Source organism: Rattus norvegicus, chromosome 2, assembly GCF_021556685.1.
Source record: "Rattus norvegicus strain SHRSP/BbbUtx chromosome 2, alternate assembly SHRSP_T2T, whole genome shotgun sequence".
NCBI classification, from domain to species: Eukaryota; Metazoa; Chordata; class Mammalia; order Rodentia; family Muridae; genus Rattus; species Rattus norvegicus.
The window spans coordinates 14,963,803-15,107,981 of NC_141535.1; the positions used below are offsets into that span (position 1 = coordinate 14,963,803).

At 36.7% G+C, this 144,179-nt stretch overlaps 1 long non-coding RNA gene and 2 pseudogenes across 2 annotated transcripts; 2 read left to right on the plus strand and 1 right to left on the minus strand.

Moving 5' to 3' along the window:
* The first annotated feature begins 12,914 nt into the window (after positions 1–12,914).
* Positions 12,915–100,955, plus strand: LOC120100657 (uncharacterized). 2 transcript variants are annotated; one of them, XR_015673594.1, is made up of 4 exons: positions 12,915–13,082; positions 30,409–30,538; positions 89,976–90,082; positions 98,382–100,825. It is a non-coding gene; the product is annotated as an uncharacterized LOC120100657 (long non-coding RNA). The 2 variants fall into 2 exon arrangements; XR_015673583.1 differs by lacking the exon at positions 89,976–90,082 and having other exon boundaries at positions 98,382–100,955.
* LOC103691425 (60S ribosomal protein L7a pseudogene) lies at positions 43,644–44,111 on the plus strand (annotated as a pseudogene).
* Positions 138,710–139,156, minus strand: Rps27a-ps29 (ribosomal protein S27a, pseudogene 29; annotated as a pseudogene).

Here is a 144,179-nt window from a genome sequence, read left to right on the forward strand (position 1 = left end):
TAGAAGCCTACAGAGAGGAATCACAAAAATCCCTGAAAGAATTCCAGGAAAACACAACCAAACAGTTGACAGAATTAAAAATGGAAATAGAAGAAATCAAGAAAGAACACATGGAAACAACCCTGGATATAGAAAACCAAAGGAAGAGACAAGGAGCCGTAGATACAAGCATCACCAACAGAATACAAGATATAAAAGAGAGAATCTCGGGAGCAGAAGATTCCATAGAAATCATCGACTCAACTGTCAAAGATAATGTAAAGCGGAAAAAGCTACTGGTCCAAAACATACAGGAAATCCAGGACTCAATGAGAAGATCAAACCTAAGGATAATAGGTATAGAAGAGAGTGAAGACTCCCAGCTCAAAGGACCAGTAAATATCTTCAACAAACTCATAGAAGAAAACTTCCCTAACCTAAAGAAAGAGATGCCCATAAGCATACAAGAAGCCTACAGAACTCCAAATAGATTGGACCAGAAAAGAAACACCTCCCGTCACATAATAGTCAAAACACCAAATGCACAAAATGAAGAAAGAATATTAAAAGCAGTAAGGGAAAAAGGTCAAGTAACATATAAAGGCAGACCTATCAGAATCACACCAGACTTTTCGCCAGAGACTATGAAAGCCAGAAGATCCTGGGCAGATGTCATATAGACTCTAAGAGAACACAAATGCCAGCCCAGGTTACTGTATCCTGCAAAACTCTCAATTAACATAGATGGAGAAACCAAGATATTCCATGACAAAACCGAATTTACACAATATCTTTCTACAAATCCAGTGCTACAAAGGATAATAAATGGTAAAGCCCAACATAAGGAGGCAAGCTACATCCTAGAAAAAGCAAGAAACTAATCGTCTTGGCAACAAAACAAAGAGAAGAAAGGCACACAAACATAACCTCACATCCAAATATGAATACGACAGGAAGCAATAATCACTATTCCTTAATCTCTCTCAACATCAATGGCCTCAACTCCCCAATAAAAAGACATAGATTGGCAAACTGGATACGCAATGAGGACCCTGCATTCTGCTGCCTACAGAAAACACACTTCAGAGACAAAGAGAGACACTACCTCAGAGTGAAAGGTTGGAAAACAACTTTCCAAGCAAATGGTCAGAAGAAGAAAGCTGGAGTAGCCATTCTAATATCAAATAAAATCAATTTTCAACTAAAAGTTATCAAAAAAGATAAGGAAGGACACTTCATATTCATCAAAGGAAAAATCCATCAAGATGAACTCTCAATCCTAAATATCTATGCTCCAAATGCAAGGGCACCTACATACATAAAAGAAACCTTACTAAAGCTCAAAACACACATTGCACCTCACACAAAAATAGTAGGAGATTTCACCACCCCACTCTCATCAATGGACAGATCATGGAAACAGAAATTAAACAGAGACGTAGACAGACTAAGAGAAGTCATGAAACAAATGGACTTAACAGATATTTATAGAACATTCTATCAAGAGCAAAAGGATATACCTTCTTCTCAGTTCCTCATGGTACTTTCTCCAAAATTGACCATATAATTGGTCAAAAAACTGGCCTCAACAGGTACAGAAAGATAGAAATAATCCCATGTGTGCTATCAGACCACCACGGCCTAAAGCTGGTCTTCAATAACAATAAGGGAAGAACGCCCACATATACGTGGAAGTTGAACAATGAGTTGAACTCAACGATAACCTGGTCAAGGAAGAAATAAAGAAAGAAATTAAAGACTTCTTGGAATTTAATGAAAATGAAGGTACAACATACCCAAACTTATGGGACACAATGAAAGCCGTGCTAAGAGGAAAACTCATAGCTCTGAGTGCCTGCAGAAAGAAACACGGGAGAGCATATGTCAGCATCTTGACAGCACACCTAAAAGCTCTAGAACAAAAAGAAGCAAGTACACACAGGAGGAGTAGAAGGCAGGAAATAATCAAACTCAGAGCTGAAATCAGCCAGGTAAAAACAAAAAGGACCATAGAAAGAATCAACAGAACGAAAAGTTGGTTCTTTGAGAAAATCAACAAGATAGATAAACCCTTAGCCAGATTAGTGAGAGGACACAGAGAGTGTGTCCAAATTAACAAAATCAGAAATGAAAAGGGAGACATAATTACAGATTCAGAGGAAATTCAAAAAATCATCACGTCTTACTATAAAAGCCTATATTCAACAAACCTTGAAAATATGCAGGAAATGGACAATTTCTTAGACAGATACCAGGTACCGAAGTTAAATCAGGAACAGATAAACCAGTTAAACAACCCCATAACTCCTAAGGAAATATAAGCAGTCATTAAAGGTCTCCCAACCAAAAAGAGCCCAGGTCCAGACGGGTTTAGTGCAGAATTCTATCAGACCTTCATAAAGGACCTCATACCAATACTACCCAAACTATTCCACAAAATTGAAACAGATGGAGCACTACCGAATTCCTTCTATGAAGCCACAATCACTCTTATACCTAAACCACACAAAGATCCAACAAAGAAAGAGAACTTCAGACCAATTTCCCTCAGAACATCGACGCAAAAATACTCAAAAAAATTCTCACAAACTGAATCCAAGAGCACATCAAAACAATTTATCCACCATGATCAAGTAGGCTTCATCCCAGGCATGCAGGGATGGTTTAATATTCGGAAAACCATCAACGTGATCCATTATATAAACAAACTGAAAGAGCAAAACCACATGATCATTTCTTTAGATGCTGAGAAAGCATTTGACAAAATTCAACACCCCTTCATGATAAAAGTCCTGGAAAGAATAGGAATTCAAGGTCCATACCTAAACATAATAAAATCTATATACAGCAAACCAGTTGCTAACATTAAACTGAATGGAGAGAAACTTGTAGCAATCCCACTAAAATCAGGGACTAGACAAGGCTGCCCACACTCTCCCTACTTATTTAATATAGTTCTTGAAGTTCTAGCCAGAGGAATCAGACAACAAAAGGAGATCAAAGGGATACAGATTGGAAAAAGAAGAAGTCAAAATATCACTACTTGCATATGATATGATAGTATATTTAAGTGATCCCAAAAGTTCCACCAGAGAACTTCTAAAGCTGATAAACACCTTCACTAAAGTGGCTGGGTATAAAATTAACTCAAATAAATCAGTAGCCTTCCTCAACACAAAAGAGAAACAAGCCGAGAAAGAAATTAGGGAAACGACACCCTTCATAATAGACCCAAATAATATAAAGTACCTCGGTGTGACTTTAACCAAGCAAGTAAAAGATTTGTACAATAAGAACTTCAAGACTCTGAAGAAAGAAATTGAAGAAGACCTCAGAAGATGGAAAGATCTCCCATGCTCATGGATTGGCAGGATTAATATAGTAAAAATGGCCATTTTACCAAAGGCGATCTACAGATTCAATGCAATCCCCATCAAAACACCAATCCAATTCTTCAAAGAGTTAGACAGAACAGTTTGCAAATTCATCTGGAATAACAAAAAACCCAGGATAGCTAAAACTATTCTAAACAATAAAAGGACTTCAGGGGGAATCACTATCCCTGAACTCAAGCAGTATTACAGAATAATAGTGATAAAAACTGCATGGTATTGGTACAGAGACAGACAGATAGACCAATGGAACAGAATTGAAGACCCAGAAATGAACCCACACACCTATGGGCACTTGATTTTTGACAAAGGAGCCAAAACCATCCAATGGAAAAAAGATAGCATTTTCAGCAAATGGTGCTGCTTCAACTGGAGGTCACCATGTAGAAGAATGCAGATCGATCCATGCTTATCACCCTGTACAAAGCTTAAGTCCAAGTGGATCAAGGACCTCCACATCAAACCAGACACACTCAAACTAATAGAAGAAAAACTAGGGAAGCATCTGGAACACATGGGCACTGGAAAAAATTTCCTGAACAAAACACCAATGACTTATGCTCTATGATCAAGAATCGACAAATGGGATCTCATAAAACTGCAAAGTTTCTGTAAGGCAAAGGACACTGTGGTTAGGACAAAACAGCAACCAACAGATTGGGAAAAGATCTTTATCAATCCTACAACACATAGAGGGCTTATATCCAACATATACAAAGAACTCAAGAAATTAAACCGCAGGGAGACAAATAACCCTATTAAAAGTGGGGTTCAGAGCTAAACAAAGAATTCACAGCTGAGGAATGCCGAATGGCTGAGAAACACCTAAAGAAATGTTCAACATCTTTAGTCATAAGGGAAATGCAAATCAAAACAACCCTGAGATTTCACCTCACACCAGTGAGAATGGCTAAGATCAAAAACTCAGGTGACAACAAATGCTGGCGAGGATGTGGAGAAAGAGGAACACTCCTCCATTGTTGGTGGGATTGCAGACTGGTAAAACCATTCTGGAAATCAGTCTGGAGGTTCCTCAGAAAGTTGGACATTGAACTACCTGAGGATCCAGCTATACCTCTCTTGGACAAATACCCAGAAGATGCCCCAACATATAAAAAAGACACGTGCTCCACTATGTTCATAGCAGCCTTATTTAAATAGCAGGAAGCTGGAAAGAACCCAGATGCCCTTCAACACAGGAATGGATACAGAAAATATGGTACATCTACACAATGGAATATTACTCAGCTATCAAAAACAATGCCTCAATGAAATTCATAGGCAAATGGTTGGAACTGGAAAATATCATCCTGAGTGAGGTACCCCAACCACAGAAAAACACACATGGTATGCACTCATTGATAAGTGGCTATTAGCTCAAATGCTTGAATTACCCTAGATGCCTAGAACACATGAAACTCAAGACAGATGATCAAAATGTGAATGCTTCACTCCTTCTTTAAAAGGGGTACAAGAATACACTTGGCAGGGAATAGACAGGCAAAGATTAAAACAGAGACAGAAGGAACACCCATTCAGAGCCTGCCCCACATGTGGCCATACATATGCAGCCACCCAATTAGACAAGATGGATGAAGCAAAGTGCAGGCCGACAGGAGCCGGTAGTAGATCTCTCCCGAGAGACACAGCCAGAATACAGCAAATACAGAGGCGAATGCCAGCACTAAACCACTGAACTGAGAATAGGACCCCCGTTGAAGGAATCAGAGAAAGAACTGGAAGAGCTTGAAGGGGCTCGAGACACCATATGAACAACAATGCCAAGCAACCAGAGCTTCCAGGGACTAAGCCACTACCTAAAGACTATACATGGACTGACCCTGGTCTCTGACCCCATAGGTAGCAATGAATATCCTAGTAAGATCACCAGTGAAAGGGGAAGCCTTTGGTCCTGCTAAGACTGAATCCCCAGTGAACATGATTGTTGGGGGGAGGGCGGCAATGAGGGGAGGATGGGGAGGGGAACACACCTAAAGAAGGGGAGGGGGAGGGGTTAGGGGAATGTTGGCCTGGAAACCGGGAAAGGGAATAACACTCGAAATGTAAATAAGAAATACTTAAGTTAATAAAAAAGGAAAAAAAAAGACTGGTACCAATCTTCAAAAAAAAATGAGCTTATGTGTGTGTTTGTGTGTGTCTTTTATGTGCAGATCTGAGGTAGCTCCTGGGTGGGAACATACATGAGACTCACCAGGAACTTAAAGCAGCATAGACAAAATAGACGTTACAGTGTACCTTATCATACTTCTCTAATTTCTCATTTTCCTTTTATAGAAATTAATTCAAGTATGTTTCTGCATGCAGAATGCCCCATTTCTAGTTTCTCCATCTCCTCTGAATATCGTGGTACTCTAACATCTTTAGGTTTTACTTCTATATCTCGAAGATAATATCCAACATTCAAAATGCTTTATTACTCAGAATTTAATGGAGGACCAAGTTACAGAGAAGGTGAAACAGGGGCAATAAGGTTTTAATGACTGACAGAATGAACAGTTCAAGAATAATTACTGCATTTAACAAGTTTTTATGGAAGACTTAGGATCTGCTCTTTTATTTCAATGAACACTCTGTATTTATACTGTGTTGGGGGGGCGTGGTGAAGATGCTTCCTCCTTGTGTGTATGTGACACTCCAACTGCTGTAACCAACTAATTTTACCAAGGCTATTTGGACATCTGCTGACTACCAAATGTGTAAAGTTAATTCCATCAATATTTCCTCTTTTCTTATGTCCTTCATTTACATACTATGTTAATAAGTTCGCCACTTTTTTTAGGAACTCAGGTTCAAATCTCCTTTATTCTCTAGATACATGTGTTTGGTGATAACCACAGCCTTTGATCCTGCTTGTGGAATTTCTCCTTTACTTAATGGCTCCATTTGGTTCCTATCACTGTGCAAATATCTGCTTCATTTTCTGTAGTGATTATATTCTTTTAGTGAACCATTTTGTGTTGTCACCAAAGACAACATTATGAGCCATTAGTTTTGTATAGTCCTAATTTTCACATTTATCTCATGGTTTTGGAATATGGATTTTTATAACTATCACTGGAGCATAAGGTTTCCTTTTCTCTCTTTCTTTCTTTCTTTCTCTCTTTCTTTCTTTCTTTTTTTCTTTCTTTCTCTCTCTCTTTCTTTCTGTCTGTCTGTCTGTCTTTCTTCCTATACATCATTTTATTTGTTTATATTTGAAATCTTATCCTCTTTCTTAGTCTCCCCTCCATGACTCCATATCCTTCAACTTCGTTTCTAAGAAGGTATTCACCCACTCATCCACCCATCCACCCACTCCTGCCTTACCCCTCTAGCATCTTGCCATCTCTGGGACATCAAAGCTCCACAAGGACCAAGCCTCCAATGGATGCCAGATGAGGCAGTCCTCTGAGGCCATGGACATGGGGTTTCATCCCTGGGAGCTCTGAGGAGTCTGGTTAATTGATGGTGTTGTTCTTCCTATGGGGTTTCAATCCCCTTCAACTCTTTCAGCCGTTCCCCTAACTCTTCCATTGGGGTCTCCAGGCTCATTCCAATGGTTGGTTGTGAGTATGTGCATCTGTCTTATTCAGGTGCTGGCAAAGACTCTCAGAGGATAGCCATACTAAGCTCCTGTTTGAACACACATCTTGGCATTAGTAATGGTGTTGGTGCTTAGCGTCTATAGATGGAATGCATGGTACAATGGGACTGTCTCTGGATAGCCTTTCTTTCAGCCTCTGCTCCATTTTTTTGTCCCTGCACTTCCATGTATGTGTTTTGGTTTTCAGTGTCAACTATAAAGTCTCTTGAGCCTCAACTATTTGAAATGCTTTCTTATTACAGCCCAATTCTGCTTAATATTTCTTAATGAATTTAGTCAACCTGGTATAGCTGTTGTCTTCAAAGAAGCAACTGTCATCCACACTTTTTCCACTTTTGAGAATATTCCTTTAAGACAGGAGATGGAGAGATATACAGAAGGTCAGGGAAACGAACAGAAGTGTGTAGCAATGGGGAAAGGGAACTGGGAGTATCTACCAGAAAGTCCATCATGTCAGGAAAGCAAGAGGCTCCCAGGACTCTACAGGGATAAGATTAGCTGAAATGCCCAACAAAGGAAGAGAGAACCTGTAGAGACCATATTCAGAGGTTAGGAAAGGCCCCTGATTGGGGCATGGGGCTACGCACCCATCATTTTACCCCACAATTGCTACTATCCAAAGGAAGTATAGGGACAAAGAGTGGATCAGAAACCAAAGAAAAGGCCATCCAGAGACTGCCATGGATGTGGGCATCCATCCCACATGCAGCCACCAAATCTCAACTCTATTGCTGATGCCAAGCATCGCTTGCTAAGAGGAGCCCAGTATAGCTGTATCATGAAAGGCTTTGCCAGAGCCTTGCCAATAAATGTGTGGATGCTTGTAGCCAATCATCAGACTGAACACAGGGACACCAATGGAGGAGTTAGGGGAAGGAAACAAGAAGCTGAAGGGATTTGCAACTTCATAGGAAGAACATTGCCAGTCCCCCAGAACCCCCAGAGCTTCCAGGGACTAAACCATCAACAAAAGCTCCATCAACCATGGCTCCAGATACCTATGTAGCAGAGACTGGCCTTCTCTGGCATCAATGGGAGGGGAGGTCCTTGGTCTTGTGAAGGCTCAATGTCCCAGGCTAGGGGAATGCTAGGTCATTGAGGTGGGAGTGGGGTGTGGCATCCTTATAGAAGGAGAGGGAATGGGACAGAGGTTGCAGAGGGAAAACAGGGAAAGGGGTTAATATTTGAAATGTAAATAAATAACATAACCAATAGAATTGTTTTAAAAAGTAGTGTCAATCTTGCTTGAAGTCTTCTCTCTTTCTGGAGAGTATAGAAATTCTGGTGAAGAAATCAAATAAAGTCTCTGGTTTCCTGAAGAAAGATATTCTCACAAATTTACAGGAAGTCTACAGAACTCCAAATAGATTGGATCAGAAAAGAAATTCCTCCTGTCACATAAAAGTCAAATGCACAAAGCAAAGAATGAGTATAAAAGCAAGAAGGGAAAATGGTCAAGAAACATATACAGGTAGTCCTATCAAAATTACACCAGACTTCTCAGCAGAGACTATGAAAGCTAGAAGATTGTGAGAAAATATCATACAGACCCTAAAAGAACACAAATGACTGCCCAGGATAGTATACCCAGCAAAATTCTCAATTACCATAGATGGAGAACCCAAAATGTTCCATGAGAAAACCAAATTTACACAATGCATTTCCATAAAACCAGCCCTAAAAAGGATAACATATAGAAAACTCCAACACAAAAAGGGAAAGTACACCCTATAAAAGCAAGAAAGTAATCTTCGTACTAACCAAAAAGAAGATAGACACAGAAACATAACTTTGCCTCTAACAACAAAAATAACAAGAAGCAACAATCACTATTTCTTAATATTTCTTAACATCAATGGACTCAATTCCTCAATGAAAAGACCTAGACTAACAGACTGGATACATAAACAAGACATAGCATTTTGTTGCAAACAGGAAATGCACCTTCTCAGTGACAAAGACAGATACTACCTCAGAGTAAAAGGCTGGAAAAAGGTTTCCAAACAAATGGTCGCAAGAAACAAGCTGGAGTAGTCATTCTAATATTGAATAGAGTTTCAACCAAAAGTTATCAAAATGATAAGGAATGATACTTCATATTCATCAATTGAAAAATCTACCATATACTTCAGTAGCTCAAAGCACACATTGCCCCTCACACGATAATGGTGGGAGACTTCAATACCCTACTCTCGGTGATGGACAAATTATGGAAACAGAAACTAAACAGAGACACAGTGAAACTAACAGACGTTATGAACCAAATGGATTTAACAGATTTCTATAGAATAATTCATCCTAAAACAAAAGAATGTACCTTCTTCTCAGCACCTCATGGTACCTTCTCCAAAACTGACCATATAGTCAATCACAAAACAGGCCTCAACCAATATAAGAAGATTGGCATAATCCCATGCATCCTATCAGATCACCACGGACTAAGGCTGGCCTTCAACACCAGTATCACCAACAACAAAAATCCTGCATACACAAGGAAGCTGAACAATGCTCTACTCAGTGATAACTTGGTCAAGAAAGAAATAAAGAAAGAAATAAAAGACTTTTTAGAGTTTAAGGAAAATGAAGGCACAACATATCAAAACTTATAGGACACAACGAAAGCAATGCTAAGAGGAAAACTCATAGTTCTGAATGCCTCCAAAAAGAAACTGGAGAGAGTATATACTAGCAGTTTAATTGCAATCCTGAAAGCTCTAGAACAAAAAGAAGCAAATACACCCAAGAGGAGTAGAGTGCAGGAAATATTCATGGTCAGGGCTGAAATCAACCAAATAGAAACAAAAAGAACTACACAAAATATCATCAAAACCAGGAACTGGTTCTTTAAGAAAATCAACAAGATAGATAAACCCTTAGCCAGACTAACCAGAAGGCACAGAGACAGTATCCAAATTAACAAAATCAGAAAAGAAAAAGGAGACCTAACAACAGAAACTGAGGATATTCAAAATATAATCCAATCCCACTACTAAAGCCTATACTCAACAAAACTAGGAAACAGACAATTTTTTAAATTAGGATCAGATAAACCATCTAAACCGTCCCATAACTCCTAAAGAAATAGAAGCAGTCAATAAAGTCTCCCAACCACAAACAGCCCAGGACCAGGTAAGTTTAGTGCAGAATTCTATTAGACCTTCAAAGATGACCTAATACCAATACTCTTCAAACTACTCCACAAACTAGAAATGGAAGGAACACTACCCAATTTGTTCTATGAAGCCACAGTAATTCTGATATTACAGTCGCACAAAGACCCAACAAAGAAAGAGAACTTCAGACCAATTTCCTTTTTGAATATCGATGCAAAATTACTCAAATTCTTGCAAACTGAATCCAAGAACATATGAAAACCCATTTATCATGATCAAGTAGGTTTCATTCCAGGGATGCAGGGATAGTTCAGTATAAAGAAATCCATCAATGTAATCTACTACATAAACAAACTCAAAGAAAAGAACCACATGACCATTTCATTAGATGGTGAAAATGCATTTGACAAAATTCAACAGCCCTTCGTATTAAAAGTCTTGGAAAGATCAGGAATTCAAATCCCATACCTAAACACACTAAAAGCAATATATAGCAAACCAGTAGTCAACATCAAACTAAATAGAGAGAAATATGAATCAATGCCACCAAAATCAGACAATTGACACGGTTGTCTACTCTCTCCCTACCTATTCAATGTAGTACCTGAAGGTCTAGCCAGAGAAAATAGACAACAAAAGGACATCAAAGGGATACAAATTCAAAATACCACTATTACCAGATGATATTATAGTATACTTAAGTGACCCCAAAAATTCTACCAGAGAACTCCTTCAGCTGATAAACTATTTCAGCAAAGTGGCTAAGTATTGAATTAACTCAAAAAAATCAGTAGCCTTCCTCTACTCAAGGGACAAATAGGCTGAGTAAGAAATTAAGGAAATAACCCCCTTCACAATAGTAACAAATAATATAAAATATCTTGGAGTGACTTTAATGAAACAAGTGAAAGAACTGTATGACAAGAACTTCAAGTCTCTGAAGAAAGATATTGAAGAAGATGTAAAGATCTCCCAGGCTCATGGCTTGAAGGATTGATACAATAAAAGCATCCATCATGCTGAAAAAAATCTACAGATTCATTGCAATATCCCAACTCAACTTTTCATAGAGTTAGACAGAGCAATTCTCAAATTCATTTGGAATAACAACAACAACAACAAAAGAAAAAAGAAAAATAAAAGAAAAAACATGGAGAGTTAAAACAATTCTAAGCAATAAAAGACTTCTGGGGGAATCACCATCCCTGACCTCAAGCAGTATCACAATAGTGATAAAAACTGCATGGTATTGGTATAGAGATAGACAGGTAGGTCAATGGAATAGAATTGAAGTTTCAGAAATGAACCCACACACCTATGGTCACTTGATCTTTTACAAAGAAGCTGAAACTATCCAATGGAAAAATAAAAGCATTTTCAACAAATGGTACTAGTTCAACTGGTAGTCAGCATGTAGAAGAATATGAATTGTTCCATTCTTCTTTTCCTGTACATAGCTCAAGTCCAAGTGGATCAAGGACCTTCACCTAAAACCAGATACACTGTATCCAATAGAAGAGAAAGTGGGAAAGTGCCTGGAACACATGGGCACAGGGGAAAGTTTCTTGAACAGTACACCAATGGCTTATGCTCTAAGATCAACAATCCCGAAATGATACCTCATAAAATTGCAAAGCTTCTGTAAACAAATAAAATGATTAGTAAAATTGATGTTATAGTCACACACACACGTACTCATGCAGGCACACACACAAATGCACAGTGAGAAATACAAGCAGATACACAGAGAAGCACAGATATATAAGCATAAAAATATACACAAATACAGATGAACTCATTCAAACTTAAACACTTTATTACATTAGAGACTTCTGCTATTTCTGTCTAGTCTAACAGGTAAGAGTTAACTTTGTGCTCAGAAACAGATTTAATTTATATACTCGCCCTTATTCACCAAGAGGCTTGTTAATCTGGTTCTGGGAGTATTGGTTCAAATAATGTGGAATAAGAGTTAACAAATATCTTTGGAATAATCTATAATAAAAATAATTAAATTAATTCTCAGAAAAGTTACATAGTTTTGTTACTATATTTTTCTTAGATTGGCTACTTTAAATAATCATAATATTACCAATGGCTATAATAAGCAACCTTTCAATGAATAGATTTACTTGTAGACTATCAGACCTATGTTCCTTCTCCTGTTCACTGAAAGTCCTCAAATATTCACACAAAGTAGGTAACCATGACTTTCTTCATATAATCAGATATGATGTTAAGAGGAACGAAAGTTTGAGACAAGTTCCAATCCTTTGAACAAGAGAATATGGTTACATTTAATTTATAATGGTATTATTCAAATTTATGAATATTTTATCTGTGAAAATAATTACATCCATGAAAACTGTGCATATTAAAAACTATGTACTGATTAATGGTTTTTTAAAAAATAAATAAGATTAAATTTTAAGGAGGTGACAGTTAATCAAAGCTGCTTCCTATTAGTAATTTGCATATTATACATAACACCTATGTGAGGGGTTGTCTCTATTGACAAAAAATAACATTGTGACTGTGAAAGAAACTAAATTTCTTGATAGAGATTATAAAATCTTTTCCTTGCTAGTTTAGCAATTTAAGAAATTTTAAGTACCAGAAGTGAAGAAGAAATATAAAATATGGGTTAAAAATGCATTCAGTCTTTGTAATGAGAGCTAGTGTTCTGAAAGTATTCAAAACATACACTATCAGAAAAGCACACTTTTTTTTGAAAGAGAAAAGAGAAGCTTGACTCTGTGAAGTCTTCTGTAGGTGGCCATGCTTGGGAGAGTCCCATGAAAGTCTTGGTCCACTGCTGAAAGTTTCAGATGGGTTACAGACTGTTTCCATGTGTGTTTCCTTTCTGTTGACAGCTTCCTGTAAGGCCTCAGGTGCTCTGCAGGAGTCCTTGCCTACACCACTCAGAGCAGTTGTTTCTTGATTTGAATTAAGTTTCATGGTGTGTGCTCACCCGGCCTCTGCTGTTTTGAGAAGGTACTGTACTCTCAGCCCTATTACTTAGCTTAACTTCTCCACATTATTACAAAAGAATTTGTTAATCAAAAGAAAATATAAACAGATCGAAATAAATGTTATCCTTTTAGAAACTTAAATTACCAGGTATACTTTCTTTGTGCAATTGCCATATGCAGATTAAGAAAGAGAGACAGAAGGAAAGTAGATGGTTGGCCAAGCAGGAATTTAAAGATGCATATAGGTTTTTTGGCTTCATCTATTCACAGACTTTTCTAAACACTGTCACCTCATTATTAAGAACCTGGCCTTCACACGAGATATAAAGTTTAAAAAATACTTCTTATCTCCTACATATTTCTCAAAAGAGCATATTCAATATTCAAGACTGTAATCAGGTTACAAAGGGTTGTATATTGGCTACACACTGGAGATGAGTCTGTGCATCTAGATACTTATGTATGATTTCTAAGTGTTAAAATTACAAATTATGGAATGAAACAAAAATATACTTGAATTTTCACTGAAGGTCATAAGGATAAGAATTATGTTCCTAAAGCAATGTATTTTGTCTAAAAATTAGCAGTTTCTTATACATGCTGTTTTCTACAATGAGTTCACATGATGGGGAGAACTGGTGCAAATTATTTTTGCTATATATTTGAAAAGTCAGAGAGACAAATCTGAAAGAGTAAGATTTAAATGGTCTTTAAATATCTAAGTGGCTTTGTATAAACATCTCCAGACCAGATGATATAAGTAATTAATTCTTTATTTTAGTTCATATGGAAAAAGATTTTAAATTCCAGTGTCATCTTAAATTTTCAAAAAAATCTTTGATAAAAAATTTTAAAATAATAGTATAATTTATAAAGTTTATTCAAGTAAGTTACTAAAATTAATATGCCATCATTTTACAATAATACTTTAGCTGTTAAATTAGTGATCAACGTTTAAGAAATTGATGACTACCAAGTAGTCATTGTCTAGTCATCATAGTGGTGACCTGTTTGGGCTTTACATATCTATTTGGGAAAATTAATATAGTTCTGGAAGATGGTCCATTATGTCAAATGGAGGCACAGGTATTTGGGAAGCATTGTGTTTAAATATTTTGGAAAATAAATGAGCTGAAGTGGTATGTTATACAAAGGTACTCAATATGAAGTATGCAGAATACCATTATGATAAGGCATAAGTACCCAAGATTCACATAATTATAAAAAGAACAAAATAACATTTATTACAAGGTATAAAATAATTTGCAAAGTGGATATTTGAAATGTTATGAAGTAGAATCCAGGAGGCTCTCTGGGGCTAAAATTTATGTAGAAATGGATATTATGACATAGCTTTTGAAGTCTATTATAGCTATATTTTTATAAACACACACACACTCATACACACACACATGATGCATTAATTCCATCGTCACCAGTCACAGAGTGAAACTAAGGAACTGGAGGTCTTTGAAATCTCAGGCAATCTAATGTTTATTATCTATGAAACAAACTATAGGAAGAAGCATTGCACACTTAAAGAATTTAAGTCAAATCAGCCAGGAAAGTTGGTGAACTATATTGAATCAACTATGTCTTAACTATATATTCAAATATTTTATATAGCTGCAAAACATTTGGAAAATGGAGATTTTGCTTTTATTTAAGCAAATGGTACACAGATAGACAACTGAATAAAAATATTTCTTTGGTTGGAGAAATCCTGCTTTTTTTTATTCTTAGTGGACTAAGCAAAATAGCATATTTATATCCACTAACTGAAGCCCATGTTATGGCTGTGCATGTTAAGTATGAATCAGGAGCCATAGCATCAGTACCAAATGCTTTGTGCATGGCCAATATTAAGCTTTTTTCTGAGTGAAATTCTCTGAGCTGAACCAAGCAAGATTTCCCCGCACCACTTCTTTTCAACAACACAAAATATGGGTCCATCAAAATATTTTTCTGAGGAAAAACAATTATCTAAATACAGTGCAATTGTAAAATTCATTGTGCTTAGACTTGAGATTCGTTAAACTCGAAAGGAGAGGGCCGCTTGGCACTTGTACATTACTGGAAATTCCCCAAACACAGACAACAAAAGCTCAGTCAGTTTAATCAAATTATCAGCTTTTCCTCAGTCTGTGTTTAGTCTGTGTTTGTCTAATGTCCGGGTGCATATTTTCTACTTAAGAAAATCAATAAATCTGCTGCTTTTAAAAAAGGCACATTTCAAATGCAGTATACAGCGTTCTGCACTATCTGATCCAGCAATCTGTCTGCCTCTGCCCCACAGAAGGAAAGAACAAGAAATATGCCTGATGGTTTTGTGCGATGATTTGGAAGCTTGTGTTTAAGGGGGGAAATGATGCATCAAAATATGTGCGCCGTTCTCCACACACAGAAGAGTGTAGCATGAGAGTCTTCTGCCTAGTGAACAGCTATTGTCTCATGGACAAACCTAGTGAACTCTTGTTAAGCACCTCGGTTTTGTTGCTAGAATAGTTATCATTGTAATATTCTTTCATTGACATAGTTGATATTTCTCTGTCTATCTTGGTCTGACAGCATGGTCTCTTTATTGTTTGAGTTTGTTCTATAAATGTTTGCCCTGTCTTTCCAATAGATAATATTCACATTTCAAACAGGAAGATTTCCATTTTGAAATAATGACATTTTTTCATTTCTAGGTTCTTTTTAAGTTCTTGGCTTTGGGGCCTATGATAATAGTTTGATACTTGTTACTCTCTTGTGTAAATAACCCTAAATATTAATTTTGTTAAATAAGTTACTGTTTTCCCTACACAGATTGCTAGGTAACATAAACCAAAATACAAGGTTGTCTTGGATCCCAGCAAAAAAAAATGAGAGGTTTGCCAGGAAGAATTTGCTTTTCATCTGATGGACAGTATTGGGATTAGTTACATGTTCTTATCTACAAGGCTAGATCAATTTGAACTTGAGAAAAACCTATAAAGAAGACAGGTATTTTGATAGCAAGACAAATTTCCCTTATTGTTTGAAACTTACGTATACCAGAAAATACATGTTATTTTCGTGTTATTCTTCTTATCAACCTATAAATGATAGATTGCTAGACATCAATTATTATATTCACTAATATACTAACCAGGGCCTCTGATTTAAGGATATATTCACTAGGAAATCCTTAGAAAAGAGCTTGTAAAGTTACAGGTCTCCAATTTCAAAGTGAAAAACTGGCCAACTGTGGCAGCATGCCAGATTTGGGAACCAGAGAAGTAGCACCGTGTGTTCCTCCTCCTCATTGTAGTCATGAGAAAACAGGGAGAAAAGAAAATAAATGCATTCTGTGGACATGCCAGGTATTAATCAAGTAACTTTGTAAAATCTCTGTAGCCAGTTTCCATTGATGAGGAGCAAAATGAGCATTTTCTGGGAAGAAAAAAACAGAGGATCTTGGGTCTTTTCCCTATTGAGAAAGTTAGGTTCCCTCATCTCCCTCAAAGTTATGTAGGCAAGTGCTGCATTTGCTTATTATAAAGATACAAATTTATCATTACTAAGTAACTTTTTTGCTAGTTTCTAAAGATTTGGAAGAGATACATTCCTTTAGAGAGTTAGGCTTCCTGGGCCCGATTTGCTGTTTTCTCCTACTGTTTATGTACAGAATTTCTAGTCAGAGTGTAAAAAGGTGTTCCTTCTGCAGAGAATCCATTTAGTAGAACAAGCTAATAGGCTGACCAGTCATTAACTAAAACACAGCTGGGGAGAGGCTATAATCCCCCAATTTCCTTCACAAATGCAGTAAATAAATATTCAAATGAAGCAGTGTGCAATTTGCATATGTGTTAAACAAAAGCCCAGCTGAAGATTTGGTTGTAAAGCTCTGTTTCTGCTTCTTCTTCTACCTACAGTGGCTCTACCTGGAATGTCTCCTCTACACAAGGTCCCAGACCTCTCCAGAAATAGAGTTCTCTTTGGTCTTCAAGAATTATCTTAGAAAATTCCTCTTTCAAACCCCTACCCCCTTAGCTTTGTCATCGAGGCTCCCTTTTATGATCTTGAGTATGTTTCATATTTTTTCAGATACTTTAAACTGCAGTATATGTATGTGTAATGAGTATGTGCAATAGAAACACTGTGTTGGGTGGTTCATGGGTAGAACTTTAATTTGCTGACCATGGAACAAGAAGTACTTAACTAAAGCTTGCAAGCTTCACCATTGATAGATGTAATTTGTTAACCTCATGGCTTTCAGGAAGAATTCACATCAGAGCAGCCCGGAAAGTCTTCATTCTGTCCTCAGAGGTTCCTATGAAATGCTGTAACATAGGATGCTCTTCGTTTAATTATTCCTTAAACTGAGCCTCAATATTGCTACAAATTCCCCACTCTGCCTCTTCTTTCCCTCCTCTGCTCTTGTTCAGTGATTGTAATTTCTAGACTTAGATTCTAGGGCACACCTGACCTTAGGCTCTGCTGGCTTGCTTATCCTGAAGCAGTGTGAGGCCCTCCCAAGGTGAAGAAATATAATTAGAAGAGAAAGAAATCATTCAGTGAGGAGCCCATGGTAGGACACAAGGGGTTACTTTCTAGGGGAAAAAATAGATTGCGGGGAAAAAAATTAACTAATTCTGGATAGAAAAAGAAAAAAGACAGCTCTGCAGTTAAAGAAAGCAGCATGTTAAAAATTAGCAAGGTAAATTGACTTTCACTTGTGTTCAACACAGCTGTGGTTCTTAGTAGAGCCTTCTTCTTTTCCAGTAGGGACAGAAAAATAAGAAGAGAATAGCCAAGACCCAGAGAGTTCCCAGGAGAAGTTGATTTTTATTGTCTTCCTCCTCCTCTGTTTTCCTTCTTCTTATACTTCTATTTGTTCTTTCTCTAAGAAGTGGAATATGTATATATATATATATATACATATATATATATATATTTGTGTGTGTGCGTGCGTGTGTGTGTATGTGTGTGTAATTGTGCTTATACTATTTGTAACTGCTTTTTCATATATCTAGAAAGTATTGCAGTCCCTCAAACGGGGGTACATAGATTTAAACTATGATTCTTATAGAGTATAAGTTGGCTATAGAAACACTAAATCAGAACTTAGGTTTTTAAAATACATTTTACATATATTAATAACAGAATGATTTTACCAAAATATATTTAAAAGTATGAAATAAGCATTTGTAAATATCTTCTTAGTAGCATGCCACCAAAATATTCATATATCTTTTTTTTTTCTTTTTTTCGGAGCTGTGGACCGAACCGAGGGCCTTGCGCTTGCTAGGCAAGCGCTCTACCACTGAGCAAATCCCCAACCCCAATATTAATATATCTTAATACCATAGTGTCTGAAAGCATTGTAGCTTAAGCAATAAAAGTATCCAGAGCTGAAAAGATAAAAGGTATTTTACCTTGCCATTCAGTTATCATTACAAAGTGTATCTATAGTAGGAAAGCCACTCCCACATAAGTAAAAGTAGTTTGAATTTGAACAAAACCATGTCAACATCCTTTGCTACTTACCTCTTATAAATACAGTTTTTCCTAGAAGAAAATAAAACGCTTGATATGAGAGAGCTAACTCCAACCTACGTCCTCACTAAACAAGCTGTGTGACTTAGGACATCTAACCAGAAGCATTATTTCGAAAGGGGGTTTTGGAGAAATCAAAATGAATATTTGACATAGCAAAATAATTTTATGGGCATCTTTGGATTTCATTTTTGTTTCTTAATTCCCTATTGTCCTACTGAACTCCAGAGTGTATATGCATGTCAAATACACTGGATTATGCTAGCAGGTAACTTGACTCTGTCACACAAAAACATGACAACATAAAGGACCCAGGGATACACATTGAGTTCAGATATCATTCTCTCCCTGCCCCCAGATTTCTATTTCAGTTGAAATTTCTGTGAAAAATGGCTCTTTCTCATTTGTTCTATTTTCCTATAAGTTTCTGAGGCTGTCGCTGGACAGTTCTAATGACATCTTATTGCAAGTGTCCTTCAGTCACTTGCTTGTAGTTTGAAACAAGGAATGCTGGGGTTACTATGTTAAAAGCAGGATGACGCTCTCTCTTGTTGATGAAGCAGAATAAACATTTTCCAACAAGTGAAATGAGTAAGGCATTTTCATTTCTTAAATTCTATCATTGTAGAATTAAACAAAAATATTCTTTATAATTACTTTTTACAACTTTTTCTTTATTGACATCATTTCAAATATACTCAAAATTGTGCTGTTGTGTGAGAATTTAACACTTTTCTGGCCAGGAAACTATGTGACAGACTCCTCGGCTCATTCATGTAATAATAAAGGGTAAAGTAACAAAAACTAGACAGGGGGAGTGTCACACAGGGAGCTTTTCACCAGCCATTCTGGCTAAGCAAACTCTGGTCCAGTCTGAGGTCATGGCTGTTCCAGAATTTGAGTGGTTAAGGATATTTTGGGATGCTTTCATTAGAAGGTACAAAGTACAGTTTAGAATCAGGCTTGGGGCACCACTATGTGATTATGGCAAGATGTGCTGACCACTGGGAAATTGCTGAGCCAACCGGGCAGGGAGTTAGTCTGACCTCCTTGGAGCCAAGTCCGCAGGAAGCCACCACCCAGCACACATCCCTAGGATAAGCTGAAGCACTCAGTGTTCAAAATGCTCATATGAGCAACAGATGTTTATGTAAAACAAAAGTATTGAATATTTCTAATGCTCTGTTTATGAACCCTACCATTCTATTTTTAAAGGTGCTGGTATCCAAAAATATTCCTTGATTTACTTTAGAAATCCAGCATCCTTTCTGCTGTTTCATTGGTGGTGGTTGGGTGTGTGGGGACAGGAATCCTTGTAGAAGAAATCTAAGCACAATACAGTTCATCAGGCAGTATGATACCAGGGCCTTGTTCAGAGAACCACTATAGAACTCAGGTAGGTTTTTAGACATAATGCTTCGAGACAGCATCTTAATTTCCATTTATGGTTAAGAAAACATTTCTTTCCTTATTGCATCTCATGTTTTCTGCCTCCTTTGCTACTTATAAATCCCAAACTTGATGGTGATATTTTCCTCTGTCTTTGTACAACGTATTTTTTCAAAGCAGGAAAAGGAGTTAAAATGAGAGAGAATTTAGAGAAGGTGTTATTTGATAACCATGACAACTCAGGAGGCAAAAAGAAGAAACGTGGAATCTAATATTTGTTTTAGAAGCCGGAGAGGAGCTGGAAATTGACCCACTGGTCCTCTCTTACTTGGCACACTTGGAACTCTGAAGAAATGGAGTAAAGCTGAAAAATGGGAAAATATTAATATGAAATACATAGTAGGTTATCGACTCATGCCACTTTATCATATTAAATACCTGTTTAAGCCTTCTTACTCGAAAACAGTTATGCACCGACACTCGCAAACTTACACATTACTATCTCTCCTTGCTCTCCCATAACTAAGAAACAAACAATCCCCCAATGAAGTCTTTACTGAGCTACATTGTACATCTCTGTAAAAGTTATAGAAAAGAGTAAAGAAGAGTGGTGAGCCAGACAAATCAATTTTGAGAAATTATATTGAAGCATTGACTTAAGATGTCAGGGGTTTCAATGTGGTTAATTCAGTATGGTTTAGATAAGCCAAGCCCTCGAGCTTGTACAATTCAAAATTGCCAGGCCAAGCATGGGAGCCAGGTTGCTCTAAGGTCAGAACAGGAGGGAGTGTACTCATCAAACCTCTGTTAAACAGAGACCATAGTAAGAACAATGAAAAGTGCGCTTCTACATAAAAAAGTATGTATATTAAATCTAGTCCTACTGCTTTGTAGTCTGTTCACACCCATGTACATATCCCTGTGTGTGTGTGTGTGTGTGTGTTTGTGTGTGATTTTCTTTGCCACATATTTGTCTCTTTTTTATGTCCTCTCTCATTGTTTCCTTTTCTTTCCTTTCCTCTTTTAAATATATTTTAAGGTCTTCTTCAGCAATTCCAGGCCATCTGTCCTCACCATTCTAAATAAGCAGCCGTGGACACATGGCTGCCTCCTCCAGACTGACAAAGGCTGGAGTACAGCTAAGAGAGATGACCCAACAGCAGTGGCGAAGAGCCCTAAAAATATTTAAAGGGAAAAAATAGCAAGACTTACTTTCTCTTTGCTCAACACCTCTTTTTTCCTTGAGTTTATTTCATGGTTTATCATTAGTATATGCCCTTACAGAATGCATTTGCATAATTGCCTGCCAGATAGATCTAAGCTTCTTTTAAAGGTAACGGATACTTATAGCATAAAAAGAAATTACAAACTTTAATTTCCTTTTGTGTCAAGATTGCATACAGTCCCATGCAGTACGACTGGAAAACATTTAAAAGGCAGAAAGGTGATAATATGTAGCAAACATTACAGAAACTTCTACTTCTGTACCAGATACAGGAGGTTCAGAAATGTATTTTTAGCAATTTAATAAGAATTTCATCCAATGAATAGATATGCTTTTTAAAATAACTTACATAAATTCTAAGACAGTAAGGACACCGTTTTTCTTTTTAAGTCAACAAATTAAAATTTTATATAAAAGACATTGGACCTGTTCTTTTCCAGTTTTCTGCTCATTGATTTTTTTTTTGTTTGCGTAGCAAATTGACTCATTTTATTCCCAGTGAATACTATTCTTTTATATAAATTTGTTGGTTTATTAAATCATTTTATCTAATGAGAGATATTTTAATTGGATGTAAATTATCACTTTATTTTTTTACAGCAGATGCTGTGTGAATTACATGAACTTATATGAATTTCTGAGCTACTCATAAGTATTCAGAAAACTGCTGAAACCTGTTAGCAGAATAGAAGATAAGATACTTCTATTCTCTTTATGGGCTAAATACTGCATATGTAAAAACTGTTGGGCATTTTCCTCCCTGAGACACTATTTATAAGCAAATGTCTCTTCAGTTTCAAGCCCTGCCGTGTGTGCTTTTACCTGGATAGGTCAGTGAAGTATCTCTCTCAGATACCGGAACACTGGATGTACATGACATCTTAAAAGTAAAGAAAGAATTTTAGATTGTCCGTAGACCATCCTACAGCACTTTCAGTGTGATTTTTTTAATTTGTTTTTTACACTGCTTCTTCAAAATTTCCATCCTATTGTAAATCTAGTAAATTAATTTTTTACATTTAAAAAAACAGGAGGGATATGACCGCTTATCCTTGAATTATACTTATATACGAAACAAACTGTGTAGATGACACAACGCAATGGGAGCCAGGCTTCAGAAATGCTAAATATCCTATCCATTTGAAATATAAGCTAGGATTTGGGGACTGACAAATATTTTTGAAAATGTATGTATGCTACTAAAACTGGCCTTACAGCGGTCTTGTGTCCTGTGGTTTGTGGGCTGCATGGTGAGAAGGACTTACTAGGGAAGGAAGTGCACACAAATGTCATTAAGACACGTGTTCATCCATGTGTGTCTTGCATTGTTCAGTGTTTTTTTATAGAATGTTTCCCCCTTTCTAAAAAAGCATGTAGTGGGTGTTCAGTGGGTTCTTTTGCTTTTCATTCTGTCAATTAGAACTTTGCAACTACTCCTAAAAGGGAAATAAAGTACGGTAGAGTTCTTAGCTTGAAATGTAGAAAATGGGAGTGCTAAGATTCAGAGTAAGATTCAGAAATATGAATGGAAAATAATCCAAAGATTTTATTTAAATTAACAAGAAAAGGCAAATCATCCCCGAGATATGCCCAGAACATGAACTGATATGAACACAGAACTTCATATGCAATAGGTTTTTTATTTCTTCTTTTTTTTTTCCCTATGGCTAATGCTTCATTTTGAGTGACAGAGCGTAAATTGTGGCTCTAACTCTGATTTTTCCGGATTGTGGGTAATCGGGCATGTTTGCCTATAAGAGATAAATCCAAATGGAAAAGAAGTACATGAGAAGAAAAGTGGAGCATGCACACTGCTGGTTCCAAGGACATGGCTGCTTCCAAGGATATGGCTGGTTCTGAGGCCTCACAGCTCTTCACACCGTAGGCTGGTTCGTGTACGTTTTCCTCAGTGATGGTTTCTTTCTCAGTAATTCTTTTTATCAGACCATGTAAAATTCCCAATAACTTTAAAGGAATAAAGAATCTAATCCAAAGACATGTTTTTCACTATTTTATGTTCATAGGGAAAGTAACTGACCGATCACTTGTATATAACTCATTGGAGGGTAAATCCTAAAGTAGTAAAGAAACAATTGTCTCACTGGGAAGCAGCATGAGATGAGGTAACAAGATAGGCTGGTGCTAAATACATGCGAACAGTAAACCTTCTACCATGGCTTTCTTGGTGACATTACCCAGCTTCCTGAGCCTCAGTTTCCCTCTTTGTAATTTGAGCACAATAATTGTTTCACTGCCTAATGATTATTAATGATAAACACGGTAATATATGCAAAATACCAAAGAGGTCTTGTCTATAGTGGATATGCAGAAAATATAGTCTCCTGCTTTGATTTCTAAATGGTTTCACTAGAAGCACAAGAGCAATTTAAGCGCCAGAAAAATAAATCCTCACACAATTTGTGAAACAATCAGAACGCATCTGAGATATTTTTAGTGCTGAAGTCAACAGTTTTCTTGGTAAAACCTCTGAATAACAGAAAGAGAATCTTGGTGCTTAAAAGACACGTGAGTAACTCTGGAGAGGGAGTTTTCTTTTAAAGACCCCCCTATTTAGACACAGAGCCATCACAAGCCGGAAGAAGATGTCATCCCTGCAGGATCGCAACTGATTTCCTTTAAACTATCTCCAGAGTCGTGGAGAAGAAAAATATGAGTGTGGACTATGTCCCCTTCAAATAAAATGATAATATTTTTAAAACAAAAAATTGCAAGCATAGATAATAAGTAAACGTTTGTTACTTATAAAGAAATTGCTATCTCCCTCAGTATTTGACTGTGAAAATAAATTTAAACTATTTGAAATTGAGAATTTGCTTACCACAGTACAAAATAAAGAATACATAACCCTAAAATAAGTTACCAAATACATTTTGAAATTCTAATATTAATTTTCTTTAGGCAATTATTTTAATCCTGAAGAATTAATGCAGATTATGTCCTTTAATTTATTATAGAGAAACTCTATTGGTCCACAGGATCAGGACAGAATTGATTTGTAACCCTCACACAAAAGCACATTTACATAAAAGTTACATTCTGAAAACAGGAACATACCAGCTTTGCAAAACGACACTAAGCCAAAATATTGCATGAAAGTTTAACATTTCCTCTTTGTATCTTTCTGGTTGAAAAAAAAATAAAAGGAATTTACAAGTGATGAGTGGTTTTAAAATTGTATTTTGTCTCTGTTTGGATCATTCCAGTAGACACTATGTTTTTCTCCTAAACAAGTCTGTAAGTGTGATATTATATTGTAGTTGATTCTGAGAAAAGTATGAACAGACGTAATTATGTCATTGGTAAGAATAATAAAACGGATAGATGTCCATCGCTAAGTGATTAGAGTCATTTGTAAGCATGTGATGACAAGGTATGCCAGGTAATTCAAACATGAATACACATTAATACACATCTGTCAAACTATAAATGTTGGCTTTTCATTCAAGAAACCAATTTGAGAAAGAAAAACACTGAGAATTTCTCAAAATTACAGTAGATGACGACAAGTAAGAAAAATATATTTCAAGTCCTCTGTAAGCACCTGAAACTTTACTACGGATCTCCACGCGTCAAGCTGGTGAAGAGTTGTTGCCGGACGCTTTGACAATGAAAGTGGAAACGAAAGTTACAACTGTCCTTATATTTCATTAGCAGCAAGTAATAAGGCCTTGAAATGGAGTTAATATAACGAGGAAGAGGGGAAAATACAATTTGACAACAGGAAGGAAGGATTAGGTATGAATGGCCAATCACAATTCGGGAACCAACCAGAAGGAAGAGAAGATCTGATGGCTTTTGTCTCTTGTTGGCCACTGCCTTTTCATCCTACTGATTTCCAGGATATCTATATAAACATGCCCGAACTGACAAATCCCTTTCCCTTCAAAACTCACTTCAGGCAACTGCAAGCAAGGAAGCAAGTAAACAAGAAAACAACAGCAAAAATACACCTTCTTCTTTCCGAGACCAATTTCCGGAGGTGCTTCTGCACCAGAACAGCTGCTAGAAGGGGTTCGGCTTGTAAACAGCGAGATTTGGTTGTTACTGCTGTTGTTTGATTATAGTGAGTTGCCCACAAACCTAACGTCTGAGCAATACGGCGGGCGCAAAAGCTTTCCAGTTTATTTACTGTGTTATTTCTGCCTCTCTGTTAGAAACTCAGAGCTTCTGCTTTTTCCAAAACTGTCCTTGGATTGACATGGGCCTTGTTACGGCTGTGAGGTTTGGTTTCAAAGTGGGAACTGGGCTTGTAAGAGGGTAGTCACTTCCACTCATGACTACAGCTGCTTACATGTGACAAATGCCATTTTCATCGTGGGTTTTATTACCTCAAGTCACTAGGTGCTGTTGGAACAAATGCTTGTCATTAACAGTCTGATCCTTGAATATGTCATATTTTGCTTCGGGTATTTGGGTTATTGTAACAGCTGTTTGTAAACAGTTTAAAGTCCACATTAGCAACCGAATGCTTAGGGATATTTTGGCCCAAATATCTGCCCTCTGAACCAAGTGAAGAATGCAGCATGGATGCCGAGGACACTTAAGCAGCAGATTTAAATAGCAACCTGGATCAACTTCCTCGGCTGAGTAAGTCTTCAGGCATTTTCAGTCCCTGACTCCATTTGGGCCAATGTTCTTTGATCAGTTAGTCTAAGAAAATTCATGGGTTCTCAGATTGAAAATTAAAAAAAAAGGAAGAAGAATTAAAAGACTAGCAGGTATTTGATGAGATTCGGACTGGCAAGGTTCCACTAAATATCAAACATGTCCTCATTGATTGTTCAAGTTGCCAGTACCAAAGCGCAATCGCTTCCTTCAGAAACAGAGACATGAACAGCTTTCGAATTCGTCATTCTCTGAACGCTTTCATTCTGAAAATACCCCATGCTATTTTATGTAGTGGTAATGAGCTAGATATTTCTAGTGCTTGCCTGGGTAAGCAGTCACGAGGCCGGTGTGATAAATAAATAGAGTACATCGCTCTGATAATAGCAGCTCTCATTGAAGGATGTGAATGTGCCTTGCAAGGGGAAAAGGCAATATAGAATCCCTAGAAAGGCTTTTATTAGCAGAAATGTAATACAACAATTTTAAAGGGAAGTTAGGCAGAGCACAGAAGCTCTGACATTGTGTTTCTAGTATGAATTGTAATTTGAGACATCTGGCCTCTCAACCCAAGCCGTTGGAAAAATTTCAATTTAAAACATTTTAAACGTTTTAAAGAAAATCATTTGGCCTTAGGATTTCTAGATCTAGTCAACTCACATAACCACCAGCAAGGTGTACCATTCACTGCTGAATAAACCCAGAGAAACAACTAAAATTTTACTGGAAGCAAGATGCTTCAAGTCATTCTCTAAGTCTTCTGTTTATTCTTTACGGAATAATTACTTGTGTTTCATCCATTGTCTCCAAAGTTAAAGACATTTCTAATTAGAGTAATTATAAATACGATGACTAATTGCTATTTTTATGTACAATGATTATAGTAAAAGATAAAATATCTCAGATTTATTTCTCAAAGATTCTTTTTCTTAGGACAATCAATATTTTAAATATTTGGGTCATAATTAAAATTAGGACTAAATTGGCAAGGTAAGGTGTTTTGGGTTCATGCTGAGTCACAAAACTCAGTCAAATTTCAAAGGGTAGTGGAGGTTTGACAGCATGTAGTCTAGAGGTGTGCCCGCACTCTGAAGATGCATGTAAGCTTATGATGACGTTCTTGTAGTGGAATATTTTAGGGACATTTCAATGTGTTTTAGTCTCAACATATATTTGAGCATACACAACTATACAAACACATGTACACGCACATGCAGACCACATGCGCACACACACACACACACACACACACACAGAGAGAGAGAGAGAGAGAGGGAGGGAGAAAACGTTCCCCCTCCTCCCACATACTTCTCACTCAATAGAGAATAATCTTAAAATGAAACTGGGAGAGCTATAGTTCCCTCTTTGTGAGTGTGATGGTTGTGAGGGCTTTTACATTATTCACATGCTTGTTGAAATAAAGCTAGCCCTGTCTTGAGCCATGCATTCTGAATTTACTTATGCAATCAGAACTGGGGTGGGAACCTAGGAACAGTTCTTGGGGGTCTTTTGACTTTATTTTGACATGAAAGTTCCTTGTAGGTCAGACCCTGTTTATGTTGGGAGAAAAGTGATTGTTATCCTATTATCTCCAGCATCTCTTCATAGGATTCTGGTACATATATGTATATTCTAGTATTTGTTAATAGATTGTATTCTTAATACGTTTTGAGACTTGGTCTCACACATTAGCCATGCTGGTCTCAAAATGACAAGTTCTGCAATGTGAGTCCAAGAATATAAAAGCAAATGAGCACACTATGCTTTTACATCAAATGACAGCACATAGACAATTGATGTTCCAAGAACTCTCAAAAGACATGATGTTGAAGATATTTTCAAGAGTGTTTCTAATTTTGCAGAAGACAGTTAAGCCATTGGAGGCATTAGACAAAGGAGTGAAAGAGCTGAAGGAGCTTGCAACCCCATAAAAACAACATTGCCAACAACCAGAGCTCCCAGGGACTAAACCACCTACCCAAAAACTATACATGGACTGACCCATGTATCCAGCTGCATATGTAGCAGAGGATGGCCTTGTTGGACATCCATGGGAGGAGAAGCCCTTGGTCCTGCCAAGACTGACCCCCCCATAGTGTAGGAGGATGTCGGGGGATGGTGAGAAGAGGAGGTGGCTGGGGAGGGCAAACACCCTTATAGGAGAAGGGAAGGGGAATGGGATAGGGAGCTTATGTCCAGGAAACTGGGAAAGAGAATAACTTTTTAAATGTAAATAAAAAAATCCAATAAAAATGATATAAATCAAAAGTTAAAAAAATGAACATTAATCCTAGATTAACTAAAGAAAAATCTTTTTTTAAGAAACAAAAGAAGCTTCTTCATCCTGGTTTGGTGTTTAGAGGCTCCGGGCCTCTTCTGCTTGCCTGGCATCTGTCTCCTCAGTGCTGTCAGCCTGGAACAGCTGAAAACAGAAACTATTTGAAAACGCAAAATGACCCTGACTGTTAAAAATATTACTTCACTCCTTACACTCAGAAAGGTGAAGAAGGATTAGAGAATTTGTTAGTAAGTCAAGAATTTCTTGACCTTTAATATGACATAGCAGGGTAAAGCAAACATATCTAGTTCTTGTGTAAATGTTTATCCTTAGGTTGCACATGAGCAGAGTACAGGAGATGTACAGTCGATGTTTCTTCTGCCTGTGGAAGTTCTTTCTGGATGATGATGTTGTTCTCGATGTTTGACCCAGTCTTTTAATGGTTAATGGTTGCACAGAGGTTCTCTAAAAGCAGCCCCGCCCCCGAGTCTTCACTGCAGTTCCCATTTAGGCAGTTGTAAGGCACTGGTGTGTGAGGAAGTGTAGCAGGATTCAAGCGGTTGTGTGCAATCATTCCAGGCAAATCAGAAACCAGGTATTTGCATTAATCTAGGGACTTTCTTGTGCCAGGGCCTCACCTGAGACTGTGTGGCCTCCACGCCTTGTATACTACCAATGAGGAGGTACTTAAGTTCCTCATATCACACTATTGGTACTGTCCTTTTTAGTATGTGATTAAGTGTGTAAAACCTAGTCCTTGCTTTACGGCTATGATTCTGGCATTATGAAGCCCTGTGTTCACTTCTTGTCTTTCTGTCTGAATTGTCTCACTTATGAAATAGGATTGTAGTTCCAGATGCACCTTTAAAAGATGCTACTAGAGGAGGATTAACAGACTTGAACAGACCTACAGCCAACTGCAGTATACTCCAGATATTTTAATTATCAAATTATGAGCCATAACAAAGTATAACTACAAAGTACTTTCTTGAACTTTATCCATGTGTCAAGATTTAGGGAGGTCAAAATTTCTGACAGATGCCATACTTCTTTGGATGTTCTTATACAACAAACAGCTTTCTAAAAACCAATAAACACCACACACTCCTCGGGATTCTTAAATACTAACACTGATATTATTGACTTTTCTAACTTTTCTGGTTCTGTGGGTTTTTTTAAAATTTTCTCCTTTTGGTTTTTCTGCTTTTAATGAACCAGTTTGTTATTCTAAATATAGACCAAAAACATTTTAAAACATGTGTTAAAATCAAGTTAGACAACTAATGCTTGAATGTAAAAATGTGTCTCCGGGTTCTCATGTGAAGTCACAGCGAGCAGAGCAATAACACCGGACTCAGGAAAAAACGGAGACGACGAGAGAGAATCAAAATTACAGAATACAAAGCATTTTTGCGGGGTACATGGCTTTCTTTTGAAATTCTAGATGAAAACCTTTGGAAAGTTTAGTATGTACTTGAACATGTTTAAAGATATTAGGTCCTATGTTAAATAGAGTGATTAAAGAATAAAAAGTGAACCTTCTCTATAATTATAAATAGAGTTCACTTTTATCAACATTTCCTGAAACAGTGCAGAACAGAGGAGAGAGGCAGACATTTGTACTTCATGGGGAAAAACAATGCATTGAGAAACAGCACATAGGGATGTGAGCTGTTATCTTCATGAATACTTAACAGTAACTACTGATCTCACAGAGAAACTAAGGGCAGTTCCCCGCAGTCCTGTTGGCCTGCTCACAAACACTTATATTGCCTCCAGGAATTCAACACATTCTTCCGACTTCTACAGGCACTTGCACTCAACTATGTAGATACAGAAAAAAACACACAAGCATGTGCATAACTATAAAGAGAAGAAATAGCAAATCTTTAAAAAACCACTATTCTATTAATTGCAAATTCATTGACTTTTGCTTATAGTATCTATACACTATGTTGATTTGTTTCTTTCAACATAATACAAATTAAAGTCACTTAATATAAAGTCAAATAATATAAATATATTTATAGTATATATTTATTATAAATATTGGTAAATACACTTATATTCACATGCATGTGCATTTATATAATGAGCAAACGCCTATTTTGATTAGTGTTATCCTATCAAAAGTCTACATTTTATTGATTGGCTTTTGCTATTTTCAAAACCTAGTCTAGTTTTGACTATTTAGGAATATAGTGGCCAGAAAAAAAAGAATTAGACACCTAATCCACATCAAGTAAATAGACATTAAAATGGCCTGTGCCAAGCTATGTGAGTTGACAAAGCTCCTTATGAATTTAACAGATACAAGGCGATCTTTGGATCACTGTGCTGTTCAGGCTTCTGGAGAAAATAACTGGACAAGGTGGAGTTCCTGATGTTACTTCCTGAGTAACACAACCCAGGGAATCAGGGAAGAGCTCTCTAAAGTAAGGTCAGTAACAGAATACATTACAATTCTCAGACTAGAATTACAGAAAACATTAGAAATCTCAAACTAGTAAGGTCAGTAACAGAATACATTAGAAATCACAGTCACCAAGACTAATAATTCTCTCTCATCTTCATTTACAAGTCGTAGTAAGTTAACCACTTAACCTTTTCTTATCTTCAATATATATATTACATTTCAAATATTATCCTCTTTCCTGGTTTCCCCTTCGGAAAACCACTATTCAATACCACCCCGTTTCTATGAGGGTGCTACCCCACCCACTCACCTATCCACCCACCCAGTCCCTACACTGGGCATTGAGCCTTGACAGGAACGAGGACTTCTCCTCCCAACAAGCCCATCCTCTGCTGCATATGCTCCTAGAGACATAGGTCCATCACTGTGTACTCTTTGGATGGTAGTTTAGTCCTTGGGAGCTCTGGATGTCTGGTTGGTTGGAATTGTTCTTCTTACAGGGTTGCAAACCCCTTCAGCTTCTTCAGTCCTTTCTCTAACTTCTCCATCCGGGACCCCGTTCTCAATTCAAGGGTTGGCTGCCAGCATTCAGGTCAGAATTGTCAGGCTCTGGCAGAACCTCTCAGGAGACAACTTAATCAGACTCCTGTCAGCATGCACTTCTTGGCATCAGCAATAGTGTCTGTGTTTGGTGTCTGTATATGGGATGGATCCCCGGGTGGGGCAGTCTCTGAATGGCCTTTCCTTTAGTCTCTGTTCCAAACTTTGCCTCCATATTTCCTCCTGTGAGTACTTTTGTTCCCCTTCTAAGGACTGAAGCATCCACACTTTAGTCTTTGTTCTTAAGCTTCATGTAATCTGTGAATTGTGTCTTGGATATTCTGAGACTTTAAGACTAATATCCATCTATCGGTGAGTGCATGCCATTTATATTCTTTTGTGATTGTGTTACCTCATGCTCAGGATGATATTTTCTAGTTCCATCCATCTGCCTAAGAATTTCATGGTCATTATATTTAATAGATGAGTAGTACTTCATTGTGTAAATTTACCACAATTGTCTGTATCCATTCCTCTGTAGAAGGACATCTGGGTTCTTTCCGACTGCTGGCTATTATAAATAAGGCTGCTATGAATATGCTCCACTATGTTCATAGGAGCCTTAAAACAATGTATTGGTATTAAGTCTTGTATGAAGGTCTGATAGAATTCTGCACTAAACCCATCTGGTTCTGGGCTTTTTTTGTTTGGGAGACTTTTAATGACAACTTCTATTACTTTAGGAGTTACAGAACTATTTAGATAGTTTATCTGATCCTGACTTAAATTTGGTATCTGGTATCTGTCTAGAGAATTGTACATTTCATCCTGATTTTCCAGTTTTGTTGAGTATAGGCTTTTGTAGTAGGATCTGATGAGTTTTTGAATTTCCTCAGTTTCTGTTGTTATGTCTCCCTTATCTTTTCTGATTTTGTTCATTTGAATACAGTCTCTGTGCCCTCTGGTTAGTTTGGCTACTGGTTTATCTAACTTGTTGATTTTCTCAAAGAACCAGCTCCTGGCTTTGTTCATTCTTTGTATGAATGCTTTTGGGGGGTGGAGTTCTGTTTGGTTGATTTCAGCCCTGAGATTGATTATTTCCTGATGTCTATTCCTCTTTGGTGTATTTGCTTCTTTTTGTTCTAGAGCTTTTAGGTGTGCTGTCAAGCTGCTAGTGTATGCTCTCTCCAGTCTCTTTTTGAAGGCACTCGGAGCTCTGAGTATTCCTCTTAGCACTGCTTTCATTGTGTCCCATAAGTTTGGGTATTGCAAGTTGATAAACATCAACCTACAATTATATGCAGGTGAGGGCTGGCACAAGTTAAGTGAAGGTCATGATTGTATAGTTAAAAAAACGGTGAGGACAATCTTTTGCAAGGCAGGAGAGGGGGGAAAGGAATGGGAATCAAGATGGTGACAGAGGATGACCCAGATCCTGGTTGTTTTGAATTGCCAAGGGACTAGAGATGGATTTCTGGAGGCAAATTTATCTTAACTAGGTGGCTGGATTATATCCTTATCAATTGGCTGTAAGCTTATTGTGAGGATGTATTGTGGATTGAGAATTTATAGTATAAATCTGATTGTTGGGTTGCAGTTTGTTGAGTCCTGATTTTAACGGGTTGTTGGGAGTTTATACAATAATTTTTAGGGGCGGGTGATGGGAATGTAAACAGAGCAGCTACAGAGAGTTATAGAAGTGTAGCTTATGCTGGGATCAGGAGGTGGATGCTGGAAATATGAACAGAGCACAGAGTAAGATAGGTGGTCTCTGTATAAAACCGGCCTGGCAGCAACATGCTTGGGTCAGAGACCCTGAGATAAATTAGCACTAGTTCTAGAGGCCCCACTGGAGCAGGAACTAGAGAGACAAGACTGCCAGGGTACACACAGGAACCGTTTTGCCTTTTTTTTATTTTTTACCAAAACAGGGTATGTGATTTTCATTAAGTTTGAAAAACTTTTTAATTTCTTTATTTCTTTCTTGATCAAGTTATCATTGAGTATAGGATTGTTCAGCTCTCATGTGTATGTGGGTTTTCCGTTGTTTTTGTTGTTGTTGAAGACCAGTAAGTCTGTTGTGATCTGATAGGATGGATGATGGGATTATTCAATCTTATTGTGTCTGTTGAGGCCTGTTTTGTGACCAATTATATAGTCAATTTTGGAAGGTACCATGAGATGAGGAGAAGAAGGTATATTCTTTTGTTTTAGAATGAAATGTTCTATAAATATTAAAGCCATTTGATTCGTAACTTCTGTTGGTTTCTCTGTGTCTCTGTTTAGTTTCTGTTTCCATGATCTGTCCATTGCTGTGAGTGGGGTGTTGAAGTCTCCCACTATTACTGTGTGAGGTGTAATGTCTGCTTTGAGCTTTAGTAAAGTTTCTTTTCTGAATGTGGATGCCTTTGCATTTGGAGCATAGATATTTGGAATTGAGAGTTCAACTTGGTGGATTTTTTTCTTTGATGAATATGAAGTGTCTTTCCTTATCTTCTTAATAACTTTTGGTTGAAACTCAATTTTATTCTATAATGGAATGGCTACTCCCACTCATTTCTTGGGACCATTTGCCTGTAAATTTTTTTACCAGCCTTTTACACTGAGGAAGTATTTGTCCTTGTCACTGAGGTGTGTTTCCTGTATGCAGCAAAATGCTGTGTCCTATTTATGCATACAGTGTGTTAGTCTATGTCTTTTTGTTGGGAAATTGTGTCCATTCATATTGAGAGATATTAGGGAGCAATGATTGTTGTTTCCTCTTAATTTTGTTATTAAAGGTGGAATTATGTTTGTGTAGTTATCTTCTTTTGGATCAGTTGAAAGATTACTTTCTTGCTTTTTCTAAGGTGTAGTTTCCCTCTAGGGTATAGTTTGGAGTTTTCCATCTATTATCTTTTGTAGGGCTGGATTTGTGGAACGATATTGTGTAAATCTGGTTTTGTCATGGAATATCTTGGTTTCTCCATCTATTGTATTAAGAGTTGTGCTGGATATAGTAGTCTGGGCTGTCATTTGTGTTCTCTTATGGTCTGTATGACATCTGCCCATGATCTTCTAGCTTTCATAGTCTCTGTTGAGAAGTCTTCTGTAATTCTTCTGATAGGTCTGCCTTTATATGTTACTTGACCTTTTTCCCTTACTGCTTTTAATATTCTCTGTTTTATGCATTTGGTATTTTGACTATTATGTGACTGGAGGGATTTATTTTCTGTTCTAATCTATTTCGAGTTCTGTAGACTTATTGAATGTTCATGGGCATCTCTTTCTTTAGGTTAGGAAAATTTTCTTCTATACTGTTGTTGAAGATATTTACTGGCCCTTTAATTTGGGACTCTTGGAGCTCCAGTACCACAATTAGTTTGCATGCACTACTTATAATTTGGGACTCTTTGTTCTCTTCTATGCCTATTCTCCTTAGCTTTGGTCTCATTGTGTCCTGGATTTCCTCGATGTTTTGGGTTTGGAGCTTTGTGCATTTTGCATTTTCTTTGACTGTTGTGTCAATGTTTTCTATGGCATCTTTGCTCCTGAGATTTTCTCTTCAATTTCTTGTATTATCTTGGTGATGTTTGTGTATGACTCCTGATCCCTTTCTTAAGTTTTCTATCTCCAGTATTGTCTCTCATTGTGATTTCTGCATTGTTTCTATCTTCTTTTTTTAAGATTTTATTTATTTATTATATATAAGTACAGTGTTGCTGTCTTCAGACACACCAGAAGAGGGCATCAAATCCCATTACAGATGGTTGCGAGCCACCATTTGGTTGCTAGGATTTGAATTCAGGTCCTCTGCAAGAGCAGTCAGTGCTCCTAACCACTGAGCCATCTCTCCAGCCCCTTGTTTCTATTTTCATTTTTAGATACTGGACGGTTTTGTTCAATTCCTTCACCTGTTTGGTTGTGTTATTCTGTAATACACTAGTGGATTTTGGTGTTTCCTCTTTAAGGGCTTCTACCTGTTTACCTGTATTGTCCTGTATTTCTTTAAGGGAGTTATTTATGGCCTTTTAAAAGTCCTCTATCATCATCATGAGATGTGATTTTAAACCAGAATCTCGTTTTGCTTTTGTGCTGGGGTATGCAGGACTTGTTGTAGTGGGCTCACTGGATACTAATGATGCCAAGTGGCCTTGGTTTCTGTTGCTTTGGTTCTTGCACTTGACTCTTGCCATCTGATTATCTCTAGTGTTAGTTGGTCTTGCTGTCTCTGACAGTGGCTTGTTCTTCCTGTAAGCCTGTGTGTCAGCACTCCTGGGATACCTGCTATCTCATTGTGGGATTTAGGTACAGATAGCTGTGGCAGAGGTTCAGCTCTGGGTTCCAGTTTCAGATGGAAACCTGAAGTTTCCTGTCCCAGACTGCTCTTAGGTTCCTATGTCCTGAGGACTCTGCGTAGATTCCTTGGGACAGGTATTTGAGAAGAAGTGGTGGTCTCACCTCTGCTCTCAGGTATGTCAGCACTCCGAGGAAACCTGTTCTCTCCTGGCAGGATTTGGGTACAGAGAGCTGTGGGACAGGGTCAGCTCTGGGGACAGACCTAGTAATTTCATTTTATCTACTTCTTAAATCGCTCTCTGTGAATCAGGGGCACACTCTCCTGATGTCTTCTTGGTCTAGTAGATCTGATATTAGTTTTCACCATTACATTAGTGTAGACTTTTCTCCCCTAAAATTGCATTATACTAAACATCTACTATAGTGAAAACATTATGTCCATTTCTCTTAGGCCCTAAAGGCAAAGGGGTTGGTGCATTCATTTTTATTGCTGCCTATTAAGCATTGTCTGTGATATGATTGTTTCTCCTCAACTGTATCAATAGTCTTGGAGGTCTACACATGTAAATGATGGGGTTCCCTGAATTCTCCCATAGATGACTGTAATCTGGACATATAAGCCCAATAAAATCATCCCTCAACAAGGTGATTTCAGTCTTAATGTTTATAACAGCCACATAAAGAATACTAGGACATTTTCCTCTTCTGTATGTTGTTCTTTTTCATGATACCATCCTATCACTCTCTTGAGTGACTTTCTTTTAAAAAACTTTCATAACCCCCCCCCTTTTTAACCAATCAGGTTTTCTTTGCTTCTCAAGATTTCTTTATAATTTTATTCACTAATAGCAGAATTATTAAATTTGTTTTGTCATACTGACATAATGTTAGTCATTTTATTTTATCACTTCTGGCAATTGAAAGAGTTTTGAGAAACATATATATTTAACAGATCAATCTGAAATAGTTTAGTTTATTTTCAATGTTGTTTCTTTTAAATTTGAACATATTCTTTTACCTTGGATAAATGATTATTTTATGACTTGGTACTGCAGAAATAGTCCCACTAACATGTTAATACCTTTGTTCATTCTCTTATAAGGCTTCTGGAGAATTAATATACAAAACTGAATTACTATCTCAAATAATCTTCATGATAGTTTTATTTTACAATTCAAATATTAAAGCAAAAAATGTATTAATTATGAACTGTCAATGTCAGCAATATGGAAATTAGTCAAATGAAATGGAATGACATGATATTTGGGTATAAAAATTCAATAGTTTATTTTTAGGAAATTTCAGTTATAGAAATCTTCATTACTATGCAAGATTCTAGTAAAAATTCTTGGTGATTTTTTCCATCTAAATAAAATATTCATCCACTTAAAAATCTATTAAAGACAAAGTAACTGATACAAATGAATTAAATTACAGACCACTATAGGCTTTTATTTACCATCTAACCAATTGCTGACAAATGTTTCTATGAAAACCAAAAAACTGCCCTAGAATGGTCACAGGAGAAGGTAAATACAGAAAAGTCATGATGGTAGAAAAGAGAAACATATATGGTCACAAATACAGCCTCCTTCTCAGCTTGCTCCAAATGTTATTGACAGACATCAAGCATTTAATATTAACCAAAGTCTAGCCTTAGAAATTAGTCCCTAGGTTGCATATACATTTCACCCAAAGCCATTAATCTGTCTGGAGAAATAGCTCATGGGACCAGAAGACAGAAAAGAGGTTCTGTGGTAGGAAATGACTTGTAACTAAAGGTGAAGAAAAACTACATTGATGTTATTTTAATCTGATTACTCCAGATTTCCTTGAAATGGCTCTCAACTCACTTTTCTCTCTATATCTTTTTACCATTTTTATATTCACTCCTTTTGGCTTCTCTGATGTTTATATTTTCATTTGTTCACCTTTCCCCTATTATCTCCAAACATGTTTTCCAGAATCTAACTTATCCTACAAAAGTTTTCTGTACAGAAATCTGCCTTTTTCTTTGACCTCTTCATCTTTGTCATTACTCGTTCTGCTACCATCACTCGAATATCTAACCAGTTTCTTTTTATGATAGTAGAATAAATATAAATTCTCAGTTACCACTTGGAATAAACTAAGGGTTTTAGAAAAGCAAACAGATAGTATGTCATATAGAAATAGTGCCTTAAGTGGTGGAATATAAATTGATGCTTACTTATAAAATTAAAATATACTAATTAATATTTATACTATATATTACATATAATATATTCCAAATTCCTTTGAAATAATATAGATTATTTCACTTACATAGATTTTTATTAATAAGAAAACATTCTTTTCTCAATGATCCAATATAGTAGAAAAACAATTTAACATTCTATTTGAATATATTAATGAAAATGTATGTTCAATTTAAATATGTATGATACATATATTTGCAATGAGTTGTAACCAAAATACTTGCGGAAATTTGCAATATATTTATTGATATTAACACTATTTCTGCTAAAATGAACTGCATCATGTAAAATCCTTTATAATGTAAAAACAAACTGGCTAATTATTAATCTATACTACTTCTAAGAATGTATCAAAGGTTATCATACATAATATAATTAGAGAAAATTTCATTCTCACGTTTCTCGCAGGATTACTCAGATTTGCCTGAGCATCAACTCTGTCTATGAGTTTATCAGTAGATGAATGGATAAGAAAAATAATTAAATCATGTTGTCTGTTTGAAAAGAGATAAAAAATTTGAAACCAGGTTAGGTAAAATCACCCAAACTGAGACAGACATATTTGATGCCTTTTACCTTATGTAGTATGTGTATTTAGAAAAACGAATAGAAAAGACAATATTTGGGAAGAAAAGAAAGCAAGAAAGGAAATAGATGGAAGAGGGAAGTGAATTGTCTCAAACTCCTTCATATAGAACATTGTGTCAACTAAATATGCAATAAAATCTATTATTTTGTAAGTTAATATGTGATAATAATTTTAAGCTGTCACATTTCTCTTCTTTTTGAAATTTGCACATGTTTGGTAATTTATGACTGCTGTGTATTTTAGGAAGTCACCTTAGATGGTGTTTCTAAATGTGCTTACATGTAGAGGTTTTAATCTAATTTGTGGTTTTATTTAAACATGGTGACAGGAAACATATAAAAGAAAGAGAAACATTCATGTTTTCATTCACCATGAAGCTTTTGAAAAAATGGAATTTAATTAGAAAACAAGAACACCTTTTACAAAAAGAGTTGAGTTCCATATCAGACATTGCCTGATATAAGACATTAGTTCTTAACACCGACTGAAGTTTTTCTGTCTTTCATTTCACAGTGGCTACCAGCCTCAAAATTTAGGATACCTAATAACTAGAAAAATTAGAGGTAACATGAGGGGATCAAGTGACCAAGTAATAAAAGTTTAGTTATCATTAAAATGAATAACTTTTCAGGAACATAACATTTGGAATAAGTTTTTAAATTAATAGCCACAATTATATTATTGATATTTTAATTCTAGAATTCTGTCCTGTACTAAGTAAGCATATCTGAAGAAAAATGCCAGCACTCATGTGGAAATCACCATTTAAAAAGTTTATAGTATAAAACCAAAGATAAAATCCTATTACATTACACATCAATACATATGAAATTCAAAGAAGTTAATGGTTTTTAATGTCATCTGGTTTGGTTCAAATTCTTTTAGAGAAGCATTTCCATCCTTTTAAAAATAAACATTATAGCCAGGTATGATGATGTGTTCCTTTAATCCCAGCACCCATCAGCTGACAAACGTGAACTTCAGTGAATTCATGGACAGCGCATGAGTTAATGAGTTCCAGGACAGCCAGGTCTACAATAGTGAGACTCTATATTAAACAAAGGAGGGAGGGAGGGAGAGAGAGAGAGAGAGAGAGAGAGAGAGAGAGAGAGAGAGAGAGAGAGAGAGAGGTATGGGAGGGTAGGGAGGAGAGAGGAGGAGACAAGGGGAAGGGAGCAAAAGGAAGGGAAGGGAAAGGAAAGGAAAGAAATATCCATATTAAAACCAATGCTTTTGAATATAATGAATATAATGTTAGACAAAATCTTATTCTAGAATCACATTGAGCAAAGAAAAAATACTACAAATCTAAAAAAATTTAGTTAATGTTCACATTGTATTAATAAGGCAAAGAACATTAATAAGGCATTATCAACACTATTGAACTTTTGGTAAGCTTCCGTTGCCCAGATTTTTCCTTAGTTTCACACATTAAACAGTTGCTCATATTCTTCTTTCATCTGTGAATACGAGTTCCTGTTTAGAAACAAAGTTTTATTTAAGACAAGATTGTGTTAAAAACTTTGAGGAACACAAACCAGGTATTTTGAACAACTTTCCCCAGTGTGAGCTTGCCTGGGATTTTTCTCATATTTAGATTGTGCCAACTGGATGTGGTTAGAAGAAACACAGCTGTATTTGCTGTTCCTGCTGTCACATCAGATATCCATGACATCATGGATAAAATTGATGATGTTAGCCTTATTCAATTTAATGATATCAGCTACCTGTGACATCATGGTTATCATCAATGATGTTAGCCTTAGCCCATTTATTGTTTAATTAAATGTTTGCTCCCAATCTAAAATTATGCTTTCCTGAATTGTATCAATTGAATATGAATGTATATATTCATTGTAAACTCAAGGTTCATATATAGAAGGGCAGAAGACAGATGAGAGTTAAGCACTACTTCATAAAAGTGATATTTATATCAAATTTTTGAAATTTTTCTGATAAAGCACTGTAGTTTACTTCCACATATTCATTTTTTTAAAGTAACAGTAGATACGTGTAAGTACTTATTTGATTTATTGGACTGTAACCTAATATCCTTGGCTTGAATAGTGTCTTAAAATATTCATGGACACCAATAATCTGCAAATATGATACCATTATAAGATGTGAGAACCAATGGAAACTTTTGTGAAAGAGATGCCATGCACAGACAGAAGCAGCAATAAGAACTATGTATCCATGGCCACTAAATGTAAAAGATTGAGGTCAATGCTTGAAAGCCAGGAAGAAGCAAGGGAAGGCCTTTCCCTAAGCCTTGGAAGAAGGTTTACCATAACTTGACCAGACTTCTAAACCCAGAAGTTTAGTAATTCCATTTTTTCTTCTTTTAAATTATCACAAGTTGTGTGAAAGAAGGAAAAAATAACAGAAGGAAGGAAGGAAGGCAGGCAGGCAAGCACATTACTCTCTTTATGACCTAGAGTGTGCGTTGTTCAGATTTCTGGGTTTGTCCTATGAGAAGAATTTTTCTTTCAGGCTGGATCTCTGCCCTTCTAGCATGCTGTTATGTGATGTTGGATTACTTTACTCAGTTTTCTATTTTTCTCTTCTGTCAACCTCTTTTAATCTCTCCTCTTCTTCCTCTCCTTCCTGATCTTCATTCTTTTCTTCCTTCGTGGATTCCTTGCCCCTGATTCTCTGTCTCTCTCCTTTTCCCTCATGTATCTTTCCTCCAGATACTAGATATTCTTTTAAGTAGCTAAAGGCTTAGTTATATCTTCCCAAATTGCTTTTCTTTCATAGAGACCGCTTTAAATAATCAACCAAGCACATTTCTCTCCTGATGGACTAAAGTTGAAGAAGAGCAGGATCATATGAGTGTCACACCGTCTATGTCATTTTGAACAACTTTATATGTAGCTAAATATCATTCCAGTTTCTTACTATTTAATATGATATACTTAGAGTTTCGAAACTCCATCTTAATTCTTGTCATCTCCACGTTCAAAAGAGGCATAAATAAATACTAACTAGCATAGAACTTAGATGCTTAATAGGCATTATGATTATAATATATGAATTTGAAGGAGTATGTAAAGGATTCATTGGAGGATCTAGAAGAAGAAAATGGAAGGGATAAATGTAATTACACTTCAACTGTAAATGGAAATAGTCTTTTTGAAATGATTGTATTTCTTGAGAACAGCAAAATATATATCAAAATTACTATGGAGACATACACATTGACCAAGTAGAAGTCATGCAGAATAAAATATTCCTACTATACAGGAACTCCATCTGACTTAATGGTTCTAATCTTCAATTTATTCTAAAATTTGGCTACCACAATTATTCTGCAGTAAAATGAGCAGATAAAATATTTACTTCCTTTGCATTGTTGCCAATTACTACACAGTAGATGACTTTCTTTCAGTTTGTAGAAAATTGGCAAATTAGGCATCTGAGGACTAAGCCACACAGTAGATAATTACATAGATTGACTGGGCAATAGAACCTTTCTATCTTGATATACTTCTTGATAAGTAAAACTTAAAATGATTCTCCAAAATATATCTTCCTGACATAGAAAGTAAATGTTATGATAGCAATTTTACTCATAAGATCATGAATAGGTCAACACTATTTTCTTAACTTTTAGAGATTAGAACAATGATAAGAGATTTTTAAAATGAAAAAAAAACTCTAGTAGTCAAATTTGTATTTAATATCTTCTGTATGAATTACTAAACTTGAAAGTATAAGTCAAATTTTAATAGAATCTTTATTTCTGGGCTTTTAAAACATTTCTTTTAATGTTTTCACAGTTTTGAGTTTCATGCAATGTTCTTGAACACATTCTGGATGAGCTCTTTCATGACCCAATCACCCTTCTTTATGCACAAATCTTTGTGTCCTTTTATTTACCTCTTCATATCACTTTATACTACTCTAAATAATCTTGAATTTATGATCTTCCACTAAAGCATGATTGACTTATCAAAGACTATAATCTTAGAGAAGACTGGATCTAGACTGAGACTATATGTCCAGTTTCTCTTTCAAGCTGGAATAGAAGTTCAAATATATAGCTACACTCAAGGAGTAGGAGTTCATGCATGTAGTTAGCTGCCCTGCTGTATCTAGAAAATGGACTTCTATAGTCATCCAATGCTCTGATTCTTAAACTATTTTGTATACCTCTTCTCTAATGATCACTGAGCCTTGGGAGGTGGGATGGATAATATATTTTCACACACACACACGCGCGCGCGTGTGCATGTATACTCCCTTTAGCCCTGACCTTTGTCTAGTCTATTATTCTTTGCACCTTGGTTAATTGTAAGTCACTGTGTTCATCACAACCTACTGCACATTAAAGCTTCTCAGATGAGAGTTAAAAGAGGTACTATAGATTAGTATCTATAGCCATCAGGAGTCAATACTGTATCCATTTGGCAGCTCCCCTAGAACCTAAATTTGGCCTGATAATGGTGCTGGGTATAGGTTTCATCGTACACAGTGAGAATTAACTGCAGTCAGAAAGCGGTTGGTTTCTCAGAGAGTACTCATGCCACTCTTGCACCAGTTGGAATATCTTGCAAGGCTAGACATTGCAGCTCTGAGTTCATAGCTCACTATAATTGATGATTACTTTTCTTATCCAGGAATGTGCATTACCCCTTGTAGCATGCTGAAACCCATCCAGTAGTTTCAAAGCTTCGAGATTCATATCAACTCGATTACAGTTTCAATTTGAACCCCCAGTGAACGTGACTGTTGAGCGAGAGCGGTAATGGGGTGGAGGATGGGGAGGAGAACACCCATAAAAAAGGGGAGGGGGAGGGGTTAGGGGGATGTTGGCCGGGAAAAAGGGAAATGGAATAACAATTGAAATGTAAATAAGAAATACCCAAGTTAATAAAGATGGAGAGAGGGGGGGAGGAGGAGGAGGAGGAAGGGGAGGAGGAGGAGGAAGGGGAGGAGGAGGAGGAGGAGGAAGGGGAGGAGGAGGAGGAAGGGGGGAGGAGGAGGAGGAGGAGGAGGAGGAGGAGGAGGAGGAGGAGGAGGAGGGAAGAAGAAGAAGAAGAAGAAGAAGAAGAAGAAGAAGAAGAAGAAGAAGAAGAAGAAGAAGAAGAAGAAGAAGAAGAAGAAGAAGAAGAAGAAGAAGAAGAAGAAGAAGAAGATCCTGAGTGTGGAGATAGCCCATGGCACAGAGCCTGCTGAGTGAGATGTCCAACGAAAGAATGTCAAGAGGGAGAAGGTCGCCACGGCTCCTGCCATTGTGGAGAAACAGGAGACCAAAACGGTGCCGAGTCCTCTGTTCTAGAAAAGGCCTAAGAACTTCGGCCTTGGCCGGGACATCCGACTTAATAGACATCTCACACACTTTGTCAAATGGCCCTGCTACATCAGGTTGCATTGGCAAAGGGCCATATTCTATAAGCTGTTCGAAGTACCTCCTGCCATTAAGTAGTTTATCCAGCCACTGGACCAGCAAACTGTTTCTCAGCTGCTTAAGCTTGCCCATATGTACAACCCAGAGACAAAACAAGGGAAGCAAAGGCTGCCCGTCTGTGTTGAGAAGAAAGCTTCTGGCAAGGCTGACGTGCCACGGAAGAGACCGTCTGACTTTCGGGTAGCTGTCAATACAGGCACCGCATTGGTGGAGAACAAGAAGGCGCAGCTGATTCTGATTGCCCAGGACACAGACCCCACTGAGTTGATAGTCTTTCCATCAGCCCTGTGTCACAATATGAGGTTCTCTTATTGCATTATCGAGGAAAAGGTCAGTCCAGCAATGCTCTACAAGATCATACGTGTTAACTTGGAAGACAAGGGTGCTCTGGCTAAGCTGGTGGACGCTCTTAAGACAAATTATAATGACAGGTATGCTAAGATCCACTGCCAGTTGGGAGGCAACGTCCTAGGTCCCAAATCTGTGACTCACATCAGTAAACTAGAAAAGGCAAAGGCTAAAGTATTCTCCATTAAATAAGTACTGCTAAGCGTTCTGTAAATAATAATTTTTTGCTAGGTAAGATATGAAATAAACATCACCTCAAGTCTATATCAATCAAAATGTCAAATATCTCCTCATACGAAGAATTTATGTTTAATTTATGTGTGTTTATTTAGTGAAAATATCTGGGGTGAAGAAGGATACCAGGAAAGGTGTGAAAGAAGGATTGTAGGTTGGGCGCAAATGTAAAACAGGTATCAACATATTTACGTATGAAAATGCCATAAATTAAATGTATTATTTTGTATGCTAACATACAAAAATATGTGCAAATAACATGAAAGATAAATTAATATCTATAAAGAGTACTTGTATAGATAACTGTGTGACAAGTTTCTGAAATATGACAGTTAACATAGAAAGCAAGGAATCGTCCCAGAATATTATATATCGTTTTAGGCCATTGTGTCATTTCTGCCTAGTCTTCAACATACAGGGAAAAATGATTTCTTAAAAAAATGTTAATCATCTTTCTTTGGGAACATGAGTCAAGAATAAAGTATTTCCCAAATAAGAAAAAAGCCCTGGATTCAGCCTCCAACATTAAAAAAATGTTTTAAATGTCAGAGAAATAAAGAAATCTGTATGAGAGAAACTTCAGAATAAAATCTCATTTACATATTAATTTAATGAGATATTTACATTTTATTTTGGATTATACAAGAAACACCCACTGAATTTGAGTGACTGTAACAAGTACACAATATTTACTAGTATTGTTCTAGCCTGTTTTCTTATTATCGAATATCAGGACCATCCTATGGAAAATGATACAAGATATTTTAATGGAAGAGAAGGCTGATATTATAAATTGGTCATGGAAAAAATGACAAATACCAAATAATGAGTTGAGAAGAATGTATAGTAAAATTAACATACTTGGCATATATTATTATTTCTAGTTATCCATTCCAATCCCTCTAAGGAGATAATGTACCCTTATTCTTACTTCTAATAGGCATATGTTTTTGGTCAGGTCTATTCAGGAGAAAAACTTGAGCAAATGGGTTTGATTACATCCTGCCTAGCAGACTCTTTGAAGGTACATGCATAGTCTTGCTTTTCTCTTGTGAGGGGAGCTTGGCTTATCTCTGATAAGGGACTGTTCCTTCAGGCCAAATTCTAGAATGATGAGGGATGTGGAGCAAGGCAGAAAAAAACATGCAGTGCTCTAAAGAATCTGGAAGTGGATGTCCTTTCATCAGTTATCAGGACCTCAGAATTGCTTGCTACATCAACACAATTTGAGTAGCACGATTACTAGAGGTAATCGTACATTCATTAGTTGTTGTTTTCTTTTGAATATTCTTCTCACTAAATTCTGTTTGAATGAATGTTCCTTATCAGCTTGAAATAATACCTGAGGCTTTTATCCTCAGATTTACTTCTTTTGATTCCCTTGCCATGGGTTACCATATTAGGTCAACATGCGTGATATCACACTGCCGGCAGACAATCTTTGAAATGCGATGGCAAATGAGGCTTTTCAGCTGAAGAATTTAGATTTGAAATTCCTGGTCAATTTTAAGTGTCAGCTGCTCCAGGAGGATAGCAGCACAGGTAAGTCCGAATGTGCTAAGCTTTTGCACTTGCCAAATGCAAAACCAGAATTATACTTGGTTTTATGTTTCCATATTAGTAAAAGTACAAAATTATCGCACTGGGCAGGTGTAACTCAAAACAAAGGCCATCTGCAAAATCATTATTCATCGAACTGAGAAGTTAGCCACCCATTTTAAAGAAAGGGTTAACATAACTGATTTTTCCTAGTTTTATGGTTAAGTGTAGTAGCAAAATGATATAAAAAGTCAAGCAGGGACACTACACTGACAAGACAAATACGATTTTCCCCCAATGTTATGAATCAGCAAAGTGGAAAGTTCTGAAAACAAAATAAAGATGTGGCTGACTGTAGGGTGATATTAATCAACAGAAAATGTTGACTGAGTGATATTTCGGGTTTAATTCAATGTATTGTACATGTAAACATAAGAAATCTCAGTGGTGAATGAAACGACCTGTATATGAGATGATTTTCTTTTTTTTAAAGATTTATTTATTTATTATAAGTACACTGTAGCTGTCTTCACACACAGCAGAAGAGGGCATCAAGTCCCATTACAGATGGTTGTGAGCCACCATGTGGTTGCTGGGAATTGAACTCAGGACCTCTGGAAGAGCAGTCAGTGCTCTTAACCGCTGAGCCATCTCTCCAGCCTGAGATGATGTTCTATGGTAGTTGCTTATACCATGATACTATGTATGACGTAAGGACAGTTCTAGAAGATACCTAAGGTCGCAGTGATGAAAAGAAATGGGAAAATAGAAAAGGAAAGAGCAGCTGAAACATCAAGAGAGCTTGAAGCACACACATAAATGTAATGCTTAAAGACACCGTCATTTTATGCATTAGAGATCCCATTTTATATTCCCTGCACTTGTAAACAATTTACTTAAGTTGATGTGTTAATGATTGGGAGTGTAAAAAAAATGAGTGCATCCTCACATGTGGTACCTGAATCAATAAAATTTATGAGCAACATTCCATGAGATAAGTGAGATAATAATAGTAAGTCACTCCAGCAACTGAGCCAGTAGGGTGAGTAGCATTTGGGAAAGGGGGCTCTCTTTTCGTTCTAGAAGCCAGCCAGTCTGGAAGAAAAGGATGATGATGTCTTTCAGATTGGGTTCATTCTTATGGATTCCTCAGCTGTGGTATGGACTAAAAAACAATTCCTGAAGGATGACAAAGTATTATCGTAGGATGTTACAGGTTCTAATACTAGTAGCCACAGGCAGCAGAGGTTAACATCCCAAGTCTTTGCTTTAGGGAAATGATGACGGTAATTTTACAGAGCATGTCTGCATATGGTTCTCACACATTGCTCTTTTTCTAAACTATTTTCCACACATATTACAAGAGGAAACAAATGCTGAGTCAAAAATCATTTCTTGAAATGAAGCAAAAAGGAAGAAAAGAAGGAAAGGATGGAGGGATGGGAAATGACATTATGCTACTTTATAGATGCAGTAGTCTTAATGTTAATAATCTTATACTGAGTGATTGATCTGCACCACATACATGTCTGATGTCTGAGGAGGTGTTGGATACCCTGAGGCTGGAGTTACAGATGATTGTGCACTGACCTGAAAGTGCTGAGAATTGAACCCAGGTCCTCTTCAAGAGTATTCATTGCTTTTAACCCCTAAGGCATCATGGAATTTGCAGAGAAATGGAACTAGAAAGACATTATCTTGATGAAGTAACTCTGACGCAGAAAGATAAAATTATAATATATATTTACTTATTAATCATTAAATAAATGGTAACCAACCTACAATCCCTAGACTGAAAGAGATTAGGTACAGAAGAATGGACTAGGGGGACACAGGGGTTTCCCTGTGAATGGAAAATAAAATGATTTTAATGGTGGACTGGAGGGTTGATGAGGGTAAGAATGGAGGGATTAAGTTGCAAAAGAGAGGGTAAATAGGGTTAAGAGGGGAGATGTGAAGAGGGCATTTAAGGGATGATGTAGAAACCTAGTACAATAGAGACTTCCTAAAATGCTTCAAAGTGATACTAGTGAGGTCTTCTCATAATGGATGTAGAGTCCTAATGGCTATATCTTGTCACCAAATGAAGCTTCCAGTAGTGGGACTGGGTTACATTCAGTTGAGTTTTTGCCCAAGGAGGTCCCATGGAAATTTCCAAATATACCAGGCTGTTACTAAAACCATCAGTTGCTTTCTGAAAAGTGACATCAGGTCCCCTTTCCTAGGGACAACACGCACATGACTCATTGAATATGAATTAGTTGAGCTGGTGCTTACATGAAGTCTTTACCCCTACATTCTAGTCTTTGGTGTGAGGAGAGAATCTGCAGGCTACCGAAGGATAAACATGAACAGCAACCCAGGCATAAAACCTTTGATCTGCAATCTGCCCCTCCCTGTCATGCCAGAGCAGTACTGACACAGAATTTATGGGAGTAGCCAATCAATATCCATGAGACAGAACCCAGACCCGACATTTCCTTTATGACCAAGAACCACAGACTAGATAACCCAGAGCCCTGGGATAAAACCAAATACTACTATTGTAAAAAAAAAAAGTGAAATGTTCCTAATGACAATCTACTCTAATCACTGGTGCTTTATTCAGTCATCATTAGAAAAGCTTCCTCTTGCAGCATAGAGGAAGAGACATGAGCTGCACAGCTCAACACTACATAAAGAAGAAATCTTTGGAACAGTCACCTCTAAATGTAATGTCTCTGTCAAGCCCTCCTCACTGATCTCAGTGGGTACCCCGAAGAGGAGGTAGAAAGATTGTCAGAGCCAGAAGAAGGAGGCACACTGAATTAACTAAGCGAAGCTCATGTGAGGTCACAAAGACTGAAGCAGCAAACATAGGGCCTCCACTGGCCTACACCGGTCTTCTGGTGTACATTATATCTTTCAGGTCAGTATTTTCACAAGACTTGTAAATGAATGGGTCTCCAATTCTTGTGCCTGCTCTTGGAGCTCTTTTCCTTCTGTTGTGTTGCCTTGTCCAGACTTTATGTGATTTTTTTTTGGTTTATGCTATTATATTTAAATTTGTTTTGTTTTATTTTTATATCCTAGAAGCTAGTCCTTTTCTAATGAGAGTCAGGGAGTAGATATAGAGAAAAGGGGGATGGGGAAAGAAACTGTGAGCAATAGGGAAACTGTAAATAAGATATAGTGTATGAAAATAAATGGAATAAACACAGATAGTGGCATTTTGGAAAGAACTACGTTATGAAATGAATGATGTTCTCTTGTATTTCTTAATGTAGCAGCTGCAATGGTTCTAGTCAAGGTCATTTTCATGTATGATTTACTTGAAAGGGAACAAATTCTCCAAAGTAGGTCGAGGAATGCAAAACCATGTAGTATATATTGATATTTTACATCATTCCATAAATGTGGGGTAAAAATAATGGACGTGTGTTAAGGAATGAACCAAGGTAATCAAACACGTCACTCCCTATTCTGCTCTAAAAAACAAAGAAAAAAAAAAGGAAAATAGTTCTAATTAATTCATAAAATAATGACAAATGTCAAGCAAATTTTCAAATCTTAGAAGAATTTAGAGAACTTCTAACCAATTGGTTAGAACTCTGGAATGGCATTTAATATTAAGCAGGCCTGAGCAGGTTATCTTTGTAGATATGCACAGTAGGAGGTATTGGCAACCCAATGATTTCCTAATGCCCAAGCTACATCTTAGATTTACCAAAATTCATTCAATAGGATCAATTGGATATATGCAATTAATTAATGAAATATTTTAAAAATAATCCCAGCATTTCAACCCGCAGTGTAAATAACCATGTTAGAGGCAATAATAATAATAATAATAATAATAATAATAATAATAGTAATAATGATAGAAACAACAACAAATACAAGATGCAAAAGGTTTTCTGAGGTAGAGCATGAACAGACAAATACTCACCTTTAGATGACATGACATAGAATGTTCTTTACTATTTGGATTGGGAAGAGAAAAAAAAATCCACAGATGTTAGTTTCTCATAACAAACTACCATGTGATAGCTAATACTGATAATTATTTTATGATTATAAAATTGCCACTAGGATTACAGTTTGAGTCTCAAGGAAATAGAGCATTTACATGGTTCTTCAAACTCAGTCATCACTGAAAATCAAAGTTGGGTCGTCATTTTTTTTTTATTTACTTTGTCAGAGTACAATGTAATTCTTCCTAATACCAAATAAAACAGCAAGCTGAGCACTTACTCAAGACTTCATACTGACATGTCAAAGATTTCTAAATAAATACAAGAAAAGATGAAAATAATAATAACTTTACTTAGTGAAATTTAAAGAACCAAGCGGAAGAGAAAATACTTCCTGTATCGTCACTCCCGTCATTGCTGTGCTTTTGCAACAAAGAAAAGAAAGCATAATAGGCAGAAAGCAAAATCTGAAGCAACTTCACCAGCTCAGAAACAATTCAAGCAGACACAAAATAATTAAATAGTGATATCTCAGATAATCAAATAAAAATTAAACTGAAAGCCTGGGAAGGGTATGGATCACCATTTCTTCATGCAAAAAGAGATAAACGGCAGATATAGATCATGGAAGATGATCTTACTTTAAAAGTGCCTGATGAATTTTTATAAGTGTCTAATGATTACCTGTGCCAATTAACATGACAAAATGAGGTACCTAGAAATGACATGTCTTAGGAAGGGAGCACACAATACCAGCTATTGAGAATTCTTGCCAGAAATTTAGTATTGAATCTAATTAAGCTGATGCCATCTAATTCTCCAGATATTGAAGGCTAAAGAAACATATACCAGCAGATTATAGAAAGGAAAATCTGATTGTAGGGAGGTTTTCAATAGTGCATTGCAATTTCTGTTAGAGTACAGTTGAATGAGAAAATTACGCAGCAGTTTGTAGATTAGAAAAGACAATACCACAACAAACAAATCCAAATCAAAACAAAACTTAAGCTGTTGCAAATCGATGCTACAATAGAGCAGAGTGCTAGTCTCACCTTGCTTAAGACAAAATTTTTATAAATGGAGGTTATACAGGCACAATTTATGAGTGACGTATTTCTGGAGTGATGGCTGGAGAGAACCCTTTTCTTTGGGGCTGAATTCTATTTACCCAACATTGGCTTTTACCATGCCAAACTCACACCATGCAGAAGCCACTTAGGTAACGATTTAACTGGGGTGTAAAGAGTGATGTGGAGGATGGGCAGAATATTTATAGCAATAGACTAAGAACAATACCATTACATTCTGAACTAAGTATAAGTTTTATACACTATGGTAAAATTCTCATTTACATTCTGATCTCCATCTGTAGATGAAGCATGTTGCTTGGCTATTCAAAATGTACACTGCATTGTTTAACAGAAAAAAATGGAGGAACTGTCTAAAATTCACATAGCCTCACATAAGTCTTAAAAATCATCTAACAAGTTGGTTGAGGATTGTTTAATTAAGTATAAAGAATACAACTTATAGATAGGCACACTAAGACACAAACAAGTCTGTAATAAGACTCAGTGAACAGCCACAGCGTCAAAGAGATGTAGACATACCCATCTGTAGACTGGGTACAAGCTCAAGTTTGCAATGTCAAAACATAAGCATACAGCAATCAAAATTCAAGTGTTTAGAACTTGTCTGTGCCGTGAAGAACTCCATTAAAGCTCTCATGATAGAGATGGAATGGAAGCTGCTCTACAATGTTACAGACAAGTCTCATGGTGACTCAGATGGAATTCTTCGAGAAAAGAAGCCTTTTGTATAAATCAAATGCAGGTCTGCTTATGCTAAATACGTTCAGCTGAAATTAACTGTATCGAGTCGTTTCAATTCAATCAAGTTTGTTTAATCTTCATTTACCTGAACTGTAATTGGCAAGGGTACTATACCAAATCATACTATTTTCTATGTTAGAACTACGGTGCTGATTCTACAGCTCAACTTGGAAAGCACTCCAGAATGGAGACCAAAGATAATTCTTAACAAAATTTCCCATCAAGATGGCATTTTATCACAATCTCCTTCTTCTTGTTTTATATATCAGTTGGCATACAAATGTTTCAGGAACACTATCTCTAATCTCTAATGTTAGTCCAAAGTAATGTAAAAAATGATTGTAGAAAATTTACCACACTAAAGTCACTAAATTCTGATAGGATCATTAAAGGTATTGTCCACAAATCACTCAATAAGTACAGCACATAAAAGGGAATTCTGCTGCAGCGAATAGTAATTATGAGTAAAACCATAGCAAGAAAATCAAAGATAAGAAGTAATAAAAAGTGAATTAAATATATATATATATATATATAATCTGTTAAGTTAGAAAGACAGATTATGCTGTTGAATAGGTACTCAGATACCTTCTTCAGGAAGTTTTAGTTCTATTAGACAGAATGAACAAATACTAAGTGAGGGATTAGGTGTGGCTGTGAACATTGTGTGTGCTTCACCAGTGAGAGGCACTTGTTCTAATTCCCAGTACAACAAAAAACAACAGCAATGAAGCTGTAACAAGAGAATTAAGTTTTGAGTTACTTCATATGTCTCAATTAAGAATCAGAAACTCTATTGAACTAACTAGAGAGAATACCATAATGAAAACTAGACAGAAGGGAACTGCTGCCGATGTTTAATATTCTGGTTACTTCAACTTGGAAATTTCTGGGCAGTCATCTATAGGTTGTCTCAATTCTACTGGAGATATGGCAGACAATAAGTGCACTGTTTTGAGCCTTTGCCTACAAATTCTAGCAGTTTACATGCAGTGTGCTTTCGAATTATTAGCCTACTCAATTCAATTCTTGAATTGAATTCCCCCTAATCTTTGGTGTGGGTCATTCTTTCATTACTCAATCACAGCTGTATTTTCCAGATGAAATTTTAGGGAAGACCTTCGAACGGGAAAGGTATAAAACACATATTCTTGCAAGATTTTCATTAACATTTATCTTCCTCGGAGCTGAGATTCAACGCAAATGGCACCTAGCTATCTTAGAAATTAAAGTGGCATGTTCAAGAACAGAGGTTCATGCTGAGTGAAAAAGTTTCCAAGAAATCAAGGTTTTACATTCATGCAAAAGTGACCACAGTATGTTTACCACTAGTGTGTGTGTGTGTGTGTGTGTGTGTGTGTGTGTGTGTGTGTGTACTATGACGAAACTTACTTTTTCTTCAAATGAGTCATTATGAATTGAGCTCTCACTTATGATGATCAGTATTGATATCCAACCATCTCTGAGCATACTTGAGACAGTGAACACTCCTTTATAAACCAATGGTAATCATGTTACTAAGAGAAAAAGACAAAACAAATCATTAACACAAAATGACAAATCTGTGGACATCTGAAGAGAGAATATAGAAGTTCTGTATGAAAGTGTAGCACCTCTTGGACTCAACAGAAATCCAGAACAGGATGAAATAGACCCGATGGTCATAGACCATGCTTATAATCCCAGCATTCTTTAGGTTTAAGCAAGCGGAACGTGAGTTCAAGCTCGGAGCTAGCTACAGAGAAAAGTCTCTCACAGAAGGAAAGAAAGGCACAAGGGACAGTGTTGAGAGGAGGAAGGGTGACGGGGTGGAGAAGTAAGGAAAGAGGAAGAAAATGAAAAAATAAAGAAAGATTTTAATGAATATAAATAATTGTGAAATGTATTAGTGCAGTGTTTATATTGTTAACAATTCTTAACTATCAAGGTACACTATTAAAGAAACTCACTTAAGGAAAACCTTATACAAAAAGTAAAAGAATATTGTATAGACCTAAGACAGAAGGCATTTTCAGAGGGAATAAGCAAAAAAATAAAAAGAAGAAGAAGAAGAAGAAGAAGAAGAAGAAGAAGAAGAAGAAGAAGAAGAAGAAGAAGAAGAAGAGGAAGAAGAAATTAATGGAGAAATAAAATGGAAACATAGAACAAAAATAATGACAAAGAATTTTAAATATATGAAACCATAAAGGGCATACTGATAGTAATATTTTAAAATTTAGATTTATCCTAAGAAACACTATAGAATTTAGTCCCTTTATTATTTAAGATTAAAACTTGCAAAAGTCAAACATTAACACCCATTCATCAAACATTTATGGCCAAGAGCATAAAGCAAACATCATTAGATATATAACATTTGCCAAAAGACAGCAGTAATAGTTTTGTCCTCATTGTTAGCATACAATAGGCTAACTCTGGGGAAGAGAAGTAACATCTCTGTAGACAATGGAAGAATTACAGTGTTAGCAAATCATGAAGGTTGGAGTTTGAATTTTGGATACAAGTCAAATGCTACATAGTGCTGAAGGCTCAAAAGTGGCTTGTTCTGTAGTTTAAAATGAAAGCTGCAAAGGGAGAGCGAGAGGAGGAGAAAAGGAGAGAAAAGGTAAAGTGGATTAAAGACACTGATGGAACAGAAACTCTAAATAATCCTGCTCTGTGGCCATCACAGTCACAAAGCTCACCTCACTTGGAACTAACCCTGTTTCTTACAACAGCAAAAGTGTTTTCTAAGGACACTGTTTACAGGTATTTCGAATGATTTTTTTTTAATCATTAATGACACCATAGCTTATTTTTGGTATTGAAATGTGTCTTAGTCTTTAGTCCTTTTGTAAATGTTTTGAAAACTAAGAGAAGAAACTTTTTATAGAAAAAAATTAGAAAACGATTTTAAAATGAGATTCAAAGTTCCTTGGCTAAAATGTCAAAATGGTCTGTAAGTTTGCTTAAAAGCCCCTGATACACATTGACAGCTAGTTTACCTTTTAACAGCCAGACAGTTGGGCAAGTGATATGAGAGGAACTATTTTTGAGGTTATTCACGTTTGTTTTCCTACTTGGAAACATAAAAAATGGAGGAGAAAATAGCAATAAATAAACATGTTGTTCAGCTTATGACAAATTGTATGATCTAGGTCAAAATACATTCCATGAACGTATCTTTTCATGTTTGTAAAGAAACTATTTGAAACTCTTTAAAGCATTATTCGCTTCAAACATTTTGAAACAAAAATTTGCCTTTTGATTGGAACGGCGTGTTTCATTATAGAGACGGAACACGATGTTCTGGCTTACATACTCTCTGCAGAAGGAAGTCCTTTTTTGTACTGAATTTTTAGCATATAGTAAAGATCCAGATTGTAAAAAATTAATTTCAGGCATGACAGACTGGAAGTATATATTGAACAGATCTGGGAACAGAAATGATGCAAATGCCTCTCTCCCAGCTTCTGAGAATTATGTAATGGACCAGAATATCAGGGTAGGCTTCTGTTTGACTGAAACATGGACTCTCAGTCAGAATATGGGACCAAAAATGTGTTTGGGAAAGCAAAATTCCAAGGTTGTTCCCCACAAATGGTAGTTTGTGGACATTCCCTCTTGACAGCCCATTATACTTATATATCAGGATATAAAAATGCACGTTAAATATTAGTGATAGTACAGAACAACGATGAAATAATACTTCTCACAAATGAGCAAGAGGAGTAAAGGAAATGGACTCATTAAATAAAGACATTCAGCGATGCACTGAGTTACAGATAAAATCAATTAAATAGTCTAACTATTCAGCATGCTGTTATTATTATGTTTATAGGATTGCACAGTTAGTTCACTCACAATGAAAAGGTTACACGTACATTGATTTATACATTACTAAGTACTTCTTTTACATCACAAATAGGAATGTCGACACAAGAGACTATTGAAAATATTTGGAAGATTTATACTTTCCTATTTTTAAAATGTTTCAGTGTGACATCTGCAAACGGCTCAATTGAGTAATGCTAGACATTTGCTAGTATGGAAGTTTTACTATAATAGTCTTAATAAGGTCACATATAAGTACATATGTATAAGTGCTGTGTAGCATTTGTAAAACATAATAATTATAATATATGAATGAATGCGTTTGTTCCTATGTGTAAACCTGTAGTTAGCACTAGGGGTCTTCTTAAAATGTAGAATGACTACAGGCTCTACTTCTGAAAGAACATTGAGTAAATAAGGTTCATTTAGACCAGTCTACTTTTAAATTATGTACAAATTCAATTCAATACAATGCACCTCAACAAATGTTTTAGAAAAGCCTGTTGAGTACATTTCTTTTTCTTCAAAGATTTTCTAGAGAAAATAAGAATAAAGAGAAATACGTCTAAAATTAAAAATTTTTCTACTATGCCATATTACTGACATCCTTTATTAGTGTGGTATAATTGTTGCAATTAATGAATTGAAATTCCTGCATAGTGATTAACTAAATTCCACAGCAAATTTCCGCTTACTTTTCATCATTTTTTTTCTTGCCTTGGATTTTCACTAAGGAGTCAACCTGTCAGGTAGCTGATAGGGTTTTTATTTTTTTAAATTATTTTGAAGAGATATATCACATGATTTGAAAGAGGAGAAACAAAATGCTGTGACAATCTCAGAAGTCTGAAGCATCACTTAGGACTTAAGGATTCCTTAGAAAGGGATCACATCCATAATATCAGAGATGCAGTTTCAAGGGGAATGCCAGTCTATGCTCATTCAACTGCTCAATAATGATGTCAGTAAGGACCTGAGCTCACTTTGACTCCATAAGCAGATGGGCAAGGTTCCGTATGACGGAGAACAGTAACTTAGCTGTGCCAGCAGTCAGAAAATTATGAGGGCCATTGTCTTCTCTGTGATCAGAGGAAACCAAATGGATTTGTTTCTGTCCCTGTCAGTGGGCAATAACTTACATTTTTTAAATCTACCTATCTCAACTTTTTATTCTATGGGTATAAAGGAGTGATATCTAATTTGATAAGAGGCAAAAAGGAGAAAGACCATACACATACACTGTGTACCCACTGTTCTCTGAGCGTACAGCAGAGTGTCAAGCAATTTCTAAACTTTTATCACTCAGTCTGTGACAGGAATTCATAGAAAGTTGTCAGAATTCCTCTACAGGAGAGTTTACTGGAGAAATTTTATGACACAAAACATCCAGCTTAGAAACAGTTTTAATTAGTTAAATGTGATCATGTTATAAGATTTGTGCTATGAGAAAATTGACAAATTCAAAGGTAAAAAAGATAAATGAATAGGAATGAGAAATTGTTGTATATAGCAAAGAGATAATATTTAATTAGCTACTTTGCTTCTGTGAATTATTAAAATGACTTTCAATATTTTATCATACAAATGTATTATTAAGCTTTGAAGTAAAAGAAAAAGTTGCTTTAAAGATTCACTGTTTCATGACCTGTAGTAGATTTTCCTGAATACTTTATTCATTAGAAATATTTTTATTTCTCTAGTGTCTTTAAAATACATCCAGGAGCACATCCCATTTTCCTGAACATTTTTTATGTTTAAATATGACATTTTACTCTACAGTGTTTATTTGTCTCAAATGTACTAACAAATGGTAAGATGATATGGAACTGAGATAACTCCATGTCTCTTCTTGAATCACTTTGCTATTTTCTCTTTTGAGCAGAGGACGTTTCTTCACATTCTCACCTCTCATTTTTGCTCCTTTTTTTCTGAGATGTCTCCTAGAATAAAGCAAGGTCATTTCTCCGGGTCTCTGGTTTCTCTATCACAGGCCCAGGAATAAACATTTCCTATCTCTGACCTGCCTTTCTTTCATGAATCCCGCAAAGGAAACCCTGTGGACAGTTTGCGAGTGAGGAAAATGAGGTTGAACACAGTCTGTATTACATGTAGGTGAGTCGGTTCCCACAACACACATGATTTCATGCACTGTTCACTTCTGTCTTTCCACATGGGTAAGATCCTCTAGATATGTGCATTTGTGTCTTCACAAGTGGGCATTTACTTGTGCATGTATGTGCACATATGAGTTTACATACATGTACATGTAGAAATACAATATTCTTAATAATTTTGACTAAAATTACAGCTATTATTCTTTCATTTGTCTGGACATCGAATGCAAAGTAACTAAAGGAAACCAAAGGACTGTATTTGTACAGTACAGATTTTCATTCAATAATGTAACAAATAGTATTTAGCAAATTTTCTTATCGATTACTACTATCTTCATATTAACATAGAGAGCTGCAGAAGAGTTCATGCCTTTGATTCTTATATTTTCATTCATTTCAGCCAATACCAACTAGATTTAACCAGAATAGACTTTTCTATTAATTTAATTTCACCCAGTTTGAAAGCACAGTTGAGGAAAATGTGCATATTACTAAAAAATAATGTGTTTTAAAAGTGTCAAATTTAGTTTTGTCTAAGCAAAAAATAAATTACAAATTAGTGACTCTTATCACAAATCACCTTTAGTAGTAGGAAAAGTAAGAAAGAAATGTCTTTGGGGATCTTATTTTTCAGTTGATACTAATTAGATTTTTTAAAAACCAAGTTTGAAGCTCATACTGTTCTGGCTTCAACAGCGCCAAATGATAATCCAAAATGACATACATTTCCTATAGCAATAAAAATTTGGCAGATAAACTCCCCAATGAGAAACAACGATTTGTGTGCTTAGATGAATTTTGTGATAGAATGCAGATGAAGAAAAAAAAGAAACAGAATTTAAAAAATACTTATTCACTGCCATTAATGCCCCCTCCATGTTTACGGAAAGTGCCTAAATCAACGAGCACAGAAACATGCAGGAAAGGGGACAGAGTACATCGCCGATACTCCCGGTCCTTGGAAGCTGCAGAGAAAAACTGATTGCTATTTACATTGAAATTCATTCCTAAAAATCTTGCACCCCATCCCTTCATTATGCAATGTCGTCTTGGACCTGGGCGTCTAGAAATGTGGAAAGTGTAACACTTTGACACACCATGTAAATGAGGTATCACTGTAACATGCTATTTAAATGAAGTTTGGAACAAACATTCAGCAGGAAGTTTGGAAAACTTATAACGAGATTACCTCATAACTTTTTTTATAAGAGTATGCTTGTATTTCCCCCCAGCCATCTTTTAATTCCAATAAGAAGGTACAGTTTGCCAGTCTCGCTCTCCAGCAGCAAAGGCAAGCATTGTCTTCTTGCGGCAATTAGTCAGTAGCTGAGCCGGGTGTTTGAGCTGCTCTCTCTTTCCTTAGATAATATTTGACTCGGCGTCTTAGGCTTCCTGGTGGAGATGTTGAAATGGGTACTATAAGTCAGAATCAACATGCTAGTCCCTATTAGCAGCTCTGAAATGAGGCTAGTTTGAGACGGGAAGAAAAAGTGCTCACAATTGTCTGTGCACCCTCCTGGATTTTTTTTTTTACCTGTCATTCTCATGATTAGTCGGAAGATGTAGAAAATGGATGCTTATCACAAGCTCAAGAATGATTCAATTTAAGGTTTCCTCCTAAAATGAAATCAGTTTATTTTTAAATATGATCGGATGCAGTGAGGGATGCCACGTGGAAAAAAGACAAAAGTGAAAATCCCTTGTCCTGGTTGTGGGGACCTTTACCTGCCCATGTTAGAGATAAAAATAATCACAAATGAAAGAAAGAAGAGTAATTAAGATAATTAAAAATTCAGACTTAATATAAATCTCTGTCAGAGAGGCTACATATAGAAATATTAGTTTATTAAAATTAAATTATAGCATCATCCTTCTAACACTCAAGAGCTACTAACAAGAGACACAGTAGCCTTCGTTTTACAAAGGGTGCAGCTTTAGAAATCCAATCACATCCCCGATGTTTTCCTTTTATTTTTTTGCCTGTTATTTCTTCTCCAAACGTCTTATTGTAGATAAGTATTTCATGTGAAACTTCTTTCGACAAGGACGAAGAAAGTAGAAACATCTAATGGGAAAAAAAGTTTCACCAGGCTAAACACTGACAAGCAAAGATCTATCCACTAAAGGATTTGGCCAACAAGCCCAGACAGTCTCCCTGCACGAAAAGCCAAGACATCTCTCTAAAACTATTTCAGTCTCTATGCATGCTCTCTAAATAGCCTTCTGAAGAATTTCCCAAGGAGATTTCTTCCCAGGGCACTTGGGAAAGGTTCCTTCCATTGGGTGGGCTTTGAGGAAAGAGTGGATGAAAGCCTCCATTAGGTCAGGTTACTAAAGATAGCCACCACTCTATCCTTCAGTTCTGACAAGGGAAAAACAAGAAACAAAAACAGTCCGATGAAGTGCCAGAGAGCTTTCTGAATCATTGTAAGAGGTTCCAAATTGAAGTCTGGCTAAGCTAACACTGGTACATAGCTACACAGGATGATGGAAAACTAAAGCTTGTGAACTGTCGACTGCTCCCGTTTTCACTTCTGAAACGATTTCTCAATACAATGCCCCGTATCTTTTGAAACTGTAACCTTATTTACTTGGGAAGAAGGACAAAAAGCAAATTGTACTTTGGTAGCTACTAGCCATCTGTATTGGGGAAAAGCAGCTTGTCAGTTTTGTCATCATTTTTGGGAGAAAGGCAATCGAATTTGTTTATACTCCCTGTTTGTACTTTTGCTATTTTCCCGCAGAACTGGCTGAAGGAAAGTGGAAAGGCTTTGATTTAAAGTATTGTATCTCTGTCTTTTTGTTCTGTCTGATTGTCATCTCCTGGGGACTCGTTCTTTCCTGAAGAGGAAATGGAGGGGAATGGATCTGGGAGAGGAGAGGTGTGGGAAGATCCAGGAGGAGTTGAGGGACAAAACTCTCGTTGGAATGTATTTCATGAGAGGAAGACTCTAATATCAATAGTATATATAATAATATATATCATTATATTAGATATACAATTATATATCTACATATCATTAAAATTAAATTCACAGTTTATAAAGCAAACAGTTACACATTGTCAATAGAGTTTACCAGAAAACCATTTGATTTCTGATATTTATCAATTTCTTAAAAGGCACCCAGTTATTTGGTTTGGTTGTTTGTTATTTTGAAATTTATTCTAGTTTCACATATATTTTAAGAATCATTCCCCATAGTAACATGAACTAAACCTAAATTTTGTTGGTTAATCTCTTAAATTTTATTTTGCCTTTTTACAACTTCAGGCTAAAGAGATAATAGTAGATTGCCAGAGTCTATTGTTTAGTTTCTTTGTGTGCGTGTGTCCTAAGTTCTTAATGCTTTTATATTAGGTCATTGCTATTTTCAAATATAAAAATGCATCTCTCATAGCTGTCTGCTAATTTCTAAATATACCTAAACATAACTACTGCACATTGAATGCATTTTACAACGGAGGCTTTAAAAAATAACTTGCTATCTTAGACCAACAATGATCACATTTCCATGCTTTTCTGAGATATTAAAAATGGTTTATTTCTGTAGGCATAGCCACAGTAAGCTTTGTTCATTCCCATTCGTTTCTGCAAATGGTCGTTTACATCTAAAGCTGCACCTCGGGTTGTCCTCTGCAGTACTTAGAGGAGTCTCATTGGCTGATTAAAGATTACAAGTTTAGTGGAAGTGTTTGCAGATTGTGTGATAATTTATCTGATTTTGAAAAGTAAAGCAATTTACTTTTGAGTTACAAATTCTAAATACATTTCCTTTACACAGTCTCTTGTCTGAGTAGACTAGAAAAATGTTTTATTATAAATCATATCTACTTGATTAAACATATTTATTTCATAGAAGCATCCCATGTCCTTAACATGTCGAATAGATTCTAAACTCCTTTTGCAACAAAAATCAGAAAATATAAAGGCACTGAGAATGACGTTGCTTGACTTCGTTTGTAACAGCTCAGTGAAATGTGTTCTTCCAGTGATACTCAAAATTAGATGAATATTAGATTACCCCTAGAAATGTATCTTTTGATAAGGTTCAATTAATTAAGTCATTAATATTTCATCCTGTACAATAAGCTAATTGTGTGAAAGATTAGAATTAATTAAGATACAAGACCTTTAGAGATCTTATGTTTTGTGAATTTTACTTGAAGATTATCAGTTGAAAGCCACAGATTTTTTAATAACTGCTAGCATTCTATATTTATGGCATTTCATGAAGGAAAGGACAGGGGATTGTATGTGTAAAGCCGTACTCATGGACTACTATGGTATTTTACTACAGAATCAAATATTTGAATAGACTTGCAATTTTAATATTAATTGTACACAAGAGAAAAATAATGGACCTAGTTGGTATTTAAATATAGGTACTCATTTGAATTAAATTCAGTGGCAAATGTAATTAAAGTGACTCACATAGAAAATACAACAAGTGTGGTAACCAAAGACTTGAAGCCCTTATGACATTAAGACTCATAAATCATACTGTCAAGACAGTAACACCATAGAAAATAAGCAGACAACTGAATTAAAGAAAAGGCATATCAATCGGTGGGAGTTTTCTGAAAACACTAAAAAAAAAAAACAGTCAAAGGTAAAAAACAAATGTACGTGGACAGACAGGAAGAAATAGGAGATACTTTATCTCCATTTTTTTTGCAACAAATGTACATCTATCAATAATTTAAGCTAATATAAAATTACTAATGGTTGTCAAATTTTGCTAGTGAATGAAGGATATTGCAACCTTGCTGTTTCAGACCTTTTAAATAATCTTTATTTTATAAATAACTTGAAATTTGAAAATAATTACTAATTTTGCAAATAAATATTAATAATAATCAATAATAAATATAACAGAACAGAATTTATCAACATTGCAAGTAATCAAATAATGCAGTTAGAAACAAGATTAAGTTAAACATTCACAATCAGAGTTTTGAAGGTATTTGCCACGTGTTGCCATGAACCGTTGACAGTGCTGTGTTTGTACAATACTGGGTGGGGCATGTAAACCAATGCAACCTTCCTGACAATCCATTTGCGAGTAGCTATAAGAGCACAAATGTTAAGTTCATTTTGACCTAGTAAGTCTATTGCTGGGAATATACCCTAAAGACAAAAGAAACTTTAATGAAACATATGAGCACAATAATGCTAACAAATTATTTGTGTATTTGTGCATGCAGTATTTACAGAGGATTAACATTTCTAGGTGTATAACATTGTATTAGCCATGGAGTATGTAACAGGTAAATACACAAGTGTGTGTGTGTGTGTGTGTGTGTGTGTGTGTGTGAGAGAGAGAGAGAGAGAGAGAGAGAGAGAGAGAGAGAGAGAGATTGAGAAAGACAGAGAGACAAACAAAAAGGCAGAGAGGCAGACAGAGATAAAAGATATGAGAGATAACAGGCACATATATATATATATATAATTTTAACCGTTATTACATAAATTTAATTACATGATAGGTTTTGACATATGTACATAGTTATATAATAAACTAGCATATATATTTAGCAAATAAATGTGTTATATTTGGAAGACGTTTATTATGACTTACACGTATCTCATTTAAACACAAGAAATGTTATCTTTAGCATTTTACTGTAACAAACTAAAATCCTAGTGATATAATTAAACACAATTTTCTTCTCATGATTTTGAACATTCAAAGTTCAAAACTCAAGTTATTCATTTTGCTCCTTGAGAAAATAGTATGTTTATTTCTTATAAACTCTGATAACATTTATTAGCTCCATTTATTCATCTTTGATGTCAATAAGATCAAGTTGATTCCTGCTCACACTGAAATTTTGTTATATGTTTTTATTTCTAAGACAATGGCTAAAGGTCCTTGTGATTATACTTGACTTGCCAAAATAGATATCCAAATCTTTATGAGTAGGTTAAATAATTTAGCTACATCTTTTTTTTTCTCCATCTTTATTAAATTGGGCATTTTTTGTTTACGTTTCAATTGTTATTCCCTTTCCCAGTTTCCAGGCAAACATCGCCCTAACCCCTCCGCCTCCTCTTCTATATGGGAGTTCCCCTCCTCATTCTGCCCCCATTTCTGCCCTCCCCGCAACAATCCCATTCAGTGGGGGTTCAGTCATGGCAGGACCCAGGGCTTCCCCTTAAACTGGTGCCATTACTAGGCTATTCATTACTACCTATGCATTTGGAGCCCAGGGTCAGTCCATGCATAGTCTTTAGGTAGTGGCTTAGTCCCTGGAAGCTCTGGTTGCTTGGCATTGTTGTACATATGGGGTCTCGAGCCCCTTCAAGCTCTTCCAGTTCTTTCTCTGATTCCTTCAACGGGGGTCCTATTCTCAGTTCAGTGGTTTGCTGCTGGCATTCGCATCTGTATTTGCTGTATTCTGGCTGTGTCTCTCAGGAGCGATCTACATCCGGCTCCTGTCGGTCTGTACTTCTTTGCTTCATCCATCTTGTCTAATTGGGTGGCTGTATATGTATGGGCCATATGTGGGGCAGGCTCTGAATTGGCGTTCCTTCAATCTCTGTTTTAAACTTTGCCTCCCTATTCTTTTCTAAGGGTATCCTTGTTCCCCTTTTAAAGAAGGAGTGAAGCATTAGCATTTTGGTCATCCTTCTTGAATTTCATGTATTACATCTAGGGTAATTCGAGCTAATATCCACTTATCAATGAGAACATACCACGTGTGTTTTTCTGTGATTGGGTTACCTCACACAGGATGATATTTTCCTGTTCAATCCATTTGCCAATGAATTTCATAAAGTCAATGATTTTCATACCAGAGTATTATTCCATTATATAGATATACCACCTTTTCTGTATTCATTCCTCTTTTTGAAGGGCATCTGGGTTCTTTCCAGCTTCTGGCTACTATAAATAAGGCTGCTAAATCCTCGAATTACCCTAGATGCACAGAACACATGAAACTCAAGAAGGATGACCAAAATGAGAATGCTTTTCTCCTTCTTTAAAAGGGGAAGAATACCATTGGGAGGGAATAGCAAGGCAAAGTTTAAAACAGAGGCTGAAGGAAGGACCATTTGGAGCCTGCCCCACATGTGGCCCAAACATAAACAGCCACCAAACTAGATAAAATGGATGAAGCAAAGAAGTGCAGGCTGACAGGAACCGGATGTAGATCTCTCCTGAGAGACACAGCCAGAATACAGCAAATACATAGGCGAATGCAGGAGCAAACCACTGAACTGAGAACGGGACCCCCGTTGAAGGAATCTTAGAAAGGACTTAAAGAGCTTGAAGGGGCTTGAGACCCCATATGAACAATAATACAAACCAACCAGAGCTTCCAGGACTAAGCCACTACCCAAAGACTATACATGGGCTCCAACCTCATAGGTAGCAATGAATAGCCTGGTAAGAGCACCAGTGGAAGGGGAAGCCCTTGGTCCTGCCAAGACTGAAAGTCGAGTGAACATGATTGTTGCGGGGGAGGGTGGTAATGGGGGGAGGATGGGGAGAGGAAGCCCATACAATGAGGAGGGGGTGGGGTTAGGGGGATTTTGGCCCGGAAACCGGGAAGGGGAATAACAATCGAAATGTAAATAAGAAATACTCAAGTTAATAAAGATGGAAAAAAATAAGGCTGCTATGAACATAGTGGAGCATGTGTCCTTGTTATATGTTGGAGCATCTTTTGGGTATATCCCCTAGAGAGATAAAGCTGGGTCCTCAGGTAGTGCAATGTCCAATTTTCTCAGGAACCTCCAGACTGATTTCCAGAATGGTTTTACCAGTCTGCAATCCCACCAACAATGGAGGAGTGTTCCTCTTTCTCCACATCCTTGCCAGCATTTGCCTGAGTTTTTGATCTTAGCCATTTGCCTGAGTTTTTGATCTTAGCCATTCTCACTGGTGTGAGGTGAAATCTCAGGGTTGTTTTCATTTGCATTTCCCTTATGACTAAAGATGTTGAACATTTCTTTAGGTGCTTCTCAGCCATATGGCATTCCTCAGCTGTGAATTCTTTGTTTAGCTCTGAACCCCATTTTTAATAGGGTTATTTGTCTCCCTGAGGGCTAACTTCTTGAGTTCTTTGTATATTTTGGATATAAGGCCTCTATCTGTTGTAGGATTGGTAAAGATCTTTTCCCACTCTGTTGGTTGCCATTTTGTCCTAACCACAGTGTCCTTTGCCTTACAGAAGCTTTGCAGTGTTATGAGATCCATTTGTTGATTCTTGATCTTAGAGCATAAGCCATTGGTGTTTTGTTCAGGAAATTTTTTCCAGTGCCCATGTGTTCCAGATGCTTCCCTAGTTTTTCTTCTATTAGTTTGAGTGTGTCTGGTTTGATGTGTGTTGTGGTTTGCCCTTTTTGATGCTAATTCCACTGCCCCAAGGACAGCTGCCTAGTTATGGACTCAGGAATCAGGTGACTTCACCAGAACCTCCCCATTGAATTTGTAAAGTACAGGTGAAGGATGGGTACAGGATAGGAGGAGTCCTGTCATTGGAGGAGAAGGAAGGATGGGTGGGACAGAAGTTTGAAGGAAGAAGAGGAGGCTGGAGGAGAAAGGAAGAGACAAGACAGAAGAGAGGGTGAGGAGCTGGGGCAGGATGATGGAGGCTGACATAAAGATTCTGCTCTGTGGGCGTTGGGGATTTAGCTCAGTGGTAGAGTGCTTGCCTCGCAAGGCGATGGGTTCAGTCCCCAACTCCAAAAAAAAAAAAAAAAAAAAAGAAAAGAAAAGAAAAAGAAAAGAAAAAGAAGAAAAAAAAGGTTCTTGTCTGTGTATTTACAGGTTGTTATTAATGTTCCTAAGGGATGGATGGTACCAGGCTTTGTATGTTTAGGTGGGCAATTATATCTTATCAATTAGGTCAAAGATTATTGTATTGTGTGTTCTTTTATGTGACGGTTTGAGTGTAGGAAATTGTGTGGTGGCAAGAGACACTGGGCTGCCAAGGAGTTGAGATGTGTTTCTGCCAAGATATCTAGCAAATATGTTGGGGCACAGCTGTGAAGGACCCAGCGGGATAAAAGACAATACTTTCTTTATTTTTATATTTTTACAACAAAAGATGTGGAGGTCCTTGATCCACTTGGAGTTAAGCTTTGTACAGGGTGATAAGCATGGATCGATCTGCATTCTTCTACATGTTGACCTCCAGTTGAACCAGCACCATTTGCTGAAAATGCTATCTTTTTTCCATTGGATGGTTTTGGCTCCTTTGTCAAAAATCAAGTGACCATAGGTGTGTGGGTTCATTTCTGGGTCTTCAATTCTGTTCCATTGGTCTATCTGTCTGTCTCTGTACCAATACCATGCAGTTTTTATCACTATTGCTCTGTCATACTGCTTGAGTTCAGGGATAGTGATTCCCCCTGAAGTCCTTTTATTGTTGAGGATAGTTTTAGCTATCCTGGGTTTTTTGTTATTCCAGATGAATTTGCAAATTGTTCTAACTATCAAGAATTGGATTGGGATTTTGATGGGGATTGCATTGAATCTGTAGATTGCTTTTGGTAAAATGGCCATTTTTACTATATTAATCCTGCCAATCCATGAGCATGGGAGATCTTTCCATCTTCTGAGATCTTCTTTAATTTCTTTCTTCAGAGGCTTGAAGTTCTTATCACACAGATCTTTCACTTGCTTGGTTAAAGTCAGACCAAGGTATTTTATATTATTTGGGACTATTATTAAGGGTGTCATTTCCCTAATTTCTTTCTCAGCTTGTTTCTCTTTTGTGTAGAGGAAGGCTACTGATATTTTTAAGTTAATTTTATACCCAGCCACTTTGCTGAAGTTGTTTATCAGCTTTAGTAGTTCTCTGGTGGAACTTTTGGGATCACTTAAATATACTATCATATCATCTGCAAATAGTGATATTTTGACTTCTTCCTTTCCAATCTGCATTCCTTTGATCTCCTTTTGTTGTCTGCTCTGGCTAGAACTTCAAGAACTATATTGAATAAGTAGGGCGAGACTGGGCAGCCTTGTCTAGTCCCTGATTTCAGTGGGATTGCTTCAAGTTTCTCTCCATTTAGTTTAATATTAGCTACTGGTTTGCTTGTATATGGCTTTTTACTATGTTTAGGTATGGGCCTTGAATTCCTGTTCTTTCCAGAACTTTTATCATGAGTGGTGGTGAATTTTGTCAAATGCTTTCTCATCATCTAATGAAATGATGATGTGGTTTTTATCTTTCAGTTCGTTTATATAGTGGATTATATTGATAGTTTTTCGTATATTAAACCATCCCTGAGTTCCTGGGATGAAGCCTACTTGATCATGATGGATGATTGTTTTGATGTGCTCTTAGATTCGGTTTGCAAGAATTTTATTGAGTATTTTTGCATCGATATTCATAAGGGAAGTTGGTCTGAAATTCTCTTTCTTTGTTGGGTCTTTGTGTATTTTGGGTAGAAGAGTAATTGTGGCTTCACAGAAGGAATTTGGTAGCACTCCATCTGTTTCGATTTCGTGGAATTGTTTGGATAGTATTAGTATGAGGTCTTCTATGAAGGTCTGATAGAATTCTGCACTGAACTCATCTGGACCTGGGCTCTTTTTGGTTGGGAGACTTTTTTTTTTTTGGTTCTTTTTTTTTTTTCGGAGCTGGGGACCGAACCCAGGGCCTTGCGCTTCCTAGGTAAGCGCTCTACCACTGAGCTAAATCCCCAGCCCAGGTTGGGAGACTTTTAATCACTGCTTCTATTTCTTTAGGCGTTATGGGATCGTTTAAATGGCGTATCTGTTCCTGATTTAACTTCGGTACCTGGTATCTGTCTAGGAAATTGTCCATTTCCTCCAGATTTTCAAGTTTTGTTTAATATAGGCTTTTGTAGTAGGATCTCATGATTTTTTGAATTTCCTCTGATTCTGTTGTTAGGTGTCCCTTTTCATTTCTGATTTTGTTGATTTGGACACACTCTCTGTGTCCTCTGGTTAGTCTGGCTAAGGGTTTATCTATCTTGTTGATTTTCTCAAAGAACCAGCTTTTGGTTCTCTTGATTTTTTGTATAGTCCTTTCTGTTTCTACTTGGTTGGTTTCAGCCTTCTATTCCTCCTGGGTGTATTTGCTTCTTTTTGTTCTAGAATTTAGCTACATCTTTAATCCTCATTCATCCATTACCATGAAGCCTAACTATCCATACACTCTAAAGATGAGAATGGGCACTTTTTTTTAAAGTTTTTAATGCTGGTATTTAGTCCAACCTAAACAACAAATTTGAGCCCCAAAACATGCACTTTGCAAGAGTATAGCTGCTATAAAATTCTTGCTAACAAAATAGATTATCAAAATCTAAAAATAAAGAAATAGAAAAAGTATGAAAATACTCAGAGCATTTTCATGATTTTATGGATATTTTTATTTCATTTACTTTAATTTAATTTGTATTTAATTTGTCTTCCATTAATGTGGTCCTGAATTATTCTCCTGTCATCTTGCTTTAACAGGACATTATCTTTCTTAAACAGCCTTCCCCTCTGAGGTTCTGAGTACTATCTGGTTATGAATACTCTGGAAAGTAGAAGTAAGCATTCTTGCTGCACTCTTGGCCATCAGCTGGAAAAAGCAATAGGAAGAAATAACAGGGGTACAGGTGACTCCCAATTCCTCCTTAAATATAGACACAGATACAATCCTATTGATAATTGCTCTGCTCAACTCAAAGCCCACTGATATCATCAAAGCTCCTGCCACAAACTCAAAAGAAAACAGCCATAAAAACAATTACCTCCCTGAGGTTCTACTTGCCAACATTCTTAATTTGTGTTATTTACTTAACCTCCAGATTGGCTGATTACTGTCTCTAGAAACACCATTCTTCTCCTTGAATTCCTAATTCCTTTCATGATTATGCAATAAATATATATTTATTAGAAAAAATTTTCTACATTTACTGCTGTGCCTAATTAAATACTGATGGTTACAATAACTAGAGATTGAAGCTTCTCTGACACAGATACGGTAAACGCTTGCTCTTTACTTTAACACTGTAGGCAAAAGAAGAGGAAGGAAAATGAGGAGGGACATGAAACGCAGGAAGAAAGGAGAAGGAAGAGTGGTGACGGATAGGAAGGAGGTGAAGAAGTAAAAGAGGAAGAAGGAGGAGGAGGAGGAAAAAGAGGAAGAGGGGGAAGAAGAGGAAAAATGGAGGAGGAGGAGGAAGAGAAGGAGGAAGAAGAGGAGGAGGAGGAGGAAGAGGAAAGATGAAGGAGGAGGAAGAGGAGGAGGAAGGAAGGAACAAATAAAATCACCTGTGGTGTCATGAAAGAAAACACAAATATTATAGAGAACTCCAAAAAACATGATGGTCCAGTTTATATATTGCCAGAATTATCAATCTTAGACTTAACTGTGTGATAAATAAACAATGTAGATAAATAAGTCTCTGTTTAAAGTGAATATTGAAAACACCAAGTGATTTCTCCTAACCTCCTATGACGAATTTAAGAAAGGAGAGCTGAAGTAATGAAGATTGTTCGGGGATGCTTAGCGCATTTAAGATCAGGGGTAGTGATGCTGTAATTGCATCTTCAAAGTCAGAACTCACCTAAGAATGATTTGAAAATTCAGAAAACTATTGTAAAAATAACTTTTTTCAGGTAACTATGAAACAAAAGTTCAATCATGTAATTCTTTTTTTATTTTAACAATATATTCTGATAGTAGTTTCCCCTCCCCTTATTCTTGCTATTTCCTGCCCACCTTCCCTTCCAGCCTTTCCCTCAACACCCTTTCTGTCTCTCAATAGAAAACAAATACTCATCCAAGAAAGAATAATAAAAGAAAATAAGATAAAACAAAAAAAAGAAAAAAAAACAAAACAAACAGAAGTAAAAGAGCCAATGAAAAAGGCATAAATAACACACACAGATGCAGAAACAAATAGACTAGCACACAAGGAATTCCATCAAAACTCAAGGAACTGTGAAACAAAGAAAAATTGAAGAATTCCCTCATTTAACATTATGACACAAAGAAAACCCACAATGCCATTGTGTTCTCTTTTGGTAGGCCATCTACTAATGAGCAGGGCCTCTCTAAAATGTGGTTTGTTTCACCAGTGAAACTGCCTTGGAAAAAAATAAACTAATTTTTTGTATTGCAAGTAGTTATCTGTTGGAGATAGATTCTGGGTTAGGGAAGGGAACATGGGTCAATGTCTCCTCTTATCTCTAGGACCCCATTTGGTACAGACCTGCACTGATCCTGTGCACGCTACTGTAAGTTTCTGTGATGTGAGTTCATGTGTCTGCCATCCTTATGTTTAGAAGGCCTTTAGTTCTTGGTGTCCTTTATATTTTCGGGCTCTTACATTTTTTATGCCTCCTCTATAGGACAGATAAAGGCGAGAATACAACTCTAATAGTTTGTTGAGACCTCAGTTAGGTTAAATGGTATGTTTTACAGATCTACTCCATAAGACAGGAGAGATGAGTAGGCAGGGAGAAAAAAATTAGCTTGTTTCTGACACCTCTGCTAGAATTTATCTATGGATGTTAAGATTGTTAGACCATAGAACTTTGTCAAGAACTGGTTTACAGTACAGTGATCTGTTTGAATATTTCTCATGATGTAACCATTAGCAGTGTCTTAAATCTAAAATGTTGCTAAGACACTATTAAAAAAACACTGACTAATTATCTTAAAGAAAAGAGGACTAGTCTAAAAGGAAAATACCAGGCAAGCCTCAGATTTCTTGGAGTAAATATCAGACCGAGCATGTTAGGTAGGATACTGACGCCTTGTGAACTCTCGGTTGACGCTTTCATGTTCTACTCCATATACAGTAAGTGCTCTATACTCTTGGAAACACAGAGACTCACACTACTACTGAAGCCTTTAAAAGTTAAGTTTTGCAAGCCCTTGTGATTACTTCAATATATAAATGCTCATTAGATATGGTTACCAAAGCTTTATTTAATCCAAGTTCAGAGTATGACAAGTGTTCCTAAGAGAAGTCCATTGTTAGTGTGTATAGGAAAACATAGGCTGTGGATATTGTGGATAAAACTGGACTAATAGCAACTTGTTCAGTAATGAAATTGGCTCTGAACTTCTCACAAGCTTGGACTCTATGATCTTCATATGGGAAAATCTGAAGCACCTGTTAGCGAGTCTTAAAAGGCATATAAGCTCAGTAAATGTTTGTTGAATACATTATTGGATGCGTTTCCAATTTCTATGTGCTGTATTGTTAGAGAAGAATCACTTGATTTTCTTTTGTTCTAGGGTAACAAATTGATAGTGTCCTATTTACTATCAAATTCTGTGGGATGCAAAGATGCTTATACATAAAGCCACTGTGACAGTTCTATACATAGTAACTGTAAATGCATTAAAATATTTTTAGATTTCTAAAGAGGATAGAATCTTATAATAGTCCTCACATAACAATGATTTGGCAGAGTTTACTGCAGTAACAAGGGCAAACAATTTCATCTCAAAAGTTCACACAGTTTATTTAAGATAGTCTGGGAGCTTCAACATTTTCTTAGGATTTTATAAACAGTAATGTTTACAACTACCAGCGTATGACCTACCTGAGGTAAAAGAGAACAAAATAGAAAGGGAAAGGGGATCTAATGCAGAATAAAACTGCAAAAATACAGATTAGAGAAAGGCCCTTTATGGCACTGAGATAAATTGTCACACCCGTTTATGTTCTACATCATGGACTTTTAACACGTTCACAACTTGCATGTGTCATATGGGCATGAGCTGATACTCATCCGCCCACACAGACTTCCTTCCTAATAGCAAGTTGTTTCAAAATATCTTGTCAGCAAGCCTTTGCTGTTGCTTGAAGACAAACTTGATTCTGAAACCCTTTGCACTTTGTGAAAGAAAGAAATAATGTTTTACTCCAAGCATTAGAATATAAATAATCACATACAATTTCTGCAATTTATGAGCATTCGAGTTAAGTCCATATAAAACAAAATACCTATTTTCCTGATATTTCAATTTTAACAATACTTCTGTACACATATAAAATATTTTATAAAATATAAAAACTATGTTCCTGGTTTTCTTGATTTTATTAAGGGATCTTTTTATTCAATTGTTTTTGGTTCTAGTTAACCATATCTGTTAAAATTGTTATACATTTAACACATCTTAGAGAAAAATCTCAATTAATGTGGTAAATATAAACCACTCTTAAGACAAAAGTTAAGAGATTAAACAAAGATAAATTAACCATACCCAACCTCAGAATTCTTAATTTTTTCAAAAAGAATGATAATAAAGCCTAGGAAAGGAGATGAAGAAGACTTGTGTTAAACATTGCCTAGACCTTTCAGAACTTTCTAATTCTCAAACTTTTGTGATGGAGGAAACCTTCCTCTTTGGTCTGACCTTATTATGTGACTCCAGGGATTTGTTCATAAACATGAACATCAATATTAAGTCTAGAAGCCAAGGTCTGACTGCTGCCCATGTCTCACAGTCACAGGAGTTCTAGTATAGGATTATCAGCTAGCTGGAAACAAGAGTCACAGCCATGCTGCTTACTGAGTAGGCTTACTGGTGTCAGAGGAGATGGTAGCCAAGTATGTGCACCTTCTTGTCATGTGTGGCAAAAATTGTTTCACTACAGAAATGTTTTACCTCTTAACCTTATAATATTCTTAGCCCCTCTTCTGCAGTGATAGCTGAGCATGGGGTAAGAGGTGTCACAGATGTCCCACGGTAGTTGAGCATTCCACAGACTGTATTCTCTGCATGCTGACCAGTGTGGCTCTCTGAACTAATTGGCCTCTGCCATCTACTCTTAAAGAAGCCTCTATAATAAGTGTAGAAAGATTAACTGATCTTCAGGTGCATAGATGAGAACATAGAGGAAAGTTTGTTATTTTGTTCATTTAGAAAATTAATAGCAATAGGTTCTCCCCATCAACTTGTGATGTAGCTATCCAACAGTTTTGTCCAAATTAACGATCCTAGGTATGAATTTCTTCCTGTAGAGAAGATTTTAAATTCAACCAGAAAGTGGTTGGTGACCCCCATAACACTTATGCCACTATTGTCCAGCTAACATACCTTCCAGGTCAGTTGTTATGTTCATAGGACTCACAACATGCATACAACCTTCTAGAATGATGACAGCTGGCCAAAGAGAATGAGAGTTTTCAGCTAGATCCCAGCTTGATTTCTGTATATTCTGTTACTGAATCTTACCAAAAGCTTCTGGGCATTCATTAAAAAGCAATGGCAACAGCTGATAAAGGTGGAAATAGTAGTTCTCTGAAGTCCTACTGACAGCTGTAAAGAAGTACATGGTGCTGAACTTTTGATGTGCTTATCTACACACAGTACCTAGAAGAGGTATTGCCTCATTTACAGGGTCAGGTCACTTAAATTCATTTTGTTTATACGAGACACACAGATACACAATTCTGGGTCTGGGTTACGCCATTGAAAATTATTATTTCAATCCTAAACTTTTTATCTAAAAATTAATAGTTTTGATTTATAGCTGGATAATATTCCATTATATTATTACTGCATTTTCATTATCTATTTATCAGTTATAGGGGTGTAGGTTGTCTCCATTTCCTGGCTGTTGTACATAGAGTATCAGTGAACATTGATGAGCAGGTCTATATAATCACACAGAGTCCTTTGGATATATGTCCAGAATCAGATGGCAGATCTATTTAAAGCTTCTTGAAAAAATTTCACACTGATTTCCATAATGGCTGCACCAGTTTTCACTCCCACCAAGAGTGAGTAATTGTTTTCCATTCTCAAGTCCTTGGCAACATATTTTCTCATATTTTTTTACAGCCCTTGTGTGATAGTACATATACGCTTGGCCTAGGGAATGGCACTCTTAGGAGGTATGGCCTTTAATGGAGAAGGTGTGTCACTGTGGGCGTGATCTTAAGAGCCTCACCCGAGCTGCCTCGAAGTGAGTCTTCCACTAGCAGCCTTCAGATCAAGATGTGGAACTCTCAGTTCTGCCTGCACCATGCTTGCCTGGATATTGTCATGTTCCTGCCTTGATGTTACTAGACAAACTCTGACCTATAAGGCTGCCCCAATTAAACGTTGTCCTTTATAAACTTACCTTGGTCATGGTGTCTTTCACAGCAGTAAATCCCTAAGACAACTTTGACACTAACTGTATTAATGTCGAAGAATATTAAGCATTAAAAAAACTTGTTTCTCAGACATTTGTGTTTCTTCTGCTGAGAACACTGTTTAATCCCATGACCTAATTTTTAATTAGACTATTTAAGTTTTCTTTATTTTATAGATTTTTTACTTCATTGTATATTCTAGAAGATAATCTGTGTAGGATATTTAGCTGTTAATTTTTTCCCATTCTATTGGTTGTCTCTTCACTTAGATTATAGGGCCTCTTATTGTATAAAAACTAAATTTCATGAGATGTTATTTGTCAACTGCTGGTTTGATGTCTGTTATCTGGGTCCGGTTTTGAAAGTCCTTCCTGTTTCAGTGAGTTCAAGCAGTTCTCACTAGGAGGTCTCTAGTTTTCCTCTATCAGCTAAAAGGTTCTGAGATCTATGGTGATGGCCTCGAACCATTTGGATTTTAGTTCTGTTGAGAGAAAAGGATAATTATATAGATTCATTCTTCTACATGCCGCTATCCAGTTTGGTCAGGACCACTCTTTGTTTTGTACACACTGTTTTATCATCAGTGTATAATTTTGGCCTCTTTGTCAAAAGTCAGATGGCTTCTCTCCGTCCAGATGGAGCTCCTCTCATTAATTCATTTCCTACCTCGCAACACCTATTTCCTGATATTCTTTGAGCTTCATTTCCAACTTGTGGTCTCTCCTTTCCTAGGTTCTGTGGTTACCCTGCATTGGACACTCACATCTAAGGATGTGCTACTAGGAATTTCAATTAAAATAAACAGCTCTAAGAAAACTGAAGGGGCAAAAAACAAATGTCAGAGGTAGAACACTAGGAAAACCTCTGCGAAACAGGCTCACCTAGATATGGCACATGACAAAACTAGAAGAGGAGCAATAACAATAAACATGTTAATGTGGAAAGGGAAAGTTTCATCATGCCTCATGATGAGAAACTTCAGGGCCCCGACTGCCAGGAGAAGAATTAGTCTCTCCCACAAACTCGATTCTTTGTTGATTGTCCTACACACAATACTCTGTTTTGAAAATGTATACACAAAAACAATGCAAATAGACTCACCAGCTTCGACTTAAATACATATATTTGTGCATGTACATCTCTCTCCTCTCTCTCTCTCTCTCTCTCTCTCTCTCTCTCTCTCTCTCTCTCTCTCTCTGTGTGTGTGTGTGTGTGTGTGTGTGTGTGTGTGTGTGTGTATTTAAAAGAGAGACAGTGAGAGAGACATATGAAACCAAAGTAAAAGAGACTATCAACTTGAGAGTAAAGGAGCATCTGAGGAGAGTTTTGAGGAAGAATAACTAAGAGGGGCTGAAGGGTAAAAATGAAGTGGGAAATGATATATTTCAATTCAAAGCACTTTTAAGCTAGGAAAGATTTTATTATTCATTTCCTATGACTTTCCTGATCGTTAAAAAAGAAGAAAGATAAAGTCAACACATACAGTCTACTTCCCTTAAAGATATATAAATGGAGAAGTGTTTGATGACAGAAGAATAATTTCCCAGGACAAGGTGAAAGCAGGTGAAGAGTCGGGGCTGAAATAACATTTAACTCACGCTTTTAAGGGTCACTAAGATGAAAGCCAGAGGGAATTTCACTATTGAAGAACACAACCAATATGCCAAGCCATAGGATGGGAGCCTTCAATAACAGTGGAATTTGTAGTTCTTGACATCATAAAGACCTAGCACATCCTGGGATGTTGATAGGATTCTACATTGTTTCCTTGCTGGGTGGTTCTGCTGATAACAGCTTCATGATAAAGAACTAGTTGTCCACACAGTCACCAGCTGAGCTCTTTGAAGAAAGAGAAAGGAATCTATTTCTTTTTACTTCCCCTGAGCCTCTTGCCTCCAGGAATTATGTTGAAGTGTCTAAGCTATGTGAAACTAAATAATTGCCAGTTTGCTAGGGGAGAAAAGACAAGCAGTGGAAATGATAGCATTATTTATATGTTTCTATCGTATACCAATCAGAAACCAAACCTCAAAATTGCAAGAACAACATTGCACAAGGGCCTAAGTAGAAGGTCTGAGTTATTCCCATCCCTCCCTAGCTTTTCATATGCTGAAGAGATACCAAGAAGTCTTATTGGTGTGGTTGAGAGGCTCTTACTGAGATATGGAGATTAAAATCCAGAACATGTGGGAGAGAGGAGGTACCAAATCCTTGTTGGGACATATTGTGCATAGAAATTTAAATTTAAGCATTTGGGAGATGGTTATCAATCAGGAAAATATTCTTTATGAAAGCATGTGTTAGAGCACACATTGGATGTAGTTGGTGAAACATGGCAATCCAGGAAGAAAAAGGACCAGATTATATATTTTAACTTGACAGTGTGTACTGTTTTAAGCTATAGTTGGTTAACTACACATAGACTAAATTCTTTATTCCTCAAACCACTTCAAAAAGGATTATTTGATGCAATAATTGCCCCTCAACAGGTCAACTCCCTCTCAGGTATTTGTACACTTGGATGCTTGCCAGAGAAGGAAGGTCAATGTATCCCTGTGCTTTAATGTTTATGCACCTAAAAGTGGGGACAGCAGCAAATGTAGAATTTGTATACATGCATATATACATACATAATTCTTATGAGCAATACATATAAGGAAATATTGGTTATTCAATGGCAGAGGATCAGCTTTAAAAACAAGAAAAAAGAAACAACATGAATTTTAAAACAGCTGGGGGGAACACATGGGAGAGTTGTTTGGAAGGAGAAAATATGTATTTACAGAATAAACTCAAAAGGCATAATTATTAATAAAAAAATTAATGAGCTTTTTGCCTACAGTATATTTCTCCCCTTTGTCTTATTTTAAGATATTCCCTTTATCTATGATGTTAAATAAGTTAATCGTGATCTACTAAAATAGAAGTTATTCTATTTTAGAGGATAAAAAAGCAAGCATTTACTCTATGGGTAATAGAAAGGCATCCAAAAATTCCAGTGCTGAACGAGAAGTTTAAAAGTAGGCTTCTCTTGGGAAATATCTTGACCATAGGTAGTAAGGTTCATATCAGTTGCAAATCCCAGTTCATAAGCATGTATATTTTAGCACACATACGTGTTACAAATGGTTTGCATAAGTGCATGCTGCTGACCGAAAAGTTGCAAAACTATAGTGATCACAATAAAGCACTTAATAAATAAAGAGTTAAATATTATTGCAAAATAATCAACCTAAAACCTGGTTGCATAGCTCAAGAAATGATTAATTTTCTCTGAAATGTGATTAGTTTTTCATAGTAAAATTATCTATCCTTGAGTTAATAAACATTAAAAACATTAAACAATCACATTTCCTTTTTTCTTCTCTAAGTTATATTGATTATAAGCCTTGCTCTGGGTAGCTACAAAGTCTGTTTACTGTGAGAAGTTTTAGAACCGTGAACGTATTACACATTGTAGTTGGAAGTTATAATGGGTACAGATTCATAGCCACATCAGGACTGTAACAGTTCTGCTGTGGTGAGGACCCAGCCACCAGGAACAGCAGACAATTTGGGGATTGAGATTGAGGATGCTTACTATAAAAGGAAACTGTCCTTGGGAACCTTAAAAAGAAAAGAAATTTCTTCTACATTCACAGAAAGATGCTGAAACACAAAATTACAAGTGTTTTATATCGCATCCTGTCCTCAGATCATTCTACACCACATGTGGACTCTGACACACGATTCTTTAAAATTGTGGACAAAGATCCTAAAAATACAACAAAGTATTTTTGTTTATAATATTCTAATAGGCCAGAAGGCCTACTTTAGTGTTGTAATAGTATTATTATTAAATCTCCCTCAAATCAAGGTTATGTCAACTATGTTCAGATTGACCTACCAACTCAAAGTACCTTTACTAATTTTATTTGGATCATTGGTACCTAATGTTCAGGCTACTTACTAAAATTTTTATGTTAAGTATTGTAATTCTGTCATTCTTCCAATGTCCCAACCATTTATTGAATTTTATGCTTAAGGTTTCTCGAAACCAATCTAGAATTTGTAAAGCAATGGACTTTCCTAATGTTCAAAATTTGAGATGTACAAAATGGGAAGCACCTTCCAGATAAAACAGGACTGAAAACAGGAACTCACAAGACTGAGGCGGTATGCAAACGTTTGCACTAACTCATGCCAGAGGGGGTTCCCCCTCACCCCCCCTCCCCCAGGCCCCTGACCCCACTTCCCACCCCCTTGCACTGTGAGGGAGCAGTAGAAATGGCCTCCTAGTCATACAAGGACACTAGCTAACTCCAACTGGCACCCACTTGCAAAAAACAAAACAAATCCAAACACCACCACCACCACCACCACCACCAACAACAACAACAATAAAACTTAGGTTCCTTAATGGAGTCTTACTGGGTATATTAACCACAATTAAGGGCTGGCCCCATACCTAACAGTAGATGGCCAATACAACATGAACTCAATGATACTCCTTTGGTCTCATAATGTTTCATTTGAGCTTTGTTTGTTTTCTTGTGCTACAGATCTTTTGCTTGTAGACTATAGCTTCAGATTTTGTGTTTTTATAGGTGTGGGTGTTTATGTTTTCCTTTTTATTCTACTTTGGCTGGTTTTTGTCTGTTTGCTTAATTGCCCCTTGCTTGCCTTGCTAAGGAAAGAGAAAGAAAGGACATGGGTTTGGGTGGATGGCAAGCTGGGAAGAAACTAGGAGAAGTCAGGGGCAGAGAAAACATGATCAAAATACATTATGTGAAAATATTTTTTCAATTAAAACTGTATAAAAGAGACTAGAAGCAGTATTATAGCAATACTGCTGTTGTTCAGTAAGTAACATCTATTTTAAAGTTTTTGTTATTTTTTTATTTTGTAATGTGTATGTCTGTGACTGTGGGTGGGATTTGCATACAAGTGTACCTGCCTGTGCAGTGGGTTCTCCTCATGCTCAAGTTACAGGCAGTTGTGAGCCATCTGATTTGTGTTGTTTTAACTAAATTCAGGTTGCTTGCAAGAGCAACATGCACTTAATAATTAAGGTGCCATGATAGCCATTTTTATGTACTTTTCTGAGATTTTAACTAATTAGAAGATGAGCTCAAACTTGTAACCATTGTAAGGGTCCATGATTTGCCAAAGATTGATATCCCAGACTCAAATAGTATATAAAATCAAAGAGTGTATTATTCTGCAGAAGTCCAGCATGCTGGGGTCTCCCATTCCAAGATGGAGGCAACCAAGTGAGCTAGCAGGTCAGATTTAAAGCACATTAAGGGAATTCCAGGTTAGGTGACTTTCATCTTGTTCTATGTCTAGAGATGTTCCAGAACCATTAACTGGGCATGGGGGCTGATAGCTGCTTCGGAGAAGTCTAGAAACTGTTTTTTTTTGTTTGTTTGTTTGTTTGTTTTTTTGTTTTTTTTTTTGTTTTTGACCCATTGCCCTTGTTTCAGGTCAGACAGCCGGACAACTTTTGATAGTAAGGAAGTTTCTGACTAGCTTCCTGAAGCCTGGCGTTTTCTCTAGTAACTGACTTGCCTGGACTTGAGTAGATTTGCCCAATTCTTAGACCTCGTCTCCCAAATTGCCAGTTGAAATCTGTCATGGAGTCAGCCTAGCCTTGTCACTATATTTCTTACAAAAGTTTTCAGTATAAATGCCTTTTGAAAAATGACCTGATAAATCAGTCATTTTATAATCAATCAGTTCATTCGGGAAGATAAAAACAGGTGAGTGGGCTGGCATGGACTGATCTTCAGGCTTAAATATGGACCTTCCCCCACACAAAAGGAGTACACTATCCTGTAGGTAGATCAGCTATGGAATGGCAGTTATTGGAATCGAACATTCTGTGTGCTGAATATGTCAACTAGTCCTTCTGTGACTCCTAACACAGAGTGAAGAAAGTCTTGGAGGAAAATGTAAAGGTATTTGCTTTCTGGATGCTGGAATCATTTAATTTCCTCTATAAACAACTGTGCCACAGTGCAAACTGTTTCCAAAGGTCCCAGCTGGCAAGTAGAGTTTCCTCCCCTCAGGGCAGTAAAAGCTGCATTAAGCCAGATGAGAGAAAGTTCTGGAACTGCAGAGAAGAAAAAGATCAATTCTCTCCTCTTAGGATCTTTAAGTTCAGTTACCTTTGCTGTCTCTTCATTTCTGACAAGAAGTTCTGGTTTAAGGAGGAGGGTAGCTTTCCTCTAGACTGCTACGACTAATGTAAACAAGATCATTGTGTTTTTAATCAACTCCTATTTTATGTCTATAATATTTGATGCACTTGTAGAATGTTTTGGCTTTAACCTCTTTGCTCTGATTTACTCTTTACTCTGAAATTCACCATAAACAATCTTAAATGCATCTTGGCAGAATCTTTTCTCTGATGTTCGCGAGGTTAAAGACTTTTTTTTAAATGTGTTCTTTCTCTTTATTTTTCCTGAGAGGTGAAAGATGAAGTTATGTTGGAAACGAAAGCAGAGTGATACTTGAAACCCAGGTAAAAAAACGAACAAAAGGGTTTGTTTAGGAAAATAGTTAAATGTGAAAGTGTGTTGGGTAATATGGTCTAGTCTATTTTGACTTCTAAATATTTTTTAAATTAATAAGTCAACAAAAGGCATTATATTTAGAAACCATTTAACACTATTCTTTCTATTTTTTTTACACACACACACACACACACACACACATTTGGTGTTACAAATAAATTAATGGATCTACTTTGAATTTGGTATCTTAGTTGTTATCCATACTTTTTGAGGAAGAAGCAGACTATTAGTTATTCTAGAACCATATCATTTGTACTAAAGAAGATAAGAGGCTATTGAGTTCTGTTATAAGTCTCCTGAATTCTACTGCTTGCCATTCTGACTCAGGTGGATAGATAGACAGTATTTCTATCCTTATATGGGACAGAAAATTGTTCTCTCTTGTCTTTTTTTTTTAAATTAAAATAGCTATTTACTCTGATTCGAATTCACAAACCCACACTCTCCCACACTAACCCTAACACTTGATTTACATACATATATATGTATATATATATATAATGGCTCTGAAGAACTATATGATTGATTATATAGATATAAAACATATGCATATAGATGTATAATAGTATATATTTCTCTATATATTTCTATATAATCAATCACATAACTCTCCAGGATATACATATCTTTTTTTTCCTTTTTTTTTTTTTTTATTAACTTGAGTATTTCTTATATACATTTCAAGTGTTATTCCCTTTCCCGGTTTCCGGGCAAACATCCCCCTCCCCCTCCCCTTCCTTATGGGTGTTCTCCTCCCAACCCTCCCCCCATTGCCGCCCTCCCCCCATACTCTAGTTCACTGGGGGTTCAGTCTTAGCAGGACCCAGGGCTTCCCCTTCCACTGGTGCTCTTACTAGGATATTCATTGCTACCTATGGGGTCAGAGTCCAGGGTCAGTCCATGTATATATAGTCTTTAGGTAGTGGCTTAGTCCGTGGAAGCTCTGGTTGCTTGGCATTGTTGTACATATGGGGACTTGAGCCCCTTCAAGCTATTCCAGTTCTTTCTCTGATTCCTTCAACGGGGGTCCTATTCTCAGTTCAGTGGTGTGCTGCTGGCATTCGCCTCTGTATTTGCTGTATTCTGGCTGTGTCTCTCAGGAGCAATCTAGATCCGGCTCCTGTCGGTCTGCACTTCTTTGCTTCATCCATCTTGTCTAATTGGGTGGTTCTATATGTATGGGCCACATGTGGGGCAGGCTCTGAATGGGTGTTGCTTCAGTCTCTGTTTTAATCTTTGCCTCTCCCTTCCCTGCCAAGGGTATTCTTTTTCCTCATTTAAAGAAGGAGTGAAGCATTCACATTTTGATCATCCGTCTTGAGTTTCGTTTGTTCTAGGGATCTAGGGTAATTCAAGCATTTGGGCTAATAGCCACTTATCAATGAGTGCATACCATGTATGTCTTTCTGTGATTGGGTTAGCTCACTCAGGATGATATTTTCCAGTTCCAACCATTTGCCTACGAATTTCATAAACTTGTTGTTTTTGATAGCTGAGTAATATGCCACTGTGTAGATGTACCACATTTTCTGTATCCATTCCTCTGTTGAAGGGCATCTGGGTTCTTTCCAGTTTCTGGCTATTATAAATAAGGCTGCGATGAACATAGTGGAGCACGTGTCTCTTTTATATGTTGAGGCATCTTTTGGGTATATGCCCAAGAGAGGTATAGCTGGATCCTCAGGCAGTTCAATGTCCAATTTTCTGAGGAACCTCCAGACTGATTTCCAGAATGGTTTTACCAGTCTGCAATCCCACCAACAATGGAGGAGTGTTCTTCTTTCTCCGCATCCTCGCCAGCATCTGCTGTCACCTGAGTTTTTGATCTTAGCCATTCTCACTGGTGTGAGGTGAAATCTCAGGGTTGTTTTGATTTGCATTTCTGTTATGACTAAAGATGTTGAACATTTCTTTAGGTGTTTCTCAGCCATTCGGCATTCCTCAGCTGTGAATTCTTTGTTTAGCTCTGAACCCCATTTTTTAATAGGGTTATTTGTTTCCCTGCGGTCTAACTTCTTGAGTTCTTTGTATATTTTGGATATAAGGCCTCTATCTGTTGTAGGATTGGTAAAGATCTTTTCCCAATCTGTTGGTTGCCGTTTTGTCCTAACCACAGTGTCCTTTGCCTTACAGAAGCTTTGCAGTTTTATGAGATCCCATTTGTCGATTCTTGATCTTAGAGCATAAGCCATTGGTGTTTTGTTTAGGAATTTTTTTCCAGTGCCCATGTGTTCCAGATGCTTCCCTAGTTTTTCTTCTATTAGTTTGTGTCTGGTTTGATGTGGAGGTCCTTGATCCACTTGGACTTAAGCTTTGTACAGGGTGATAAGCATGGATCGATCTGCATTCTTCTACATGTTGCCCTCCAGTTGAACCAGCACCATTTGCTGAAAATGCTATCCTTTTTCCATTGGATGGTTTTGGCTCCTTTGTCAAAAATCAAGTGACCATAGGTGTGTGGGTTCATTTCTGGGTCTTCAATTCTATTCCATTGGTCTATCTGTCTGTCTCTGTACCAATACCATGCAGTTTTTATCACTATTGCTCTGTAATACTGCTTGAGTTCAGGGATAGTGATTCCCCCTGAAGTCCTTTTATTGTTGAGGATAGCTTTAGCTATCCTGGGTTTTTTGTTATTCCAGATGAATTTGCAAATTGTTCTGTCTAACTCTTTGAAGAATTGGATTGGTATTTTGATGGGGATTGCATTGATTCTGTAGATTGCTTTTGGTAAAATGGCCATTTTTACTAAATTAATCCTGCCAATCCATGAGCATGGGAGATCTTTCCATCTTCTCAGGTCTTCTTCAATTTCTTTCCTCAGTGTCTTGAAGTTCTTATTGTACAGATCTTTTACTTGCTTGGTTAAAGTCACACCGAGGTACTTTATATTATTTGGGTCTATTATGAAGGGTGTCGTTTCCCTAATTTCTTTCTCGGCTTGTTTCTCTTTTGTATAGAGGAAGGCAACTGATTTATTTGAGTTAATTTTATACCCAGCCACTTTGCTGAAGTTGTTTATCAGCTTTAGTAGTTCTCTGGTGGAACTTTTGGGATCACTTAAATATACTATCATGTCATCTGCAAATAGTGATATTTTGACCTCTTCTTTTCCGATCTGTATCCCCTTGATCTCCTTTTGTTGTCTGATTGCTCTGGCTAGAACTTCAAGAACTATATTGAATAAGTAGGGAGAGAGTGGGCAGCCTTGTCTAGTCCCTGATTTTAGTGGGATTGCTTCAAGTTTCTCTTCATTTAGTTTAATGTTAGCAACTGGTTTGCTGTATATGGCTTTTACTATGTTTAGGTATGGGCCTTGAATTCCTATTCTTTCCAGGACTTTTATCATGAAGGGGTGTTGAATTTTGTCAAATGCTTTCTGAGCATCTAATGAAATAATCATGTGGTTCTGTTCTTTCAGTTTGTTTATATAATGGATCACGTTGATGGTTTTCCGTATATTAAACCATCCCTGCATGCCTGGGATGAAGCCTACTTGATCATGGTGGATGATTGTTTTGATGTGCTCTTGGATTCGGTTTGCCAGAATTTTATTGAGTATTTTTGCGTCGATATTCATAAGCGAAATTGGTCTGAAGTTCTCTTTCTTTGTTGTGTCTTTGTGTGGTTTAGGTATAAGAGTAATTGTGGCTTCGTAGAAGGAATTCGGTAGTGCTCCATCTGTTTCAATTTTGTGGAATAGTTTGGATAATATTGGTATGAGGTCTTCTATGAAGGTTTGATAGAATTCTGCACTAAACCCGTTTGGACCTGGGCTCTTTTTGTTTGGGAGACCTTTAATGACTGCTTCTATTTCTTTAGGCGTTATGGGGTTGTTTAACTGGTTTATCTGTTCCTGATTTAACTTCGATACCTGGTATCTGTCTAGGAAATTGTCCATTTCCTGAAGATTTTCAAGTTTTGTTGAATATAGGTTTTTATAGTAAGATCTGATGATTTTTTGAATTTCCTCTGAATCTGTAGTTATGTCTCCCTTTTCATTTCTGATTTTGTTAATTTGGACGCATTCTCTGTGTCCTCTCGTTAGTCTGGCTAAGGGTTTATCTATCTTGTTGATTTTCTCAAAGAACCAACTTTTGGTTCTGTTGATTCTTTCTATGGTCCTTTTTGTTTCTACTTGGTTGATTTCAGCTCTGAGTTTCATTATTTCCTGCCTTCTACTCCTCCTGGGTGTATTTGCTTCTTTTTGTTCTAGAGCTTTTAGGTGTGCTGTCAAGCTGCTGACATATGCTCTTTCCTGTTTCTTTCTGCAGGCACTCAGCGCTATGAGTTTTCCTCTTAGCACAGCTTTCATTGTGTCCCATAAGTTTGGGTATGTTGTACCTTCATTTTCATTAAATTCTAAAAAGTTTTTAATTTCTTTCTTTATTTCTTCCTTGACCAGGTTATCATTGAGGAGAGCATTGTTCAATTTCCACGTATATGTGGGCATTCTTCCCTTATTGTTATTGAAGACCAGTTTTAGGCCGTGGTGGTCCGATAGCACGCATGGGATTATTTCTATCTTTCTGTACCTGTTGAGGCCCGTTTTTTGACCAATTATATGGTCAATTTTGGAGAACGTACCATGAGGAGCTGAGAAGAAGGTATATCCTTTTGCTTTAGGATAGAATGTTCTATAAATATCCGTTAAGTCCATTTGGCTCATGACATCTCTTAGTCTGTCGACATCACTGTTTAATTTCTGTTTCCATGATCTGTCCATTGATGAGAGTGGGGTGTTGAAATCTCCCACTATTATTGTGTGAGGTGCAATGTGTGTTTTGAGCTTTAGTAAGGTTTTTTTTTTCCGTATGTAGGTGCCCTTGTATTTGGGGCATAGATATTTAGGATTGAGAGTTCATCTTGGTGGATTTTTTCCTTTGATGAATATGAAGTGTCCTTCCTTATCTTTTTTGATGACTTTTAGTTGGAAATTGATTTTATTTGATATTAGAATGGCTACTCCAGCTTGCTTCTTCTGACCATTTGCTTGGAAAGTTGTTTTTCAGCCTTTCACTCTGAGGTAGTGTCTGTCTTTGTCTCTGAGGTGTGTTTCCTGTAGGCAGCAGAATGCAGGGTCCTCGTTGCGAATCCAGTTTGTTAATCTATGTCTTTTTATTGGGGACTTGAGGCCATTGATATTGAGAGATATTAAGGAATAGTGATTATTGCTTCCCGTTATATTCATATTTGGATGTGAGGTCATGTTTGTGTGCTTTCATTCTCTTTGTTTTGTTGCCAAGACGATTAGTTTCTTGCTTCTTCTAGGGTATAGCTTGCCTCCTTATGTTGGGCTTTACCATTTATTATCCTTTGTAGTGCTGGATTTGTAGAAAGATATTGTGTAAATTTGGTTTTGTCATGGAATATCTTGGTTTCTCCATCAATGTTAATTGAGAGTTTTGCTGGATACAGTAACCTGGGCTGGCATTTGGGTTCTCTTAGGGTCTGTATGACATCAGTCCAGGATCTTCTGGCCTTCATAGTTTCTGGCGAGAAGTCTGGTGTGATTCTGATAGGTCTGCCTTTATATGTTACTTGACCTTTTTCCCTTACTGCTTTTAATATTCTTTCTTTATTTTGTGCGTTTGGTGTTTTGACAATTATGTGACGGGAGGTGTTTCTTTTCTGGTCCAATCTATTTGGAGTTCTGTAGGCTTCTTGTATGCTTATGGGTATCTCTTTTTTTAGGTTAGGGAAGTTTTCTTCTATGATATTGTTGAAGATATTTACTGGTCCTTTGAGCTGGGAGTCTTCACTCTCTTCTATACCTATTATCCTTATGTTTGATCTTCTCATTGAGTCCTGGATTTCCTGTATGTTTTGGACCAGTAGCTTTTTCCGCTTTACATTATCTTTGACAGTTGAGTCGATGATTTCTATGGAATCTTCTGCTCCTGAGATTCTCCCTTCCATCTCTTGTATTCTGTTGGTGAAGCTTGTATCTACAGCTCCTTGTCTCTTCTTTTGGTTTTCTATATCCAGGGTTGTTTCCATGTGTTCTTTCTTGATTGCTTCTATTTCCATTTTTAATTCCTTCAACTGTTTGATTGTGTTTTCCTGGAATTCTTCCAGGGATTTTTGTGTCTCCTCTCTATGGGCTTCTACTTGTTTATTTATGTTTTCCTGGAATTCTTTCAGGGATTTTTGTGTCTCCTCTCTATGGGCGTCTACTTGTTTATTTATGTTTTCCTGGAATTCTTTCAGGCATTTTTGTGATTCCTCTCTGTAGGCTTCTACTTGTTCTCTAAGGGAATTCTTCACGTCTTTCTTGAAGTCCTCCAGCATCATGATCAAAAATGATTTTGAAACTAGATCTTGCTTTTCTGGTGTGTTTGGATATTCCATGTTTGTTTTGATGGGAGAATTGGGCTCCGATGGTGCCATGTAGTCTTGGTTTCTGTTGCTTGGGTTCCTGCGCTTGCCTCTCGCCATCAGATTATCTCTAGTGTTACTTTGTTCTGCTATTTCTGACAGTGGCTAGACTGTCCTATAAGCCTGTGTGTCAGGAGTGCTGTAGACCTGTTTTCCTTTCTTTCAGTCAGTTATGGGGACAGAGTGTTCTGCTTTCGGGCGTGTAGTTTTTCCTCTCTACAGGTCTTCAGCTGTTCCTGTGGGCCTGTGTCTTGAGTTCACCAGGCAGCTTTCTTGCAGCAGAAAATTTGGTCTTACCTGTGGTCCCGAGGCTCAAGTTCGCTCGTGGGGTGCTACCCACGGCCTCTCTGCAGCGGCAGCGACCAGGAAGACCTGTGCCGCCCCTTCCGGGAGCTTCAGTGCACCAGGGTTCCAGATGGTCTTTGGCTTTTTCCTCTGGCGTCCGAGATGTGTGTGCAGAGAGCAGTCTCTTCTGGTTTCCCAGGCTTGTCTGCCTCTCTGAAGGTTCAGCTCTCCCTCCCACGGGATTTGGGTGCAGAGAACTGTTTATCCGGTCTGTTTCCTTCAGGTTCTGGCGGTGTCTCAGGCAGGGGTCCTGCCGCTCCTGGGCCCTCCCCCACGGGAGCCCAGAGGCCTTACACAGTTTCCTCTTGGGCCAGGGATGTGGGCAGGGGTGAGCAGTGTTGGTGGTCTCTTCCACTCTGCAGCCTCAGGAGTGCCCACCTGACCAGGCTGTGAGGTCTCTCTCTCTCACGGGGTCTGGCAGCAGAGAGCTGCTGCTATTCTTTCTATTAACATGACTACATTGGATATTATTGCTACTATGGAGTACCTAAAATTATTCTCAGAGAAAAAGAATACCAAGAAAGAAAGGGCTTTTGAAAAAAGATGTATTTCTATTTATGTGCATATGTATGCCATGGGTAGGCAGATGCCCACATAGGCCAGAAATCAGCATCGGACACACAGCAGGTAAGTCATCGGATATGAGTTTATTGAACCAAACTCAGGTCCTTTGGAAGAGCATCTAGTTCTCTGTGACAGCTGAGCTGTTTCTCCTGTAATCTTGCCTAAAATTTTATATCCAATTACCACCAAGCACAGAAATTTATGGTTTCAGAGAGGCAATATTTTCATGCATGAGCGCATTGGCTATATTAACATTTGTATTTATATAAAAATAGTTAATAGTACTATTTCCTTATTGTTAAAGTTTGTACATTAATAGAAATGATCAAATAGACCAATCCTATGTTACTAAATTTCTTTAAAAGGAAGAAAACAACAATTTGATTTTGTTTACTAGTAGATCCTGGTTCTGAATACTTTTATGTTAAATTGGTGGATATAGAACACACTGACAAATTAAAACAGCCAATAATACAAAAATTGCCAATGTCTATCTTTGGAGAAAGGCCTTATTAATTTGTAATAACATTAAAAATTACTATTCTTTTCAATAAAAAAGAATGCCATATTTATAAGACTCTTCACCTAAAAAAGACTAGGTCAGGAGTTACTGTGTCAAATAGCGTACCAGAAGTTCTGCTTCATTTTAAATGACTTAAGGAACTCTTTCTAAGTCTAGAGTACACATATGTTGCCCCATTCTTGCAAGGAAAATGGATATTTTTATCTGAGCTTTAATTTTTCTACACTGGCATTGTGTGTTAAAAGAAACAGAAAGAAAGTAATCCTAGGTTTTCCAGGCTATGGGTTCATAAATCAATAAAATGATTATTTAACGTTAATTTGGTGTTCTCACCTTTTTAATACAGAAAAATGCTTGGTGTATTTCCACAGAAGTCTTGAAATAATTTGATGTTTAAAGCAGTTTAAGCAACTGGGTAAATTATAGAATAACTTGTAAGAAATGAGACTCAAAGCTTGGTTTGTCTTTGCTTGGACCAGGATGGTTAGAGCTGCAGGAAGGCCATGTAGCTACTGAAAGTCAATTCATCTCCATAATCAGCTTTCATCATTACCTCCTATTTCCCTGCCAGTACTAAAGGAGAAATACTGCTTCTATTCTCCATGTGAATTAAAGGATTATATGAAAAGCAAGGGGCTTTGTTTTTTATCCAAGGAAAGCTACTCCCTACTGGTCAAAATAATAGAATCTTAGTTGTTTTTTTTTTTTTTTAATTAACTTGAGTATTTCTTATATACATTTCGAGTGTTATTCCCTTTCCCGGTTTCCAGGCAAACATCCCCCTAACCCCTCACCTTCCCCTTCTTTATGGGTGTTCCCCTCCCCATCCTCCCCCCATTGCCGCCCTCCCCCCAACAATCACGTTCACTCGGGGTTCAGTCTTAGCAGGACCAAAGGCTTCCCCTTCCACTGGTGCTCTTACTAGGATATTCATTGCTACCTAAGAGGTCAGAGTCCAGGGTCAGTCCATGTTTAGTCTTTAGGTAGTGGCTTAGTCCCTGGAAGCTCTGGTTGCTTGGCATTGCTGTACCTAGAATCTTAGTTTTGACTCTGCCCCTTTGCTGAGATGTTACTTTTCACATGCCTTTTACCATTACATCCTAATTTTCTGTTCTTTCCCTTAAGAGTTAATCCAACTGTGTCTATCCATCACTGACCCAGAAGTCCTACCGAATGAAACACTGAATCTGTGAAGACATACTAAGAAGGAAAATCCATCCCCTTAATGAGAAGTATACTTTCTCTTCTGTCCAGTGCTTCATCTTTCCATACTCTACACATGGTTTTAGTTCTTAGTGTAACTTGTCTCTTTCTTTCTATTGGTAATAATCATAAACTTGCTTGGTCTTGAATATTTGACACTTGAATATTCTCACTAATTCTCGAAGATCTTCTCTAGACTACATGCAACTTATAGCTAGGTATTAAATCTTTTTATTAAATTTTTTTGAGATTACAATATAATTACGACATTTCTCTCTTCTCTTTCCTCCTACCAGTCCCTCCTATACATTCACCCCAGCTCTATTTGTGACCTCTTATTTTTATTAATTGCTATTGCATGTGTATATGTATATGTATGAGTATGCACTTGTATGTGTGTATCTGCATAGTCACATGTACTACTAAACATGTCCTAAGCAGTCATACAATGTTACTTGAATGTATCAGAGCTGACCATTTGGTATGGCTGTTCTCTTTCCTAGAGAAGACTTTCTCCCCCGTGAGCATTCCCATGTTACTTGTAGTTGTTTGTGTGGGGTTGAGACCTCAGGGATTTTTCTCCATTCTATTTTGCATGTCCACTCCTGTAGTCCCTCTCCAGCTCACATTTGGGCGGTCATGCTAATGAGACTTTATGAGTATATCTTCTGACATTACTAGAAGACAGTCTCACAGCAAATTCCCTGCTCTTTCGCTCTTACAACCCTCCTGCATCCGCTTAGACAATTTCCTGGGCACCCTAGGTGCGGGAGTGTTGCTTCTAGCCCAGCTTACCTCACAGTGGCTGGTTTAGGTCAGAGCGGGAGAAAACAGCACAAAAGATCTTTGTCATGAGTCTCTCGCCTCTCAGGATAAAGATCTTTAGGCTGCTTTCAATTCTTCCTGTCTGAAAGGACTGCAGAGATGGATTTGGAGAAGAACCTGAGGAAAAGCAGGTCCAGGGACAGGTCCAAAGTGGGATCCAGCTCAAGGGAGGTCCCAAGACCTGACACCATGACTGCGCTCTGAAAGACCCAACAAACAGCAGAAAGAGTCATTTATGTCAGATGCAGAGATTTTCACCCGACCAGTGGACAGAAGCTGCTGACCCCTGTGGTTGAATTAGCAAAAATCTGGAAGAAGCTGAGGAGGAGGGCAAACCTGTAGGAGAATCAGCAGTCACAATTAATCTCGATCCCCAAGATATCTCAGACACTGGACCACCAAACAGGCAGCAAACAACAGCTGATATGTGTGAGAAAAAAAGAGCATAAGTAAAATTAAAAAAAAAGAATATTTAAAAAAGATCTTTATCAAAGTAAAAGGTATTGACCAAGGAAGAAATAACTCAAATTCTGTCAGGAAACTCAAGATCATGATAAAAATATGACATGGTTGTATCTCCCCACTCCCAGAGGAGTGTTCATCCCCTTGTGTGGGCTTCATTAAATAAGTATCCGGGGTTCAGAGAAATGTTAGAGTGGAAGAGAACCCTATAAAAATATTAGTGTTGAGTCATCAATAAAAGAGCGATTGAAATCACGAGAGCAGCACACATCTGTGACTAGAAAATCAGCTCTTCCAATGCAACAATGAATCCCATTGAAGGGTAATTATTAGGCTACGCTACTGCTCTTCAGACGTTATTTGTGATCTAGCTTGATCTGAGACTCTTGGGAAAAAAGAAAGAATTCTCTCTCTCTCTCTCTCTCTCTCTCTCTCTCTCTCTCACACACACACACACACACACACACACACACACACACACACACACACACACATCTTTCCAGGTAATAATTATTTATCCTAAACGTTTAGATACGTGGGCCTCAGAATAGTATTTCTGGGAGCTGAGGTAAAATGTCCGCCACCCCTCCCAACCCTGCTATGTTGTTGAATGTTTTAAATGCTCGCTGATTATTATGGTGAGTTTAGCTTTTGACCTTGAACATTAAATCACTTGCCCTATTTTCCCCATACACTGTACTAACATACTCTAAAGGAAAGAAGAGATTTTTTTCAGGATTTTACTACAGAAATATCAACATTTTTCATTTTTATATTAATAATCAAGTAGATATCTGTGTCTATCAGCATGTCAATATTCATAGAAATTAATAAGAAAAATAAATATGCTTATCAATATGTGAATTTTGTGGTGTTTTCTTTTTATTTTGTCATGTCCCAACATAATGTTTCAGAATTTAATAAACTATCAACAAAATATGGTCATATACAATTTCCTTTATTTTCCTTTTGACTTTCCTCTCTCCCGTCGAACTATTTTCTTGTCTTGTTTTTATTCTGAAAGTTTACCATGTCAAATCATTGCTGTACATACTAATAAGGTGTGGAGCTACCTGTCAACAGTCACACCTTCAAATTAGAATGCTTTCCCCCTTTACTCATTAGCTATGAACTGCCAATTGCTAGTCTGTAAGGAGTGGGGTTTATAGATAATATCCCCCATCTGTGTAGGAATTTTGGTTTCCTTAATCTAATGTAGGTAACCACAGCTGCTTGAATTCATGAAGTAGGGAGCCATGTCATAGCTGGCAAACCGAATGGCAGAACACTTCCTCCCATTTCACAGGTTTGCATTCTTCCAGCATCCTTTCCTGCCATGTTCTCTGAACCTTGATTGGATACTGGCAAGTGAAAACTATGTCCCATGTAGGACTGAGCAGTGAATGTCTTATCTTCATGCTTTGACCAATTATACTACTCTGTGTTGACTTCAGACCACTGGAAAAAAAAATTTCTCTGACCAGGTCTGAGAGCAGCCCAGGACTGTGGACATCAACAAAAGTATTTAGCAGGCAATTTGGCAGCCTGACAGTTTAGCAAATATCAAAAGCAGGCTCTGCTCTTGAGTCTATGGCCTCCCAACTCCTGGACATTTTAGCCAAATAGTCTTATAAGGTATGAACTTTTTATGATCTGTTCTGAAAACCTTTTAGAAACTAGTTACCTAAGTAACAGTTATAAAACTATTGGATGATGTGCCATACTAAATCCTCCAACTGAATGTATATAGCTAGGAGTTAGGCATAGTTAAGGAACATTCTCTTAGTTTGCTTGGTGCTGTGATATGACATTGGTCACATGTAACTTTGGATGGAAAGGCCTGGTTCATTTAGTTTACAATCCCTACATCACAATCCACCACTAAGTGAAGGCAGGACCCCATATTCAAGCTATGAACCTGGAGGCAGAAACCCAGCAGAGATCACAGAACAATGCTGCTGTCTGGATGGCTCCAAGCTCTTGTTCATCTACCTTTCTTACATAGACCGGGCCTACATTCCTAGAGATGACACTGCACAGTTGATTGGGCCTTTCTATATCAAAGTCACATAGGCCTGACCACAGGCCAATATGATCAAACTATTTTTTTAACTGGGTTCCCTCTTCTGAGATGAATCTGGGTTGGATCAAGTTGACAGGTACAGCTAACTCTGACAATAACTATGTTGAGTTCCATCATAGATACATCTATAGCCTACTGTAGGATTTAGTCCCATGTCCTAGAAATCTAATGTACACTGTGACAAGTATAGTTTAAGGATACTGTATTGCATAGATGAAATTTTCTAAAACAGGTAGAAGTAAAAAGAAAACAAAAAGATAAATCATACGATAAAAATATTACTAACCTCACTGTAAAATCATTCCTCAATGCTTACCAAATCCTTATCTCATACACCATAATTACATACAATTTTATGTATCATGTTTGTCCCATAAAACTGAAAGTGTATTTTAAAAATTTTATCACTGAGCTAGAGTTAAGCACAAATCTGTTGAGTTTGATATGGCTAAATGTTCTACTTCCCATTATTTACAGAAGGACTTACAACTTTGTGTAATGAACTAGACTTAATGGCTTAGAGACGTCTATTTCTCAACAGTTGGTTTAGCTGTAACTATTTTATCAATTTGCATTCGTTCTCATGCTATTTACAATTCGGGAGAGCAGCTGTGCTAAAGCTGAGGCCCTCTCTCAGCCTGTGAGGTCACTAACTCTAAATAGTTCAAAGGGACTCTGGGCCCTCCAGTTGTGGCACTTCACCTGCTGTACACTTCAGGACAGCTCCCAACCTCAGCTTGTAGAACTCTTTTCATGTTTGTTTTCCTGATATCTTCTTTCCTCTTTTTTAAAATGAATATGTTTCTTATTTTTTCCTGATATTTCCATCTCACTTAATTTGTCAATAATTAAGCCTTGTGTTTTGTGTTCTAAAATGCTATCATTATTTTTATAATACTTGTTTAATGTTTCAATGCCTTGTTCCTACCTGGAAAGCTCATTGACTGAAGGGAGACCCCCTATTGTGTCTATAGACACATTATTGTCAATATGTGAGATTTCTAAGTTTGATCTTTCTGAGTGAGGGGGTTAAATAAAGAGAGGTATGGAAAACAATAGCATATGAAGAATAAATAACTATCTTTGAAGGAGTATCAAGCATGGAACCAGTGCTCCCATCTAATGGCCATGATTTTAATATCAATTATGACATGTTATGAAATAAATTGAAAACTGTTGATGATCATAGATACATGAGAGACCTCAAACAGAGTAGCTGACCTTTCTTATGGTCTTTGTATTACCAATGAATGATAGAGATAAAAAACTATTTATGAGGTACAGTATTTCCTTTATAAAACTTTTTTCTATGAAGAATTGGTGAGCTGAGGTTTATATTTATATATTTATGTCTAATATTAAGTTTTTCACTTAAGCACTTTGTTATAGATTCTGTTCATTTAAATCTAATAATAAATAAAACATTATACTAGCAAAAGTGTTTACTATGAGTTTACACAAGCCGACTTCAGATATAATTTGGTTTTGAAAAATGAACAAGATGTGAAAGCAGCCTGTCATATATATATGGCTACATTTGGACTTCATTGATTTTCAATTAGGGAGCCTAATTAGTTAGAGTCCGACAAGAGAAGTACTACTGCCATTTCTGAACTATGACTCTTATGAGTAACAAAATGATACACATTAGAGACTGAAACTTGAACTGTTCAAATGGAAAGCCCCAGGTAGTAAATCTATAAAATGCTCAAATATTTTATCTTTTTCTACCCAGAAACTGATGTTTCAACTTAATAAGTCTTCTGGATGATGGCTTCTAAAACCAGATGTAGTCTTCAATATGTGTGTATACATGTGTATGTGTACGTATGTATATGTGTGTCTGTGTACATGTGTGTCTGTGTGTGTACATGTGTGACATTTAACTGGTATATTTTTATATACTGTAATATACATATAATTCCCACATTTCCTCCATCTTCACAACATATATCCTGGTGAAAACATTTTCTATGGCAAAATAAAGCAGTAAAGATCAAGGTCACTGTCTCTTTATGAAAATTTTAATTCATATCGATGTAGCAACTCAGAACATTCTTTTTTAGTTGTTAACTTCTCTCAACCCTGTGTTAATCCCTACACTTCTTTGTGTGTTCTTTCTATTAAACTAATAAGTCTAACTTGGCCTGTTTTAGAAGCCTGTAAAAATTGTATTCAACTTCATGCTTTCTTCAATACTATGTCTAACTATATATTTATCTAGATAGGCATGTGTAGGTAGAATGAATTAGATTTTTGTATACTGAAATATTTTAACATGAAGAAATTTATTGAAATTTCCCCAGTAATGATTATGTGTTTCATTAATTTCCCTTTTATTATTATAATGCTTCTATAAGAACAATTGTATGTACCTGATCCATTGGATTAGAATTTTTATGGAAGACACCGTATAGCTTCCAAAATTATAAAATGTATGTTTTTAGTTTCACTATATGAAATTCAATTTTCTACTTGCACAAAGACTTAAATTATTAAGACTTTCTCAAAATCCCAGTAAGGTTTTTAAAATAATAGCTTTTATTATAGTTAGTAAAACAGTAGTTTCTATTTTTTAATTTTAATTTTTCTTAATGTAGATGGAAATATTCCATTCACTGTTGAGTATTTCTTTTCTGTGCAACATGTGTTCATATTTTTGTTTCTTGTGCTGGTAGGCTGTTTACAATATCCAGTGATGTTAAGAAGACTTTTATCTATATGTGTTCTGACAACATTCTCCATTTGTGTACATTTTATAGTCTTAATGACTTATTGTGAATTTTCTTGTAATCACAAGAATACAAACCATACTACTTTTTTGATCAACAGAATTTATAAATTGAATGTGAATCAAGAAAATGGTATTTTTACTGTAATTGTTTCATTTAAGAAATCTGTTTACTTCTCAGAACTCATAAACATACCAAATATATCATAATTTTGTTTAAATATTTTGTTTAAAATGATCAGCCTCTAAGACTTTTAACCCATCTGGCATTGATTTTTCTGTATTCTATGATGTCAGGAACATGATCTTCTTCTCCTTTTAATATTTGGAAACATGTGATTGTACTCTTGTTCAAAACACCAACATTCCCATTAGATGTCATGATTCGATATACGGATATGTTTTATTAGGATGCTTTTGGTTGTTTTATTTTCCTGACTGACTGACTGACTGACTGACTTACTTATATGTCTGTACAAGAAAACTTTTGCTCTTGATCAAGAGGATATGCTTAAAGAATAAATAAGGAAGATAGGATGAGGATATGAACTTGTTTTTATCCTAAATCAGAAGGTAACAGTATATTTTCCCCATTGCTGCAGTCTGAGCACTGTTTTATTCAATTTGGTTGGTGTTTGAAAAATATCAGTGCACAGGAAGTAGAAATGAAGGAGAAAATCAAAAGGGGTCACTGCTCCAGAGGGAAAAGACATGCTTCTAGAGATAATCAAATTCATATAATGAATGGTGAAGAGAGGTCACTTTAAAACATTTGCATAATAGATTAAATATGAGGGAGTAAAAAGATTTGACTTCCTTGTTCTAAACACAAGTTTTATACTAGTTGATTTAATCCAGTCCCATACACTTAATACTCATATGTACTATAGCTTTATTAGACATCTTGACACACAGAAGAACAATTTTTCTGAAATGGGCCCTGCTTGAAGAATTCTGTGACTGTATTATTTTTATTCTCTTGCACATCTAAATTAACAACCCCCCCACACACACATGCGCGCGCGCATACACACACACACAAGAAAATTCTGCTTATATAACAACTTACCAAACTGTTCTGTTTTTGTTTGTTTTTATTTTATTTTGACTTTTTGTTTGGGGTTTTGAAGAGCTTCTCAAAGTCACTCTGTAAAACAGACTAGGCTTGAACTTAGATCACCTGCTTCTGTATCCCATGTGCTTGAAATAGTGACACCAACAATTACGTGTGTGTGTGTGTGTGTGTGTGTGTGTGTGTGTAATATGTGTTATATATATGTTACACGTATTATATATATATATATATATATTTGATATATACTGATTATCTGAAATATACTAAAGTACTAAAGTACTAAACATACTACAGTACATTCTTCTCTTGAGTGTACACTGATAACTTGCCATTAGTGACTCGCTATTCACTATCTTCTAATTTAAAAACTAATGAAATGATTTTAATCTTATTTTTTTACTTTCACAAAGAACTTGAGAAAGTTAAAGTAAGTAGAGGTGAAATTGTCAATTTTTCTATTTTTATTTTTAGCATTACTATACATAGGCCTTCTTGAGAAATTAGTTTTATTTATTTTAAAATGAAATGCTGTTAGTTTTATATTTATTATATTTACCACAGATATGTTTTATATATGTGTATGTGTGTGTGCGTGTGTGTGTGTGTGTGTGTGTGTGTGTGTGTGTAGGTGTATGTGTGTGTTGAGTTTCATATGCTGCTTGTGAACTTCTTAAACTAAGTTGGTAACTAAATTTCAAATTTCATTCTGCAATTGATACTGAAAGTAGTAGATTGTTTCTTTCTTTGTTTTGAGTACTTTTGCTGTCATCACTGCATCCCATTTATTTATTTTGAGACTAAGTATTTTCTTATTATCAGAATAAAGTGATCCTTGACTCATGTGTTGTTAAATGTATAATTTAAATTATTGATTTCTAACTATACAGAAATTTGAACAATTTAGTGGCTACCTGATTTTCTATAAAGAAAAAGTTATCTATGTGGAATTGAGAGCTAAGAATTTTAGATGTTTGAATAAATGAATGTATTTAAAAACAATATGCTTATCTATAAGGGTAGGACCACAGTTCTCTACATGTACTCTAATGTGGTATTTTATTTATTTAATAATTTTGTTTTGTATTTTTACTGAAAATTAAATTATCATACAATATATTCTGATCACAACTTCCCTTGCCCATCTCTTCACAGATTCTTCCTACATTCCAACCCAACCAATTCCCTGCCTTCTTTATAAACAGGCTAAGAAAGAAATTAAGGAAATGACACCCTTCACAATAGTCCCAAATAACATAAAATATCTTGGTGTGACTTTAACCAAGCAAGTGAAAGATATGTATGACAAGAACTTCAAGTCTCTGAAGAAAGAAATTGAAGATCTCAGAAAATGGAAAGATCTTCCATGTTCATGGATTGGCAGGATTAATATAGTAAAGATGGCCATTTCGCCAAAAGCGATCTACAGATTCAATGCAATCCCCATCAAAATTCCTACTCAATTCTTTATAGAGATAGAAAGAGCAATTTGCAAATTCATTTGGAATAACAAAACCCCAGGATAGTGAAAACTATACTCAACAATAGAAGAACTTCTGGGTGAATCACCATACCAGACTTCAAGCAGTATTACAGAGCAATAGTCATAAAAACTGTATGGTATTGGTACAGAGACAGGCAGATAGATCACTGGAACAAAATTGAAGAGGCAGAAACGAACCCACACACCTATGGTCACTTGATTTTTGACAAAGGAGCTAAAGATAGGATTTTCAACACCCAATGGAAGAAAGATAGCATTTTCAACAAATGGTGCTGGTTCAACTGGAGGTTAGCATGTAGAAGAATGATCCATTCTTATCACCATGTACAAAGCTTAAGTTCAAGTGGATCAAGGACCTCCACATCAACCCAGATACACTCAAACTAATAGAAGAAAAAGTGGGGAAGAGACTCGAACACATGGGCACTGGGGGAAATTTCCTGAATAAAACACCAACAGCTCATGCTCTAAGATCCAGAATCGACAAATGGAATCTCATAAAACTGCAAAGCTTCTGTAAGGCAAAGGACACTGTCATTAGGACAAAACGACAACCAACAGATTGGGAAAAGATCATTACCAATCCTACATCTGATAGAGGCCTTATATCCAAAATATACAAAGAACTCAAGAAGTTAGACTCCAGAGAGCCAAATAACCCTATTTAAAAATGGGGTACGGAGCTAAACAAAACACTCTCAGCTGAGGATTATCGAATGACCAAAAAGCACCTAAAGAAATGTTCACCATCTTTAGTCATCAGGGAAATGCAAATCAAAACAACCCTAATATTCCACCTCACACCAGTCAGAATGGCTAAGATCAAGAACTAAGGTGACAGCAGATGCTGGCAAGGATTTGGAGAAAGAGGACCACTCCTCCATTTTTGGTGGGATTGCAAACTGGTACAACAACTCTGGAAATCAGTCTGGTGGTTCCTCAGAAAATTGGACATTCTACTACCTGAGGACCCAGCTATACCTCTCTTGAGCATGTACCCAAAAGATGCTTCAACATACAACAAAGGCACATGCTCCACTATGTTCATAGCAGCCTTATTTACAATAGCCAGAAGCTGGAAAGAACCCAGATGTCCTTCAACAGAGGAATGTATACAGAACATATGGTATATCTACACAATGGAGGACTAATCAGCTATCAAAAACAATGACTTCATGAAATTCATAGGCAAATGGAATGAACTAGAATATATCATGCTGAGTGAGGTTACTCAATCACAGAAAAACACACTTGGTATGCATTCGTTGATAAGTGGATATTAGCCAAAAAACTCGAATTGCCCAATATGCAATCCACAGAACACAGGAAGCTCAAGAAGGATAACCAAAATGCATATGGTCTCACTCCTTCTTAAAAGGGGAAAAAATCCATAGGAGGGAATATGGAAGCAAAATTTAGAGCAGCAACTCAAGGAATGGCCATTCAGAGCCTGACCCACATGTGGTCCATATATATACAGCCACCAAAACTAGGTAAGATTGATGAAGCATGCTGAAAGGGACTGGATAAAAATCTCTTCTGAGAGACACATCCAGAGAATATCCAATACAGAGGTCAATGCTAGCAGCAAACTACTGAACTGAGAATAGGACCACCTTGGGGAGAATTAGAGGAAGTATTGAAAGAGCTGAAGGAGTTTGCAACCCCATAAGAACAACAATGCCAACCAACCAGAGCTCCCAGGGACTAAACCACTACCCAAAAATATACATGGACAGAGGATGCATATGTAGCAGAGGATGCACCAGTGGAAGGAGAAGCTCTTGGTCCTGCCAAAGTTGGACCTCCAGTGCAGGGGTATATGGGGGGCAGTAAGGGGGATGTATAGGGGAATACCTGTATGGGGAGGGGGAACGGAGGGAATGGGGGCTTATGGAAAGGAAACCAGGAAGGGGAATAACATTTGAAATGTAAGTAAAGAAATATATCTAATAAAAAAATTAAAAAAGAAACAAACAGGCAAATAAAAATAAGTATAAAAAAGACTGAAAAGTTATCACCTACACACATACATATAAAACTCATAAAAACACAGGAGCAGCCACAAACCTCATGCAATCAAAACACCAAAGAGCTAAAGAAAAAAAAAAAGCAACTGAACAAGTTATAGAGATGGCATTTAATTCATGTATGTAGATCATCTACTGCCTGGTATGGAGCCTACACTTAAGTGTGGGTTGAATATTAAGTGAGATTTCTTTGGCAAAAACAAAAAACATAAACAAAGCAAAATTCTTGTCTTCACTTTCTTTTGAACATTTGTCAACTAGAGATATTTATTTGTTTTATGAAATGTGAGATCATGATCCTCTTACCTCTCCTAATTTTCAGACACCATCTACCCTTGACCTTTGTTGGCCCTGTGCATGGTGTCCCAGACTCATTGAGTTTATATTGCATCAGTCTTATTTTGCCTAGAAGACACAGTTTCCTTGCAGTCATCCATTCCCTGCTCCTTACTTTTAAGATCTTTCTGTCTCCTCTTCTTCCTAATTGCCTGAGCCCTGGAGTGAGAGGTGTCATGAAGACATATCTTTTAGAACTGGGTGTTCCAAAGTCTATTATTCTCTGAACGGTTTCTGTTTGTGGATCTCTACATTAGTTCCTGTCTACTGTAGGAGAAAGCTTTTATGATGAGGACTGGAGAGAGGAGAGACACAGAGAGAGAGAGAGAGAGAGAGAGAGAGAGAGAGAGAGAGAGAGAGAGAGAGAGCAGGATGTCATTAAGAATAATTTTATTGGTACATTCCTCTAACAGAACAATTTTGTCTTCTGTTAGGCTCATGACCTATCTACTCTTAAGATCTCAGGTACCTGAGCTGTGTATGAGTGAGTCCCATCTTGTGGAGAGGGCCTTAAATTGAATCAGATAGTGTCTGGTACTTCTACAATGTTTATGCCATTACAACACCAGTGTGTCAGGCAGGCAAGGGACTATTGCAGGTCTAAGATTTGTACCTGAATTGGTGGTTACCTTTCTTCTCATGTAATATTCAAAATACTTTCTAGTAACATGAACACTAACCTTTTTCTGGATGAAATCTCTATTGGGTACCAATTTGATGTCTTGATGCTATTCTTTATTCCCCTCAAACCTATTTTTTTATCTTCATGTTGTAAATTTTTTTTAAAAATCCATGTTAAAATGTTTTATTTAATTGTACATTTCTACTTTGTATATTTTGAAACTTTAGTATATGGAGTTTGTAAACTTTTAATTACTTCATCATTCTGAGGAATAGAAACATCATATTAATAACTTTTTCCTTAGAAAGTACTTTGTCTAATATTGATATGTACATTATATTATTAATTATATTTTGAATTATATATATATATGTGAGTATAAATATATATATATTGAATTTTTCCATATCATCCTGCTTCACAGAATAACCACTTGAGGAATTATGTGGAGATGGAGGTGAGTTCTTGATGATATATGTAATATCTCAATATTGTTTTCCATAGCTTTCTTATCTTCAAATGTTTAATTCAACTACAAAATTTGCTACCTAAAATTCAGAACACTATTTATGCTCTATAAATATTATTTTAGCTTATTCTTGCAAAAAGTGCTTGTTAAATACTACTTATTTCCAATTTACAAGGGAAACATTTTAAAGTAAGAGCCTTTAACCAAAGCCACACAGCTATTAACTTAAAAACCATATTTTATCCTACATTACAGTAACTTTAAAAAGTGTATTCTTTTATATCACCACACAAATTTTCTAAACTCCAATCCCCTGAGATGATTCCAAGACAAAGTTTTCTACTGGCCTTGTTCATCTTTCCTTCAGAGGCAAGCCCCTGTTTGAGAACATCTCATACTTACACACTCAGAGTGAACTTTAAAAAAATTCTCATGCATTGGTTCCAAAAACTTTTGATGTAATTTAGGGAAAGAGATTTTGTTTCATGGTAAATCAAAGTATGGGGACTTATTTTTCCATTTCAGGAAAACCAGTCACTAGTTCCCAGGTCAGAGAGTTGATTAGATTTACTGTTTTTAATGCCAAGTTTCCCATGCTCAAGTTTTAGAAAGAAGGAAAAGTGGAAGTTATATTTTAAGAGCTTTTTTTTCTTAAGTAAACAAATTTTTAAAATAAACAGTATTTGTTGAATTTCATGTTGTGCAAGATTTCCATTGTTTGAAGTAAAAGAAATGTGATTTTCAGAAAATGAATTATCTATGCATTATTTTGCTATTTTATACCTCCACAGCATATACCTATTTCTATCTGTTTAAGAGAAGACTATGGACACATACCTCTATTTTTATGAGAATAATTTTTTAATAAAAGGACAAATCTTTGCTACTGTCTTTAGTCATTAACGTCTTATATTTACTTGTGGTGTAAGTGATTGTGTGCTTATACATGGGCAAATGCAAGCTAAAAGTGATACTGGATCTCTTCCTCAATCTCTCTCTCTCTCTCTCTCTCTCTCTCTCTCTCCTCTCTCTCTCTCTCTCTCTCTCTCTCTCTCTCTCTCTCTCTCTCTCTCTCTCTCCCTCTGTGTGTGTGTGTGATGTGTATGTGTGTGTTTCACACATATGAAGGCCATACATTGAAATCTTGTGAATTTCTTTACTGATCTGTACTGAATTTAGTAAGACAGAGGCTGTCACTATGCCTGAAGTGTACTAATGATTTGACTAGATTGACTGTCCACCAAGCACCCGAGATATTCCTGTCTCTACATTCCATGACCTTTGTTATTGACATGCTCCATGTCTACCAGCTTTTACATGAGTGTTACAAACAAAAAGGCAGGTCTTCTGTGCTTGAACAGAAAGCACTTACCCACTGTGCCACTATTCTTTCCCTCCTTTGCATTGTAGGAAGGTTGATCTATAATTGATTGTTGTGAATATGCAATGCTAGACAATTTACTTATAGAATTTATGATGCTCTTTTCTGAAATATACCTGAATAAGTAGATATAACGAGGGTTAAAAATATGTGTTTCAATTTATTTTCTCATCTAGTAATATTAATTATTTCCCTAACATCAAATTTGCAATTATTTGGCAATTTGGCAATCCCTTAAAATGGAAAGGATTCTATATGTATTCTCAAGTATGTAAATACAAAATTCTCATTCTGTATAATGCTACTTTATTTATCTTTTCAAAGATGACTATTAACAAAAAATAAGTCATGAATTTGGAAGAGAGCAAGGAGGTGTAGAACAGACGGTTTGTATGGAGGCAAAGGGAGAAATGATGCAATATAACCACACAGGCTAAAATAAAAAATTTTAAAATGTATAGAATATATGAAGCCTTTTTCTTAAATATAGCTAATTAAACATACAACAGTGCTTATATATGCTAGGATACATTTACCAAATGTCAGGATTCCTTATTTGTAAAGACAAAAGCCACAGAAACATTCTTAGTAATAAAATTTAAAAAATTAAGTATTAACTATGTACTAGAAACAATTTAATAAAATGTACTACACTTATATCTTCACGGTGGATAAATATTTTCTCTTATTGGTTATTTTTTATTTACATTTCAAATGTTATCCCCTTTCCTCCACCCAACCACCCACCTCTTACAGCCTCCCCGCCCTGACATTCCCCTACACTGGAGGGGTCCAGCCTTGGTAGAACCAAGAGCTTCTCCTCCCATTGGTGCCCAGCATAGCCATCCTCTGCTACATACTCAGCTGGAACCATGGGTCTGTCCATGTGTACTCTGTGGATGGTTGAGTTTAGTCCCTGGGAGCTCTAGTTGCTTGGTATTGTTGTTCTGATGGGGTTGCAAACCCCTTCAGCTCCTTCAATTCTTTCTCTAACTCCTGTAATGGAGACCCCATTCTTAGTTCAATGGCTTGCTGCCACCATTCGCCTCAGCATTTGACATGATATGGCTGAGCATCTCTGGAGACAGCTATATCAAGCTCCTGTCAGCATGCATTTCTCGGCTTCATCTATATTACCTAGTTTTGGTGACTGTATGTAAATGGGCTGTATAACCAGTTGGGGCAAGCTATGAATGGTCAATCCACCAGTCTCTACTCCAAACTTTGTCTTCATAGCCCCTCGGATAAATATTCTTGTTCCCCCATTTAAGGACTGAAACATTCACATTTTCGTCCTCCTTCTTGAGCTTCATGTGGTCTGTGGATTTTATCTTGGATAATTCGAGCGTTTGGGCTAACTTCCACTTATCAGTGAGTGCATACCATGCATGTTTTTCTGTGATTGGGTTAGCTCACTCAGGATGATGTTTTCTACTTCCATCCATTTGCCAATGAATTTCATGAAGTCATTGTTTTTGATAGCTGAGTAATATTCCATTGTGTAGATGTACCACATTTTCTGTATCCATTCCTCTGTTGAAGGGCATCTGGGTTCTTTCCAGTTTCTGGCAATTATTAATAAGGCTGCTATAAAAATAGTAGAGCATGTGTCCTTGTATGTTAGAGCATCATTTGAGTATGTGCCCAGGAGAGGTATAGTACAATGTCCAGTTTTCTGAGGAAACTCCAGATTGACATTCAAAGTGATTGTACCAGCTTGCAAATCCACCAACAATGGAGGAGTGTTCCTCTTTCTCCACATCCTCACCACCATCTATTGTCACCTGACTTTTTGATCTTAGTCATTCTGATTGGTATGTAGTAGAATTTCAGGGTTGTTTTGATTTGCATTTCCCTGACGCCTAAGGATTTTAAGCATTTCTTTAGGTACTTTTCAGCCATTCAGTATTCCTTAGCTGAGAATTCTTTGTTAAGCTCTGTACTGTGTATTCTAATAGGATTATTTGGCTCTCTGGAGTCTGACTTCTTGAGTTCTTTGTATATTTTGGATTTTAGCCCTCTTTCGGGTGTAGAATTGGTAAAGATCTTTCCGAATCTGAATGGTTGTGATTTTTGTCCTAATGACAGTGTCCTTTGCCTTGCAGAAGCTTTGCAGTTATATGAGGTCCCGTTTGTCCATTCTTGATCTTAGAGCATAAGCCCTTGGTGTTTCGTTCAGGAAATTTTTGCCAGTGCTAATGTGATTGAGGCTTTTCTCCATTTTTTCATCTATTAGGTTGAGTGTATCTGGTTTTATGTAGATGTCATTGATCCACTTGGACTTAAGCTTTGTACAGGGCAATAAGAATGGGTCGATTTGCATTCTTCTACATGCTGATTTCCACTCAAACCAGAATCATTTGTTGAAAATGCTATCTTTTTTCCCACTGGATGATTTTAGCCCCTTTGTCAAAGATAAAGTGACCATAGGACTGTGGGTTTATTGCTGGGTCTTCAATTCTATTTCACTGATCTACCTAAGTGTCTCTATACCAAAACCATACATTTTTAAACACCATTGCTCTGTAATACTGTTTGAGGTCAGAGATGGTGATTCCCCCAGAAGTTCTTTTCTTGTTGAAGATGGGTTTCACAATCCTTGGGGTTTTTTTTGTTTGTTTGTTTTCTTTCTTTCTTCCTTCCTTTCTTTCTTTCTTTCTTTCTTTCTTTCTTTCTTTCTTTCTTTTTTTGTTACTCCAAATGAATTTGCAAATTGCTCTTTCTAACTTTATGAAGAATTGAGTTGGAATTTTGATGGGGATTTCATTGAATCTGTAGTTTGCTTTTGGCAAAATGGCCATTTTTACTATATTAATCCTACCAATCTTTCCAACTTCTGAGATCCTTTTCAATTTCTTTCTTCAGAGTCTTGAAGTTCTTGTCATATAGATCTTTCACTTGCTTGGTTAGAGTCACACCGAGGTATTTTATGTTATTTGTTACAATTGTGAAGGGTGTCATTTCCCTAATTTCTTTCTCAGCCTGTTTATCCTTTAAGTAGAGGATTGCTACTGATTTGTTTGAGTTAATTTTTTTATCCACCCACTTTCTGAAGTTGTTTATTAGGCTTAATAGTTTCCTGGTGGAAACTTTGGGGTCACTTAAGTATAATATGATATCATCTACAAATATGGATATTGTGACTTTTCTTTTCTGATTCATATCCCTTAGACATCTTTTTGTTTTCTGAATGCTCTGGCTAAGACTTCAAGTACTATATTGAATAAGTAAGGAGAGAGTGGACAACCTTATCTAGTGTAGGATTGCTTCATGTTTCTCTTCGTGTAGTTTTATGTTGGCTACTGGTTTGAAGTATATTGCTTTTACTATGTTTCAGTATGTGCTGTGAATACCTCATCTTTCCAAGTCTTTTATCATGAAGGGGTGTTGAATTTTGTCAAATACTTTTTCAGCATCTAATGAAATGATCCTGTGACTTTTATCTTTGAGTTTGTTTACATAGGGGATTATGTTGATGGATTTCCGTATACTGAACAATCCCTGCATCCCTGCAATGAAGCCTACTTGACCACGATGGCTGATTACTTTGATGTGTTCTTGTTTTTGGTTTGCACAAATTTTATTGAGTATTTTTGCATTGATATTCATAATGGAAATTGGTCTGAAGTTCTCTGTTTTCATCAGGTCTTTGTGTGGTTTAGGTATAAGCGTAATTGTGACTTCATGGAAGGAATTGGGTACTTCTCATTCTGTTTCTGTTTTGTGGAATAGCTTGGACAGTATTGGTATGAGGTCTTCTATGAAGGTCTGATAGAATTCTGCACAACACCCATCTGGTCCTGCGCTGTTTTTGGTTGAAACTCTTTTAATAACTGTTCCTATTCCTTTTGAGTTACAGGATTGTTTTGATGGTTTATCTGATCCTGATTTATCTTTGGTACCTGGTATTTGTCTAGAAAATTGTCCATTTCATCCAGATTTTCCAGTTTTGCTGAATATAGGCTTTTGTTGTAGGATCTGATGATTTTTTCAATTTCCTCAGATTCTGTTCTTATGTCTCCCTTTTCATTTCCGATTTTGTTAAGTTGGAAACTCTCTGTGTGTTCTCCGGTTAGTCTGGCTAAGAGTATCTTTCTAGTTGATTTTCTCAAGGTGGCTAGACCTCCTATAGGCCTGTGTGTCTCACTCCTGTAGACCTGTTTTCTTTCAGTCGGATCTGGGAGCAGAGAGCTGCTCCTGGGTTTGTGTGACCTGAAAACTCCAGGCTGGTTGCTTGGTGCAGAAGAATTGGCCTTACCTCTGTTCTCAGGTGGGTAGGTGCTTCTGGCAACTAATTTTCAGCTCTATGTGAACTCAGAAACCTGAAAGGTCCTGCCCCTGACTGCTCTTAGGTCGATTATATTGTGGAATAAAGTTTGGACTGCACTGGACCGGTTACTCTTTGGTCAGTAATGTGAGCAGAAGTGGTGGTTTCCCCTGAGGTCTCAGGATTGTTTGCACTTCTGAGGGTACAGTTCTCTTCCTCATGGAATTTGGGTGCAGTGAGTTGTGGGGGTCACGGTTTTTAAAAGCTGAGTAGTACTCCATTGATTGGATGTACCCTATTTTCTGTATCCATTTCTATGTTGAAGGGCATCTGGCTTCTTTCCAGCTTCTGGCTATTATAAATAAGGCTGCTATGAATATAGTGGAAAATATGTCCTTGTTATATGTTGGAGCATCATTCGGGTATATGCCCATGAGTGGTATAGCTGGTCCTCAGGTAGTACAATTTCCAATTTTCTGATGAAACTCCAAACTGATTTCCAGAATGGTTGTACCAGCTTGCAATCCCACCAACAATGAAGGGATGTTCCTCTTTATCCCTATCCTCGCCAGCATCTGCTATGACATGAGTTTTTGATGTTAGCCATTCTGACTGGTGTGAGATGGAATTTTCAGGGTTGTTTTGATTTGAATTTCCCTAATGACTAAGGATGTTGAAGATTTCTTTGTGTCAAGATTACATGATCATGAGGGAGGAAATTGTTCTGAAGTTCTCTTTCTTTCTTGGGTCTTTGTGTGATTTAGGTGTAAGCGTTAATTGTAGCCTCATAGAAGGAATTGTGTAGTGTTCCTTCTGTTCTATTTTGTGGACAGTATTGTTGTTAGGTCTTCTGTGAAGTTCTGATAGAATTTTCCACTAAACCCATTTTGTCCTGGGCATTTTTATGTTGGGAGAGCCAGTCTTAATCCAATTTGGAATGAAATAATTTAGACAAAACAACTACAAAGTTTCTAATTTCACCTATTTAAATCAGGCAAACTGAGTTATACTGTTTAGTAGTAAATTTTAAGAATATAACTATAAAGAAAGTAGGCAAATACTAGCAAGAAAATGCTTTCCAGTTTGATTGGGCTGTTTTTTTTTTGAAGTTTTGCTTCTAGACTGCCAGTCATTTCCTGCATGTTTATCTTATCATAATTCAATAAATTATGAACTTAAATTCTAAATCTATTTCACATTTGCATATTTAATCATAAAAGGAGAATAAAAACATACAAAAATATTTCATTTTGAATGAGGTACATTTAGTTAAGAGTCTACTCATAAAACAAGAGGACATACTAATAAAACATGAAAAATCTTGATGTGTCAGATGCTGGGATGAGGTGTGTCAGAGACAAGCAGAGTCTCAGAGCTTGCTGGCCAGCCAGGGCAGTGAATCACTAGTCTCTTGGTTCAGTCAGAGTCTGTCTCAAAATTTAATCTTGATACCGGCAAAAATCCACCTGACATCAAACTCTCATCATATCATGCACATGGCCATTTTTATATATGTTGATTATGTGTATGTTTTATATGCATATATGGTATGTACTATATTATAATATTATAAAATATATAATTTAATCAGATATAAATAGAGACAGTTTTGACATTTTTATTTCATTAGCCATTTAGTACATAGAGGAACTTTTAGCCGATCAATGACATGCACATATATATATACATAAATCTTCTCAAGTCTTTGGACTTGAAGATTAAATAGCTTTATTCTTTAAATAAATACTAATCAAAGGGAAATTGTGTCATTTTAAATGCAGGTTGATAAAATTGAAAATATTAAAATACATGAATTTACAAGTTAATATAATTTTTTCTCATAAGTTATTCTTTTAATATGTATTATAATCACTCACTCAATTTGGTTTAATTGAAAAACATACTAACAGCTTGCTCAATTTTAATTGTCTGCTGCATTCATTTTGATTTTTGTTTTGTATCATTATAGTTTTAATCTCAGAATAAGAACAGTCTTATAAATTGATAACAAAATTTCTGAATTTAAAATTAATTTCAAAATTTGAATGCATCCATTTTAAAATGGAAGCATGAAAAAATATATCCAAGGAGAGGAAATGAGTGATTATTCAAGTATATTAAGCTGACTAAACTTATCAAAATGACATTAGTTGAAGATGTGTTCCTTACATTGATTCTTCTTTATGTACATGGTAAATGAGGCTGCCAATATTACATGATAATTAAATATGTCAATGGTATTCATCTAGAATAACATATAAAATGATAAGAACCAAGAGCCTAACAAATAAGTATGAAGTCACTAGCATATAGGGAACTGGTGATGGAAGAGGAATGGTCAGGAAGTAGGAGTATGGAAACATAAAATCAAGACACATATGTTCAGGGAAGAAATAATCAACACAATATAAGCAAGTAAAATAAGAGTATACTCTAATAATTTAAGAAAAAATATTGATTGATGATAGAATTAAAGAAAACTTTCAGGACATTTATGGGTAGACTTTTTATGCCACAGTGGGTTGGTTGAACAATGCAGAGAAACAGAGGAATCTGAAAATGGGACTATGGGCTACTTTTTGAAGGGCTTGACACTTCCAAGAGCTGGGCAGGGTGATAACTAAAGAGTAAGTTGTTCAGAAAGGTGTGGCTTATTTGAAAATGAAGGAAATTTAGATCTATTTATACAATAATTTTAACAAAATGCATAAGACTGTAAAGAATAGAGAAAGGAGCAAGATAGGTACTTTTCAAGAACCATACTAAAGGTGAGAGGAGAAGAAATCCAGAAAAATGCCAAAAGCATTAACTTAAATGCTGAAGGAGGAGTACATTTGTAAAGCCATTTGGAAGAGTTGGAAGCAGTGGCTGCTGATTACCATTTGTAACATTTGAATGATCCATTTTCTTGCAAATAGATAGACCTTGGATGAAGTAAGGAGTGAACTAGTATGGAGAAGAATGTAGAGGAATTTTAATCCAGCAACAGGGCTGCTCTGATTACATCCAAAGACCTCCGAGGTCTGTGTGATCTGACTATAATACAGATACACTCATAGTACTAACCTTTAATCCCAAATGTAGAGAAGATTAGTTTGAAGAAGGAAGTAGCTATGTTTGAAAGTGACATCTAACTGAAGGGTATGCAAAGTGGTGAATCAGAGAAAGATTTGACAGATGTGTCAGAGATAGGTTATGCCCAACTCTCTCAAGGACAGCAGAAGAAAGAGAAGGTATTCAGAAACAGAACAGGTAGAGAGTGACACTGCTGAGAATCAGTGCAGGAAACGCAGAGCACTGTGGTTTAGTTCTTTGGGGAGTTCACACAGATCAGTAACGGTCAGCAGAGGCAATGGAAGCTAGGGAATAAAAATACCTGAAGATTAAATCAAACTGCCAGAGTTAGTTCGAAGCTGAGCAGAGCAGTTCAATGAGAAGCTGAGACATCAAGAGCAGTTGAGTTGAAGTAGCCAGCCAGAGTTCAGAAAGGGTGAACTTAGTTAGCAGTTTAGCGGTTAGTCTCATAGTTAACAATACATCAGGTGAATAAAAGTTACTTTTGCAGAGGAATAAACATGAAAGCCATGATTTGCAATACAAAAACAACAGAGGTACAGAAACGAAAATAGATTGGCTCAATATGGGTAATTTTCTAATTTTAAGAGATTTATTTATTATTTTCTATTTACTTTATTTTTCATTTTTAGTTTATCAATGTCTGTATGTCTCTGTGTGGAAATATGCTTATAAATACAGATGCCCATCAGGACAAGATAAGATCTGAGGCATTGGTATTTCTAGCATCTGTGAACCACCCAACCTGAGTTCTGGAAACTAAACTTGGGTCCTCTGCAAGAGCAATACAAGCCAGTAACCACTGAGCCATCTCTCCAGTATTGGAGATTTCTAAAGGAAGATATAATATGAAAGAAAAATTATGTAAGAGATATGAAGAAAGAAGAAAAGCAGCAGTAGTAGACCAAGGAGTCTTAGTTTGAAAATAAACCAATTGAGGCTGATAGAGACAGAACAAAGACCATAGAGGTCGATGGTGTTGATTCATTTGGACAATGCAGATGACTGAAGGAAACATTGAGCACAAATAAATTGCACAAGAGTGGACTTTAAAATTTTAGAGATGCACCAATTATATGTGAGAAAAAACTTCAAGTTTGACTGTTTGATTCCTACAATGAAAATTCGAAAGTCTGAAATCACCAGCTAAATAAATCTTATCATGATATACTTTTTCATTTTCAATATTTTGTCGAGGCAAAGCTCACATACAGTATTCAATTGTTCCTTTTTTTACATGTGCAAAATCTATTTCAATTATGTAAATCAACTTAAAAATACTACCTTCAATTATTTCCTCATCACCTTGGGCTATCACGTTTACTTAATACTGTGAATCAAATGTGATAAATATGTTTCCTTCTCTTCCTCCATGAGCTACCAACATGATAAAAGAGATGTGTCTCCAATCTTGGTGTAACAGAACAATCTAGCACCCCAAACACTCACGAGACCAAAACAAGTTTGAGGCTAGAATGAGCAAGACAGCATGACCCTACATCAAAAGCAGCAAAACAATCCATTGCCCATGGACTCTGCTGATTGTGTCTGCATACATTTGTCCCTGCTTGTATCTGTCTTAGAAGCAGGTCACTTGGTCCTTCTCTGTCTACTCCCCTTAGAATTTGATGCTAAGTGGGGCCTTGCTTTTTCACCATTCTTTACACAACAGTCATTTTCAGTACTTCCTAAATTATGTTCCTTTTTATAATTTTTTTAATTCCTAACAACCAGCACAATTCTTGAGACAAGCTTCTCATTTAGTTTACACCAGTGCCAAGTACCATGTCCTGCACAGAGCAGATGTTCAATATATTTATAGAGAGATTTAGTGTCTTCTTTGGTTGCTTGGTAGCTATATTGCCTGAACAAATGATGTCCAATATTTTCCAGTATAACTGCAGGAAGGAAAGCATCATGCCTTTGACCACTGAGTGATAATCTAATGAACAGAATTGCCAGTACAATGTCTAGCAGATAGAAAACTATAATAGATTTATCTTACAAGTTAGTTTTGGTATACATTGTGTTGATCTTCTGCTCTTATTTGATATTGAATATATATTAATATTCAAACTTCCATAAGAATGTTTTACCTAATATTAAAGTTTCTTTAGGATGAGTGTTGTATATTATATTAGTGTATCTCACATTATGAGTATGTATTTTAAATATGAATAAAATTGAACAAATCTGTTTCAGATATGATCAATCAAATGAACTAATTCCATAGACTTGTTTACTTTTTACATCTCAGGCAAATAAAAACAGGATTATATTGTTCTTCTTTATGTGTGTGTATATGTTGTGTATCATGTGTATTCATTTTTACATATACACAGGAGCAAGTTCACATCATGTGCTGCAATTATGTGATGTCTCTTTGATTTTGACCCAGAGATGGTCACTGATTCCATCTAGTCTATTTTCAAAGAAGTACAGTCATCTGTAACTACATATATGTGCTTAGTGCCACAAGGAACCATAAACATGCAGGGAGTCAATCTGCTGAAAAGTAGGAATTAAAATTTCTGCATCATATGTAAAATACTTTTTCTTCAATGACTACAGGTTAAACTATGACAGTATGCCATATATCATGTGTTGCATATGAAAATTCTGATCTAGTGTACTTACCACATAAGCTTACAGCAGGGATAATTTGCTGGCATCAGATACAAATGCAGCTGCAGATCTAATACCTTCCTCCCTATACATGTCCCCTGCTCCTAAAGCTTTGCCAGTATCAGCCACATGTACTATTCAGCTGAATATTGTTTTGGAAAGTAAAATATACATAAATTTTGATACAGATGATCTGTATTAAATGGTATTTCTCAAAAAAGTCTTTTAGCAGAGATGAAATTCTTAATTGCTTTGTGATCAGCATTGAAATTTCTATTTCATAAATACTAGAGAAGATTGATAAATATTCCATTATACAAAAAGAAATGAAGCAATAGAGACATGACAAAAGATATTTAACAGTATAAAATTAATTTCTTCAGTAGTTCCATCATGAAGAATTACAGCAGCCATAATCCTCAGCCATCAAGTCCATTCCTTTACTATGTCAATCTGATATGATACTGATCAGGAAGTTTTGAGTAATATGCATGTCACAACCTCGGAGAGGAGAACGGATTTGACTTGTCTATTTGTTTGTACATATTTTGAATTTTTAAAATGACACAATATAACTTGAAAAGGAAACATTTGATTGCAGGAGTTCATATGTAGTCTTTAGATGTTTTCATAAACCTTTTTATCTATAGTTGCAGATTTTTTTCTTGGATGCCTAACAAACACTGAAATCAGTTTGCCTCTCCACTTACCCTTTCATAATGTTCATGACACAGTCCTGTGTAATTTGACACCTTGGAACTTTAAACAGACTCAGAATCTTTTGGACCTTCTAGCCATCATCAATTCACATAGTGTGCAGTAAATCCAGCTCAAAATAAACAACACAGATGGAATGAAGGCTTAGAGTACAATGTCAGCAGTATCCACAGATTGACAGAGCTAGTTAGGCTGCCAGATGCACAGAATGTTGTTCTAGCTCCTTGTTCTTTATAACTGGACTTGATGGAGTACATCAGTGTCAAACTCCTTGCTGCTTTCCACACGCACACGCACAGAAACGCACCCGCATAAACACGCACATTCCTGCGCTCTATATCAACGGAACCATCTGCTCTCAGCTTTACATGTGGTAGCTAGCTAACTATCCTACTGTGCCTGGTCTCACCGACTGCTTTCCCTGGAAACAAATGACAACAGTTTTTATCTTGTGCCCTCCTTGGCATTATAAAATAAGGCTCTTAACATTTCCATACGCATATATTTTACATGCATTTTTATAAAAAAAAATCTCGTCTCCGTTTTATTTACTGAATCACCAGGGAATGGCATTTTTTTTCTTTTTCTTCCCACTCCTAAATTGAGATTTTCTATGTATCTTCACATACTAGATAGATCCTTCTAACTAAGATTTATATGAAAGCAATATATGAAAAACCAATGAGCTACAGAATCATTTTCTTCCCTCAACATTATTTTGTATAGATTCCTTGTAAATGGGGGTGTACAAAATGTTGTGAAGTAAGGAAATCATTCATTCCTTATCACTTTTGTGTACATAATTTTATTTCCAGGGATGGCCATGCTGGAATTAGGATAAGTGGATTGTATACACATAAATTATTTCCATGTTCTGACTGTATCTGGAAGCTTGTGTTATGCCACTCCTTAATACAGAATATTTTTCTTGACCTCTTTGTTATCACATGTGGTACGTAGCTATGAAATAGAGTATTTTGAAAAATGATAGTCACATTTTTAATTCAAAAATTTCAATTATAAAATATTTTCAAATCAATGTAACTATTTAAACTCAGAGTCTGAAGGGGCAGGAGAGGGATACCTAGCATGGAGGAGAGAAACTTTACCTAGGTTTGGACATGCCAAATATCTCTTCCTGACCTATTTTCACGTCTGGCATCTGTCTTCATGACAATTTCTCTAGAAGATCTACAGAAATTATACTCACCTTCTGGTAACTAGGTAACATAATCTCCTGGAGGCTAGCTAATTGCAGCCCACGATAACCTCACATACAGTAACTGTTAAATTTTTCATTTCGTTCAAATTATTATGGATCAGTGGAGAGGGTATTGATTTGATTCATTAACAGATTCCCAGTCTGTTCCAAGGTTAATGACTGCATGTATCCCAATTACATCCTTAACAGGTTATACTGTAGAATTGGTTCAAACTGCTTTGTACATTGTGTATATTTCTTAGCTGAAAGGTTTTTTAGTAATTTGCAATTTAACATATTTTTCTCCTCCTCTTCCTAAAACGATGAACTTGTTTGATAGAACTTATCAAGATGATACAAAAAAAGAAAAAAATAAAAAGAAAGAAAGAGAGAACCACAAAAGCTTTTTGTGGGATCTGTCAAGAGCGAGAGTAGCAGTTTGAGTCAGGTAAATAATCTGCGATTCACTTACATTTAAAATATTAATCACTGTAAAAAAGGAGTTGATCTTTTCTCTTGGTATTTTTTTGGTGCCACATTCTTCTTGTAAAAGGGCCCTTTTTCTATAACTTTCATTTTCTGAATGCACATTATTGATGATATATTGATGATATAATTCATCATAGAAAGGTAGAACCTGAGTATACTTTATTGCTTATAATTCCAACATCTCTTAACTGCATTAAAAAAACAAATAAGCATTAAATAACTAAAAGTACAGTATCCATATATCCTTGAGTAGAATATTAGTAAGTCACACCGTAATGATTAACAGGTACTCTGGCCATGTCTGTAAGGCCAGAGTCAGTCTGGGTTCTCCTGAACAAATAGAAGACATTGGTTTTGACAAACTACAAATGTAACCGTTTTACTTGTTGTTGTTGTTGTTGTTGTTGTTGTTGTTGTTGTTATTGTTGTTTTTTAGTCCTTCTGTGCTCTCCTTCTACCCTCTGTCCTTTACAACACTTGCAAGCCTAGTTTACTGTGCATGTTCAAGCCAGTGAAACATCTACCCTATTCTGAACGAGAGTTATTGAAGCTGGAGAGTGTGTACTTTTCTTTTTGATTCTTTCTGAGGAAGCTCAACTTCTTGCACATATTACTATGAAGTCCATAATAAGAATTACATTTTAAAGATTATTATTGCATTTACTATCCACATGCCTTCCAAACAAGCATCATGCCAGACACCTTCTGGAACCCTCAAGATTCTGACAGAGACTGGGGACTCAGAAGCCAAATGGGAATCATCAGGAGGAGACTTCAGTTCTACAATCCATTAAATAAAACAATAGAGCCTGCAGCTGAGCTATTAAAAAGAGTAGAGCAATTTTTATTTCAATGGCTACATTTTATTTCCTCTTCTGAGTGACTGTTAACAAAGGGCGGCTGAAAGGACTGGATAAAAAGCAGGCATCAGATGCAGGATCCATGAGTTAAACAACATTATTAGATACAATTTCATAAAATCTACTTGCTTTTTTGCTACTAGAAATCATGTCCTTTTGTCAACTTGTGGTCACATCAGCACTTCTGATGTAATTTGCTCCAGCTGCAGAGCGTAGCTGGCCTGCAAATCAAGAACCAGAATGAGGACAGGCAGGAATAACTCAATGGCTTGGATAATGTGCAAATCACTACACTTCTAGCTATTAGTCTACTTTTTTTTTTTCAAAAAATTTGGAAGAGGAAACATTTATCTTTAGCTAAACAGCCAATCAGCCACCCTCTTAAGAACTGGTTTTTCTGGTTATCTTTCACTGAAGTCTAACCATTTTTTTGTGATGCTTTGTAATCATGACATTATGTATTTAAAAAAAACACACACACACTTTGTTCTCCATAGAAGGTAATATGAACACCTAAAACCAAGCAGTAGCTGCTTTTCCCTGATGCCCCTAAAAATATTCTACAGATTAAAATAAATATTCCTAGGCATGTTGTTTATTCTTTTTGCATTTCGAGTGTTTTTCTCTGGCCTGCTATGCACAGGTTTACAAAATAACATACACCCTTCTGTCAACAAGCTGCTCCAAATGCCTCAATTCCAGACAGAACATGAACCCAGTCACAACTGAAATGCAATACTATTTATTGATTCAGGCATGAATTATCATCGTCACTTAGCATGAAACTTTAGGCTGTTCTCTTTGATGTATAGGAAACTCTCTTGACTTATATTGAAATCAATTATAATTGGATCTCAACCGTTTAAGAGTTCAGCTCCAATTGAACACTCCGAAATCATTCTGTATACAAAAGAGTTTATAAACAAAACAAAGCTCGACTACTCTTGCATAGCTAAGCAAATCGATACAGATAGTGAGCAAAAAACAAGAGGGCAGGCCGCAGCATGTGCAACTGCAGGAGTTTAGTAGAGACAGAAGCACTGTACCCGTTGTGCAGCGGCAACACCAACCTGTTGTTCTACCAAACAACATCTTCTTTCCTGTACCACAAGTATCAAGTGCTGGATGCTGTCAGAAGTGAAAGGCCATCATGGCACCTGTCACCTTTGAATATTCATTGCTACAGCCAGTACCCAAATCTGAAGTTCTAGATGGGATGCTCACTTTATCATCATGAAGCCCGTGGGAAATTTCATGAACACTGAACACATTTGGAGCACCTTTGTTACAGAGAAGACAGAAAGAAGGAATGTGCCACTGATCCATGGCACTGTCTCTGTCAGCTCTTTGACAGGAGAGCACAGGGAGGTAGGCATGAGTCTAGTGCTCTTTTCAATGAAAACACATTTTGTAGGGTAATTTGCAAACAGTCAAAATTAAACGTAGTTCTCAAATCAGAGTGCAAGTAATCATGTTTTTGTTGTTGTTTTGTTTTGCTTTTCTGGGATGTATGGAGGAAGTTTTCAACCATTCTGAAAGCTTTAAAAATTGGCCTCTGCTATTTACCTGTCACTGAGCCTCGTGGGCTCTCTCTCATACAGAAATAAAATTTAGCTTTTTGTTTGAGTCTATGAGTTTCACATCTTTTTGGATATATATGATATGAACAGTTATATTATTTCTCACTTTGGGTGGGTGGCAAAATTATGGTTTATTTAAAGTTTATTTAAAGTGGAATGAATTTTATATGATACTGACTGACAAAATACAGTGTTTAACTATGACATTAAATTGTTCCCTTTGTTCAAATAAATGAAATACAAAATGAATGAATTTCAAAATGTTTTTACCTTTCTATCAAAGAGAAAACACACAGTTTACAGGGAAAAATATTTCGTGAAACAAACTTTGATAAATCTGATCGTTCTTTCTAGTCTGCCCTTAAATGGCATCAGTTCATGTGGAGCTAGACCAAGGGATTGGGGAAGCAGAGCTCTGAGCTACACAACTGCTCTGCGCGTTCTACCGTCTCTGCATAGCCTAGAACAGGCTCTTCTGTACACATCTCTAAACTGTAAATAGGATCTGTAGGCACCAATGGAAGGAGAAGCCCTGGGTCCTGCCAAGGCTGGACACCCAGTGTAGGGGAATGTCGGGGGGGGGGGGACGGGTATGTTTGGGGAGTGTGGACATCCTCATAGAAGGAGAGGGGGATTAGATAGGGGGCTTATGTCTGGGAAACTGGGAAAGGGAATGACATTTGAAATGTAAATTTTAAAATGTCCAATTTAAAAAAAAAGATGCAGTATAAAAAATAAGAGAGCCACAGATATTTTTAAGACCACCATATTTATACTTCTGTGAAATCTTTTTTCTCCTCTTTTCTTTCTTAAGACAGGGATTCACATAGCCCACACTAGGCTTTACCTCACTATCTAGAATAGGAGTAATTTTAAGTTCCTGGTGTTCTCACAAGTGTTCACTATTTGAAATGATCCTCTAGTTACGAGATATCAGATAGTAGAGTCTAGGATCTTGAATTTTTGTCTAGAATGAAAGAACAAGCAATGGGACATTCTTTCTACCCTTTTATTTCATTGAAAATCTGGGGGTGGTAGTGGGTTAATTTTTGTTGCTGTCAAAGTTGTAATTAACTTTTGTATTACTTAACTGGTTGTGGCAGCTACATTCAAATATAATGTTTGGTACTGTATCTAACACATCATTCTTTTGTAACAATATGGCTTCAAGAATATTGTACACTGAAGTCTCACATCCCATAGTTATATAAAGTATATTTATGACACTGATTTTCCTGCTATTCTGAAAGTTTCAGTACGAAATGGGAAAGATAAAATGTTCCCATCGTAGCAGATTCAAAGAGTCAAAGTTCAGTATTAAAATCTGACATATTTCCCAGTTTGTATATCATTTTGCCAGTTGGTTTTGTTGGCAGTTGGCCTCTCAAATAAAGAACAAACTTTACCATAATATTAAATAATCAGCATTTATTTTAATTTTGCTGTATTTTATCAGTCCTCATAGATATGTCTATGGAACATATGATGAGACATGGAATCGTATGTTGGAACTTGCTGAAAAAATTGTGTTGATATTATAAAAGAAATAATTACCTTATATCACAGAACTTCCTGTGAAGATTAAGTTGCAGAAATAAAATAAAATTACACAACAAAAAACAAACAAACAAACAGAAAGAAAGAAAACACATAAGAATAGAAGAGAAAGGAGATGACAAATTAAGACAGAAAATCCCTTGGAGCCATTTCTGTGACTTTTTTATTTCCTTTTTAAAAAACAATATTTGCTGAATTTACATCCTCTTCTGAGAGGGTAGAGACTACCTTGGGTATCCCTCGACCTGGCTATATCAAGTTTCTCCAGGACTAGGTGTATCTTTTCTCACTGAGGCCAGAAAAGAGAGCTCCCCTAGAAGAACATTCCACAGGCAGGTAAGAGCATTAGGGACAGCTCCATGTGCAGTTGTTTGGGGCCTGCATGAAGACTGAGAGGCTTACCTGCTGCATATGTGCAGGGAACATGGATCCAGCCTGCTCTTTGGTCGGTGCTTTCGTCTTTGAGACCACCCAAGGCTCCAGGCTAGTTGACTATTGTTTCTTCTGTGTATATCTACTTTGGAAATTAATTTGGTGCTTTCTCACCAAACTGGGATTATTTCTACCTTGAGACCGAGTTATTTTGTACATATTCACAAAAGATGCCCCATTATACCAAAGGGACAATTGCTCAACTATGTTAATAGTAGTTTTAGTCATAATAGGCGAAGCTGGAAAAAAAAACCTTAGATGCCCCTCAACTGAAGAATTGATAAAGAAAATGTGGTGTATCTACACAACAGAATACTGTTCAGCTTTTCAAAACAAAGACATCATGAATTTCATAGGCAAATGGGTAGAACTTGAGCATGTCATCCTCAGTGAGGTAACCCAGACCCAAAATAAAATGCGTGGTAAGTAGTCACTTATAAGTGGATATTAACCATGAAATACAGGATGCCCATGCTACACTCCACAGACCCAAAGAAGCTAAACAAGAAGAAAGGCCCAAGTGAGGGTGTTTGATTCTGTGACCTTTTCTAATGTTTTGTCTTCTTTTAGCCTATTTATAGTCTACTTGCTGTTCTGTGTTATATGCAAGCTCTCCTTTGACTCACAGGTGACTACTAACACCTTACTTACTGGTGTTAGATGATAAAAAAATGCTTAAAGCAAAGGAGAACAATAAAGTCATAGGGATTCCTGTTATTGAGGATCCCTGAGTTTTATCAGAGCATTTCCAAAGACTTGCAGACTGCCCAGGAGGTCCCAGCTGTTCTATGAATGCCAGGAACCTTGATTCAACATTACTCTAAGGTACAAGTGTCAACAACCTTTACTTAGAGAGTGAGAAAACGGCACAAATAATTGTGAGTGTCTCTTATGTTGACTTCCCTATGGATATAATATTGTGAAAGCTAATGACCCTATCTACAAACAAAACATTTATGGGTGCAATATTATTTTCATTTCATTGACGGTGAATCTGATTATCTTTAGTGCTTTATCTTTTTTTCTTATTTGTTGGTGATATTTATTTTCAAGTTTGGATACAGATCTTATAAAATCTGAAATAACCCAGTTATACTCCATCTATTTGTGCTCTGGTATGCATGATACAAGAAATCATGATAATTCTTGTTTGGCTTGTATGGGCTGTGAGCCTAAATCACAGATTAGGTCTGCTTTGTATAATCATGTCCTGGTGAACAGCAGAGTTTATTGAATGTGGTGGAAATGAGCAAACGTGCAGAGTTGAAGTTGAATATAACTATATTATCATGGTAGGAAAGAAGCAGATATAATACAATTTTTGGAAAGAGACACATTTAACAAATGGACAATTTCCACTACCAAGAATTATCTGATTATGACTATCATGGTTGTATTAAAAATACATTTAAATTTTTGGGTTAGAAGATTCTTACATTTTTCAGGTTGAATGTCCAAATACATTATTTGAAACTCATTAGTACTATTGGTCTTCTTTTAGCCTATTCATAATCTACTACTGTTCTGTTACCATTAATAAGAACCTTTCCTGGATGCACTGATAACATTATCAACTCTTTTTAGGCACTTTACTATTTTCTATGATTTTACTTCTGGTTACTTCTGATAATCCCTTGAAATGCACATTTTATTTCCATATTTTCCATAAGATCCCTGAAATCTAAAATGATTTTGATTAACTTTTCATGGTGCAGATGGCAGCTTTCCAAGTGTTATCTATGAGCAAATATGCATAATTGTGAATGTCATTTTATAAAGGCTCTTGTGGTGATTGGGATATGCTTGGCCCATAGTGAGTGACACTGTTAGGAGATGTAGGCTTGGTAGAGGAAGAGCATCATTGTGAGTATGGGCTTTGGAGGTCTCATCCTTTGCCCAGGATCCACTCATTGTGGAAGAGAGATTTCTTGTAGCTGCCTACTGATGCCAGTCTTGTTTTGGCTACCTTTGGATCAAGATGTTGAACTTTCAGCTCCCGTAGCACTGTATCTGCCTAGATACCACCTTGCTTTCTGCCATGATGATAATGGGCTGAGCTTCTAAAACTATAAGCCAGCCCCAAGTAAGTGTTTTCCTTTATAAGAGTTGCCTTGGTCATGGTTTTTCTTTACAGCAATGAAACCCAAACTAAGACACCTCTGCTTCCTTACAAAAGAAGAAATTTCTTATAGACTTTGCAGATATGAATATGATGTTGATATATGTAGATGGCCCTGAGTCGTTTAGATGCACTAGAAGTACAAGGTCATTTAGACTTACAAGAGATTGGTATGAGATTTTATGTGTAGGGGTTGGTAATTCCTCTAAGGGGGACAGGAAGAAAGGAGGTGATAGAGAACTGAGGAGGATAAAGAATGTGAAAGAGGAGGGAAAAAGAAGAGAAGGTAAAGGATTACACTGGAGGCAAGAAGAAATTAGGGTGATGGGTCACTATCTAATCATTTGATAACTGAGAGAACACAAACTGTGCATTTCATTGATTCTTTCCTGAGGTTGCTTGAAAGAAGAGTTCTGCAAACAGCTTGATTTGATATACTGATTCCAGACAGGTTGGTTTCTGTTGATTGAGTCCACCAAGAGTATATGATAACACATTATAGTAGTCTTCCTAAGAAAAATGGTGCCAAGTGACAGCACTTCTGAAGTTTCAATTTCACAAACTGAGTACACTACTGCTGCATAAAAGTCACAAACTATAGTAATTGAATTTTTTTAAGAAGTCACACAGTCATATGTTAGACTTCCAAGTGGACTAGGCTCAGACTTTTTTGCTCAGGGTCCCTCAGGCAAAAATCAATATATAGCTAGCCATACTAAGAGTTATCAAAAATTCTACTAGGAAACTACCTGAACATATTACCTTATCTGTAAAATGTTCTTGCTCATGCCTTATTAATTTACAATTAATTTTTATTATTATATTTTATATAAACTGGCTCTTATGAAATAACACTAGTAGATTGGTCTTGGGTGCCATTTCAGAAGTCTACTTACTCTGTTAGGTTTCATGACTTTGAAGCCTATATCTTTTGTCTGCTATATTATATCATCTCCAGAAAGCACAGTGTCCAGACTTCCTATAAAAACACAAGCATCTCATTATTGAAAGTAATGTTGTCAGTCAAGTCTTTCATCATATGTAAAAGTCCTTTGTAATTATTGCTTTGCATATTAACAGTAATAAAGTTTAGCACTTTCTTCTGGTTTTGAATACATGAATTCTTCCCTAACTCTCTGCCTGATGCTTAAAAAAGAAACATACTTCTCAGGGGCACATTCAGGAAAATAAATAAATAAATCGCATGGGTGCCAAAAGAATTGTCAGAGTACTGAAGCCTTCACATACAAAATGCTGAATATATGTCTCTTTTAAGGCATTGGTTAGTCAGGAGGTAAAGGTCAGGACCCTTGCTTCAAGCCATGACAGACTGAACTAGAATTTCTCTTCCATAGTTTTTCATAGACTCTGACTGATGTTGGGTTTTCACTTGAAACTGCCCAGTTTGTCGACTCATCTTCCTCCTGGCTCTACCTTCCATTATCCTTTCCTCCTGGGAGAACCACCTTAATAAATCACTTGCATTAAAATCGTTGGCTCCTGATTTCCTTCTGGGATGACCCAACCTCAGACTTGGAGTACACTTTGGGCAGTTTTCTGGAGCCAGAAGCATTAGGGGCTAGCCACTCTGAAAGTCCTCACCTGGCAGGAAGAGAGACTTTTAGGCAGTTTTGTGCTGGTTGTGAATACAGCCTGGTCATCACCTGGCAGCTCCTCTCTGGGCTGTCATGAGATGCCTGGCTTGAGAGTACAAATGTGTTCTGAACACATGGGTCTAGTCTGCCGTCCTTTAAAAGTGCTATTGAAGATCAGCCATGAATAGCAGCGCTCAAAACATTCGCTCTCTAGATAAAAATATATAGGTCTGCAAAAGAAGTAATGAAAGTGATACAAAGGCAAACTTTACAAACCAACATTGTCACACAAGGGAAAATTGCAGAAAATTACTAACCAATAATTAATATATATTATAAGATTCAGATTTATAAAACAACCAATATAAGACTCAGGAAATCTGCTGATCAGTAGTAATAAATATCTTTAATTCTAGTACTCAGAAACAAGCAAATCTCTATGTTCTAGACCAGCCTGGTCTACAGAGCAAGTTCAAGGACAGCCAGGACTACACAGAGAAACCATGTCTCGACAGAATAAAAGATTCAGAAAATCTGAGGTAAGTCTACATTTGTATGCCATCCACTTCAAAAAATAATTTCCAAAGTAGGAAGTTTATGTTTTGGTTTTGAGTAACAGAGTTTATGGCTAGTTTATTTTGTGTCAAAGATATTGGGACCAGGCATCAATAGAGAAATTTAGACATACCGAGTCTATTCCCTTGTTACTCAGCTATAATAATAGCCAGTCTACTCCATAACTACCTGAGGCTCATGAATAATATTTAAACTTTGTCAAATGTGGGTTTTATTAAACCAAACTATTATGATATGTGATGAATTCATTTAAAACAGCCAGTTTATTGCTTTGTAATATATGAGGTTAATTTTTAAATAAAATTCTCAATGTTCCTGCACACTGAAATTGCTCCTCTATAACTAATCTATTAATTTTATAATTTCTATGTCACACATCATTTAAGATGCATCTTTCTATATTGCCATCCTCGGTAAGAGTTAAATCTAATGTGTAATCAAATTTATTTTACAAAAACTTATATTGGTCTTGTGATACTTTTAAGTTTTGCAGTCAGAACTATTTTTGATAACACAACTTATCACATTTCACAGTTACAATTTTTCTCCTGCAATCCTTCTATCCTATTTTAATTTTGTCAATACACATGCTAATTTGTGTTCCTTGAGTAGCCAATGTTGCAGTCAATACTGACATATGAATACCTCCTCATACGAGTACGGAGCCCCAGTTGTAGCCTTTTCTGCCTTTGGCTAGAACCTAGCAGGACTCCCAACTTCTCGTGAAGCCCCAGTGTAAGGACTCACATCAGTAGCTCGCTTCAAACCAGCTCAGCATTCTTTTTAACTTTGCTGGTGTTTTTTACCAGCTTTAATTTTCAGTCTTCACACTGTCATTGACTTAAGTGGAAATTTATAGATGTTTCTTTTCACAAACCTACTCTTTCTCTAAAACTTCTGATTTGGTGGAAACTTTTTGTCATGTGCACATAAATTTAGGCATTTATAGTCAACATGTCCCAGATATTAGAACAACATGGCAGTTTTCTGTGTCTATAAAGCCAAAAAAAATGCTTTCTAAAAGAAAGCATTCAGTGCAAACATTAGTGTCTCTGATAAAATGATTAAATTCTAAGGTAGAAAAGAGGATTAGAAGTTTACCTACTGTGGTGAGTACAACAAAGTATACCTCACTCAGTACAGTTTTCCAGCACCCGCTGAAGACTTTTAACTCAGAGAGAATTGTCAGTGGGCTTCAGGCTACCATAATAAGAAACACAGGCATCCCTATAGTACTGGACAGTTTTAGAATGGAATCAGGTTACCAAGCTTCAGTTAGGACAACATGAAGAGAAGAAAATGGATGATTTGTAACATCAGGCTTCAAAATAAGCATAGCAAAGCCATGAGGATGATGACATAAGACCAAGAACATGAACGACAATAAAACCACACTAGAGATGCAGCAGATCTGTATGTCAATCAGTACTGCACTGTCTTCAGATCATTTTCTGTATTTAGCCTGTGAACTAAAGGTTTGGCCTATGAACTCAGAGGCTAACTGTACCAGGAGACAGTTGAGCGGAGATAAGGAAATAGACCCTCTTTGCTTTCAGCTCATGCCTTATGGTCTTCTTTATGAGTCATGGTCACCTTCCTCTCAGCAGAAGGCTTCGAAGACTTGGTGAGGAAATTAAAACACAACTTAAGACTTTTACAACCTCTATTGAAATGTTTTGGCAGCCCTGCCCACTTGGATTTGCCTTATTCCCATTTATTTTATAGGTGTTGTTTCTTTTTTTTTTTAATTTTTTTTTTCAGAGCTGGGGACCGAACCCAGGGCCTTGTGCTTGCTAGGCAAGCGCTCTACCACTGAGCCAAATCCCCAACCCCATAGGTGTTGTTTCTTACTCAGATCAGTCAACAAATTTTCTTACAGGAGTCTGTACTTTATCCCTAGACTCTGAAGTTTCTTTCATTTTTCTTTCTTGTTCCTTTCCTTATTTCCTTTCTTTAACAAGTTTCACTTACACTTTTGAACATGTGTCAAGTAAGTAAGAAAAGACTCCTTAATGATATGGACTCTTCGAACTCCTAGAATTTTAATTTAGTTTTCTAAACTGAGTATTTCAAAAGTAAAACCATCATTAACAATCTTTTACTTCAAATAATCAAATAGTAAATATTTTCAAGTTTTCGGGTCAAACGTTTTCCATTGTAAATCCTCAGTTGTATCTCTGCAACCGAAACACAACAATGGACGATAGGTACACAAAGTATGTGGCTACACTCAGATAAATCATATTTGATAAACCATGGGTCAGAGACACATAATCCCCTCTAAACTAGATGAACATTGAAACGGTATCAACAGTGTTACAATAGAGAGCTGAACAAAGGGATATGAAAATTAAGAAACAATTGCTCAATAGGATTTGTAACATTTATTTTTAGATATAACAGTTTTCCAGCTATCTCCTTTTTAAAAATAATTTATAATACCTATTATGCACAATAAGTAGACAGTTCCTCCACTGGTTTATCTGTTGTATTGAACGATCTTAAAAACAAGACATTGGCCATTGATTGATATTCTCTATTACTGGCTTTCCTACACATAGATTTGATACTGCATCATCATTAATGTTAGAAACTCATAACAATATTTTCTATACAGCTAATAAGCATTATAAGTTAAAAATAATGATCATAACCCCTATGCCTAGAAGGGGTGTCTCCATCAAATCTCTTCAAAACCTCAGTACTCAGGGAATGCTGGGCAAGAGGGGATAAGAACACTGTAAGAACTGAAGGAAGATTCTTTCAGTCTGTACCTCCACGTGCAGCTGCAGATCAGCATCACCCCAACACACACACACACACACACACACACACACACACACACACACACACACATGCACACATGCACGCACGTACACACAAGCGCACACAGGTCTGTTGGCCGTCCAGGAAGCCTGCTCTAATCTGGGACACACAGCTCCATTTGCCTCATGTGAGACCCATTCCAATTCAGGACAACGAGGCCAGTTCAGAGGAGAGACAAGCAGATTGCAAAAGGCAAGTACAGGAACATAATCAACAAAACCCAGTATGATATGGAACCACAAGAACTCCGACAACACCACACTCTGGATACACTAACACAACTGAAGAGTACAGCAGTGACCTTAAGTCTCATCTCATGAAGATGATGTAGAACTTTTAAATGCCTTAAAGAAATACAGGAAAACACAATCAAACTGATGAATAAAATGGCCTAAGACCTCAAAAAGGAGATATAAGCAAAAAACAAAAGACCAAAACAAAACAAACAAACAAAAAACAAAATTAAGGCAATCGGGATAAGAAAACCTAGGAGGGAAAACAGGAACTACAGATGCAAGTGTCACCAACACAATACAAGAAATGAATACAATACAAGAAAGAATCACAGGTGTAGATGATATTATAGAAGAAACTGTTACACCAGTTAAAGAATATACCAAATGTTAAAGTTATTAACACAAAACTTTTGGAAAATCTAGAACAGTATGAAAAGACCAAACCTAAGAATAAGAAGGACACTGTCAATAGGATAAAACAGCACCAACAGATTGTGAAAAGATCTTTACCAATCATACATCCTGTAGAGGACAAAGAACTCAGGAAGTGAGATTTCAGAACAAAATAACCCTATTAAAAGGAGGTACAGAGCTAAACAGAGAATTCTCAACTGAGGAAACTTGAATGGCTAAGAAGCACCTAAAGAAATGTTCAACATCCTTTATCATCACGGAAATGCAAATCAAACAACCATGAGATCTTACCTCAATCATAATGGCTAAGATCAAAAGCTCAGGTAACAACAGATGCTGGTGAGGATGTGGAGAAAGAGGAACACTCCTCCATTTCCAGTAGGATTACAAGGGTATAACAACTATGGAAATCAGTCTGGTGATTCCTTAGGAAATTGGACATAGTACTACCTTAGAACTCAGCTAAACCTCTTCTGGACATACACCCAAAATATGCTTCAACATATAACAAAGACACATATTTCACTATGTTCATAGCAACCTTATTTATAATAGCCAGAAGCTGGAAAGAACTGAGATTCCCTTCAACAGAAGAATGGATACAGAAAATGTGATACATCTGCACAATGGAATACCACTCAGCTATCAAAAACAATGACTTCATGAAATTCTTAGGCAAATGAATGGATCTAGAAAATATCATCCTGAGTGAGGTAACCCAATCATAGAAAAACATACATGGTATGCAGTCATTGATAAGTGTATATTAGCCCAAAAGCTCGAATAAACCAAAATACAATCTGCAGACCTCATTAAGCTCAAGAAGGAAGACTGAAGTGTGAATGCTTCAGTCCTTCTTAAAAGGGGGAACAAAAATATTCCTAGGCAGGGATATGGAGACTATAATTCAATAAAAATGAAGATACAGAATACCAAAGCTTATGGAACACAATGAGAGCAGTGCTAAGAAGAAACTTCATAGCACTAAAGTACCTTCATGAGGAAAGAATCATGAGGAAGATATCACTCCAACAACTTAACCACACACCTGAAAGCTCTAGGACCCAAAAAGCAAACATATCCAAGAGGATTTAAACTGCAGGAAATAGTTAAACTTGGGGCTGAAATCAGTCATACCAAGAGCTATTTCTTTGAGAAAATCAACAGGATAGCCCAACATTAACCAAACTGACTAAAAGGCATAGAGACAGTATCCAAATTAACAAAATCAGTAATGAAAAGGGAGATATAACAGAAACTGAGGATATTCAAAAATCATTAGATCTTACGTCAAAGACTTATACACCAAAAAAAAAAAAAACTGTAAAATCTAGGTGAAATGGATAATTTGCTAGAGGGATATGAAACTATTTAAACAGTCACATAAATCCTAAGGAAATAGAAACAGTCATTAAGAGTAACTGCCTGCCCTATCACCCAAAAAAATGTCCAGGGACAGATGGTTTTAGTGCAGAATTCTACCAGACTTTCAAAGAAAACCTAATACTATAAAACTCCTAAAACTATTCCACAAAATCAGAACCGAAGGAATTCTGCCTAATTCATTCTATTAAGGCACAATTACCCTGATACCTAAACCACACAAAGATTCTACAGAGAAAGAAAACTTCAAAACCAATTTCACTATGAATATTGACACAAAACTATTCAAATTCTCCAAAATCAAATCCAAGAACACATCAAAAGCACCATTTATCACTATCAAGTAGGCTTCTTTCCCATGCAGGAATGTTTCAATATACAAAAAAGGATGTGAAAAGGTTTGGAGAGATCAGGGATGAAAGGCATATATAGCAATCCAGTAGCCAACATCAAATTAAATGGAGAGAAATTTGAGCAAGACAAGGCTGCCCACTCTCTCTCTATATATATATATTAAATATAGTACTGTAATTTCTATTTAGAATGATGGACAACAAAAGGACATCAAGTAGATACAATTTAGAAATGAAGAAGTCAAAGTATCACCATCTGAAGATAATATGATAGTGTATATAAGTGATTTCTAAAATTCTACCACTGAACTCCTACATCTAATAAACGCCTTCATCAAAGTGGTTGGATATAAAGTTTACTCAAAGAAATCAGTAGCCTTCCTTTATACAAATGATAAATGGGCAGAATGGAAATTGGGGAAACATCACCATTTACAATAACCATAAATCATATAAAATATCTTGGTGGGTAAGTCTAACCAACCAAGTAAAAAATCTTTATGATAAGAACTTCAAGTTCCTGAAGAAAGATATTGAAGAAGATTTAAGAAGGAGGAAAGATCGTCCATGCTCCCATAGTGAAATTGGCCATCTTACCAAAAGCAATCTACAGATCCAATGCAATCTCCATCAAAATCCCAACACAATTTTTCATAGACCTTGAAAGAGCAATTCTCAACTTCATATGGTAAAACCAAAAAAAGCATGACAGGAAAAAATTCCTGAACAATAAAAACCTCTGTAAGAATCACCATCCCAAACTTCAAGCAGTACTATAGAGCAGTAGTGATTAAAAACTGCGCGGCACTAGAACAGATATAGACAGGTTGATCAAGGGAATCAAATTGAAGACTAGGAAACAAGCCAACACATCTACAGACAGTTAATTTTTGATGAAACCAAAAATACAATGGAAAAAAGAAAACATCTTCAGCAAACGCACAAACTGGATATCTGCATGTAGAAGAATGCAAAAAGATGCAAATTTATCATCCTACATAAATCTCAAATCCAAGTGGATCAAAGACCTCAACATAATTCTGGGTATGCTAAATCTCATAGAAGAAAAACTGGGAAATAACCTTGAATGCATTGGTACAGGAGACAGTTTCCAGAACAGAACACGTGTTGCTCAGAATCTAAGATCAAAAATTAATGAATAGGAACCCATGAAACTGAAAAGCTCCTGTAAGGCAAAGGTCATTGTCAATAGGCAAAATGGCAGCCTATGAATTTGAAAAATATCTTCACTAACCCTACATCCAACAGAAAGTTAATATCCAAAATATATAAAGAAATTAAGAAGTCAGACTACTAAAAACTAAATAACCCAATTAAAAAATGGGTTATATATGGGCCACATGTGGGGCAGGCTCTGAATGGGTGTTCCTTCAGTCTCTGTTTTAATCTTTGCCTCTCTCTTCCCTGCCAAGGGTATTCTTGTTCCCCTTTTAAAGAAGAAGTGAAGCATTCACATTTTGATCATCCGTCTTGAGTTTCATTTGTTCTAGGCGTCTAGGGTAATTCAAACATTTGGGCTAATAGCCACTTATCAATGAGTGCATACCATGTATGTCTTTCTGTGATTGGGTTAGCTCACTCAGGATGATATTTTCCAGTTCCAACCATTTGCCTATGAATTTCATATACATATACAGCCACCCAATTAGACAAGATGGATGAAGCAAAGAAGTGCAGACCGACAGGAGCCGGATGTAGATCGCTCCTGAGAGACAAAGCCAGAATACAGCAAACACAGAGGCGAATGCCAGCAGCAAACCACTGAACTGAGAACGGGACCCCCGTTGAAGGAATCAGAGAAAGAACTGGAAGAGCTTGAAGGGTCTCGAGACCCCATATGTACAACAATGCCAAGCAACCAGAGCTTCCAGGGACTAAGCCACTACCTAAAGACTATATATACATGGACTGACCCTGGACTACCACTTACTCAGCCCTGTGAAATGAAATGAAAATGTTAGAGACTTATTTATACCTGTCAGATTTGAGGCTCTTCCCCACTCTTTCTTCTATTAGTTTGAGTGTATCTGGTTTTATATGGAGTCCTTGATCCACTTGAGCTTGAGCTTTGTACAGGGTGATGAGAATGGATAAATTTGCATTCTTTGACATGCTGACTTCCAGTTGAAGCAGCATCATTTGTAGAAAAGGCTATCTTTTTTCAAGATGGTTTTAGGTCCTTGGTCAAAGATGAAGTGAAGAGTGTGGGTTTATTTCTGGGTCTTCAATTCTATTCTATTGATTTACCTGCCTGTCTCAGTACCAATCCCATACAATTTTTATCACTATTGCGCTGTAATACAGCTTGAGGTCAGAGACGGTGATTCTCCCAGAAGTTCTTTTATTCTTGAGGATAGCTTTCCCCATTCTTTTTTGTTGTTGTTGTTGTTGTTGTTGTTATTTCAAATGAATTTGCAACTTATTCTTCCTAACTCTATGAAGAATTGAGTTGCAATTTTGATGGGGATTGCATTGAATCTGTAGATTGCTTTGTACAAGATGGCCATATTTGCAATATTAATACTACCAATCCATGAGCATGGGAGATCTTTCTGTCTTCTGAGATCTTCTTCAATTTCCTGTTATTTTTGTTGTTAGAGGTGGAATTATGTTTTTGTGGCTCTCTTCTTTTGGGTTTGTTGCAAGAAGATTACTTTCTTGCTTTTTCTTGCATGTAGTTTCCCTCCTTCTGTTTGAGTTTTCCATCTATTATCTGTTGTAGGGCTGTATTTTTGGAAAAATATTGTGTAAATTTGATCTTGTTGTGGAATATTTTGGTTTTTCCATCTATGTTAATTGAGAGTTTTGCTGGATACAGTAACCTTGGCTGGCATTTGTGTTCTCTTAGGGTCTTTATGACACCTGCCTATGATCTTCTGACTTTCATTGTCTGTGGTGATTAGTCTGGTGTAATTCTGATACCTCTGCCTTTATATGTTACTTGACCTTTTTCCCTTACTGCTTTTACTATTTTTACTTTGTTTTGTCCATTTGGTGTTTTGTCTATTATGTGACAGGAGGAATTTGTTTTCTTGTCCAGTCTATTTGGGGTTCTGTAGACTTCTTGTATGTTTATGGACATCTCTTTTTTTAAGTTAGGAAGTTTTCTTTATAATTTTGTTGAAGATATTTACTGACCCTTAAATTGGGAATCTTTGCTCTCTTCTATACCTATTATCCTTAGGTTTGGTCTTCTCATTGTGTCCTGGATTTCCTGGATATTTTGGGATAGGAGTTTTCTGTCTTTTACATTTTCTTGGATTATCATGTCCATGTTTCCTATGGAATCTCCTGCCCCTCTCCTCTATCTCTTGTATTCTGTTAGTGATGCTTATGTCTATGTCTCTAGATCTCTTTTCTAGGTTTTCTATGTCCAGGTTTGTCTCCCTTTGTGATTTCTTTATTGTTTCTATTTCCATTTTTAAATCCTGGATGGTTTTGTTCAGTTTCTTTACCTGTTTAGTTGTCTTTTCCTGTAATTCTTTAATAGATTTTTGTGTTTCCTCTTTTGGGGCTTCTACTTGTTTACCTGTGTTGTCCTGTATTTCTTTAAGGGAGTTATTAATGTCCTTCTTAAAGCCCTCTATAATTATCATGAGATGTGATTTTAAACCCAAATCTTTCTTTTCTGGTGTGTTGGGATATCCAGTATTTGCTTTGGTGGAAGAACTGGGCTCTGATGATACCAAGTAGTCTTGGTTTCTGTTGATTGGGTTCCTGTGCTTGCCTATCACCATCTGGTTGTCTCTGGTGTTGCCTGGTCTTGCTGTCTCTGACAGTGCCTTCACTCTCCTCTAAGCTTGTCTCAGCACTCCTGGAGACCAGTTTTTTTCCCACAGAAATCTGGGTACAGAGAGCTGTGGGTCCGGGTCAGCTCTGGGTACAGGCGGAAACTGGAGATTGGGTCTCCCAGAAATACGGGGAAGCTTTACCCTTTAGAACACAACATGACTGCCTGAAGAAGACCAGAACAATGACAACAATAGACATGCTAATATGGCAGACTTAAATCTCACTGCTTCTGTTCCCAGCAAAAAAACTACAGGCAACTAATGACTGTCTGAGAGTTAGTCTTTCCAATGAATGGCTTACCCTGAATGGGTTCCCTAACTGCTTATTCAGTACCAAATGGTCAGTACTGAAGTCAAACCTACATGTATAACTAAATAAGCAGATTGTATTTCTCTTTCTGGTTTCCCTTTCCCTTTCTCTTTCTATTTATACACCACACCACTCTGCCCCGCCCTGTGTGTGTGTGAAACAATAATGATGGGAGGAGAAAATATGTCCATGGATTTCAGAGGGTATAGTAAGTATGGCATGAGAGAGGATGCAGGGAGGAAAGAGAAGAGCAGGAATTTTCTAATTATATTTTAACTTTATAAATAAAAAGAAATTAAAAAGGCCAACATTTTGCTCAGCAATATTTTCAATTCAAATGAAATAAAATAAAGCTTGGGTTAGAGATGTAGCTCAGGGTGAAGCACTGGAGCCACATGTACATGATATTAGTTTCAATCATCAACATTGTAAAAACTGAATAAATAACAAAAAATAAAAACTTGCTTCACATTTGTGCTTTGAGATTGAGATACTGCTTTTTAAAATTACATGGAATCTGTACCCCAACTATGCTGTATTAAGTTTACATAAAACATGTTGCTAGGGAGGTAGTTCAGACTGTCAAGCCCTCCTCAAGCGTGGAGATTTGAGTTTAGTTCCCAGAAGTCACATAAAATCTGAGAGTGGTAATGGTATGTGTTGTAATAGCAGAACTGGATATGCAGAGTGGATCCATGTGGATCGAGTACAGGCCTCACGTGGTTGCTAAGTCTCAAGTCCCAGCAAGAGACCTTGTCAAAGAAGACATCACCCTGGAGGTATGGGTATGGGGAGCTGGTAAGCCAACAAAGCCAGGACCAGATCCAGTACTTTGAGTTAACCCACCCCAACATTTACCTCATCTATGACCTGCCGGAGAAGATGAAGGGGACAATCCTGCAGATCTAAAGCTGCAGGATCTCCATGAGACAGCACAACAGATATTGGAGAGATGTCATAGGGAAAATCCAGTATTGATGGTGTAGCAAAGAAGGCAGAACTTGACGTCAACTTCCAAACCTTTTTTTACGTGTAAAATTTAATTCACAAGAGCATGAATACACACACATAAACAAACATATACATGTACACACATACACATACATACCATATAAACACATACACACACTATACACATACACACAGGCACACAGGCAAACACATAGGCATACACAGAGGCACATATATACATAAACATACATAAATTATAAGGAAATTTACATAAAATTTGAATATCTCGTTTCTAATATAAATATTATCAAAGAGCCCGACCAGTTTTAAGAACATGAAATGGCATGGAACATTTGAATTTAAATTTTATTATTATATAACATGAAACTACTTTGAATTGGAAAATTTCAATGACTGATTTCACTTAAATTCCCCATATATCTTAGCTTTTTATACATATTTTATATAAAAATAAATATATATTTTAAAATAAAGCACAATTCTGAATTCTGAAGAAAAAGTTTTCATTGCTCTCACATCTCCTAAATGTCCTACAGGGTAAAGTATAATCTCCACAACAAAAACGAATGCAAACTGAAGGGCAATACCGAGGTTAAGAAATTCAGGTCAACTCTTGAAACTATTTAATACCAGAGCTGGAGGTACAAAGAAATACGTGGATCCAGGTGGATCAGTGCCAACTGAACCTGGTCCTAGCAAGAGGGGGAAAAAAACAGCAAAACAGCATTAAGAAAAAGCATTTGTCGAATTACCCTAAATGCATAGAACACATGAAACTCCAGAAGGATGGCCAAAATGCGAATGCTTACCCTTGGGAGGGAATAGGGAGGCAAAGTGTAGAATAGAGACTGAAAGAACGCCCATTCAGAGCCTTCCCCACATGTGGCCCATACATATACAGCCACCAAACTAGATAAGATGGATGAAGCTAAGAAGTGCAGGCTGACAGGAACCAGATGTAGCTCTCTCCTGAGAGACACAGCCAGAATATGGCATATACAGAGGCGAATGCCAGCAGCAAACCACTGAACTGAGAACAGGACCCCCGTTGAAGGAATCAGAGAAAGGACTGAAAGAGCTTGAAGGGGCTTGAGACCCCATATGAACAACAATGCCAGCCAACCAGAGCTTCCAGGGACTAAGCCACTACCCAAAGTCTATACATGGACTGACCCTGGGCTCCAACTGCATAGGTAGCAATGACTAGCCTAGTAAGGGCACCAGTGGAAGGGGAAGCCCTTGGTCCTGCCAAGACTGAACCCCCAGTGAAAGGGATTGTTGGGGGGAGGGCGGTAATGGGGGGAGGATGAGGAGGGGAACAGTCATATAGAAGGGGAGGGAGAGGGATTAGGGGGATGTTTGCATGGAAACCAGGAAAGGGAATAACAATTGAAATGTAAATAAGAAATACCCAACTTAATAAAGATGGAGGAAAAAAAAGGAAAAGAAAAGCATTTGGGATAAGTAATTCAGAGAGATGTCTCACACAATTACTCCTAATGATACTAATAATAACATTTTACAAATTACATTACAAATTTACAATTAGTATATCAGTACATTGTGACGTACATACTACTTCACAATAGACACAGTAGAGATCTCTTCTGTCATGCTTTTATAAACATCTACTGTCATCCTGCTAGAATCACACATATAATTCATTTTGTAGAAGTGACCAGAATATCCATAGGTACTGATTCTGAGAATAATGGTAATCGTGGTTTGAATGAAAACAGTCCCATAGTCTCATGGGGAGAGGCACTATTGAAAAGGGTTAGGACTTGTGGCCTTATTGGATAGATGTCATCTTACCGGAGGATATGTGTCACTCGGGATAGAATTGGGAGTGTCAGAAGTTTAAGGTAGGCCCCAGGCTCTAGCTCCTCCCCCCTCTCTCTCCTCATGCTGTCTGTGGATCCAGGTACCTCTCCAGCACCATGTCTGCCTGCCTTTCTGCAACCATGTGTGCTATCATGATGAAATTGAACTGACCCTCTAAACTGCAAGCCAGCTCCAATACAATCTTTGCCTTTATAAGAGTCGTTATGATCACAGTATTTTGTCACATCAATAAAACCCTAAATCAGACAAACGTTGGTAGCAGGGACTATGGTATTGCTGTGATTGGTCCTATCATGCTTTTGTTTGGAGGAATTGGAACATTTTGGGACTTTGGACTAGAAAAAAACAGTAGAACACTCTAAGTGGGGCTTAATGGGCTAGACAAGTAGGAGCATGAAAGACAAGGGGTTGATGGTGATTTGAACTGTGGAGGCCCAACTCAAGAAGGTTCAGAGGTGAATAACTTTAGCATGTGGCCTAGAGACCAGTCTTGTGCTATTTTAGCAAAGAATGTGTCTGCTTTCTACCCTTGTCCAAATGAATCTGCCTGAGGCTAAATTGGAGAGTTAAGGATTAATAGCTTTGGCAGAAATTTACAGAAAACCTGGTATTGACTGTACTGTTTGGTTATTAGTGGCCATGATTATTCAGATTTATAATGAAAGGGAACAAGCTATGCACTTTGAGATAAAAGGAGCACCAAGGAGTATAATGGAGCAAAGAACTCTCTTCATGGATTAAAACAGATTAAAGAAAACCTTGATGTTAAATGGAATAAAGGCAGTGGTGACCTCAGGGCAAGACCCCACCCAATGAAGCTCCCAATCTGTGAAAATAGAGATCAGAATTCAAGACTATCAAGGTCTGCATAGAACAGTCAATCTTAGGCAGTGAAGAAAGTCATCAAAAGTCAAAAGTTGGTGAAAATATATTTGAACAAGGAGGACATGTTTCAGCCCCAGAGAGAAACAGAACTTGACAGCTTCAGCCATGTGGTTCTGGTTTTCAAGAAAAGAATTTTAGACTCTCCCTTTGCAACTAAAGAAAGCTGCTGAGGCCAGGCATGGGACAGGGATGCTCCTGCCTGGACCCACAAAGGCCATTGCAGTAAGCTGTGAAGGTGAGGCCTTTCATTTCCTTGGAGACTCCAAGATAATGAAGATGCCAACGCCATGGTATGCTTGCTGAGGAAAACTACTAACATGAAGTGGAAACAGTCCTAGAGAGAGAACTATGTTGCAGTCAAAAACAAAGGACTTGGAGATATGAAAATCACTTTGATATCAGACATGGATATGTAGAGTATGGAGTTTTCCCAGCTGGTTCTGGATCTTACTTTGGTCCAGGGTCCAGTATCTTGTCATTATACTCCCTGTTGGAATCGTAATGCATATTCTGTGACATTGTATCTTGTTAAATATGTGATCTGCTTTTTAATTTTGAATTCACAGGAGATTATAATTAAGATATTGCCATGAGTTTCTGAAGAGACTTTGAACTTTTAAATAGTGCTGGGACTGTGATAGACTATGAGGACTTTGGAAGTTAGACCCAATTCATTTTGTATTATGATATGAGCACAAGCCTATGGGTGCCAAAAAGTAGAATGTGAACCTCTGAACAGTAAGGCAACATCAATTAAATATTTTCCTTTTATAAGATTTGCTATTTCAGTGTCACTTCATAGCAATAAAACTCTGAGACAGTTTTCAAGACTAAGAAAGAAGGAAGAGCTGACTGCAAAGAATATAGAGGTTCTTCTGCCATATTGAAATGTTCTACAATATTTTTGTAACAGTTACCAAACTTTGGGAACAAATCAGAAAACTCTAAATTAAACAGATTACATGAATATTACTACATACTGATTATACTTTTTTATTTTTTATTTTTTAGAAAACATCAGTTCCTTTTTTTTATTAACTCATATACAACTATTTGTCCTCTGGTTTGTTGAAGCAGTAGGTCAGACAACACTTGCCACAGTAATGCCTGTGGCAGAGCCAACTTAACCTTCTTCCTCTCATGCTTATTCTTCTTGGGAGTGGTGTAGACTTCTTCCTTTTCTTAACACCACCAGAAAGTCTCAACATAAGATAAAGGGTAGACTTCTTTTGAAAGTTGTAGCAAGACAAAGTATGGCCATTTTTCTAGCTGCTTACCAGCAAAGATTAACCTCTGCTGATCGGGAGGAGTTCCTTCCTTATCCTGGATCTTGGTCTTTACATTTTCTATAGTGTCCGAGGGTTTCAACCTTGAGCGTGATGGTCTTCCCCGTAAGGGTCTTCACAAAAATCTGCATCATGGCAGCATCTCCATCCACAATGGCAGAGTGTAAAGGAAGCTGCTGATTATATCTTAGCATTATAACCACAGAACAATAGCCACACATTATGTTTCTGCTTATAAATATTTTTTCCTTTACTGTAAACCCCTACCCATTTTCTATAATCCCATACCTGATCTCTTAAAGTTAGAACTGTTTTCCTTATACTAGTAAAACTCCTGATAGGAGTTTAGTGATAATAATGTTAGAAATATATATCATGGACAGGGAAATGAGATATTCTAACTTGTGAGGACATCTAAAGCACTGACATGGTATTCTTCTTTTTCTTGGAAATGTTTTCGTCACATTCATCATGCTTTTTGGTATAAATTCTGTCATGTTCTCATAAGTTTATACATAAATACTTTTAGTAACGTTATTATAAATGATAATATTTCTAAGTTTAAATATTATGTTAAACAGCACTATACAAAAGTCCCAGAAAACTGGAATGTTTTCTCGTCATCAATGCTGATGACCTTAGCTGAAATGCCCAATAGTGGGGAGATGGAACCTTAAGAGACCACCTGTAGTAAATAGACAGGGCCCCAAGTGGACGGACAGGATCACCAAGCTACTTTCAAAAATTTTGATCCAGAATTGTTCCTATCTAAAAGAAATACACAGACAAAAATGGAGTAGAGATTGAAGGAAAGACCATCTAGAGACCAGCCCAACTTTGAATCCATCCTATGGTCAGGTACCAAACCCTAACACTTACTAATAACATACAGATAGGAGCCTAGCATGGCTATCCTCTGAGAAAATATACCAGCAGCTGGCTGAAACAGATACAGATACTCACAGTCAGTCACTGGACTGAGGTTGGGGACCATATGGAAGAGTTACAGGAAGGATTGAAGGAGGTGAAGAGGATTGCAACCTCATAAGAAGATCAACAGTAACAACTAACCCAGACACCAGGGAGCTCCCAAAGCCTAAGCCACCAACCAAGACACAGACACAGGTTGGTCTGGAGGCTCCTAGCACATAGGGAGCAGAAGACTGCTTTGCCTGGCTTCAGTAGGAGAGGATGTACTTAATCCTATAGAGACTTGATGCCCCAGGGTAGGGCAACAAGGGGGTGTGTGAGCTGAGGGTGGGTGAATGGATTAGGGAGAGGGGTTGGGGGTGCACCCTCTTAGAGACAAGGGGAGGAGGGATGAGGTGAAGAACTTTGTAAGGAGTCCTGGAAAAATGGGCAACTTTTGTAATGTAAATAAATTTAAAAAATTGACTTCATAGTTTTGGTCTTGTGGTTTTGGAATTTATTTATTAACTGTAGGTGTTAGAATTTTTTTGCCAACAATGAGTTTATCTGTGAGGAGGAAGAATTTCATTTCTCCTTTGTTCTCCAAAAGGTCTGCATATTTTTCTGTTCTTATTACTTTGGACAGCATCTCTAATGAAATGTTCACATCACAAGCTAGCCATGAGTAGTCTCTGTTGTCCAAACCTGCATCAGGCTTCTGATTCTGCCTCTGACTGCCAAGTACAGGAATCGAAAGTATGCACCAGCATGTTCTGAGGATAAATTTCTTTCTCTTCAAAGTTTTCTAAGATCTTGTCTTTCAAACTGATGTCAAATTTTGTCAAATACAGTTTCTTCATTAATGTATTATGGGTTTTCCTCCTTAAACTGCTAAATGATGTAGTGTGTTAACTTTTCTTTTCTTTTACTCACATTCTTACAATAAGCCCACACTGAGCTCTGATCTGTCCTATTTACTAGTGTTTGTTGAAGACAGCTTTTGTTCATCATCTGTTTTAGTTTAGGACCCCCCTACACTTTCTATGAGTGCTTTTATTTTTCAGGGTAGTATTATGATCATAAAATACTGTTGAGCTTTTCTCCAATTTTAGTTTTGGAATTGGTTTTTAAATTGGCATTATTTCTGGTTTAAATCATGACAAAACCTGCCAGCGATACCATTGGATCTCATCATGCTTCTGTTCAGGGGTTGTAACCATGAATTGAATTTCAAAAGGTGTTACATGATTTCTGCAGTCATTTCACCATGAATGGGCTTTGCCTTTACACTGTTCTCCGTGATAGAAGAAACCCTCCAAGGCAACAGCTTTCTACCATACTTTGGCTCACGTCTGCACAGTCACCTCCAGTGTAGTAGCTACTCAGTTTTTTTGTTTTGTTTTGTTAAGTACAAAGATATTATTTCCATAGATCCTTATACCAAAGCACTTGTTTATATGTATCATAATTGCAATATCATGTTTCCTTGGGTCAGTCTAATTAATGTTGTTTTTTAATTAATTGATCACTTTGAAGTGAACATGGTTAATAAATTTTCTATTTTCTTTATAATTTCAATTATTACCCTCTTGTTTTTTAAATTAACTATTTTTTTAACTCCTTTAAGTAGAAAATTGATTTGTTGGTTTGAGACAGTTCTTTTATTCTAATACAAGCGCTTAATGATATAAACCTGTATCTAAGTATTTTATTCACATACTGTGAATTTTAGATCAGTTATCTTAATTCTTTATTGAAAAGAACTAAACCAATGGTCAGCCTTGAAAACATTCCTGCACAAAACATTATATTGACTGAACAGGATCTGCTTATATATGTAGGCATGCTTTCATATGAGTGTGTGTGTGTGTGTGTGTGTGTGTGTGTGTGTGTGTGTGTGTGTGTAGTGACAGCAGATGCTGGAGAGGATGTGGAGAAAGAGGAACACTTCTTCATTGCTGGTGGGATTACAAGATGGTACAAACATTCTGGAAATCAGTCTGGAGGTTCCTCAGAAAATTAAACATAGTACTACCTGAGGACCCAGCTATATCACTCCTGGGCATATACCCAAAATATGCCCCAACATATAACAAAGACGCATGTTCCACTATGTTCATAGCAGCCTTATTTATAACAACCAGAAACTGGAAAGAACCCAGATGCCCTTCAACAGAGGAATGGATACAGAAAATGTGGTACATTTATACAATGGAGTACTACTCGACTTTTAAAAACAATGACATCATGAAATTCTTAGGCAAATGGATGGAACTAGAAAATATCATTCTGAGTGAGGTTACCCAGACACAAAAGAACATACACGGTATGCACTCAATGATAAGTGAATATTATTCCAAAAACTTGGGATACCAATATACAATTCACAGACCACATGAAGCTCAAGAAGAAAGACAAAAGTGTTGATGCTTCAGTCCTTTTTAGAAGAGGTAATAAAATATTCATGGGAGGTAGAAGGTGGGAGGGACTTTGGAGGAAGGGAGGAGAGGGAAGGGGAAAAGAGTGGGAAGGATGAGGTATGGGAGGAGACAGGAATGATATACAAAGGGTCAGGAATTTGAATAGAGTTGCATAGCAATGGGAGATGAGCAATTGGATGTAGCCACCAACAAGTCCCAGATGTCAGGAAAGCAAGAGGCTCCCAGGACCTAACAGGGATGAGATTAGCTGTAATGCCCAACAAAGGGAAAGGAGAACCTGTATAGACCATATCCAGAGATTAGGCCAGCCCCCAGTTAGAGGATGGGATCACCCACTCATCTCCAAATTCTTAACTCAGAAGGGGTTCTGTCTAAAGGAAATGAAGGAACACAGAGACTGAAGGAAAGGCCATCCAGAGACTGCTGCACCTAGGGATCCCTCCCATATGCAGACACCAAACCCAATAACTATCACAGAGGGCAAGAAGTGCTTGCTGGCAGGAGCCTGTTATAGCTTTCTCCTGAGAGGCTTTGCCAGAGTCTGACAAATACAGAATGGGAGACTCACAGCCAACAACCAACCATTGGACTGAGCATGGGAACCTCAATGGAGGAGTTAGAGAAAGGACTGAAGGACCTGAAGGGAATGGCAACCCCATAGAAAGAAAACAATATCAACCAACCAAAATCTCAGACCTCCCAGGTTCTAAACTAAACCACCAACCAGAGTGTACATGGAGGGCCCCTTGGCTTCAGCCTCATCTGTAATAGAGGGTGGCATTGTCTGGCATCAATAGGAAGAGAATCTCTTGGTCCTATGAAAACTAGTTTCCCCAGTGTAGGGGAATGCTATGGTGGTGAGGTGGGAGTAGTAGGTGGGAGTGGGGGTCAGCCTCAAGAAGCAGGGGTAGAGTGGTTGGGAGAGGGAGAATTCCGGAAGTAGAACTGGGAAAGGGGATAACATTTGAAATGCAAATACATAAAATATCCAATTAAAAAAAAGAAAGAAAAAAGATCAATAATTTGAAAAAGAACAAATGTTTGGAAGGATTAAAAAGAGGAAATGGTGTAATTATTTTATATTCTCAAAAATAGGTGAAATAAATTTAAAAGAAATATAGTTATGTGTTTGCTTTGATATTTTAGAACTCTTTCTAAATGTTTAAACATACCATCTTTCTTTTACTGTCTCCAAATTTAATTTCATTAAGGTTAACTAACATACTTGGAGTTAAATATTTTTTATATGTTAAAGGTTATGTTAGTGTACCTATTCATTTCATACTTATTATGTACACTTTGAAAATATTGAGTATTATTTTTCTGTTTAGTACTATTGCAAAAATGCTGATTAACAACTGATTGATTATATCGTATATTTCCCTAAACCCTAATGATGTTTTCTTTAGTATTTCTATCAGTTGTAAAAAAAAATTAATGTTTAAACATTCAAAGGTAATCTTAAAATTGTCTATGTGTTAGTTTTTGCTTTATAAACTTTAAAACTTTGTCATTTTCTTATTCACTTAGAATTAGTACACTTCCTTGTAAAAATGACTCATTTTATCTCATAGTGTTTGTGTTTATTCCTATCTACCTTCCTTTGGTTATGATGTTTGCATATGTAGCATTTCCAAAAATTTTGCTTTCAACTTAGCAATACCATTATTCTCACATACGTTTCTTCAGAAAACACAGTTGGTGTTCTGATTCATTTTTGTGAACTCAACAAAAACCTAGTGGTATCTTGTATGTGAAAACCCGTAATTAAGAGAACGACTTAATAGAATTGGACTGTGAGCAGGTCTGTGGAATGTTGTTCTGACTAACAATTGATGTGCAAGTG